Below are 144,179 nucleotides of genomic sequence, written 5' to 3' on the forward strand. Positions count from 1 at the left end.
CGTGAACCCGGTAGGCGGAGCTTGCAGCGAGCTGAGATTGCGCCACTGCACTCCAGCCTGGGAGACAGAGCGAGACTCCGTCTCAAAAAAAAAAAAAAATTATTATTATTATTATTATTACAAACTCCACTATTAATAAGCTACTAACTTTGGGCAACTTGTCTGTTTTCTGGTTTCATTATTTGTAAAATAGGAATTATGATGGTACCTATTTCATGATGTGCTGTTATGACTAAATTACATAATAAACCTAAACTTGGCACAGCATCTAAAACACACAGTAAACAATAAATGATCAGCTGTCATCATTTTAAATGATTATATCAAATGCATTGCATTCCTGGAAACCACCCTTTTGAACTTGTCATTCATAGAATAAAACAGTATCTATCCATGCAACCTCGTATTTATCTATGAGCCAAAGCCCTTAGCGGGTCAGTACAGTGGAGATGAAATATGTCCCTAAATATGTGTAAAATATAGAGATATCTATTAGGCAGCATCAAAAGAGCAAGCTATGAATGGGAAGGAGTAGAAATTGGGATGCCTGTATATCCTGTTCAGTCTGTATTCCATTTTCTTTGAGCTGCCCTTCAGCATATTTATGGAAATGTTAATTAAGAATATGATTCATGTATACATTATTAGGTTGATGTAGAAGCTTCTGGGGACTAGATGCAATTATGTTATTCACTAAGACTGGTAGGTTCCAGTGCTTTCTTTAGTTGAATGACTTCTTATTGACTAAATTAATAATTACAGTTTTAGTTATTCCATTAACATCCCAGAAAATTAAAAACGGGCAGTCCTTCCCCAATCTGAATTAGATGCACTGACGTCAATGTCCTTATTGTGACAAAAAGATTACTAATCACATTTTACCACATTCCTCCCCCTCCACGTTTTTATTCCTTGGAAGGTAAGGGTAGACTTACAATACCTAAAGCATTTTGGGGCTTCAAATTAAACATTTCAGAAATATTTTAGATCTGGCCTCTTCATTTAAAACTTGTTTTAGTATAAGCATCAACAGGGCAACTACCTGTATGTCATGAATGGGTATCAAAATCATTTGGATCTTTTTGCTGATATTTTAATTGGAGATTCCTGGCCCTGTCACCAGTTCTTAAATGGTACTGATACATTGCCAAGTTTGGAAACCACTGTCTAAAAGCAATCAGCTAATAAGTCTAAGTGGAAATCAGGCAATATTTGAAAAAGGTGCTTAATGATCCCCTGTTTACAACTATTCTTCTTGGGTTTTGTCTTCATGAGAATTTGAGTATATTTGAATTCATAATTATATATTCTTTATTGTAAATGCTAGTGATATGATGAACAATAGAAGTATAAAAATAAGAAAATGGCTTTAATCAATATGAATCTGATTGGTTTGATTTATACAAACAATTCTTGATAGCCCTAATAATCATTTCAATGTTTACTTCTACATATTTGGCAGTAGCTATTTGTTTAAAACACACATAGTTCCATCTATTAAATATATTTCTACTAAACCACTTAAAAATAAAATTTAGCAAATTATTTAAGTAATGATAATTTTCCATGGTAAGAGCTAATATCCACTAACTTCTGGTTAAATTTTGGAGTTTATACTTTATTAACATAACTTTCCTTTTTTTTTTTCTTTTTTGACAGAGTCTTGCTCTGTCACCCAGGCTGGAGTACAGTGGCACGATCTCAGCTCACTGCAACCTCCACCTCCCGGGTTCAAGCAATTCTCACGCCTCAGCCTCCCAAGTAGCTGGGATTATAGGCGATGCCACCACACCCTGCTAATTTTTTGTATTTATTTATTTATTTATTTAGTAGACAGGGGTTTCCCTATGTTGGCCAGGCTGGTCTTGAACTCCTGTCCTCAAGTGATCCATTCGCCTTAGCCTCCCAAAGTGCTGGGATTACAGGTGTGAGCCACCATGCCCTGCCTATTCTCCTCCTTTAAGACTTAATTTTTGTTCAATAAATTGATTCTTCATTGCTATTAACTTAAGTGAAAAGCTTAGGTTTCCAACTTTTTTCTTTTGGGTCTTCACTATTGTTTAATTGGGATTAAGATAAATCTTATCCTACCTCTGTTGAGAAAGAGTCTCCTATTTACCTTTCCCCTCAAAATCTCTACATACTAAAAAAGAAGGTGATCTAGGACGAGATAAAATGTGTACTGAACGTCTTGGGGCTGTGGGAAGATCCAAATAAAGTTAGGGGAAGGGTGGAGGCAGAAACTGAGTCCAAATATCTCACTCTTTAGGTCCCAAAGACATGATCCTTCACCTCCAGCAACTTTTCAATAGACACTTGGCAGGCTCAGCCAGCATCCCCCAGATACTAACTGCCCTGACTCACAGAGCACCTCAATGTTCCAGTCAAGTTCACCCTTTCGATCAGTGGCTTTCAAGTCGGGGCAGCAATTCTTTGTTGTGAGGTTCTGTCCCCTGTGTTGTAGGACGTTGAGCAGCATCCCTAGCCTCTGCTTGCTAGAAGCCTACAGTAGCACTGTCCCTCCTCCCCGCTTTCCCCATAAAGCTGTGACACCAAAAATACCTCCAGACATTGTCAAATGTTCTCGTAGGGGCAAAATCACCCCCTATTCAAGGACCACTAGAAGTGACAAAATATGGCTTTGAAGGTTCCCTTGTCTCACGATTATCTCCCACCTTACAGATGCCAAAATTTATTAATAAGGCCACGTACCTTTTGTTTCACAATCATAGACTTAAAGGCTTAAACTGTAGGTACTAGTTTGAGGTGATTTTGGTGGGATTTCAGTGAAAGTACAACTAGTCAGTCATTAATGGCAAAGGGTTGGTTTTCAGAACCTTTCTGGGTCTGCTCAGAAGGGAACATAGTGAGAGACAAAGAGGGTTTTCAACATCTGAAGTGGGCTACTTTTTAGAAAAAGGAGGCCAGAGGCCGGGCATGGTGGCTCACGCTTGTAATCCCAGCACTTTGGGAGGCCAAGGTGGGGGCATCACCTGAGGTCAGGAGTTTGAGACCAGCCTGGCCAACATGGTGAAACCCTGTCTCTACTAATAATAGAAAAATTAGCCAGGTGTGGCAGAGCACACCTGTAATGCCAGCTACTTGGGAGACTGAGGCAGAATTGCTTGAACCCGGAGGTGGAGGTTGCAGTGAGCCGAGATCGCGCCATTGCCCTCCATCCTGGGCGACAAGAGAGAAACTCCATCTCCTAAGTAAATAAATAAATAAATAATACAAAGGAGGCTAGAGACTAAGAACAAACTTCCAAAGCTTGATTACTTTACCTGGAATTATTTGTCCCTCTGTCAAACATGTTCCTGGTGCCTTGTCAGGTGTGGTGCTAGATGTAGTATGAAATATACAGTCACTTCAGCATTTCTGTAGGAGGAAGATGGCCTAGGGCATGGTGAGATGTTAAATATTTTAGAGGAATAATTTGAATGTAAAGCTCCAGGACTAGAGATTAGGTTTTGTTTACCTGTGTCCCTAAGACCTAGTATACAATACTTAATAAGTATCTGCTAAATGAATCAACAAATCAATGATGGAGAAAGCCCTAAAAGAGCCAGGGGAGCAGGGGATACAGAGCTTTGGTAGGAGGAGATTAACTGAGAAGAGTCAGGAGAGAATGGCCTAGGAGAAAGATACGGAAAAATCTGTAGGTGGAAAGGACTGAAGCTCTAGGGAGAAAATGCCTGACCAAGTCTGTACCAGAAGCAAGGCAGTTTAGGGACAAAGGGCATGAGCTTAGAGTCAGATTTCCTAGGTTCAGATCCAAGCATCACTACTTATTTTCTTTAAGTACTTGGGCATCTGTAAACCAGGGATAATATCTTCTTCAAAGGGCTGTTGTGAAGATTCAACAAGGTAATACATATAAACGTCACAGATCAGTGACCAGCAAGAGTAAGGCTCGGTTGACCATTGAGAGTGGCAGGATTTCAGAGTGGGATGAGGAACCTGTGGAGAGTCATAAACATGTGAACAGTCACTGTGTGATGAAAAGGAAAGACAGCCAGGCAGGGATGAATAAAAAGTTGACCCAACAGCTATGAGTGTTTCACTGACCAAACTGTTGTCTTGGTGATGTGACTAATCAACTCATTTATTCAATTTTCTTTAGGCTTCTTCAATGTCTTTAAAGCAAAATGTAAGAAAACGGATGATTGAGTTGACCTGAATTTTGGGATTGTTAAGAAAGCTGGATTAGAAGGTCAAAGGGATTGGGACACGAGACTACTCAGCGATTAAACTGAAAAGGAAAGAAGTCAAGCCAAAAAACGGCTAATAAACTGAAAGAACAGGGAGGGGTTTGGGGACTGAAAGTCTAGGGGGAGATGGTGACAGTGGCAGATGTGGTGGACAGAGTAGTTTCCAGTCCAAAGGTTCAGAGATGGAGCAGCTCCAGGAAACACAAGGTGCAGTTAAACCTTGGATGGAGGTGGCAGAGGCTGAGCAAATGGAGGCAAGGCCACACATTTTTCCTTGTTCAACTCAAACTATTCTGTTCCCAAGCGTATCTCATCAAAATGTTTTGTGAGCAAAGAATTCAACAATAACCACTCTAGTAAAATCCTGCTAATAAACTTCTTAATATCTTGAAAAGCTGGAGGATGTATAGTTAAGTATAGTTTCACTTTAGTTGAATGATTTCTTATTACCAAATTAATAATTACAGTTTTAGTTATTCAATCAACATCACAGAACATCAAAAATAGGTAATCCTTCCCAAATTTGAATTAGATCCACTGATATCAATGCAGGGGGAAGGCTAAAAATAGAAATAAAATATACAATAAGGAACATCAATAGAATATTAATTATACCATACATTGACACTTGAAAAAAATAAACATTACGTGAACTGAGTGATATAAGGTGTCCCATTCAAATCAACCAAGGCTTCTTAAGGGATAGATCATTTTTCATCAATACCTGAGATATCCGGCCCAGAAGCTTCTCAAAAAATGTTAATCCTTTTCTGTTCTCATCTCAGTGCATCTCAGTTTTCTCTGCCTCACCCTTCACACACACACACACACACACACACACACACACACACACACACTCTCACTCTCTCTCTCTCTCCCCCCCCGATCTCTACGTGTAATTTATGGGATTCATTCATTCAACAAATATGTGTCAGATACTGTTCTAGATGAATGGGGCCATAGCAGTTAGAGAGATTTTAGATCTGTGCTCACGTGAAGCTTAAATTCTAAAAGGAGAGACAGTTAACATATTCATAAATCAGATAGTAAAATGTGCTATAAAAATAAGTGATGTGTTAATATTTCACAATGATTTGTATATTAAGTCTGTATTGTACATAAAACTATCATATATTAATGTGTCTCCTCATTATCCTTTAAATTGGGGTATAAGTGTGACAAAATGATCCAAAATGGACTATTTGCAGGACAGAAAATCACTAAAAATGCTGATTCTGTTTTTCTGCTCAAGAAATCACATGGAATGTATGGCTTAATTATATAGGAATAACAAATATATAAAACTGTTTTTACAAGAGAGCGTATTTCCCCGCCCCCAGTCTTCCTCTTGAAGCTAAATCTAGTTAAGAGTGCTATTGGCCAGTACTTTCTTTTCTCCATACATGTCAAAAGTAAACATCTGAATCTGGGGTCCTTTGAGACCAATCTTCCAAACCATAATTTCTAATTCAATCTCCATGATCTAATTAGCAGTGTTCTTTCCTCGAAGAACTGAAGTATAAGAAGTCTGTTTAGGCTAATAGAATAATTTATTAGGCTACCTTTGAAAATGAAAAATCTAACCACTACCTTGCCTGTAGAAAACTTTCTTAATATTTTCTGGCATTTGGTTTCATAGCCAAGCCAAATCAAAATGAATGCAGATTTTGTTTCTAACCTAGAATCAGGTGAGAGGAGAAACAGCGATCTTCTGTCGGGTGTTTCAAGGTACTGTCTTCCTTTCATCCAACCAGTTAGTATAGCTAGCACATCAGCATCTTGTTTTATAACCAAATCCCAACCACCATGGACAGGTAGGGTGTCCCTTGGAGGCTGCACCAAGTCCTTTAGCCTCAGTGAACTTCCCATGAAATTCCAGAGCTAGGAGAGCCTTTTTTTCTTCTTCTTCTTGAGACAGTGTCTTACTCTGTCACTCAGATTGAGTGCAGTGGCATGATCACAGCTCACTCCAGCCTTGACCTCCCGGGCTCAAGTGAACCTCCACCTCAAGTGAACCTCCTGAGGAGCAGCTGGGACCATAGCTGCAAGCCACTCCGCCCAGCTAATTTTTAATTTTTTAATTTTTTATTTTTATAGAGATAGGGTTTCACTATGTTATCCAGGCTGGTCTCGAACTCCTGGGCTCAAGCGATCCACCTGCCTTGGCCTCCCAAAGTGCTGAGATTACAGGCAGGAGCCACCACATTTGGCTTAGGATATCTTATTTGTACTTTTACTCATGATTCTTTCTTAAGCAATCAAAAACAAGTTCAAAGGCACATTTGTTATGCTTATAACCTACCCAGGGTAACTAAATTAAAACAGAATGGACAGGTTTCATAAATGCTCTTTGCCAGTGGAACTTTTGTTGGTATTCTCAAGAAAGCCAGCATTGGCCAGGCTGTACATGCATATTCTGAAAGACAGATGTTCACCCCTCCCACCGTTCCAGTTCAGTATGTCTTAGGCACACATTGATATCACAAAACACTGAAGAGAGGCCGGGTGCGGTGGCTCAAGCCTGTAATCCCAGCACTTTGGGAGGCCCAGGCAGGTGGATCATGAGATCAGGAGATCGACACAATCCTGGCTAACACAGCGAAACCCTGTCTCTACTAAAAATACAGAAAATTTGCTGGGCGTGGTGGCACGCGCCTGTAGTCTCGGCTACTCGGGAGGCTGAGGCAGGAGAAACGCTTGAACCCAGGAGGCAGAGGTTGCAATGAGCCGAGATCGCGCCACTGCACTCCAGCCTGGGCGACACAGCGAGACTCCATATCCAAAAAAAAAAAAAAAAAAAAAAAAAAAACCCCACTGAAGAGAACCTCAGTGGCCCAAGACCTCCATAATGTTATCACTAGTGTTTCAAAGGAATCCTCTGAGAATATTATCTCAGATAATCAGAGCGTGCCTGAGACTTAAGTCAAAGAGTAACCAGTCTGTCACCAGATAGATTGCTGCTTCCTTTCTTCTCGCGTATCCTAATGGGAGTGGAGGGAATTGCCTCCCAACTCTGGGGTAAGCTTTTTCTTTCCCCCAGGTTTTCAGTGAGTGATTAAAGAATCAGAGCTGCAAAACTACTCTGGAACCTTTAAGACCCATTGTATAACACACAAACAGAATACATGAGTTAAGTTTCATACTGTAGGGAATCCACCCTTTGTCCTGCCCTTCTGCTTGACATTTTTCTGTACTAGAGCTCTTCTATCTTCAGTCTTCTGTATAAGGTAAAGTCTCATGCATAAGGCAGCAATCCCATGTTTATACATAATTCCTCAACTATATTTTAGTTAGTAGCAGTATCCCTTAACCTAGCACTGCCTTGCCGCTATGCCTTTCAACTCCAAGACGCCAGTGTAATTCTCTACGATGGGCCCTCTCTCTACATTGTGCAACACCTTCCCAAGAGCAAGGGGCAGGGTCTGGCCCTTCCAGCCTTATCAAACCTTTCTTATTACATCTGGAGTATTCTAGTATTCAAGCCCTCAAGGAATGGGAATGTGATGTTTGTGGTGAAATTAAAGCCATAATAGAATGGAAACAAAGTCGTTCTTTAAATACATCCCCTGTAAACCGTATTAAAATGAAACTTTGACCCTGGATAATCAAGTTATTCTACTTTTACATATTTTTTTTTCAAAATTTGATGATCAGGAGAATAGAATTTAATGAATTTAATTTTTTCAACTCTGTATTTCTATAAATTGGGTAAAAGTAAATCTTCTTGAGTTAGATTGCTACATAAAATTAAGCCCTGTGCTATGCTGCCTCTGAAAAATAATTATGCGTATTCCTGGTTAGGGGCTCCTGGTGTATGGTAATTAGACAGCTGGGTTAAATGAATGATAATCAATTTTCCTGACTTTTCTTAAGCATTAAAGTCTCTTTGGGTACTTTATTTTACTAGCTGAGAATAATAAAAAGAGCATTTTAAATGTTAGGCAGTGAAAATCAGGACCATATCACTAAACTATTTAAGTTTCCATGTGAGATTATTTTCTTTCATTAGCTACAGGGACATCTAAAACCTTAAAGTAGGACTTAATTAAATTTATTTTGTTTGTTTAAAGTACTTTTTGTTTTGCTTTTAAAATGAATCTCAGTAATTACCAAAAAGAAAAATGAACTTAATTTCTTTATTATGACCTTCAGCCAGAATGATGAACGGTATTTAATTCTGGAAAAGTATTCTTTAAAAGCCAGTATGTTAAATCACTGACTTCTCTCTTAGACTAGAACTTACATATCAGCATTAAAACATACTCTGAATGCTGGATAGCCCTTAATTATTACTATTATTAATTAATTAATTTATTTATTGAGATGGAGTTTTGCTCTTGTTGCCTAGGCTGGAGTGCAATGGCGCGATCTTAGTTCACTGCAACCTCCGCCTCCCAGGTTCAAGCGATTTTCCTGCCTCAGCCTCCTGAGTAGCTGGGATTACAGGCATGTGCCACCATGCCTGGCTAACTTTGTATTTTTAGTAGAGATGGGGTTTCTCCATGTTGGTCAGGCTGGTCTCGAACTCCTGACCTCAGGTGATTTGCCCACCTCCGCCTCCCAAAGTGCTGGGATTACAGGCATGAGCCACCGCGCCCAGCCAATAAGCCTGAATTATACAAAAGATAAAAATATTTTTTTTCTTCTAATATGCTAATCTTAATTGTCAACATACTATCCTGGTGTCTAGAAAATACCTGTAAAGGAATGTGAATTACAGCAGTTCTTATCTCATTTTCTATATTACTGTGTTCTTTACACCAAAATGTACAAATACCACCTACCAAAGTTTACACCTCTCAAAATAAGGCTATGGCCATCATGCTTTAAAAGCATGGCTCTGTGTGCTTGTTCACTCTGTGTCCTCTGCCATATGCCTACACTTAAAATAACCTGGGGATATTTAAAACATTCCAAAGCCCAAGCCATACCACAGACCAATTAAATTATATGCCTGAGACACAGGCATCAATAGTTTTTGAAAGTTTCTAGGTAATTCCAACGTGCTTGCAAGTTTGAGAGCACTGTCTCAACCAACTTGTTCTCAGGCAAACTTCTGTTTATCCTTCCCTTCTCAGTTCACAGGGGATGTTTGATGCTCTCCCTCCCTAGGCCTTCTCACTATTCTTCCTGCGTATCTCTACCATAGCACGAACTAACTATGTTGTAACTGTTAACTCACGTGTCTGTTCCCCTAATCTGCTATAAGATTAAGGAGTATTTTTATTTTTGAATCTCTGAATCTAACCCTTTGCCTGGTGCATGGGAGAACCCAATAAATTCATAGAATGAATAACCTGTTCCTAAGAAAAACAAAAGCAAAAATGTAGAGTTGTGTTAATATTTAAATGCCATGGAAAAAGTAATTGCTTAGGATGTGTTTAAAATAATGTTTCCCTGGTGGGCAATGTCCCATATTTAGAAAAACATCTCATCATATTAGTGAAAATAAAACATCCCAACATTAAGAAGAAACATAAAATGTAACTTTGAATTATTACCCACACAGTTGCGTTCTTTATTGTAATAAGCACAGAAAAACGTTTTCTGTGATAAGAAATATCTAGAACAACACATCCTTTCTCAGCTCCCCTTCCATCTTTACTAGATTATGTATTACTTCCCCAATCAGTCCTTTCAGAATTTGATGATGTTACAGGAGTTCATATAACTGATTTTAAGAGTTTAAAATACTTAGTTTGCAAAATATTTTAACTAAGAGTCTCTGTTTAATGTGGTATTTATACTGTTAATATTATCACTATGATTCAGAAAATATTCACATAGTGAATTTTCCTACAATATAATTCTGGACAATAAGCCCACTCTTAAACACACTTTTTTTTTTTTAAACTGTTCAAAATATTTTGCTTTTTGTTTTACCTAATTATATTTGCAGCAATGTTTCACAGCCTACCAATATGTTGTTGTTTATCTGTTAGATTTTGATTCATGAAACCTGAAAATAAATCAGATTTAGGAACTGTTTTCCAAGATAGTGATATATTATTCATTTATCTAATTTATCTTTACACATGAAATGCCGGATTATCTCAGTAGGTACCAAATTAATTTAAGACCTTACCAAGTAGTATTCAATATGCACTCATTCTGATGCATATAAAAGACAAAAATGAGAAAAAAAGTGCAATCCTCTACCTTTAAATGCCTACACTGTCCTCAACTATTGTTGTCCAATTTTTAATTTTAGTACATTAAGTACAGCTACATTTTTTTTTTCTTTTTCAGACAGGGTCTCACTCTGTCACCCAGGCTGGAGTCCCGTGGTGTAATCATAATTCACTGTGGCCTCAACCTCCTAGGCCCAAGCCATCCTCCCACCTCAGCCTCCTGAGTAGCTGGGGCTACAGGCATGGGCCACCATGCCCGGAAAATTTATTTATTTTTTATTTTTAGTAGAAACAAGGTCTGGCTATGATGCCCAGGCTGTCTTGAACTCCCGGCCTCAAACGATCCTGTCACCTCGGCCTCCCAAAGTGCTGGAGTACCGCTAATTTAAAAGGCAGTCATTGAAACATATTTCTTGTTCTCTTTTGCATCATGGAGTTATGACTTTAAATCATAAGTACAGTATCCTTAGAAACTGACCAGCTTTATCAGAAATAAGTTCTGAATGTATTGTCAATTGTGAAAAGACAAAAGATCACAGTTCCTAATATTCAGTTCTAATGGCATGGTTCCCCAAAATGTAAAAGCTGTGACTGAGACAATTATTTCAAGAGAGCTTCAGCTGTAAATAAACACAAAACTGAATTCCTTTGCCATGCAAACAAGAGGCACACTTTCAACCAGTAACAGCTGGCTTCATATATTCATCTTTGGATGAAAAGAGCAGGGCAGTTTTAAAAGTTGACTTCTGAGAGCATCAGATTTTGGATAGTGTCCTTTCTCAGGTCCTGTTTCCTTGTCTCCTCATCCCATTTTAAAAGCCAGACACATAAACCCCGGCACTCCTTTAGCGAAGGGCTCAGTGAGGGCGTTTTTGCCACCCGTGGCCAGGGGTCATTGGGTCAGCAAAGTCAGAGGAAACCTAGAAAGGCAGAAGCCCAGGAGGTTGACGCCCTGCGGGTCCAGGGGCCAGGTGCTGGGTGTCTCTCCTTTCGTGTGCGGTTCCCAGCAGCAGGTCCTGGTGGGCGCAGACTGACCGGAGAGGTGTGGCTCGCCCCCTCCCCAGACCCCGAGGTGGCAATGAAACCTCCATCTCCTGGCTTGATTCCTTGTGCTATAAAAAATCTTCCACTGGCCCTTTGCATCTCTCGCCCTCCATCCCCCAAAGCCACTATCGGGAGGGGACAAAAATAATTTCTGAGGGGCCACGGGCACTAAAACCACAGCAGACAGAGGCTGTGTCTACCTGACGAACTGGAGAGGTAGAGTTAGCGGGGGAGGCTGGGCATCCTCGGCGGCGCCCCCTCCATCCAGCGTGAAACCCACGAGGCGCGGCGTCTCGAGTGGCGGGCGGGCAGGGGGCTGCAGGATTCACGAAGCCTCCTCCGCCGGGGACCGCCTCCTCTCGGAGTGGCCTCCCCTCCGGCGTTCCGCTTTAGTAAGACGACACTCAGGCCAAACAGCCGCCCCCGGCCAGCCCGACTAGGCTCTGGAGGGAGCGCCCCGAGGGAGTCCAGCCGGAGGCGGAGAAGGCCACTCGGCCAGAAGGTGGGGAGCCGCCGGCGTCCCCTGGCACCTCCGTCTCCACAGCAGGGGGAAAGGCCCTGATCGCCGTGGTCCACACCACCGCGTCCACCTGAGGCTCGCCTCGCTTCCTGGGTCCCTAGAGGGGTGGCGTACTCCGCTTTCTCCTGCCCCCAAGTGGCCGCACCCCTCCGCGGGACTCTTGGTTGGGTCCAGGGCGGGGCGGGCGGGCGCTCCCCGTACTGCCGCGAGCTCAGCGCGCAGCTCCCGCGGCTCGGCTGCCGCCGCGGCCAGTTGGGGCGGGTCGGGGGCGGGGTCTCAGGGGGCGGGGATTCGGGGGGCGGGTCGGGTCGGGAGGCGTGGGTGGGGGGCGGGGCGGACGCGGAGCGCTCCTCTGGCTGGCGGGGCCAAGGGGCTGAGAGGAGTGGGGCAGGCTCGGCGCCGGTAGGAAGACTCAGAGGGCTGACCAGAGAGCCCAACGCCTGGTGCTCAAGACTTTCTCCGAGGTATGAACAAGAACCAGGCGTCTGGGCCCTTTCCGCTCGCCCCATCGCTCAGCCGCCGCGCCCCGGACGCCCGCTGTGCCCCCTGCCGGCGGGGCGGCGGCGGGACTGGGTTTCGGGAGGGTTTCTGGAAGTCGCGAGTCCCAGCGAAGGCAGTGCGCCGCTCTCCGCCTCTTTCTTCGCCTTCTTCTCGCTCCCTTAGCTCTGGGTGTCGGGCGCCGGCGGTAAGGTCGCTTCTCCGTGAGTCGGAGCTCGCCCACTCTGGGACGGGCGGACGAGGCCCTAGGGCAGCTGAGCCCGGCAGCGGGGGAGGCGTGGAGCTCGGGGCGGCTTCAGCGGCGGGGGCGGGAGGCTGGTCCTGGCTGCAGACTGCGCGCCTGGGCTCCGTGCGCGGTGCCTGGTTCTCTGCATCGCGGAGGTCCCCGGATCACAGGGCTCCCTGGCGGGCCCCGGCACCCAGGTCTGTGTCGCTGTGGCTGGGCGCCGGGACTAGCACTCGAGTCCCGCGCTCCCGGGCGCTGCGCCGTGCCGCCTGTTGTGCGCGCGCAGAGGCCGGACAGCCCGGCTGCGGGAAGGGACCCGAGCGCAGGGTCTGCTCCGCGTCCCGGAAAGTGCCTAGTCTGCGGAGCCGGAGGTTGAGCTGGGGCAGATCGGCGCCAGACGGGGGCCTGGGTGAGATACGAGTTGGGGGTGCGGCCTGCAGAATTTGGGTTTCTGGAGGAGCTTGCGGCGCGCTGACGGAGCCCCAGGCGAACAGGAGCACCGGATTCGGCTCCGGGAGGGCCAGGCACTGTCAGGTATGGACAGCTGCGGTCCACCCGTGTAAGTGTAAAGTCTACAGAGATTAAAACAACACCGCGAGTCCTGGGACAGCATAACCTAATGGTGCGGGCGTTTTCTTAAAGGCACGAATAGATGGGAAAATGTCAAAATAAGCATATTTTAAAGTTGAAAGCTGGCAGATTTTCAGGCCGTGTAGTTGTGTAGCTAGTGTCCAAAGAAATATTAGCTCGTTTTCCCCCTTAACACCTTTTCATTTTAATTTTTTTAAGCAAAATCTGTTTTGCCAGTATTTCCCTCAGGAGCTGTGCATTGCTCACAGCAGGGAAGGAAAACTTCAGCAAGCGTTCTCAGGTTGCTTCTGACTTCCAGCCTGTGCTCTCCAGCATTTCTGAATGTGGAGAAAAAGTATCTCTTGCTGGATTTTCCGAGTATGATTCCCTTCTGTTCTTCTCTGGGACCGGGCAATGTTTATTTATTGGTTTTATAAGCATCTATTTAAATTTAGTTTTTGCACGAAATACTCCCTCTTGCCACAGGGTGTAGTTTGGGGTTTACAAAATGCTGTTGGAGAAAGCTGCTAGTGGCTTCATTTTCCAAGAATGTAAGTCATTTCCTTTCTGTGATTTCAGGGAGTTGATATTTCACAGCATCAAAACTTTGTGGGGAAAATTTTCCGTAATACATCTGTCATTAAAAAGGCTTGTGACTTTTGGGTTTCCTTCTTAGAGCAGTGCATGAATTTAGGTTCAGCAGTGTTAAAGGGTGAGAAGTTTTTTTTTTAGAATTTAGAGCATTATGAGACTATTGTAGAAATTTTAACAACCAGGACCTACAGGATGGAGAGTGGGGGAGGGGCGAAGACCAGAAGAGAGGCAGGAAAACAGATGCCTTTGCTGATGTCCTTTGTAGTATAAAACTTAACAGCACCACAGCACCTAATCATTTTCTCAGGTGTGGCTTTGAGAAATAAACGTTTTATGTTAAAAATGAAAATACTTCACAATATGAGACAGCTGGCATTTGAATACTTTTCCCAGTATGTTTGTAAACATTTTGGATTCATATTTCATATTAAAATGGACATTTAGTAGGATTATTAGATGAAAAGGGTCCCCCAGGGGATATCTCATATCAAATTATCTGCAGGACATCTTCTCCAGAAAGCAGACTGACTGTAATATGAACTAATTTTCCCCCCTTTGAGTTGCTTGCAAGAATCTCTGAGATCTGACACTGATGGGCTACAGTAATCAGCAGTTCTTGCAGTACTCAAGACATTTTAAGGGGCAGGAAATCTTTCCTATTTCCAGTATCTCCTTTTTGGGGGCAACAAGGGTAAGCTGCTAGTTTTAAGTACATAATTTGAACTTAGAGATTTAAGATGCTCCTGGCTGTACAGGAAAACGCCTGAAAACAGCATGGGCCTGGATGAAGACGCTGCTTTTGAAAGCAAAATGCCAGTGTGCTAGGTAGCGGTTTTTAGTTACAAATTCTTTAAAAAAATTGTTACTGAACTAGGTTAGCTGAATTGGGGGGGGGGGGGGTCTTTTTGTAGTTTTTGGATTTTGTTTCCACATTTAACTATACTTATAAAGCTTTTGGCTTTCTGAACTTATGATGTAATAGACTGCGTAGCCTTTTGTGGCAGATGCTTGGAATGAAAGTTTCAAACATAATTGTTTTTGACTGAGCTGTCAGGTTCAGAGTTGAGTGTAAATGAGTCCTGTCTCACAACTAACTTTTTTGATAAAGGAATTCTTTGTAGTTTTCGATTTGGATGTTGCACATTTTGATTTCTAAAGTTGTGGGGTTTTTTTTTTTTTTAAGAAAAATAAAACCTGCAAACAATTATTTTATTACATGAAAGCCAGTACCAAGAAAAGATTAATTCAGTCCAGATGTAAAAATGTATGTGAATTTTAGATTTGGATGATCTCAACAAGTTTTCCCTTTTGTGGATGGGACTGCCTGGATCCCAGATGGCATTCACAAATTATCCCTTAGGTAGTTTTCTGAGTTGAGAATGAAATTTCTTGGGCTTTCCCTAAAATCATTTTAATATTAAGTCTTCTAAAGGATAGAAAGTTTTTTGCATTTGTACATTTTTGCATTTTTCTGTTCATTAATACAAACCTCATAAATGCCCTAGTTTGGTAGATGAAGTGGGAAAACAGGAGGTATTCGGTTTGTGTATCCTTATGGGTAAAGCATAGAAATTTTGGCTCTCATTTTTGCAATTTCAACTTTCTTCTTTTAAAGTAAAAAAAAAAAAAAAAAAGTTTTAAGTGTGTTTACAATCCTCAATAGAATCCTACTGTAACACAGTTTGTGGATTCAGGTATAGCAATTGGTCCTTGTTTGATGATCCCCTACCTCCTCCCCACCCCCAACGAGGAAAAACAAACACAGTTTATTAAAAAGTCAGTATATTTTTAAACGTGTACTCCCAGTACTAGAGTTATAAAGGCTGTTTGTTGCACACATTAAAATTATGTATTTTTAGAAAGTCTTTGTATGATTATATCATTACACATTTTGGGAGTGTGTTTATGTCGTGATTGTGTATAAAACAATGGAGAGTTAGGAGAGGGGAATGGGAAAGATTTAGTGAAGGAGTTTTATGAGTAGTGAAATTTCAGTTATAATGTATGTTCCCCAAAACCCAAACAGAAAAAATGTTATCGTTGGTCTCTGGTTAAACTTTTATACAGAGGGTAGTTGAGAGGGCTTTCTGAATTGCACATTATCCTGAGGAAGAGGCTTTGGGGGCCTTTAAAAATAAGTAGAAACAAGTTAAAGGGATAATTTGAGAGGAACGAGGAAGTGGAATACTGGACATAGAATTGCAAGGAAAAAGTTAGAAGGATAAGTATTTAAAACAAGGCTGAAGTAGAGAGAACTTACTGTTTAGAAGTGTAGATTAAAGAATAAGGTATTTTTAGCTGAGAAAAAAGGATCAGAATGATTAGAATTAAGGTGCCCTATAAGGTCTGTATACAACTTGAAATAGGACTGCTAATTGATGGTTATCCTGGAAATTTTGCCTGTCTTTGTGTTGAATCACTAGTTTGGTGTTAAATAATGTGCAGGGACTGGATGCTTATAACTGTATCCCGTACACTCCAAAAGCCACTTCCCATTTCAAAGACTGGAAACATTTTTTGTTTAAGTGCTAATGATTCTACAAATATTTAATTAGTCCCCCAACATTTGAGGAAACTACTAATGTCTACTTCCCATGCTGTGGGACCAGAGGGGGCTCTACAGCAGTAATGGCTGAAGTTATTATGAAGTTTTAGGTAGAAACAAGCAATCTGTGCTTCTCATTACTTTATGCGATTTAGTGATGTAATTACTTCTGATGCAAGTTTGTGTATGATCACTTTTTGTATATATCAAATGGAACAGAGCAGTCATGCAGTATATATACCATATTGATCAAAGATGAATTACAGAACACTGAGAAGGGGAAAGAAATCATTGATCTCTCAGCTGATTGTATTGCTTCAAGTCAAGAAGAGAAAAATGTGCTGAAACAAATTCACAAATGAACCAAATACAGTCCCAAGGAGAAGGCAGTGTTTTCCTGGAGCTTCCTTGGAGTGGTCTGTAGCATAGCATTTTCTTTTCTTTTTTTTTTTTTTTTGAGGCAGAGTCTCGCCCTGTCGCCCAGGCTGGAGTGCAATGGCCTGATCTCAGCTCACTGCAACCTCCACCTCCCGGGTCCAAATGATTCTCCTGCCTCAGCCTCCCGAGTAGCTGGGATTATAGGTGCCTGCCACCACGCCCATCTAATTTTTGTATTTTTAGTAGAGATGGGGTTTCACCATGTTGGCCAGGCTGGTCTCAGACTCCTGACCTTGTGCTCTGCCCGCCTCGGCCTCCCAAAGTGCTGAGATCACAGGCTTGAGCCACCGCGCCGGCTAGCATGGCATTTTCTTGAATGTCTTTCCCCAGCTGTATGGTCTTAACTTAGCAGAGTTAAATTGATACATCAAGAAACTAGGTAGAGATTTGGTCATTATCCAGGTCATTGCATTAATGTGCTGATAATTGGGATAATTCTGACCAAAAATATCTATTTAGACTCTCAGTATTCCAAATGGATCCTCTTGGGGGTGTTTTCAGATGTTTTCCAACAACATTATCTTTGTACATGTTTTATACAACTTTGAGCAATAATGTTTTACTGATATATGAAGACAGAGGGAAAAACAATATTTTGAATTAGTTTATAGCCACAGTTTCATGTGAGGGAGGAAATCATTTAAAAAAATTAAGCAATTTCTTGATGCATATTTTAGGAAATATAATGAAGTTTCTCACTTAGCTTTTCAGATGATTTTTCTCTCTGATTGGGTTAAATAAAATGTAATTAATTTTCTCCCCACAGGTAGTAGCACTTGTGTGTACAGTTTCAGTAGATGACTTTTTTTTTTGGTCCCTGTAGCTTTATTTCTTTGAACTTGTTACTGAATTATACACAACCAGACAAATGCACAGATCAGGAGTGTACAGCACAAAATGATCACATTTGGGCAACTAGCATCCAAATCAAGAAGCAGAACATTACCAGCCTCTCTTTACAGTCATCATCTTTGCCCCCAGGATAACCATTATGCTGACTTTTATTGTCATGGTTAGTTTTAAACTGTTTTTGGACTGCATTTAAATGCAATAAAATACAGGTTTTTTGGTCATCTTTAGCTCAGCATAATGTCATATGATATATCCAAATTGATGTAGGTCGCAATAGGTCTTTTTTCTGTTATTTCTGTGAATGAATATGCCCAGTTTCTTTATCCATTTTGTTGGTGGATATTTGGGTAGTTTGAGGACAGTACATGGTAGGTGACCTTTTGATGGCTCTAAAAAATGTTGAGCACTTTGGGGTTGAAAGCAGAGTATGGTCTTAAGATTAAAAGAGAAAAAGTAACGTTAGAGGTAAGATGTGAGAGGAAAAAAAGCAATCTTAAGAAAACTTTAAAGGTTCCACTCAGCCACTGTATCCTAAGGATATAGTTTGGAATATACCAACTAGATATCACCAGATTTCAATTGAGAATTGGTAAGAGGAAGGAGGCCTTAGGTGACATCTAGCCAGCCCCATCATTTTTCAGAGATGGAGGCACTGCGGCCTCAAGAGGTTGAATGATTCATACAAAGTCTCACAGCTGATGACAGCGCCAGTAGTAGAAGCTGCTCTGACTCTCAATCTTGTCTCCTCTAGTGCCACATGCTTGTTGGAGAGAGAGAAGGCAAGATCAGGGCTACCAACTGTAGCTGTGCAGGTTTTGCCATGCAAGGTGGGTCTGAAAACCAGCTCCCTACTATGTAGTCCAAGCAGTGAGTCCATTGAGGGGCTCACTGCCTGGAGGATGGGTGCCCTTTTCTGATTCATGCAAAGGTATTCTATGGCTCTGTTCAGATAGACTCAGATCTGCCCAGAGGAAATGGATCTGTAGCCCAGTGAGGCAGAATTTTTCTTCATTCAGCCTGCTGTACCTTTGCCCTCCATACAGAGCTCTGTTGGGGCTTGCCTTTTCCCTTTTCTCTCTCTCTCTCACTTCTAGGGCTTCCTAATGAGACTTTGGGTTGTAAGTATCAAGTAGGAGATCTCTTGAGGTCCCTCTTGATTCACTCTTATTGATCCATAAATGATCTAGGATGGACCCTAATTTCAAAGGACTGCTTTGTCAATATTTTCGGAATAATTCATCCTTAAGAAAATGTTTCAAAAATTCAGTTTTTGGACTCCTCCTGCCTTTATGCCTGTCCCTCTTTTCTCCCTTTTTGTGTCTTCCTTCCACCCCCATCCAGTTATCGTTTCTTTAAGATCCCTGGAAACATCCAGTCTTTGTCTACTGAGAGCAGCAGTGAAATTCTGACGCTAAAATCTGTGGCAGTCTCCAGGAAGTACTTATTGTAAAACATAAGATTATGATTTCACTGAGAGATCTAACAGATAAAACAAAGTGCTTGCAAAGGAAAACTATTCATGTATACATTTTCTTTTATGTTTCCCTAAAGAATAAAGGACAGTTTTATTATTTAAGAAAAGACTCAGAGCTTCAGCTTAAGCTCATTAAAAAGGTGAAGAGAAGTGAAAATTAGAGAATTTTATAAATATGTGGTATTTATATATCCTACCTGAATAAGATACTGCTTATCACAGCAAAAATTTAGCATATGTAATGTTAACAAATAAAAAATATGCTGACCATAGGGCCACAGCTCTGACAAGTTGCTCATGAAATTACTACAGAATAGAGTAATCCGTATTGAAGACAGCATAGAAGAGGGATAGTAAAATATAATGATAGGAATGAGGTCTTCGAGATCAGTTCCCTGGGGCCCAAATCCAGACTCCAGTATTCTCCCATGTGTAACCTTAGGGAAGTTACTTAACTCTCTACGCCTCTTTTTCCTCATCAGTAAAGTGGGAGATAATTATAATAGCTATCCCACAGGATTGTTCTTATTTTTAAGTGAAATGGTACGTGTAAAACAAATGGCATGGTCTTTGATGTATAATAAACGTCTTACGTGATGTTAGCTATTGCTGCTTAAGACAAAAAGAAGTGATGTATAAAAGGACTTATAGTTTTATTGGAGGTTCCCAAGCCTTCATTTATAAGCATTTCATGAGATTTAACTTTGTTTTTTGATGGCATTAAGCAGGCAACAAAACTTAGTATTTCTCAGTTACAGATACTGGCAAGTCTGTGTTGCTGCAGTAGGAGCAGCTGGCCTGTCGCACTGATTACTAATTGATCGAGTTATTTTTCCTAATTCTCTTCTAATTTCCAGCCGTCTCAGTCCTTCAGCTTCTGTCTGCTAGATAATTGTTTCTTTCCATATGTCAAAAAAGCCAGCCTGCAGATTTTTAAAATTCTCCTTACGGTGACTGATGTTGTGCGAAGTTCTTTTAAAGAGTACCACTGACTGGCCCATGTCTTTTGCTCATGTTCCCTGTATGGCTTCATGTGAGTACTTCTGAAGAAAGCCACTATTATTGATATAAAGCAGTTTTTATTCCCACCCCCTAACCATTGGCACAGTTTATATAATGTGGGTCAGAACCATTTGTGATTTTCTGTTATGAGGGCCAGAGTTTGAGATTTTAAACCATTCATTCAAAGAAACTTAAGAAAGACACAGTTAAGCGCCTTAGAAAGATACATTTTCATCTAACTAGCCTAATTACAAGCTCAGCTAAAAAAGGTACAGGATCCTCTAGAAGAATCGTGCTGTATCATTCTGATCTGTTTGTTAAAGGGCGGGGGACCTAGTCCAGATAACCCAGTTCCCCGTTTTGATTGTGCGTGTAAAATCTTGAGCTTAGTAAACTTAGCACTTTAAAAATGTTCACTAAGTCCATCAAAAGCCAGGTTTTATGTCTTTCTGAAGTATTCAGGACTGTGCTGAATACTTTGTGCAATTTCTGTCAATGTGTTTCATGTCTAGTTGGGGGAACAAAATACATGTGTTTGAAAAGATATTAGATGTTTCCAGATGAGTGTGAAGTTGAGCTTTCGTTTTAGGGTCCAAAATCAAGGATGGTCACATAGGATGTTCCCAGCCTTCCTGGGGCCACTGGATTTATACTGATTAGTGAAGTCAGGCTGAGATTTTTCTATCCTTCAAGCCCATAGAAAAGGGGCTTTTCTAGTAGCAACAGAATGTGCAAGATCTGGTAAAAATCTCAAATATTAAAAGACAACTATGAAATTAAAATTATTAAATGTTTAAATTCATGCATTCAATATAATGTATGCCTAGGATATGCCAGGCACTGGTCTAGGTCTGAGAGATGTCAGTGAATAAAATAAAGGAAAAAAAAAAAAAAAACCTCTGCCTCCGTGGACCTTATATTCTATTAGGAGGCAATCAGCGTAAGAAAATAAGTGTTGTAGTATTTTGGAAGGTAATAAGCCTGATGGGAAAAAGAAAAAGTAGAGCAGGCTAAGGGACAGTAGGAGTGCTGGGGGAGGGAGGCAGGGACTTTGCGATTTGGTGGAGTATAGTCAAGGTAGGCCTCACTGAGAAGAGGGCTTGAAGGAGGAAGAGAGCCACACAGAGCTAGCTGGGGGGAAAGTGTTGGAGCAGAGGGACTAGTGAAGGCATCAGACGGAAGCATGCCTGATGTGTTCCAGGAACAGGGAGAAGGCCACAGTGGTGGAGCACTGAGAGCAGGGAGAGAAGGAGTAGTAGATAAGGTTAGAGATGTTTGGAGAGCACATGTTTGGCTTGTGTGGACCGTATTCAGGACTTGACTGTGAGTGGAATGGGGAGCCAGGTTTTGTGCAGAGGAGTGAGAGGATTTGATTTGCATTTTAATAGAATCACTGGTTGCTGTAGGAATCTGGAATTTAGGGAAGAGGTCTAAGTTGGAGATACAAATTTGGAAGTTGCCAACAGAATTTGGGTGAGATCACTTGGGGAATATGTGTAGTCAGAGAAACAGGCTTATGGACCAAGCCTTGGGGCATATCAGTATTTACAGTTTGTAGAGAGAAGAAGAAATCACACACATAATCCAAGAAAGTGTTTTAAGCCAAAGTAATTATGCACATTTTTCCAACATAGTGAACCCAATTAAGTGTCTCCATTCCTTGAGTAACAATGTTATCATTAGAAGATATTGTGAACTCTATTGATTTACACAATGGAAGAATGAACTATGAGTTGTTTTTCTAATTGTGATGATGGTCTTGGGCTAAACCTGGATGCTTCATCTTTTAGAGGTTGTGTTGATAAGGAGGAATCAGTAAAAGAAAATTAAAAAGGAGCAAGCAGAGGATAGGAAGAAAATTAGAAAAATGTCCCTGTAGTCAAAGAAAATATCTCCAGCAGAAGAGTGGATCAGTTAGCTCACATGTTGCTGAGAAGTCAAGCAGGGTGAAGACTGAGAGTTGCTCATTGGATTTAGCAACCTGGGGAGTCATTGGTGATGATGACAAGAGCTGTGTCACTGGAGAAGTGGAGATGAAAACCTTATTGGAGTGGGTTCAAAGAGAATAAAAAATTTATGAAAGATAACTATTACTTGTAATTCAGTTTTGCATATTACAAATATTCAATATTGATGTGGGTACATTTTAATATGCCTGGTAGGATGTGCAGTGGGACTTTGGAAATGGGAATGTTGGAGGCCGTGCATATCTTCAGCAGGCTTTGTCAGGGTTAGGGAGCCTTTGAGCTTTTCCCTGGTTATTATTGATAGGGGTAGGGCTCTAGTATATAGATTGTAGTTTGTATATTTTGAAATAGAGAAACAGTTCTATGCAGTTTTTTAGTTCTTTGTTAAATGTCTTTGGATGAGAACTATATCTTGAAAATACTCATACTTTGTTTAAAGACTTTTTCATTTCTAGTAAAGATGTGTTCTTTAATTCAACCTATTGATCCTTGTCTTAGATTGTTTTTTGATACTATAATGGAGTACCACACATAAGGTATTCTGTCCATAAAGAATGGAATTTACTATTGACATTCTTTACAGAACTAGAAAAAACCTATTTAAAAATTCACATGGGACCAAAAAAAAGAGCTTGAATAGCCAAGGCAATCCTAAGCAAAAAGAACAAAGCTGGAGGCAACATGGTACCCAACTTCAAATTATTAGAGCAACAGTGACCAAAACAGCATGATACTGGTACAAAAACAGACACATAGAGCAGTGGAACAGAATAGAGAGCCCAGAAATAAGGCCACACACCTGCAGCTGTCTGATTTGTGACAAACCTGACAAAACAAGCAATGGGGAAAGAATTCCCTATGCATTGAATGGTGCTGGGATAATTGGCTAGCCATATACACAAGATTGAAATTGGACTGCCTCCTTATACCATATACAAAAATTAACTCAAAATGGATTAAAAGCTTAAATGTAAAGCCCCAAACTGTAAAAACCCTGGAAGACAACCTAGGCAATACCGTTCTGGACATAAAAATGGCAAACATTTACTGATGAAGACACCAAAAGCAATTGCAACAAAGGCAAAAATGGACAAATGGGATCTAATTAAAGTAAACAGCAAAGGAAACTGTCAACAGAGTGAACAGACAACCTACAGAATGGAAGAAAATATTTGCAAACTATGTACTGACAAATGTCTAATATGCAGCATCTATAAGGAACTTAAATTTACTAGAAAAAAAATCCATTAAAATGTGGGCAAATGACATGAACAGACACTTGAAAAGAAGACATGGACGCAGCAAACAATCATATGAAAAAAAGCTTGTCATTGATACTGGAGAAAGCAAATCAAAACCACAGTGAGATACCATCTCACACCAGTCAGAATGGCTATTAAAATGTTAAAAAAATAACAGATGCTGGCAAGGTTGTGGAGGAAAAGGAATGCTTATACACTGTTTGTGGGAGTGTAAATTAGTTCAACCATTGTGGAAGACAGTGTGGTGATTCCTCAAAGACCTAAAAACAGAAATACAGTTAGACTCAGCAATCCCTACTGGGTATATACCCAAAGGAATATAAATCATTCTATTACAAAGACGCATACATGCATATGTTCATTGCAGCACTATTCACAATAGCAAAGACATAGAATCAAGCTAAATGCCTATCAGTGGTAGACTGGATAAAGAAAATGTGGTACATATATATCATGGAATACTATGTTGCCACAAAAAAGAATGCGATCATGTCCTTTGCGGTAACATGGATGGAGCTGGAGGCCATTAATCCTCAGCAAACTAATGCAGAAACAGAAATACTGCATGTTCTCACTTATGTGGGAGCTTAATGATGAGGACACATGGACACATAGAGGGGACATACACTGGGGCTTACCAGAGGTTGGAGGTTGGGAGGAGGGAGAGGATCAGGAAAAATAATTAATGGGTACTAGGCTTAATGCCTGGGTGACAAAATAATCTGTACAGCAAACCCCCATGACACAAGTTTATCTATATAACAAACCTGTATTCATACTCTTGAATTTAAAATAAAAGTTAAATTTAAAAAAAAGGAAGTTCATTCAGCTTATGGTTTGGGGGCCCTGAAGTCCAAGAGCACGGCACCAGCATCTGGCCCAGGTCATCCCATGGTGGAATGCGGAAGCAAGGGCAAGACAGAAAGCACAAGGGGCTGGACTGGTTTTTATAACAACCTGCTCTTGTGATAACTACATTAATCCACTCATGAGGACTTGACCCTCATGACTCAGTCACCTTTTGTTAGGCCCCACCTCCCAATGCTATTGCATTGGGGATTAAGTTTCCAACACGTGAACTTTTGGGGGACACATTCAAACCGTAGCAGTCCTTTTTCATGAAAGGTGAGACATGTGCTTTGAGTTGGCTTCTTTTTCAGCAATGGTGATAGGTTTGATCTGACTAGGTCACACAGCATAGTGCCCCACTGGCCTGGAAGCCATCATTCACAGAGTAGATGGCTCAGGTTAGTGAATCCCAAGAGCCAGAGCAAATTGAGTAATAGAAAAATTACCTCGTTAAAATTTTAAATACCTTGTTGATGACTTTCGTCATGAAGTGTTATTTCAAAGCATGTGATTAAGCAATTTTCATAGTTCTGTATTTTATAATTATACACCAAGAATTTTCTCTTCTGGGAACTACCTTTGAATTTTGCTAACTGTCTGTAATACTATCATCAAAATGAATCAACAAGTGTCTGATACTAATTATCTTCTCTTTCTCTAAGCTTATTAAAATGCTAACACATAGGCCTTTAATGCATAAGGATTGTTTTTGGATAGTTAAAAGCTCAGAGTGGTTGGTAGAATGAAAACTTTGTTACATATATTTTAGTGTTTGGTAATACCAAAGTATAGTATTAGTCTTTAGAAAGTTGCTAATTTAGAAAATGCTGGAAAGGGCAAAGACTTTCCTTTGCAGAGGATTAGGGCACAAGGTTTTTGAGAAGTGGAGCTCTGGTGATTATATGTGTGTTTCCAGTGGGTTGTGGTATATGCATATAATGTCATCTTTCTCTTAGGTACTGCTTTGCCAGCACTGTTTTATTCGTATCATTTTGAATGTTTTTTTCAGCTGAAACTTGTAAGTTACTCTACAGTTAGTTAAGTTACAGTACAGTTAGTTAGAATGTAATTGGCTTGGAACAAATACACGAGGCCAATGTGGAATAATTTCGCAGTGCTGAGGATTTTACATTGTGGATACTGGAGTATGCAGAGGTATAAAACTGAGCAAGTTTTGAAATAAATCTTATGTCATTTGTCAGTGACTACAGAATAAAGTCCAGATCTCTTAGGGTGGAATTCATCATGCCAGCCCAGAGTTGCAAGCCTGTGGCCCACCAGCAAGTTTGGCTGCAGACATGTTTTGGCTTTTAACATAGTTATTTGCCAACATTTAAAAATAGAGAAATTTTACATTAAAAAATTGCATTTTATACCTTCTCTTGAAAAATTTGAAGGCCTGGCAAGGTCTGTTGTAGCAACATAACAGCTTCCCCCTCTATATGGGGTGTGTGCTCTGTAGTCTCCCACAGTCCCTGGCAGAGACTCTCTTGTCCTCAACATTGGGACCAAGCTGCTGTAGGCATTTTTCATCCAGCAGGCTTCACTTCTTTGCTCCTGCCCTTGTAGGCATGTGAGTTTGCTAACCTTGTGTTTAGATACTCATTTTTTTCCTCAGAGTTCCTTAAATCTAGCCAAATTGTTCTTCCCATTGTCCTGTCTAATGTGTACACACTTCATCTACCTCATGTTTCTGCTTCTGGCTTCTCCTTCTGCTGCATCCGAGCTGCATGTTGCTCATGTCACATCATTGGAACTTAGCACATTTCTAGCTCCCCAGCTGTACTAGTTTCTTGAAGACAAAGATTATTTAATTTACTAACACCTAGCAAATTTATTTTAGATCTTCTGGGTTAACTATTTGCTATGGTTTGGCTGCATCCCCACCCAAATCTCATCTTGAATTTAGCTCCAAGAATTCCTATGTGTTGTGGGAGGAACTTAGTGGGAGGTAATTGAATCATGGCGGTGTGTCTTTCCCGTGCTGTTCTCGTGATAATGAATGTCTCACAAGATCTAGTGGTTTTAAAAATGGGAGTTTCCCTGCACAAGCTCTCTTCTTGTCTGCCGCCATATGAGTTGTGCCTTTCACCTTCTGCCATGATTGTGAGGCCTCCCCAGCCACGTGGAACTGTAAGTCCAATAAACCTCTTCCTTTTGTAAATTGCGGAGTCTCAGGTATGTCTTTATCAGCAGCATGAAAATGGACTAATACTCTATTGTTAGATTTAGCTTCCAGTGGGTGGTAATCTATGATTATAGTGACACCTGTAGAAGAAGTAGAACGTAATCAAAATCTTATGTGAAATCTACTTCCTCAAATAGTGCTTTCTTAATTTACTATGCCATTTCCTTTGTAGCTTTGTTAGTAACATTTATGTAATCCATTTGAGTATGAATTCACCAAACACCTCATTTATTGCCATTTCCCTAGTTCTGTCACGTAGATGGATGATGCTTCCAGATGAATGCGTCATTACTATGTGCCATTTTATTATTTTAGATATGCTTCTTCCTAATGACTAATACTGTTTTAAATGTCTTACCTTTTTATTCATTTGGTAAATAGTATGTCTACTGTGATACCTTCCCTTTTGAAGCTTTTACTTTTTAGCAGGAAAGGCAGATTTAAATAATGGAGTACATAATGATTTAATTTCAAAAAGTGTTATTAAGAAGTAGAGGTCCTGTGAGACTTTAGGGCAGTCTGATCTGGTCTAGGAGTGGGGACTGAAGTGGGAATTGCAACAGGACTGAATTCTGAATTCCTTAACTTTCTCATATATATTCCATGGCAGTTTGTAAAGTAATTGGAGTGTAAAAATTTAACCTTACAAACAAAAAGATAGTTTTGTAACAAAATAATAGTTAAAAAGTTTTTTCCCTGAGAACTTAACTTGGCTGTTGTCATTGCATTAGTGATAAACAAAATTATGATTTATAGCTCTAGAATTTATTGTTTGGTACCTGAGTTGAACTCTGTTTAAATAAGTAAACAAAGGACAAATGGGAAATTAGGCTAGAAATTTCAGATATTAGCCTGGCACAGTGGCTCACACCTGTATTCCCAACACCTCAGGAGGCTGAGGCAAGCGCTTTGCTGGAACCCCGAAGTTTGAGACCAGCTTGGGCAACATGATGAAACTCTGTCTCTACAAAAAATACAAAAGTTAGTTGGGTGTGGTGATGCGTGCCTGTGGTCCCAGCACTCTGGAGATTGAGGTGGGAGGATTGCTTGAGCCTGGAAGGTAAAGGCTGCAGTGAGTTGTGATCATGCCGTTGTACTCCAGCCTGTCCAGCCTGGGTGACAGAGCAAGATCCTGTCTCAAAGAAAAAAAAATCAGATGTGAATAGCTTACAAAAACAACTTTTATTTTATGGAACTATAATTATTTCAAAGGTATTTGTAATGAGGAATTTTCTCATGGCTTTCAGAAATAGGATATAAAAAATAAACTTAGTAATCCCCCAACAGTTACTAGTGGATAGCACCTTTATTTAATACTTGCAAGCCCATAACTGAAAAATTAATACTTTATTGGTCAGAAGAATGAAGTAATATGGTATCCTGAAAAAAACTCGGCAGTGAATTTACTGACATGTGTGACCCAAAATATAGAGTGGAATTTTGTGTGGTTGCATATGTTTTATCACAACAATCAGAAATGTTTTATGTATTTTTTTCCAAAGAAAATAGAATTCTATACTTAGCCCATCTAAATATAGTGGTAAAGTTAATTTTTTGCATAGTTTAGTGACACACTGAAACAAAGGTCAGCTGCAGTGGTGCCATTTCTGAAATCTCTTTTGAGGAACTCACGTTACTTACAATTATAGAAGGAGATTCAGAAAAATTGACATGTTTAAGGGTTTTACTTCAAAGAAACCCAAGATTTTCAAGTGTAATATTAAGGATATTTAAGGAAATTAAAATCAGGAACAGTTTTTAATAAATGTTATCTCATCTAGAATTTAAAATAAATTCGAATTAAATCTTAAAAGTAAAATCTTTTAAAACTCAAATACTGATTTTCTGAACCCTCATTCATTTTAAATCTGTGAAAGAGGATGTTGAGAGCTAATGGTTTGTAATTGACTAAATTATTTGCTTCTACAGGTGCCTAGAGAAATGTAAAGAGAAATTTTCATGAAATATAAGTTGTAGAGTAAAACCTAGCAGGGAAAGCTAATTGAAGTTATCTAACTTATAAAACAACATTTGCTTTAATTACTGCCTTACATATTCTTGAACTAGGCTTATGTTGCTGATGAGTAAATTTTCAGGAAATTTTTAATCAGTGTATTATAGATACAGGGTCTAAATTAATTCACATTATCAGTCATTTGTTCAGAGCAGCTGTTACCCTGAAAAATACTCTATTAATTTATAGAACTGGTTAGGAAAGGGAAATGAAAGTAAAGGTGTTTTGAAATGATTACATATTATACACTTAAGGGTAAGATACTAAGGACGGTTGCTTGATTTACTCTTTAGAACTTATTTATTTATTGAGACAGAATCTACTCCTTTACCCAGGCTGGAGTGCAGTTGCATAATTTCCGCTCACTGCAACCTCCGCCTCCTGGGTTCAAGTGATTCTCCTGCCTCAGCTTCTGAGTAGCTGGGATTACAGGCATGCACTACTACCATGCTCGGCTAATTTTTGTATTTTTATTAGAGACAGAGTTTCGTCATGATGGCCGGGCTGGTCTTGAACCCCTGGCCCCAAGTGATCTGCCTGCCTTAGCCTCCCAAAGTGCTGGGATTACAGGCATGAGCCACCGTGCCCAGCCTAGAACTTTGTAATCTTTAAATTAGAATGCAGAAGGCTGTGAAGCTCAAATGAAATAATGCTGGTGTTTTTGTTGTTTTGAGACTGAGTCTCCCTCTGTCACCCAGGCTACAGTGCAGTGCTATAGTCTTGGCTCTCTGCAACCTCTGTCTCCCGGGCTCAAGTGATTCTCTTGCCTCAGCCTCCTGAGTAGCTGGGACTACAGGCATGCACCACCACACCCGGCTAATTTTTGTATTTTTTAGCAGAGACGGGGTTTCACCGTGTTGGCCAGGCTGGTCTCGAACTCCTGACCTCAAGTGATCACCCACTTCAGCCTCCCAAAGTGCTGGGATTACAGGCATAAGCCACCACGCCTGCCCAAAATCAGCTTTTTAAATGATGAATCATATGCAATAATAAAATAAACAAATTTTAAGTAGATAATTTGATGAGTTTTGACAAATGTATATATCATCATGTAACCAGCACTGCGGTCAAGATACAGAACATTTTTGTCAAGCCAAAAAGTTTCCTACAGCTCCTTTTTAGTCAGTCTCCTCCCCTGCCACTCTAGATGCTTTTGTATCTGGCATGTTTCACTTTAGCATGATGTATTCATCCATTTTCTTGCACATATCAGTAGTTCCTCTTTATTGTTGGGTGGTATTCAGTTGTCACAATTTGTTTATTCATTTACCTGTTAGTGGATATTTGGATTGTTTCTAATTTGGAGCTATTATGAATGAAGTTACTATAAGCATTTATGTATTATATAAGTCTTGGGGGACATAGCTTTTCATTTCTGAGTTGTATAGTAAGTGAATGTTTATTAAAAACTGTCAAATTCATTTTCAAAGTGGCTGTATTATTTAACATTCCCACCAGCCGCGTCTGAGAGTTCTAGTTGCTCCAGATTCTCACTAAGATTTGGTATTGTCAGTGTTTTTAACTTTAACCATTCTGGCAGGTGTGTAGTGGTATCTGACTTCGATTTTTATTTGCATTTTCCTAATGACTAATAATGTTGAGTATCATTTCAAGTGCTTATTTGCTATTTGTATATCTTTGGTGAAGTGACTTTTTTGGCCATATTTTTAAGAGTTGCATTGTTCTTGAGTTGTAATATTTATATATTTTTGGATTTAAGTCTTTAATCAGATATGGTTTCTATTTTTCCAAATATGTTTTGAAAATGTATTTTCTGTTATGATGATTTCTTTGTCATTTTTTAAGTGACTTTCAGAGGGCAAAATTAAAAAGCAAAATTTTTGTGGTTCATGTTTTTAATGCCCTAAGAAAACCAGGGCAACAAAGATCTTCCTCTGTAAGTTTTCTATGACTTTTAGAGTTTTAGCTTTTCAATTTGGGCCTGTAGTTCATTTCAAAGTAATTTCTGTATAAGGGCTGAAGTAGATTAGAATCCGATTCTGGATTTTTACTGATAAAAAAAAGTCCCTGGGATTTTTAAAAACTTTATTTTGAGGTAATTTAATTGTAATTTTTTTAGAGACAAGTCTCACTCTGTTGCCAAGACTAGAGTGCAGTGCATGATCATGGCTCACTGCAGCCTTGACCTCCTGGGCTCAAGCAGTCCTCTGCCTCAGCCTCCCAAGTAGCTGGGACCACAGGCATGCACCACCACACATAGCTAATTTTTTATTTTTAATTTTTTTTGTGGAGATGGGGGTCTCACTGTGTTGCCCAGGCTGGCCTCAAGTGCTCCTCCCACCTTAGTCTCCCAGAGTGCTGAGATTAAAGGCATGAGCCACTGCACCTGGCCTGAAATAATTTTAGACTCACAAGAAGTTGCAAAAATAGTGTACAGAGTCTCCCAATGATAATCAACTGTAGTCTGTTTTCAAAACCAGGAAATTGACATTGGTACAGTACTATTAACTAGCCTTGGATTTCTTCAGTTTTTATGTGTACTCATGTTTAACACTAATTGAACTTTGGTTGTAGTTGCATTGAATATATAGATTAGTTATGGGAGAATCAATATCTTAACAATATTGAGTCTTCGTATTAATGTACATTTTTATATACTTAGTTAGGTCTTTTTTTTTTTTTCTTTGAGATGGAGTCTCACTCTGTCACCTAGGCTGGAGTGCAGTGGCGCAATCTTGGATCACTGCAACCTCCACTTCCTGGGTTCAAGCGATTCTCCTGCCTCAGTCTCCTGAGTAGCTGGGATTGCAGGCGCACACCACCACTCCCGGCTAATTTTTTGTATTTTTAGTAGAGATGGGGTTTCGTCATGTTGGCCAGGCTGGTCTCGAATTCCTGACCTCAGGTGATCCACCTGCCTCGGCCTCCCAAAATGGTGGGATTACAGGCGTGGGCCACCGTGCCTGGCGGTTTGTATGTTTTATCATGATCATGTGTTAAATTTTATCAGCTGTTTTTCTGCATCTATTGAAATGATCATATAATTTCATTTTTTCATCTGTTGTGGTGAGTAACATTGATTTTTGAATATCAAACCAATCTTGCGTTCCTGGAATAAACCCAACGTGGTCATCATATGTTGTCCTTTTGGTATATATTGCTGAATTCAGTATACCAAATTTTGTTAGGAATCTCGTGTCTATGTTCATGAGGGATATTGGTCATTTAAAACATTTTCTTATAATGTCACCTAGTTTGGGAAATGATGGCCTCATAGAAAGAGTTGGGAAATATTCCCCTTTCTTTGGTTTTCTGGAAAAGCTTGTGTAGAATTGATATTAATTTTTTATTTGAACATTGATAGAGTTTACCAGTGATGCCATCTGAGCCTAGAATTTTCTTTGTCATAAAATTTTTAACTAAAAATTCAATTCATTTAATAACTGAGGGGTCTTCAGAAAGTTCACAGAAAATGCATATTATGTATGGATTTCAGAATGGTTTTGCACCGAAATAAACTCATACTAACATGTAATAAGATACCTGAATAGGATCTAGTTTGAGGCACTAAAAAGGGTAAGACAGCAGTTTGAAAAGAACCCCTCTCAGAGCAACATGAATTCTGCTGAAATTGAGGCAAGAGTAAACATCAAATTTATGGTGAAGCTTGGGTGGAAGAATGGTGAAATCATTGGTGCTTTAGAAAAAGTTTATGGGGACAGTGCCCCAAAGAAATCAGCAGTTGGTGGATAACTTACTCGTTTTAAGAAGAGACTAGCAAATGTTAAAGATGAAGCCTGCAGGGGCAGACCATTCACATCAATTTGTGAGGAAAAAAATTCATCTTGTTCATGCCCTAATTTAAGAAGACCAACAATTAACAGCAGAAACAATAGCCAACACTGTGGAATCTCAGTTAATTCAGCTTACACAATTGGAACTGAAAAATTTAATTCGAGCAAACTTTCCACTAGATGGGTGGCAAAACCATTGTGCCCAAATCAGCTACAGACAAGAGCAGAACATTCATTGGAAATTTTAAAGAAATGGGATTAAGATCCTGAAGCATTTCTTCAAAGAATTGTAACAAGAGATGAAACATGGCTTTACCAGTATGATCCTGAAGACAAGGCACTTTCAAAGCAGTGGCTACCAAGAGGTGGAAATGGCCCAGTCAAAGCAAAGGTCAGGGCAACAGTTTTTTGGGATATTCAAGGCATTTTGCTTGCTGACTGTCTGGAGAGCCAAAGAATTGTAGCATCTGCTTATTATGAGAGTCTTTTGAGAAAGTCAAATCTTTAGCAGAAAAATGCCCGGGAAAGCTTCTCTGGAGAGTTTTTCTCCACCACAACAATGCTCCTGCTCAATACCTCTCTTCACACAAGGACAATTTTGGGAGAGTTTTGATGGGAAATCATTAGGCATTCACCCTACAGTCCTGATTTGGCTCCTTCTGGTTTCTTTTTGTTTCCTAATCTTAAAAATCTTCAAAGGGCACCCATTTTTCTTCAATTAAAAATGTAAAAAGACTGCATTGACATGGTTAAATTCCCAGGACCCTCAGTTCTTTAGGATGCAGTAGGTGGCTGGTATTATTATAAAAATATCTTGACCTTTTGGAGCTTATGTTGAGAAATAAAGCTTATATTCTTTATTTTTATCTTTTAATTCCATTTTTTCCATGAACTTTTTGAAGTCCCTTCATATAGGGCTATTCAGGTTATCTATTTCGTCTTGAATGAGCTTTGGAAGTTTGTCTTTTAACAGATTTGTCCATTTTATCTATGTTTTCGAATTTATTAATGTAAAATTATTCATAATAGTCTTATTATTGGGTGCTGGATTTTGACAGTTTGGGCTTCATTCTAGAAGGATGAATGAACCCATTCATTGGGTTCGATTTTTCACGGAGGATAAGTGTAGATAAGTTCCTTGGGCAATAAAGAGTTTGGACCTTATTCTAGCATGTAAGTAAGTTACTTGGGCTTTAAGAAGTCTGGACTTTATTCACCATGTAGGTAAGTTACTTGGGCCCAGTTTGATCCTTTTGAGGCTTGCTTTTAACCTTCTTTAGAGTTGGTTCAGGGCAGCTTTCAGACTGAAGCTTTACTTGGCCTACTGAGGTGATATCCTTCACACTAACCTATCTGATGCCATAAATATTATAGGGTTTCTCCTCTGGCTAGTGGGAATGAGAACTATGCCCAGATCTATGTGAGCTGTAGGAATTGTTTGACCTATTGCTTGTCGAAGATTCTTTGCTCTGCCTTGTGGAGTTTTTTTTCCACGTTAGCACAGATCAATAGTTAGCCAATGTACCAGGAGAACCTCTCTGAAGATCTTTGGACCTCTCTCTGGGTTCCCCTACTTCCTCTTTGGGATTCTGTGCTGCCCCCCAAATTCTAGCTGCCTCTGCCTCCCAAACTTTTCTCTTTATCTTCTCAATTCAGGGAATCTTCTCAGTTCTTTTTGGATTCCTTTCCTCACTGTGGACCAAAACTTTCTCCAGTCATTAAGTTTGGGGAATCATTAGGCTCACCTAGTTTGTTTTCCTTCAGTGTCTAAAAACCATTTGATGTGTTTTATCCACTTTTCTAGTTGTTTATGGCAGAGGACAATTCCTGCAGCAATTAATATTTGATGGCCAAGAACTGAAAGTTCCTGGATGTAACAGGTTATTTTTCAAAACTCCCCAAAACTGGAAGAAACGCATTGAAAAATGTGGAGGGGAAAAAAAGTACAGAGGCATCTTTTGCATAATTATGTGTGGAATATGGTGCTTTTTATACTCATTCTGAGAAATGGTCCTTGAAAGTAATCACTTGCCAGTGGAAGTTTGTAGATTGTCCAGAGTTTGTGGTGCATGTGACAAGAGTCTGAAAGGAAGTATTTCTTTTTTATTATCAGAATCTTTGCTTTTAATTGCTTTATTCACTAAAGTGGATAACTTAGACCTCAGCTACAGTTTTCAGTTATTATACATGGAAGCTTAGGAAACATCACGACTTTTACTCTTGGAGAAAATAATTTCCAAATCCTAGACAGATGACTTTCAATTGGAAGATGCTTTTGAAAGAAAGACTCATTAGAGGGAGTTTCAGGATTTTGTCTCCTGGTTATTGAAACTTGTACTGAAGGTAAAAATCCAATAGATTCACAACTTTGCAAATCTTATATCTGAAAAAAAGAATCCAACTTTTCCTAGAAAGCCCACTATGAGGAGCAACACCATGTTTTCTTCATTCATTCTTCCAAACGTGAAAGTCATGAAGGAATATAGGCACTCCTCTCGATGAGTGCTTTTTAAATATTTGAATGATTTTGCCTGTGAATCAGAGATAAGGTGATTCCAAGGCAATTAATTGTAGGCAATATATAGTCTTTTTCTAGGGTAGGATTGAGCGAGTAAGTGAGCCATTTGTGTTGAGCAGTGGTCCTGCCATGCCTGCTGACTTGGAATAGTCTGCTCCTTGGGTTTCTCCAGGATAAATGTTTATGGGTCAGTCTCAGTACTTCTGCCTTTCCAGTATGATTAGAGCCATATGAAAAAGCAGTGCTGAGCAGAGGTAGGGTGGTTTCTGGTTTTTGTTTGTTTGATTGATTTGGGGTTTTCTTTTTTAACTTCAACCTTCAAGGTTGAGGTATGGTTCCATTTTTCATGGAAGATTAACCCTATTTGTGTAGGGTAAGGTGTAATTCTGGTTTCCTTCCCCCACACCCTTTAAAAAGCATACTTTAAGTCTCTCTCAAAGCATCAGAGGATGATTACTGTGAGAAGGAATGTTCTCTTTTGGTAATATGGAGGGGGACGCGAACCGAACAACCAGATGATACCGTAAATAGGTAGGTCAAATGGAGGTGACTGGACTGGGCTCTTCAGTGACTCATTCCTGGATTTTGTTGACTTCACACACCAGAGAGACCAGAGAGGTTCACTGTTAAGTGGCTTTATTTCTATTTCTTTTAGAATAGATGGATAATAATTGAATTGACCTTGGTTTGTATATTATTTCAAAACTCTAGTTGAGAAGAGTTACAGAAATAATGCCTGTGAATTGGCATATGGGAAATAGAATGTTGCTAGATAGGTAAGTACCACTGAAAATGAGATTCCACACTTGGTGTAACTGGCAGATTCATGGTAGTTATCTTCTAGAAGTAAGCTAAGAGAATGAAATACTGGGTGACAGTAGCAGAGGCCGGCTTCTGATTGAAGATTCCCCTGGGAGAAGCATGAAGGATACAGCCATCCCTAGCTCCCAGTTATGTTCCTGACAGCTACCTTAGCAGTCTTGGATCCATGTTTCTATGGAATAACAGAAGGCACCTTGGTCTCCTTAGAGCACGTTGGCTAAAGATTTGATGACTCCACAGGGGAACTGTAGATCTCTGATTAATGGAAGGCTTTGTTAGGATAGAAGTGTCTTTTAATGTGTTGGAGACAGAATCTGTACGTGAAAATGACAATGGTAAATATGTTGTGAAACTATAATAAAGCCATATATAAAAGAAACATTTTTATCATTTCTCTTAAGGGCTTTTAAAACTGTATAATGTTTTGTCTTTTTAAGTTTATTTAGCAACTTGTCTCCAGCTTGTGTAATCACTGCAAAATCCCCCAAGGGGGTGTTAAACAAGGACTTTTGTAGCAGTAGAAAGTCTTGTTCGATTGTCCAGATAAATTTTTTAATTTCAAGTCTGTAGGTTGTGCTTTTGATCTTCTTTACTTTAAAGAGTACCTGGCCTTGGAGCCTCACTTTGCATCATTCTGCACATGTACAATGTGTGTGTGTGTCTCTGTGGGTGTCCCCACAGCAAATGCTGCTGCTTTGAGTGTGTCTAGGTAACAACATAATCTTATCCCCATAATTTATGTAGGGTAAAAATTAAATCTAGAATCTCCAAAGGCCTTTTCTGGCTTCATAAAATTTTTCACATATAATGAAAGGTATCAAGGTAAAAGGCAGGTTTTATTAGCATTTGGGTATGTTTAATTTAGTAAATTATTTTAGCACGTTTCTTAACTTTCTGTTTAAAAATATAAAATATGAACTTTCTGAAAAGATACTAGATTAAGCTAAATTGTTTTTTACCCATGGGAGTTTTGGAATATAATTTAGGAAGAAAAATCCCATTAAGGAAAAGCACACCAGGGTCCTACAGCTGACTCTCATCTTGGCTAGCACATTCTCTCAAAGTGCCAGTTTCTTAACCTGTAAACTTAAAAGGTTGGATGAAGTCATCTCTAAAATCTGATACAGTGATAAATTTTTCATTTGATTGCACTTTGTTACATTTGTTTCCAGTTAGGAATAGATAGAAACTCAGAAATTATTTTATACCTGTCACTAAATTATAAAAATTACAAGAATTCATTAACAATACTAGGAGCTCTAAGGCTTTTCTTAGTTTCAGATCCCTGGAAACAAACTGTGTAGTAAGTGAAATAACATTTTTTAAGTATGTGGTACATGGTGGTTACATGGTAGTTAAACTCTGCGTAGGATCCGTAATGGATTCATCTTTTGTGAAATGTAGCAGGCAGTTATAGCAGCATTTCATACTTGTCCTGCCTTTATGTATCTTTTTAAAGTTTAATTATCAGTATGTGATTATTCACAGCATTTTCAACCTCAGTACTTCTGATGTGCTTTACAGAATTGTGAAATATACACATAGAAGAGTGTTTGTAATGTCTGTACATTTTAAACAATAATAGTGATGAAAGAACACCATTGTATTCACTACCAAGTTATGAAAAAAATTTCTCTAGAACCTTTGAAGTTCTCTGCTGCTTTCTGAATATGTCATCCTACCTCCAGCCTCCCCCACATTACAATTTTGAAGTTAATCATACCTTTGCCTTTCTTTAGTTTTATCACACATATATATGTATCCCTAAATGAATCATTCATTAGTTTTGCTTATTTTTGAACTTTTTTTCTTTTTGAACCTGACATGTGAACATAAGAACTTTCTATTTGTAATCTGTCATATGTATTCTTCTGTTACTTGCTTTTTTCCTTAATGTTGTTTTTTGAGATTCGCACTTGTTAATGTGTAGCTGTAGTTCATGATTTTTCACTGCTTAATTGTTTTAATGTACCATATTTTATTTAGTCTGTTGTCAGTGGGCCTTTGCGTTTCTAGCTTGTACACTTCCTTGTTGTTAGGAGCCATGTAATGACATAGAAAATCCTTTTGCAATGTTACCAGAAAGCTAGCAACTTCTCAAATATTTAGTTCAATCTTTGTTAGGGGCATTATGCTCTCTTTGGGAAGAAGTATTTCAGGGGAAAATAAGTAAAGTTAATGTTAAGATTCATATATTGCTACTAGATAATGAGAATTTCACAGCAAAGTCATTATCTAGAAAACTGCAGTTCCTGTGTCAGAGGGAATTGAGTGCAAGTCCCATGAATGAGGGAATCAAAGATTTCATTGTGGAAATTAGAAGCAGATGCTTCTAAGTTGGAGGATTTTCCCTGAGAACAGCACTTTTTGTTGGCGATGTCATGCTAGAAATTCATCTTGGTTGAAAGGAATTTTTGTGCCTGGTTGCTAAACCTGATATGACTTTTGAATACAGATGGCTGTGAAAATAGTTTCTGTGGTTTAAAATTCATGAATTTTACCATTGCCTTTGTTCTTGTTGGTTGCCTATCTAACATCTTCTCTTATCCCCCAGCTTCCCATAGGTACCTAAATTTTGGTTTTGATGTCCGTGTACTTCAGGGGAAGTTAACACACCGCCAGATCTAGATGTGGGCCCTAGGTGGCTTAGGCTAGTTCAACTATTCCCTGCCCCTGTTCAGTGCTGAAGGACTTGTGAACTCTCCAGTCAGGTAGAGATTCAGTATTCTTGTTTCCTTCCACATTCTGGTTGATTTGGCCACTCTGAGAGATGCCAGCCTTAAGATGGAGCTGATTTCAGGGTGCCAGGAGAAACTAGGTTGTGTGTATGACAGTGTGAGCCACCACATCAAACCACCTGTGGGGCCACCCATTTCACTTTAGGCTCCAAGTTACTCTATTTATAAATTTCGCTTATTTAACTAGTCCTGTTGTTTACTAATAGTTAACACTTATCTAGTGCTTACCATATGCCTTATAATACCCTATAAAGTATGTACTGTTATAATTTCCATTTTACAGATACGGAAGCTGAGATAGAGAGGTGAAGAGACTTTGTCAAAGGTCATACAGTTAGTATTAATAAATAGCTGGCTAAGAGTCAGACCCAGGCAGTTTGGCTTCAGAGTCCAGATTTGAGTTGGATATTTTTGGTACTTGCAACTTAGTGCGTTCCAAACAGTGTGTCTCCTTATGAGTTTGCTTTCACATAGGTTGGCTTAACCTGACACACATGGAGACTTTTGCAGAAACTATTTTGTGGACAGTGTTAGAGGATCGTATTCTCACATTATGTCCACTAAATTTGGAGACAAGAAGAAATGTACACATTTCCTCTATAACTAATATGCAGAAAATATTCAAGAAGCTCTGACCAACGCTGACTCCCATTGTGGGGGAAAAGTGTGTCGTAAAGGAACATAATTTTTAACTTAATTGCTAGGGATTCATTCACATTTCTGGTAAGTCTAAATAGTGTATTTAACAAGTCCTACTGGATACCTATACAGAGCCAGTACTACCCTGGGCATTAGTGACATGGGGAGCAGGAGAAAAACTGCTGAGTTGCCTAGGAACGTGGAGGCATGCTTCACAGACCAGCATCTTGAGTTTCCAGGGAGAATGAAGATATTTTGTGATTTCATTATGTTCTTTTGGAGTGGGTGGGTGGGTGGGATAATATGCAAGGGATAATATTCTAGGCAGAGGGAACAGCATGGTCAAAAGCATAGAAGTATGAAAGCAAGACTTGTTCAGGGATCCGTGAGGAAAAGAACTGCAGTAATTCAGAACATGAATTGGAAAACACTCACACTGAGGAGGAATGGGACCCGATGGTGAAGGATTACTGTGCTTTAGTGTTAGGTGTTGTCCTGTGGATGTGCTGAACTGTTAAAGAATGTGAGCAATGGTGTGATATGTATGATCAGATATGCAATTTAAGAGGTCACCCTGGCAGCATTGTGGGGGATGGCTTTAAGGAATGAGACAAGACAGAGAACATTTTAAAATTTAGGTGAGAACACAGTGAGGTTGTATAGTAGAGAAGAAAGCTGTTAAAGAGGCTAGACAAAAGGAAGGATTTTTTTTTCTTACTAAGATTATATAAAAATATACACACATGTGTATAGATGTATATATTTGCTATATATAATGCATACTATATATGTATGATGCATATTATATATAATATATATTATGCATACTATATATGTATGATGCATATTATATATAATATATATTATGCATATATATAATGCATATGTAGCATATATAGAGAGAGAACAAATAATACAGAGAGAGCAAATAATTTTCCCAACCTTTCAGTCATTGAGGATCACTTTCATTTGTTGTTTCCCCCACCTTCCTTAGGCTTAATGTTTGGAAAGATTGTCTGTCAAAACAAATTAAGTCATTTGTTTTCTTTTTTTTTTGCTTTGGCATGTAAAGCTAAGTGTGCTATCAAAATAAGTGCCTGAAAATAATACTAACATTACTTAAGTGAAAGATCTTTTAATTTCCCTTGAGATATTATTGTGGGAAAATATGCCATTTCTATCAGGCTTTTTGAGATATTTGAAGATCCCCATCACTTCTTTTATGGGCTTCATTGTAATAGTTGATTAACAGAATTATGCTTATTACTGTTCAGTTTAGGAAGGATGTACCAGACCTGTGCTTTGGAGAAATATGTTTTTAATCTCTAATGTAAGACAAGTGATAATTTCATTTTCCCAAGTACCTATTATCATTAGCCTTTGCTTTCCCTCTGTAATCAAATAAATAGCGTGAGTATGGTGGTAGCAGAAAATAATGCCAAAAAATAAGGGGGAAGGGTTGAGTCCAAACAGCACAGGGTGCAAAACCTCGGTTAAAGCTAGAGAAGGCGATTCATTGGTTGAGTTAACAAAGAACAAAACTTTGAAAAACAGTCCGTGGTGTACGATGCTGTGTGCCATCCAAGCGAGTCTTGTTGGAAGCCTCTCAGGGTACTGAAGAAAAGCCTTATATTTCAGGAGAAGGCTCTGTAACCAGGCTTCTCATCTGTTCAGTCTGAGTTTGCATGGGGCAGCAGCACAGGCCCAGGCCTCTCCACTAGGGCCCTTATCTGTATTACTTCCCACCCTTGCAATTCTTTCTTCTCCCCAGAACATACATGCCGTTAACCTCCCTTCATGGAATCTTTCCTGAATGCCATGCTCCTCCCAGTTCTCAGCCTGTTCTCAAATCCCACAGCCTTCATTTTACTGCACAGTTTAGCATTTAATTTAAGATGTAGTTGCATTACTTCCTATTGTTTCTACTCTATTAATTTTGACTCTTGAAAGAGTATAAACTGTCTAAGGGCTAAAATTTAGAAATGGTGTTGAGAGACAAATATGTATGAACTACACTTTAACAAGTGCTAGAGTTCTCAAATACCAGTTGGTTTATGCTTATTCATTGACTAACAGAATACTTATGATCTTTTTCTTGCTTTTTTTTCCTCTTTGATTTAGCAGCTTTCTTTATTCCTGCTAGTCCTATTCTAAAATTATATAGTGAAAGGGTAATTTTTGGCTATAGTGGGTATTTGTGATTTAGGGGATGATGTGCTCAATAAACGTTTATTATTATTGATGTTATTTTTTATATACTATGATTTACTAATCTGTTCCTGTCTTTTCCCTATTTAGATTTTTCTCATTTTTTACTTTGATAAATAACACTTTAGTGAGTACTTTTGTTCAGAAATGTTGAATGCTTTGTTTGAATTATTTCTTATCCATTCGCTGCAAGTGGGATTATTGGGTGAAAAGGTATGAACATCTCTATGACTCTTACTACAAAAAAAGCCAAATTGGTTGCAGTGATTTATAATGCTAACCACAGCTTATGATTCGATTTCACTAATTTTTCTCTTTATTGCAATAGAAAGTTCTTTGCTGGTCTTTTTATATTCTCCCTTTTCTATAGCTGAGTACTAGCCACATAATGTTTTTCGTTAGAGTATGATGAGCATTACTTGGCACCAATGCAAGTCCACTTTAATTGGAAGGTTCTTTTTTTGTTCCTAACCCCGAGGTTAACCTCATTGGTTAAATACAGAAGTTAAATAATCTGTTAGCTGCCAACAGGAGAAAAACACCATTTATTTAGATTTCAAGATATGATAAAATAGCATAGATAGTGACCACTACATGTTTCCAAACAACAGTGCTTCCACTTGCTTTCCATGATATGAAGCCAGTTATGTTTCTTGCTAGTAAATACAGTAACACATACTGTATATCAAGCTCTGTTCAAAGTGCTTCACATATGAGTAACCCATTTAATAAACTTCACATGAATCTCAATTCAAAGGTGAGCAAAATCGATTCAAAGAAGTACAGAGACTTGCCCAAGGGTACCCAGGTGGGAAGTATCCGAGCTTGGGTTCAAACCCAAGCTGTTTGGCTCCAGAGTCCAAGCTCTTAACAGCCTGTTATACTGCCTACTGCCATACAGTATTTCCTCTTTCAAAACTTAGGCTTTCTGTTGATTCAACAACTAGCCTGCATTTCAAGTGACATACACAGCCACTTACAATTGTATAGTATAATAATGTTACAGTCAGATTACAGTTTCTTAGCTTGCATTTGGTAATTAGCTTAATGGTTTTCCCCTTACCAAATTTATAAAATATGCTTCAAATTAAAGCTGTTTTTTACTAAAATTGTTATGATTACACTGTTTACTGATCAATTTTCAAATTACATATCAACCATGCTTTCCAGTTATTTTGTTTGCAGTAAAAGCATTTTTTTACAGCTACTCTAATTTGTTACAAATGTACAATACAATAAGCATATTCAGCGTGATTCTGTAAAACACATTGTGGTCTTTAATAAGAGGACTATTCACCCACACATTAGTATGCAAGATGAGATATTCCTTTGTTGCTGAAAATTACTGTTATTAATTGCCCAATATGCTTTGTTTGCCTTAAATGAATTTTGCATTATTTCCATAAATTATTTACTGTGTTAGTGATTTATTTTGAATTATTTTCTACTTATATATTCCCTGTAAGTGGGATTATTGGGTGAAATAATAATTTACTATTATTTTAACCCAACCACCTAAATTTTTCAGCTACTCAGATTTTATCCCCCATCTTCTTGGTCTTCTCTGCTTACGGTGAATAGTGACTATTCTCCTTTTTTTGGATTGGAGAGAAACTTTAAAACTTAGAGCAGTTTTTTTTTTTTTTTTTAAGTAAAGTAAATATCAATGTTGGTATAGCCAGAGATAGGAAACAGTGAATTAATGAATGAATGTATCAAGCAGTCAGTCAGCTTCTTGTTTGGATTATCTGTATTAGAGAGGACTTACTCTGTTGCAAGTGGCAGAATTAACATAATTAGCTTAAGATAACTTGCTGGCTCACCATATGAGAATTTTTATGGATGGTTTCTGGCTTCAGATAGCTAGATGCAGCAGTTCAAATGATGCAATCAGGATTCTTTCTGAGCTTCTCTTTCCTCTGTAATGATGTCCTTCTCAGGAGATTTCTTACCTTGTGGCATCAAAGATGATTGCCAGCAACTCCAGGCTCATATTATTTTCACAAAGAGCAATACAAAAAGAAGAGCAGCTCTCTCCTTCCCAGCGTTTATATCACAAATTTCATGGAGGAATTCTGGTTTTGCTTGGGTTACATGTTCAGCATTTAGACCAAGCACTGTGGTTGGAGAATGAACCCTGTTTGGCCAGCTCTGAGTTACATCCCTCTCCTACATCACCCCCATCAGCCAGGGTGGGGACAACACACTGTGATCAATAGCCCCACTGGAAAGATGGTGCCAGGCAGACTAAAACAGATGTCCTCTACCTTCCATTCTTTGGTCAGCCAGCACACATTTCAACCCATACACCCATATACACTGTCTTTCAGTACATAAAATTTCAAAGGAGTAACCACTTAATATAATGCCACTTTTCCATTTACAACCAACAATACACTTAACTTCCCTACCCAAAAGTAGACTTCTTAAAGTTTAGCTCATTTGCTACATCTGGCTCTGAGGCCTAGATCTCTGTATGAGTGTATTTTTATTAATCAGTTGTAGATATTCCTTCTCATGACCTGGCAACTCATGACTAGTTTTTATTTTTGTTGTTTTTGAGACAGAGCCTTGCTCTGTTGCTCAGGCTGGAGTGCTGTGGCACAGTCATTGCTCACTGCAGCAATGACTTGAGCCCATCTCCTGGGCTCAAGTGATCCTCCTGCCTCAGCCTCCTGAGTAGCTAGGACTACAGGCATGTGCCACCATGCTCAGCTATTTTTTTTTAAACTTTTTTAGTAGAAATGGGGTCTCGCTGTGTTTCCCAGACTTGTCTCCAACTCCTAACCTCAAGAAATTTTCCTGCCTCAGCCTCTCAAGGTGCTGGGATTACAGATGTGTGTCACTGTGCCTGGCTTTGACTCTTATTTTAATGAACAATCTTTCCCACCCAAATAACCTGATAGCTAATACTTATATCCATTATCTCATTTAACCCTTCCAATAATCTTAGGCGGCCAATACTACAGATGTTACAGATGAAGAATCAGATTTAGAGATCAGGTAACTTACCGAAGGTCACACAGCAGGTGTTGTGGAATCCAGATTAAGATCCAGATTTGACTGATTTGAGAAAGGGTTATTTAACCCTTAAATCTATCTTCTTAATCAGTAATCTGTTTGTATTGTCTCTAAACATGAGGTTAAGCCATATCGAAGGCGATCTTAGCCTTTCCACAGTGCCTCATTTATCCACCAGAGCAATGGTTGGAAGGTAGGAAAGAGACGGCAACGAAGAATCTGATGTTCTTTCCAGAGTATTTGGCTCCAGATGGTTGATAGATGTCAACTACTTTCTTTATAGGTAAAATGGTAACTGTAAAACAGGCCATGAAACAGAGTGTTCAGTTTACCTCTCACCTTAAGTGAGAAAAGTAAATCTGTGGCTCCTAAATGTTTTGTTTTGTTTTTAAATAAATAAATGACCCTTAAAAACAAAACCCTCATAGTACAGAGTATGCAAGCAAATTAAAAATTAGGTGTCAGTTGTTTCCAGGTCAGATTTTATATTTTCAGGTACTGTTATCAAAATAAAGGACTCTTCAGGAACAAGCAGGTGGGGATTGTGGAAGTGTATTTATGTGAGAAGTTTGGCTGTATACTGCACTAAATATTTAAGTTTTAAGAAGTTAAACTTCAAAGCTATTCCAAAGCCAGAGGCCACACACATTCAAGAGGTTGAAAATTGTCTTTAAAGTTCAAGCCAGATTTCTGAGTTTAGCACTCAGTTGCTAATCTTTAGCTGGAAAATATGTATTTAGTAAGAATTGTATTATTAAATAAAAAACAGCTGGATGGTAAAAAGTAGCCCATAGTGTCTCTATATGGAAACCTGTGGAGCGCTAGTTCTCAACCATGGGTAATTTTGCCCCCAGAGAACATTCTGGAATGTCTGAGGGCATTTGGGATTGTTACAACTGATGGGAGAGGGGCTCCTGGCAGCTAGTGAGTAGAGGCCAGGGCTGCTACTGAACATCCTACAATGTACAGGACAGCCCCCCACCAAAAAGAATATTTGGCCCAAAATGTCAGTAGTGGCAAGTTTAAAAAACCCTTCAGTAGAATCTTCATGTATAGGAAGCCAAACAGCTAACATTTAATGAGCATATACTATGTGCCTGTCATTGGAGATTAAGCAAAATATGTAGCTAGTGAAGTGACCCTCCTCTGAGAAGAGCTGAGTAGAGGAGACAGACAACTGAGGAGTACTTACAAGGAGTATTGCACAAGTAGATTATCCACACAAGGAAAAACTTCTTACTGAGCATGAGTTAGTCACAGCGCCAGACCAGATCCAGGGAGAGGGGAAATAGATCCCACCTCTGAATGGGAAGCATGAGAGTGAGTTTGCAGGTTTCCTTAACATACCATAAGTACCTAACAGTGCCTGGAACATGGTAAGTTTGTAGTAAATGCTAGCTATCATTAGCACTATTATTTTGCCTTTTCTGAACAGTAAGTGAGTCTTGGCAAGGAAAACTCTTGCCTGGGATAGATGGATGGATGGACAGATGGAAGGAAATTACATCTCTTTCTTCATTTAGATGTTTCCTTAGATATTGACTCATTAGAGATGCTTCCCTTGATTACCCTATATGAAATAGCATCTAAATCACAACCATATCTCCATCAACTCTATCAAGTACTCTGGGCTTATTTTTCTTCATAGTGCATATCACCATCTATATCATATGCTTATTGTCTGTTTCTATTAGAGCAGGGTATTTTTGTTAGTGCTGTTAGTGTACTCAGCACATACAGCAACATTTGGCAGACAGTAGGTGTTGAATGAAAGAATGAACAAAAACAGAACTCATTTTACTAAAGACATTTTGATATCACTTTTGGGATAGGATACTATACATTAAAGATGATACAGTTTATTCCAGAATGATCTTAGCTACAGTATTCATAGCACAGTATTTGTGTACTTAATACTCTTATCCATTATATCTTCCTTTGAGGTTGGCATGAGAGTTGCCCATCAGAGTATGTGTGCTCTTAGAAATCGGGACAATATTATCGTTTTAAGCTTCTTGGCAGTGTGATATGTCCTTAACTAGATGGTGAACTCATAGGTGGAGGGGGGAGTATCTAATGCTTTTGTATTCTGCTTTTCAGCAAATAAATATTACCGTACTGTGTGTGTAACATGAGCTATATAAATGTGTGATGATTAAATTAGAAGATAGGATTCTCTACAATCCAGTTTTCCAAGATAAATTTTTGCCTTGTTTTTGTTAGGTGATGAAGATACCATATTGACTGTTGATACATGCCTACTTAGTCATGCTTCGCTTACAGTAATCTTAACAAATTACCAGCTTTTTACTTTTTTAGAGACAGTCCTAGAATTGAAAATCCTCCTTTGCCTACATTCAAAATGAGACTATATTATGTGGGTAGGAAACTTCTGGTGACCTACTTTTAATTTTAAAATTAAAAAAATACTTACCTTAGTTTTAGATTCAGAAAACAGTTGCAAAGGTGGTATAGAGAGTTTCTGTATACCACACCGGCACCCAGTTTCCCCTGTTGCTAACATCTTACATGATTATGGTATATTTGTCACAACTAACAAATCAGTATTGATACATTATAACAAAACTGCATACTTTTAGGGGTAGTGACCCAGTTTTAAAGCTTATTTCCCACAATTTGTTAAAAATGACAATCAGTATTGAATGCCCATGGGTGGTGGCTTCCTGATTCTTAAAAGAAATGGAGTAATTTTGTAACCATTGGGACTTATCAGGAAATAAGGAGCTTATAATAATGTTCACTTAAAGTTCCAGTGGGGGAATTGTATAGCTTAACATATTGTTTTTGTAAGTTGGATATTAATAAATAAAGAGGCTGGGTGGGGTTTGGTCACTATTAAAACTGATTTTTTTTTTGTTCCCTGGAAAATATGTTACTACCACATGGTCTACCCTTTGAAGATAATAGATCCTAAGATCATTGGGCAGGAAAGGGTTGCCCTGTAGTAAGAAATGTGTCCTCCTGGGACTGAGTTGAGATTCAGTTTAGGACACAAAATAAGTAGCCAATGGCTGTTGTGAGGCTGACTTCTAGAATTCAGATTGGTATAAATTTAATCTAATTCTTTTCCCCAGGACTGCCCAATTTAAGATTAAGTTTTATACTGGCGCATATTAGAGATATGGCTATTTTGCCATTTCAGTGGAGCCTTTTAATCAGCTTTAATGCTGTCTTGGGTAAAGTAAAAACTTAAACTCTTTCTTTAAGGGCTTTTCTAGTTTGCCATCCTCAAAGCAGAAAAAGCAGCAGTGAAGCAGTGCTGCTTCATATCGACTCTGCTTTTATTAAATTTGCTTCAATAATCCTCTTCCAGTCATCTTTTGTGCTGCATATTTGAGCCATAAAATAAGCAAAAATTGTACCCAAATGAAAATTTCAAGTTATTTTAATGAAGCTCTGGAAACATCCCACAGCTCAGAAGATATTTTTTTCTAGTTTATTTTTTAAATTCTGGAAAGTAGGTCAGTAGACATACCCTGCTTTAATTGGTTTAATTAGAAGTGAAAAATTATAGGACTAATTCAATTTGAAGTATAGATTTAAATAAGAATTACACTGGGATGAATATTACTTAAGGGTTTGAATTTAAGATGCATTTAATCAAAGCTTATAATTTCTTCTTGAAAAGATTTATATTGCAAAAAGGAAGACTAAGTGTTGGAATATATCAATATATAGGGGAAAATTTTGTCATGAAATATAATATTTGATAAAATCATTTTAGAATTGTATCTCTAAATGGTATGCCTAAGAATATTTTTCTATAGGACCTTAATAGATATGCCTTGGGGGAAAAAAGTATTGTGTGCTCACGTAAGTTTGAGATATACTGCATTAAATATAAGAAGTTGCCTGCAGCACTTCTCAGAGCCTTTAACACTTTCTGATTTCTAAGAGAGGACATATATAGGGTACAGTACTTTGCAAACCTATTTATCCCTGTACCACCTAGTAACATTTTTCAGGAAAATGTTTTGAGCACACAAATTTGACCTGTTTTAGGAATTCATACCTTTGACAATGTTGAGGACCTTTTTTTTTTCTATTATAAAGATGATGTGATATTCACATATATTACTTTTTCCCAATTCTCTATCTTTAAGATATTTTTCCAATGTATTGTATTCAACGCTCTGCTCAGTCCCTTCCTTCTGCTAACTAAAGTGGTGGTTTCCTTCTGTTGCTACACATCAGAAATACCTAGCTCTGACCCTGGAGATTCTGTATGAATAGAAATGCCAGAATACCTGCTCAGGATTCTGTGTTCATTACAAACACCCAGGTGATTCTGATGCAGCCAACCCTGGTCCTCCAACTGATGCTTTGGAATTGTTGAAGGAAAAGCATGCGTGGTTTTTTTTTCAAGATGGATGAGTAGCTTGGGGCATAGTGTGTGGTCCTAGAACACATGGGTTAACCATCCATCCGAGTGAGAACGATAGCACAGGCCTCCGATGACCCCATGAGGTGATGTACTGGCTATAACCTAACATGAGATGATTATTATTCTTTAAGAAAAGCAGAATACTTCTAAATGGTCTTTTAGCCACCTTCCTAATAATGAAGTACCATATATATGATTACCATTTGTTTTAGTTTCAAGTAATTCCCTTGTAAATGATGTTTTATTTATTCTTTAAGAAGAATACTAGATTATATTTTCTAAATGTGCCAAGTATCTAAGAATATATTCTTTCCCCTCCTGCTGATAAGAGTTATACATTTAACCTTAAGCAAATCGGCCAAGATTCTATTTCATTTATGCTTTGATTTATGTGAGTATTAATGTATTTTCTGTGAAAATTGTATGGTTATATATACTCTCCACCTAGTAAAACAGTTCCATATTCCTGGAAATAGTCTTTTACATCCTACAAATGTAGCTGGAAAGGAATAATATAAATACTAATGGTTTGACAGACAACTAGTCTTGACTTGTCTTGGTTGAATAGTGTTCTATTAGCAACAATATATGAAATACTAGACACACCCATTAAAAGTAGAAAATACCCACTACTGTTTTAAAATTATTCTGCAAGATCTCATTAATGCAATGAGACATAAAACAGAAATAATGGGTGTAATTATTGAAAATTGGAGATAAAATTTCTGTTACTTGCAAACAAAATTCTCTATGTCAAAAACCTGATAAGTTAAACAATACAGTTAATATGTTTAATAGAACTAATTAGATATGAGGCATCCAAAATCCATTTTTTCTATACAAACATGGTTTGATATATACAGTCTTGTAATGGAAAAACCAAGTATGCATTATTAGGTTAAAGAAGCAGGAGAGACAGAGCTATAAAAACTAAGAAGAATGTTGTAAGGAGGGCTTAATAACCAGGATAAATGTCGTAGAGAGATCAATTAAAGTGATGGCCTAGAGATCACGGGCTTCCTTTGGCAGAGCCATGTTGGTGAAGTGAAGGAAGTGTAAGCCAGACCACAATGGTTGAAGAATGAATGTAATGTAAGAGCCAAGACATTTATTTGAGTTTGATAGTTATGAAAAAGAACGAGAATTTTCTTATTGCTGTTGTTTTTGTCATTTCATGTTCAAAACCCTTTATCTCCCATGTGGGACTGAAAACTCCTCCAAGACAGGATCTCTGTTTCTGTGAGGCCTGTAGTACTTAGTACATCCTTGAATGTGTGAGGCTCTCATTGGTTATAAGTTTAATTCCTGACTGTGGATGAAAGCTTTAAAACTTTGTGGGCAAAATACAGAATGAATTTCAGTGAGTTCCCATGTATTAAATAAGGTGGTGCTGGCTGGAGATATGCTGTCCCTGTGCCCACAATAGTAGTGGTGCTGTGCTCATCTTCTTGACCCGCTTTTCACAGTCTTCACCGCCTTTCTTCAGGAGTCTCCCCTTTGGCTTTTTCACAGCTATGAAACCCACGTAGTCGAACACCATGATGCTTCTCCTGCAGGGCGTGTGATGAGGAGGCGAGCTTGGCTTTGGAGTGCTGGGAACCTGAGGAATTGCCAAGGACCCAGAGCCCAGCCCTGACCACCAGAGTGCCCAAAACACAATGAACAAATTGAATTTTCATAACAACAGAGTCATGCAAGACCGCCGCAGTGTGTGCATTTTCCTTCCCAACGATGAATCTCTGAACATCATCATAAATGTGAGTAGATCCAGTTTTAGAAATGTCTAAATATTGTGTTTTCACCAGTGGCCACATTCAACTTATGACTTGATTAAGGGTGAAATGTTTACAGAATTAGGGCAGTAATCATGTGGCAGAATTGGGTTGTCAGATAGTCCATACATACATTAACTTAGCTTTGTGGCTTGTGTGCAGCTGCCTTCGACATTCTCTCACCTAGGTTAGAATTAGAGGACTGTGGTTACTATATTGAAAAACAAACATTTGCTATTTTTAAACTTTTGATCGAAATATAACTTTTATTGAAGTATATGAATTTATGTCTTAAATGCTTAGAGTTGTCACCCACACACATGAAATGGTAATCATCGCTATTAGGTTGGTGCAAAAGTAATTGTGGCTTTCACCATTGAAAGTAATATCAAAGACTACAATTACTTTTGCACCAACCTAGATAGTTTTTTTTGTTTTTGTTTTTTTGCTTTTTGAGACAGAGTCTCACTCTGTCACCCAGGCTGGAGTGTAGTGGCATGATCTCAGCTCACTGCAACCTCCGCCTCCTGGGTTCAAGCGATTCTCCTGCCTCAGCCTGCCGAGTAGCTGGGATTACTGGCACGCACCACCACGCCCGGGTAATTTTTTATATTTTAGCAGCGACAGGGTTTCACCATATTGGCCAGGCTGGTCTCGAACTCCTGACCTCAGGTGATCCGCCTCAGCCTCCCATAGTGCTGGGATTACAGGCGTGAGCCACCGCGCCCAGCCTTAGATAGCTTTTTAATATGCATCTTGATTTTATCTTAAGAGTAGCCCAAATCTAGCCAATTTCCAGGACTAGGTGCGTAGGCTGAACATTTGAGCACTAAGCTGTTGCTTATGGTTTGTGAGTCATAGTCAACTTGCTTAGATAACGTGAACATTGAGGAATGTGATTTTTTTAACTTTAAAAAAATTGAGTTATAATTTACATACTGCAAAGTATAGAAACCTTATGTGTGCAGCTCAATGAATGTTTACAATTGTATACATCCATGTAACCATCACTGTTTGAGATATAAGACATTTCCAGCACCCTAGAAAGATCCTTTGTGACCCCTCCTATTCAATATCCTTCACCTAAAGGGTAAAAACTATTCTGATCTCTTGTCACCAAAGTTTTGCTTGTTTCTTAACTTCATGAAGCTGAAGTTATGTGATATATTCTCTTCTGGCTTCTTTTACTCAACATTTGTCCTGTGAAATTTATTCATGTGAATCCATGTGACAGTAATTCATTCTTTTACATTGTCGTGTGATATTCCATTGTACGAATACACCGAATCTATTCATCTACTGTTGATGGATAGATATTGAGTTGTTTTAAGTTTTGGGCTATTGTAAAACTGTTATGAACATGTTATGTGTATGCACATGTAGAAATATTTCTTGGTTTATACTGAAGAGTAATTGTGAATCATAGGTTACACTATGTTTAGCCTTGGTAGAGACTGCCAAACAATTTTATGGTAATCAGTGTCATGCCTAACATTTTTCAACCCCTCTCTGTGTTATCAGCTTTCATACTGTTTCTTTCATAGACTGTATTCTGATGGAATTAGAGGAAAAAATTGCCTTAGTGCATGACTTGAATTAGTTTCCTATATGTTACTATATTTTTATTTATTTATTTTGATTTTGATTTTTTTTTTTTGAGACAGAGTCTTTCTCTGCTGTCCAGGCTGCAGTGCAGTGGTACAATCTTGGCTCACTGCAGTCTCTGCCTTCCAGGTTCAAGCGATTCTCCTGCCTCAGCCTCCCGAGTAGCTGGGACTACAGGTGCCTGCCACCACACCTGGCTAATTTTTGTTATTTTAGTAGAGATGGGGTTTCACCATGTTGGCCAGGCTGGTCTCGAACTCCTGACCTCAAGTGATCTGTCTGCCTCAGCCTCCCAAAGTGCTAGGATTACAGGCGTGAGCCATTGTGCCTGGCTATGTTACTATATTTTTAATCCAATTGCTATATAAAAGAATATTTCTAAAGATTATGCTGAAATATATATGACATTTAAATAACTTCATTAAAAAGTTTAGCTAAGAAAAGTTTCTGCTTATTGCTATAGTCATTTTGGCTTTATTCTGACAATCAACCCCATTTCTTAATTTACTGCTGTATCCTCATTTTTGCTTCTAGGGATTGTCTGAGGATCCAACAGGCCTGCCTATTGGATGAACTTTGTCATCTTTTGGGCAGAATTTCCAATGATTAGCTACATTGCTGCTCAGGGTGACTGAAATTGTTTTTGGATGTGTGAAGTGGTAGGCTAGTATTTTGACAGCATTTGGTTTTTTAAACTGAATACAAATTGACAATGTATCTCTTTTTTCAGTGGGGGCACTAGCAATATAAGTTATAATTGAATCCTACTTACATATGTGAATATTTTGTTTTACTTTTTATACAGTTATATAAAAGATATCCAATAATTTTTAAAAATATACATAATCTAGGACATATAGCATAAGCACTTAAGAAACTTCTCTCACTTTCATTTGTCTTTTTACGTGGTGCAATGTGTGTGTATGTGTGTGTGTACACACACAAGCAGGTTGTGGAACAACACCTTACCACATTTAAGTGAAGGGAAGGCTAATCTGACTTAGTGAAGAATACTGAAAGCTGACTATAATTTTCAAATAAATTAATTTATACTAAAATCTCAGCTGAGGAAGATAGTTATAGAGAACAGACTGGAAGATAGCCAGTTCATTTGTTCCTATGGATCAGTGGTTTTGAAACTTGAATGTATATCAGAATTATTTGGAGCAGCTTACTAATATTCAGATTGTGTAGTCTATGGCCATACTACCCTGAATGTTGCCTGATCTCATGTGATCTCAAAAGCTAGGCAGGTCGGGCCTGGTTAGTACTTGGATGAGAGAAATGCCGATGTAGTGAGTCTGAGGCAGGATGCAAGGATCTGCATTTCATAAGATGCCCTAAATAGATGCTATAGATACTCTAAAATTTGAGCGAAACAGGCAAAGATCTATGTGCCAGCACCACCTAGTTTCTTTCACTCTCTGGAATTCTGGTTACTCGATTGTGTTTCAACTTTCCCAGTACCTGGTACCTAGTGGGTACTGAATTTGTATTAGCTTCATTTCTGTCTTCCCTCTATAGAATAATCGAAGAGTAGTATGGAAGTGAAAACACGTGGATATACTTAAAACACACAGACCTGAATTCAAATCTCATATCTGAATGACTTTGGGAAAGTTAATTATACCTCTTCCAGCCTCAACATCTTCACCTTTAAAATGAGAATAACACTTACGCTGCAGGGTGATTGTGAGAATTTAGGATTAACACTCAGCATAATTTCTGATGCATATATAATAGCTGCTATTATCATTTTAATCCCTAGGCAGAGATAAATTATACTTTTTCAACTCTTCTCTTTTACAGTGTTAGTATGATAATCTCTCTAACATGGTTAGGACTATGATCATGGACTGTGAGGTCATATATCACGATTAAGGTGGGTTTTGGAGTCACAGGTACCTGGGTTAAAATCCCTACTCCACAACTTTGCAATCTAGGGCAAATTTTCTAGTTGTTTTGTTTTGTTGCTTTGGTTTCCTCATTTGTGAAGTAGGGATAATCTTACCCTATGCACAGGGACATTGCAAGGATTTAAAGATGTCACATGCATGAAGTATTTAGTGAAGTGCCTGGCATATGTGAATTGCTCAGTAAGTGAACCCTTGAATGTCAATTTACTTTTTATTTCCTTGAACTGTTTGTTCATTTCACTAGTGTACTCTGTTAATAAACCAAGATGAAGAGTCTGAATCCCATGTAGGCCTGCAAGATTTCTTATTTCAGGGCAGGTCTAAGGTAGGACACAAGCATGTAGACTCACTATGCCCAAACTCCTCTCTAGTGAGCGGTTGGACCAAAGAAGGGACTAGGTTACGTAGGATGGAGGCTTCCCCACTACCAGAAAAACAATTAATGGCTGCCAAGAGGCCCTCCCTTTTTACAAAGTGTTATCTTTGTGTTCAGAAAATAGCAGTCAATGTGTATAGAGTTTGAGTGTAATAAATTAACTGTAGCAAAAACGATTTTATTAACTAATTTTTTCATAATTTCTCTCTCTATAACAATGAAAGTTTGTTCCCTGACAGGTGTGGTTGATAGAATGTTGCCTTTTTGCATATGGAATAAATTTAGTGTTTTGGTCATTCTGAATTCCCTGTGAGTTGCATTAATAGAAGCTATTTTAAATGATTTTAATCATCAGGCAAATATGGAAGCTTTGGACAATTTTGGAAGTAAAACCATTGTAAATGTAGGAGCCATAAAGATTTGAGTGAAGTGATTGTGGCCACGAGCTTGTATGTCTTCACTAAGACTAAGCAATTCTTTTTTTCTAGAGTATATTTTAAACATTCCTGCACAATAACAAACCATTAACATTTAGGATCACATGCTATTTTAATTTAAAAGTCCATATAGAGGCTGGGTGAGGTGGCTAACACCTGTAATCCCAGCATTTTGGGTGGCTGAGGCAGGAGAATCATTTGAGGTTAGGAGATTGAGACCAGGCTGGGCAACATAGTGAGACCCCTGTCTCTACATAAAATTTAAAAATTAGCCAGGCATGGTGGCACTGCCTGTGGTCCTAGCTACTTGGAAGGCAGAGGTAGCAGGATTGCTTTAGCCTGAGAGGTTGAGGCTGCAATGAGTTGTGATTGTGCCACTGCACTCCAGGTTGGGCAACGGAGTGAGACCTTGTCTCAAGGGAAAAAAAAATAGTCCATATAGAGTATATTTTTAGATAAAGCTTTAATTCTTATTCTTAATACCTCATACTATATAGCACTTTTTAACATTCCCATTGCTCCTGAAGATTAAAGAACTTGAGAAATTTTACAGTCAGCTAAAATGTAGCCTTAAAGACTCATAATATGCAAATACAGAAAACTCAAGCTTATTTTCACAGCAGGCAAGACTTCAGAGCCATGGCCTTATTTAATTATAGTTTTTGAATAAGAGCACTGCTTACTTGATATTTGTTAAAGAGCTTTGCCAGTAGGCTTCAAATACTTGATTTAAACTAGCAGAACAATAATTAATGTATGGGCTGTATGGAGGAAATATATAACGTTATTTGGTCGTCTATAGTCACACAAGGTTAAAATTTCCTATACATTTAGTTTGTGGTTTGGAATTTTAACTTCTTATGGCATTTTATCTTGGCTGCCTTGTACCCAACGTTTTTAAATACAGTCAAACTAAGGATTAAAGGTGCTGTAAACAACATGACATTTTAAGTCACAAATTTGTAGTATATAGTTCAACTTAAGAATTTTATGTGATATTTGATGTGTTCTCCTCTTATCATTGTTTAAGTTTATTTGTAAAGTAGAATTACGATGATAATGGAACTCAAAATCCAGAGGCCTTTTAAAGTGAATGTTGGAAATGACATAGGACTTCTATAGGACAGAAATCTAGAATGTCAGGTGATTCAACCTAGCTGTACACAAAGAGAATGATAATGATTCCCCATTGGCAAATGTGTTCTCCAGTGGTGTTGGTGGGTGGGTTTGCATTTATACAGTTTTCCTAAAATGCTGAATGGCATATTTATAAAATGGTTTGCTCAGTAATTCAGGGAGTGGTCTTGATCTCTAGTCATGGAACAGAATGAAGGTGAGGAGGAGCCCACAGGGAATCAGATTCCTGGCTTTCATTCATCGAACATTTACTGAGTGCCTACTATACATCCTGAATGTAAAATAAGACACTGTCCCTGCATGAGTTCCTGGTACTTCCAAGCAGCTCACTTGGTGCTACTTTGGTCTTAAATATCTTCTGCTCTTTCCAGTGGGTAAGATACTTTAGGTTGGTTGCTATTTAATAATGAATGTGGAAAAGAGCAGTAAACCCATTCTTCTTACTACAGTCGGAATTATCACCAGTTCTGAATTGTTTGACTTTCAAATTTCAAGGGATCTTGGCATGTCTTTATTTTCCTAATCTGAGTTTCATATTAAGGTATGATAAAGTCATTAATTCAGAGTTAATTTTTAGAATTTATAATAACTTAAACTCATTGTCATTATCATTGAAAAAAAGGATTTGAAAGCAGATAGTACTAATAAAAGGGGAGAATGCCATATGTAATGCATATAGGTAAAATGATAAACTGTCATGTTACAATATTTTAATATATATATTTAATAATTAAAGTATTTTAATACACAAATAAGCTGTGAGTTGCTGCCTTTGCCACTATTAGTGATATGACTTTAAGCTTTCTGAGTTTTATTTTCAGAAAATAAATTGACCTGGGTGGTTTCTTAAACTCTGTCCAAACTCTAATAAACCTTGATGATTCTGAAGTCAACAAGATAGAATCAGCAGAATTACTGTCCTCCATAATACTACTTTAAACATTTGAGAAAGCATTATTATGAGATAATAATTATTATTTGTAATAATAATACAAATATTATTTGTATGAATTATTATTTATAATAATAATATTGAGAAAGAGAATTGTATCTTTTAAAGACTATCAGTTAACTTTTGACTTGTCAGAATAACTTATTGCCAGAGTTCCAAATTAATATGGCTTTGTGATTGAATTATACTAAAACTCAGAAAAGGAATCTGGTTTAGGCACTAAAAATATATTAGACAAAATAACAGTGATAAATTAAAAGCTAGGCAGGCTGGGCATGGTGTATCATCCCTGTAATCCCAGCACTTTGGGAGGCCAAGGTGGGAGGATTGCTTGAGGTCAGGAGTTTTAAGACCAGCCCAGGCAACATAGTGAGAGACCCTGTCTCTACAAAAAAAAAAAAAAAAAAAAAAGTCGGTTGAGACTCTGTCTTTAAAAAAAAGTCTAGACCAACTCGTTGTACAGTAGATGAGTTTTTGGGGTAGACTATTAGGAGGAAAGCTTTCCTTGAAAAGATACTTGCCCTGAGTAGATGTCCCTCAAAAGAAAATATACACATGACCAATAGGCTTATGAAAAAATGCTCAGCATCATTAAATAGCAGGGAAATGTGACATCTCACACCTGTTAGAATGGCTATTATCAAAAAGACAAAAGATAGCAAGTGTTGACGAGGATGTTCAGAAAAGGGAACCCTTGTACACTGTTGCTGGGAATGTAAATTAGTACAGACATTATGGAAAGCAGTATGGGGGTTCCTCAAAATATTGAACATAGTACTGCCATATGATCCGGGAACCCCATTCCTGGGTATGTACCCAAAGGAGATGAAATCATTATGTCAAAGAGACATCTGCACTCCCATGTATATTGCAGTATTATTCATAACAGTCAAGGTATGGAATCAACCTAAGTGTGCACCAGTGGATAAATGGATAAAGAAAATGTGGCACATACACACAGTGGAACACAATACAGCCTTTAAAAAGAAGGAAATCATGTCATTTGCAATAACGGATGAACCTGGAGGATGTTAGGTTTAATGAAATAAGCCAGGCATAGAAAGACAAACCCTGCATAATCTAAAAAAGTCTGACTCAGGGAAGCAGAGAATAGAATGATGGTTACCTGAGACTGAGGAGTTAGGGGGACTGGGAAGATATTAGTAAAAAAATACAGTATTTCAGTTAGGAGGAATAAGTTCAAGAGATTTGTTGTACAACGTGGTGACTGTAGTTAATGATGATGTATACTTGAAAATGCTAAGAATAAATTTTAAGTGTTCTCACCACAAAAAGATACCTATGTGACATAATGCATATGTTAGTCTGATTTATTCATTCCACAGTATATACATATATCAAAACATTATGTTGTATACCATAAATATATACAATTTTATTAGTCAATTAAAAAAACAAATGAATAAAAATTTTTTAAAAAACATACTTGCCAAATAAATATTTTTAGTAATCTGAGTAGGCTATGCTGCTTACTTTCTGAAACTCATTTATCATTTATCATGCACCATGGTTTCAGAGCTTTGTCCATGTATGGTAAGATCTGTGAGTCTTGTACTTTATTACCATGTTGTAAAAACTGGTACTGTGATCATCATTACTGAAACACAACCCCAGGTTAAAGTGATTTGGATAAAGCAGCAGTTGTTTTCTACTGTCAGCTTGTCCTTTCAAGGAATATATTTATGATGCATTAAATTGCCTGATTGTGGCTCCCTGGGTGGACTTAGTTGAATTGTTATTTTACATCATGCCTTTTCCCCCTACAGGTTAAGATTCTGTGTCACCAGTTGCTGGTCCAGGTTTGTGACCTGCTCAGGCTAAAGGACTGCCACCTCTTTGGACTCAGTGTTATACAAAGTAAGTCTTAGAGCCCTCTCTGATGGATTTAGCCAACTATCCCTGAGGAAATGACATCTTATAGCTATAACTTAAATTGGGCCTATTGTTATAAAACTGTGATTGTCAAAATACCCATGGACTGATTTTCATTTTTAGTGTAGGTGTAGTATTTAATTTTTTAATCTCAATTTCTATGTATTTTTTACAATATTTAGGATTTTAGGCATTTATTTATTATAGTTTGAACTTAAAAATTGATTCCTCTTTGGGAATCTAGATTCTATGTGTTTGCTCTTCCATGTTTTAATGAAGCAAGCTTGATTTTTGTTTCCTTGCATTCAGGGAACAGCTGGAATACTTAGGAAAGTAATTTAATTTGTTTTATAATTTTTGACATTAAACTGACTTCTCTTTTCAAGTTATCTTGCTATTAACTATATAATATCACAAAGTAATTATTAATTTAATCTTATTTTTTATTTTTCTCTCTTACCCCTTCTCTTTTTTCCAGTCAGACTATATGACTTGGAAATATCGGGTCAGTTTCTTCTATATTCTTTATGAGGAGAAGATTTTTAAGTAAAGGACTTCATATAAGCTTTCTTCTCTCATAACACCTTAGTTAGAGTTAAATTTCTGGGACTTCTCTAAAGCCATTTATTATAAGCTTTCTTCCTTCAAATGATATTTTTAAATTTCTCTAATTTAGTCTTCTATATATCTTTGCTCATTTTGTCAAGAAGAGTTCTTTTTGGTGCGGTGTATTTAATTCTAATTCTTGAATATGGTTTATTTTCTACTGCTGGAATTGGTTTAAATTTCAAGGCTTAAGATATCTTGGAAATCTGGTCAATACAATAATAAGTTTACACCTGCCAAGTTGGAAAGGATATCAGTATAAAGTTGGTCAGCTGATAAACAAGGCCCCTTTCCCCCAAAATGTAGACTGTTTTCAGTTGCCTTTTTAGGAGAGGCTAAAGAGCATGGAGCAGGGACCTTGTAAACATCAGGACCTTGTGAATCAGCCATTTGCTCTTCAGTTTCTTCCTGTGGTAGTTAAAACAATAAAACATAGTTGCTAAGCTCCATCCTTGTGTTAGTGCATACTTCAGTCATTCTTTCAGGGAAGAGTCTGAGAGCCATAAGAGGCTCTATAGATTCTAAGTAACTTTTAGTATGCCATGCTCAAAGTTAATTCTTCTTACAACAACTACTGCTAGATCCTTATTGTTCAACAAATAAGTCCAATAAAACCAGTTTATAGCTTCCTTAGGTTTCAAAATAATTTTTAAGATGTCCTTTTTAAAAAAGAGATAGTAGTATGGCGAAAGAACATTGAAACAAGAATTGGTTGACCTGGTTCTAATTCCGGTTCCACCCCTAACTAGCAGTGTGGCTTTGGACATGCCACTTGACTTCTCTCAATGTCAGTTTTTTCGCGTCAAATGGAAATTACTACTCCACCAGCTTTGCAGGATTAATGTGCTTTGAGAATTCTTAAGGTATAAAGCTCTGGTCAGATTGTAGGTGGCAGAGGTATAGTGGCAGTTTAAAAAAATATATATGTACTATTATGGTGAACAGTCTTAATTCTATTCATTATGTTGCTTCTTTAGGTGGGAACTCAAGCCAAACACAAATCAGTTTCGACAGGAAGATTGTCTGGTCTTGTTTATTTCATGTTTAATCAGTGATATGAGAGATGGGAGATAGTGTTAGTTGACCTAATAACTGGATTTAAGTAGCATTCCTTTTTTTGTCTCTGGGATCTCTTTTCTAACCCTTTCATTAAAATTGGTTAACTTAATGTCATTTATAACCAACGAGTAACTTTACCCTTCCTATTTTCTTCTGGCATTTTTCCAGTCAAGTCCCAGTATTCAGCTTGGAGTCAAAGTGTAGCAAAGTGTGCACATCTTTGGAGTAGTCAAAGAGACACACTTCCAGAACAGGTACATTTTTATGCAGAGCTTTCCGTGAAGATGTCTCCTTAGTGATAGTTAGAATAAAAGGAATTTAAAAAAGACTTGAAACTTTGTACAATATAGGAATGCCAAAGACTTCTTTTGTGAAATAACTCTCTCTTTTAAAAGATTATCTTTGGGAAATATGAAAACGTTTGTTTTCTACCAGCTTCTTTTCACGTGTTTAGATCACTTTAACATAGGTTTTAGCAGTCTTATTTTCTGTTCACCTTATGAGCATCATCCCCTGGAAGGGATGTTTTGGCATCCATACTTGTTTTTCATAAAATGTTTCTTCTCTTTTCCATGAAATTGATCCCAAAGGCAGTGCGAGTAAGGGTTTATCATTTTGTCATGCTGTGTTCTGCTGTGTGTGGAACACAGACAAGAAATAGTCTTAAAGATTAGTCTTCACAAAATGCGGGTCAGACTTCTCACTTGGAAATGAGCTGATACCGTGTTTTCTAATTTCTTACATAGCAATTAAGAAAGTGTTTCTGCCCTGCTTTATTATTTTGTACCTATAAGAGCAGTCTTCTTTGAGCTGAACAAAAGCATGTTTTCCTAAGACTAACACCCACAGTGTTAGAAGTTAGATTATAAGTCATAATGACCCTAGAAACTAAGAAAAAGCAGAAGTTGGAATCTAAGATTTCTTCTAAATATTATATACTTTAATAGTATGTGTTCTGTATTGCAAAAGCAAAATAATTCACAAGTATCTCATTAATGTCTAGTTCACAGAACCTTTTGTCTTCTAGTATCTCTTTGGGTTTTCTAATATCTGAATTCAGACTACATTCACAAGTCTTGAGGCTTTAAAAGAAACTTGTTTCTTTCTATATTTTTTTTCTTTTAAAAATCCTTTCTTTAGCATGTCGTCTCCTTTTTTTTTAATGTACAGATAATGAACATGTGTATATGGAGTTGTCACAAAAGCTTTACAAATATTGTCCAAAAGAATGGAAGAAAGAGGCCAGCAAGGTACGACAATACGAAGTCACTTGGGTGAGATTACATTTATAAGCAAAATTATTTTGATTTTTTTTTAAAAAATGTTTATTTTAGCTGTTATACATTAGAAGAAAACTGTAAGCAATACTTTATGTACTATACTATATTTTCTACTTTATCTACTAAGTTATATATAGTATATATATAGTATATATATATACACTTTAGAACTTATAATTTTCTTTTCCCATTTTCTATATATGCTGAGTATATATATAGTAGTATATATACTTAGTAGTATATATATATATAGTAATATGTATAGTAGTATATATAGTAGTATATATACTTAGCATATATAGAAAATGGGAAAATAAAATTATAAGTTCTAAAATGTATATATATACTTAGTATATATAGAAAATGGGAAAAGAAAATTATAAGTTCTAAAGTGTATATATATACTTAGTATATATAGTAGAAAATATAGTATAGTATATAAAGTATATATAGTATATATACTTAGTATATATAAAAAATGGGAAAAGAAAATTATAAGTTCTAAAGTGTCACATTAATCAAGTATTAATAGCTTATAGAAAATAATAAATAGAATCTGGATTATCTGTTAAATAATGTTGGATAATAACTTTAGTAATCTTGGAATAATGCTTTTAAATGAAAAGTATGGAAAAATTATTTGCTCTTCTTTTTTGGCTATGCTAGGTGTCAAAATTGCTGTTCTAGAAGTTATTACTAATTTTTAAATCTACTTTTACTGTACTTGCATTTGATGCTTTGTCCATTCATTGTACTGGTGCTTTATTTCACAAACATTAATTTCATTTACATGAGAGAACATTAATAGGGAATTCACCTCGTGTTTCCAGAACCTCCCTAGTAAGTCAGGAATAGTAATCCTAGATCCTCTAATTTGTATTTAAGAAGTCTTGGAGTAAACTAGAAGGCTACTTCAAAGCCAGCTGCAAAGTAAAGAACATGAATGTCTAAATAAACAAACAGCATATTAGAATTTGGTATGTGGAATGTCAGAGGAACAAGAGAACATTTGTAATAAGGAGCAAATGGTCACCACAGGGAACAGAGCTGAGCGAGGAGCTGGGTCTCAGCTAGAAATTTCCACTGGCATTTATTTTTATCTTCCCTTATGTTGTCATTGGCATTACAGTGAATGAAAATCAGATAGAAGGATGGTGCCCTGTTTCGCTTTATAACTTCCTAATTGTATATGAACCTGGTATCTATATAGGACAACTGTCTACCTACTACAAGCCCCTACTCATTATAAGTAAATAAAACCTATCAGTGATCAAAAAGTATCCTGCAAATAATTGTATTTTGGTTGCTTTTGAAACCCATTTTCAAAGTAACTAGAAATAGCTTGATTTTTGTGTGTGCTTTTGTTTCTAGGGTATCGACCAATTTGGGCCTCCTATGATCATCCACTTCCGTGTGCAGTACTATGTGGAAAATGGCAGATTGATCAGGTAAGAGGACAGGGGGTGATTCTAAACGCTTTTTTTTCCCCCTATAGCACTTTTTCTAACATACCAAATAAGTTACGTGTGTTTATTCTTTGTCTTCACCTTTAGGATATAAACTCTGTAGGAACAGCAATTTTTTTCTTTTTAATATTTTGTACGCTGGTATATCCTCAGTCCCTAAAACAGAGATACAATAGGCATTCAGTAAATATTTGTTAAATGAAGGAATGTTAGACTATTGATAAAAATATTAACAGTATCATTGGCCCACATTTTCTCCACTCCACGTTTTCATAACCAAATCAGTCTCCAAAAAGATACTTATTTCAAGAAGAAACTAGCACTTTTGTAAAGAGTGAGGAGGTTGATTAAAAGATTATGTTCTTTTCCAGTGGTAAGGTGGGAGTGGGTCAGAGGCAGGAACTCTCCTATAAAAGTGGATGGGTGTTTATATAATCGGTTTTCTTTTCATGTTTGGGGTCTTGTTTATATTCTTGGCAGTAGCCTTAAAACCAAGATTAAGCCCAGTGAAGCTATCCTATCAGAATCTTAGATGCAATTTGACAAGGGCAGGTAATTGATTCTTTTTCTGGAGGTGTGTGCATGAACAGTAGTAGGCTCAGGATGCAAATTCAGAATTCACCATTTCAGAAGCTCGGTCTGTATAGGAGGATTCAGTGCTAGAAAACTTTCAGAAGTGATTTCTTGGCCGATAGAAAATACTAGAAATATGAACTCTGTTTTGCTTATATATTTTTAAACTTTGAGAAGTTCCATGTGAAAGAAACAAAATACATTTGGCTAGTGAGTTATATGTAAAATTAGCTCTTGATATTTTTATCAATGCCAGATGCAAATTAAAAAGTAAAAAAATTAGCCCATAAGGATTTTTTTAAAAAAGGCGAAGACACTTTATTAGTTATTCTTAGTTTACATACAATTTTTACTTATTTTACCTGGTAAGTGTGGCATGACCTGGAAAGAAGGAATATATATATTTAACAAATAGTTAACCCCCTGGGGCTAAGTTTTAATGCATCCCTATACTTCTGCCCCTTTTTCCCAGGCATGAACCAGTCCAAACCATCTGTGGTTGGCATTATAAACAAAAGTGCTCTGAAAAGTACTCTGTCCTAAGGGGGGAAAATTTACATAAATGCTTTATTTTTAAGCTCTTTCTACTTAACCATGGTCTTAGTTTAAATAAACCCATATGTGTTTATTGTTATCTGCTAATGACATCAGCTATGAATCTCAGGTAAACATTCAACCTGAAATAATGCAGAGGCAAATGAGCTCATTAAAATATGTACACACACATTTTTACTTTGATCACAAAAGCATCCTATTTGCCAGTAAATATTTTTTGGAGCTTTTACCATGTTTTCCCCAGTCAGCATTTCTTAACGTATTTAATGGTGACTGTATTTATTTCTGATCTCAAGAGATTGTAATGAGTGCTCTGTTAGTATTTCCTTTTGTGGGGAGTATAATAATTGTCGTGACATGTGCCTGTAAAAACATAACAGTAATGTAACATTCACTTCAAAAAAATCCCCAAAAAAAGATTTAAGGAAAGCGTTCATTGCATTTCTTCTTGGAGAAGTTTAAAAGACGGAAAAGAAACCTTTGTTAAGCAAATTTTTTTCCAGAAGAGTATATATGCAAATACTTATAAAGGGCCTTAGAGTATTTGTAGTGTGTTCAGTTAAAAAATAATAAAAAGAACAGCAAAACACTGAAGCAGGATTGCTCCTCAGATTTTTCCTTATGTATGTCACGTGTGCAGCATCATTGTAGCAAAATTAGTACAGACAACACATGTCTAGCTTCTATTCTAATACTTGTTCAGTGAAATATTTACCATTTTAGAGTGGAATGATTCAGACCTTTTTCTTCTCTGAACGAATCAAATGCTGTAAGCCTTAGGAAACGTTATTTTTATTGTCTGGATAGTCTGACTTGGGGTTCTGACCCCCTGCAACCTCAGTGAGGCAGCTATCAGATATTAGCTACAACCGCTTCCTTTTCAGTGAGGTGGGAGGGAGGAGCAGAAACAGAAGGGTTCCTGTCACCAGATGGAGAGAAGGATTTGGGTTCTGTTTACATGTCATTGGATTGTTCCATCAAAATGTGAGTTCTGTTTTCTTTTATTTTTCTAGTGACAGAGCAGCAAGATACTATTATTACTGGCACCTGAGAAAACAAGTTCTTCATTCTCAGTGTGTGCTCCGAGAGGAGGCCTACTTCCTGCTGGCAGCCTTTGCCCTGCAGGCTGATCTTGGGAACTTCAAAAGGAATAAGCACTATGGAAAATACTTCGAGCCAGAGGCTTACTTCCCATCTTGGGTAAGCACTGTTTTCAAATTCGAAAGAGTGTTTTCTCTCGGCATTTCTAGTTCGTAGTGTTGCTACTCATACTCTTTAAGAAATGGGAACACAGATGTTCTGTGGCCAAATTCTTTGTGATGCCCAGATATTTAATGCTTAAGAACGTGGTGCACATCATGTCTTCATGTACTTAGTCTGCTTATGGTGAATGGGGTAGAGAATTGCCATCCATCCTGATAATACGGTGGAGCTTGGAATTTACCAGCCTCCTTTCCGCATTGACATGCCCTTGACCTTCTTGCCTACTCTTACCGAAGCAGTATTTTCTCCATTTGAAGGCAGAAAAACATAACTCTTTAAAAAGTAAGATTATTCCTCGCTTTCCTTTGCTGCGAGAACAAGTATGTCACCTTCTGGCTCCGGCCTCCATGTCCTCCACTCTCAGGGGAGGAACTAACCCCTTCTTTCAACAAGAAAATGTGGGTTATTCCAACGTGAACTGTCTCAGCTGCGCTTTCTCCACTCCACCCGGTCTGTTTCTCTTCCCATCCTTCCTCCATGTCTATGCTGTATTTTCTGTCTGTCTTCTGTATCGTTAGCCCCTCCCCAAAGTAACTCTTCTTCAGTGAGAACATGCAAAACATGTTTGGTTCTCACTCACCCATCCTTGAGAAAGAAAGTGGGGAGGGAAAGAAGAGCTACTACTCTTGCCTTTCCTTCTCAGTAAAGCATCTTGAAGAGGTAGTGTGTATTTGATTTTTTCAGCTTCTTTACTTCCCACAAGTGTTCCTCAAGCCATTTCCATCTGCCTTCTTTCCCCATCAGTCCACTCACGGTGCTGCCTGTTAGGTTGCTTTATATCAATATAGTAAAGAAGTAAAAAATTAAATATGCACTACTTTTGCTTTATATTGACACCAGTTGCTTTATATTAACATATCCAGCAGACTCTTTTCACTCAATTTTGCTGCTGTACCTGACACTTAACTACTCACATCTTGGGAGATCTCATCCAAATTAATGCTTTTAACGATCACCTACGTGAAGGCAAGTCCCAAATCTGTTTTTTTCCCCTATATCCATAAGGTAGCTGTTTACCCATAGGCCGTTCAAACTCAAGATGTCCTAAATCAAATTCATTTTCTTGCCACCTCATTTCTACGTATTCCTACCTCTGAGTACGTGGGAGTCATACGGAACTCTGCCTTATCACCATTCCTTCTCCCTGTCCTGTCCCATCAACTGCAACACCTTGTAATGTCTGTGCTTGAATACCAATCACCCAGCTTAAGAAATAAAATTATCTTCTATTTTTATTGCCATTAGCCTTCCTAAATGTCCATTGCCTCCTCTCCCTGTCTTAGCTCCTACTGTTTCTAGGTTCGTGTTCTTAGCAGCACTGTTGCAGAAACTTGTCCCTGCTTCGGTCTTTACTCCACAGCTTGCAGATGAGGTGATTTTGCTTCTGACTTAAACTTTCAGGGCCTCCTCTGTCACCTGTGGAGTGAAGCTCAGGCTCCCATGCATAACCTAGAAACTCTCCAGATTATAGTCCTTGCCAGCCATTCCATCTTCCTTTCTGGTTGTCCTGCACCTTGAACTTTAGGCTCTGGCAACATCCAGCCATTGGTATGTCTCCATACTTACTGTGGTGTTTCATGCTTCAGGTCTTTCTTCTTGCAGTTCCTTTAGCCAGTGAAGCCCCTTTCTGTTTGACCTGGCTAACTCCTACTCATCCTCCGAGACTCAGCCCAGGTGTCGCTCCTTCTGGGCAGACCATCTAGGTGCCCAGTGCTCAAGAAGAACCTGGGAATAGTGTTTTACATCTTATTTTAAAATGATTTATTTCTTGCTCCCAGTAAACTGTTTCTTAGTGTGTTCTGAAAGACGGGCATAACCTTAACCTTTTCTATTTCATCAGCTCTTCATATTGAGGTACTCAGTAATTTTTTGTTGTGTGACTTAGAGTGCTTCATTTTTTTGGAGAGAAATCACAATGTCTGTCAAACTATTGCTGTCTGTAGCATGTTTGCATTCTCTGGTTGTCATCAGGTGCTCATTGAATATTGATTATTGAAATCCAGTTAGTATGCCAGGGCAACCAGTGTGCTGAGATATCAGTTTCCCCCACCCTTGGGATCACCAAAGCCATCTGCTTTAGTGCCCTTACAAATACTGTTTTCAATGTGCTTTTGACCTGAAAAAAAGGTTGATAAATAACTGATTTAACTGATTACCATGTGAAAAGAACCTGGAAAGAAAAATCTGTGTAACTTGAGTTCTTAGCAAAACTTGACAACTGACTATTAATTCATCATATTTAATTCTCTGTAACATATTCAATAGGAAGAAACAAAATGTCAATATAAAGACATTTTAAAACCAAAAAGTCTGTAATTTTAAAATTTTGATTATTTTAAGCACGACTCTTTTGCTCACATTGCATAATTCTTTCCATCTGTTAAGTTCCTTATGAAATCAGCTAAGACTTTAATCAACACCTTTCTCTTAGCCTGCAGCTGCTGGATACTATATATTTGACATCTGAAAGCCCAGAGTACTGTCTGATGAAAATCTAAGTCACAGTGAATCACAATGAGTGTTTGAATGAAACGGTTTTCTCATAAGTATTCCAGCAGTGTTCATATCAGCCTCTTATGCAAGAACCAAAAATGTTTTAGAGAATTTCTCCCAGTCCCCTGCCTTCTTTTGATTAACATTTAGAACCTCCCAGTCTGTGGCTGTAATTTTCTTAAGAGTTAGGTAGGATCCAGAACCTGAAGATGTGCCTACTATAGATGTATTTCATGGTACCAAGTATAAACTTGCAAGTATAAACAATTACGTGTACAAAATTATGAAAGTTTGTGTAGTGTTTTTCTCTTGGTGACTTTAAAGCAAAGATAACTTATTTTTCCTATCTGTTGTGATTTTTCTTCTTAGGTATTCAGCAGTACAACTAAATTGACTCTATGGCTTCTAGTATTAGCTGATTTAGCCTAGTAACATAACAGATGGTGAAAACAGAATGAATTTTCAATGCAAACCAACCAGTTTACATGGCCTATTTTAGCTTCTCATTCTTTCATCATTTTGGGGGTGGGGGTAGAACTTACATCTCTCCAACAAATGTTGCATTGCACACCCCTTGTATCCCAACAGGTTGTTTCCAAGAGGGGGAAGGACTACATCCTGAAGCACATTCCAAACATGCACAAAGATCAGTTTGCACTAACAGCTTCCGAAGCTCATCTTAAATATATCAAAGAGGCTGTCCGACTGGATGACGTCGCTGTTCATTACTACAGATTGTATAAGGTATGAAACGGCAACTAAGTCTTCAGCTTCTGAGAAAAAAACATCTTCTCAATAGGATTGAGAAGGAAAACCGAAGGATTTCATTTCCATTAAAAATTATTTCATTTTTTACATGCTTTTAAAAGAGTTTCATTGAACTGCTTTTTGTTATTGCAGGTCAGTCTTGGAGGCCATGGTGCTTTTCCTCTGGCCTGGAAGCGGGGTGGAGTATTTTTTAATGGTTCTAATAGTGAGATGACAATTGGCTATAAGATGTTAATCTGAGTTTTTCAGTGATTATGGCATTGTTATTTCTCTCCTCCCCAAATCTGCTTTTCTGCTTTGGGGAATAGCATTTGCAACTTCTTTGATAAGTAATTTTTAATATTCCTCAAAGTGAAGCTATACCTGCGTTGTATCCGTCAGTTACAAGAACATTACCACATTACCACAACAGGTAATGTTTATGGAGTCCTGTGTTTACTGGGCACACGTTATATGTGTTTTTTTTAATCCTCATAACTTTATATGAAAGGTACTTTAATCTTTATTTTACAGACCAGGAAACTGAGGCTTAAAGAGATTAAATGAATCACCTAAGATCACAAAACTAAATGGCAGAGCCGGGATTTAGTCAAGGCCTTCTTGATAACATAGGCTGTGAGCCTAAGGCACTGTATTCCACACGTTCCTCACTCTCGGAAGTTACTCTCCTTTGGGTCCCGTGTATCTCTAGCCTCGTTTTTCCTTTCTGGGGCAGAGGTCACACACCCAAATAACAACTGGGGCCATGCTCTGCAGGGAATCACTCACAGTACTCTATATCATCTTGTCTTCTCTTCCCCTCCTCCTCCTAACCCCTTTCACTATTCCATAAGTGCCACTTTGTTGGCAAGAACTCCTGAATACCCACTTAAGTATTCAAAGGTATATTCTCAAACCAAATGGATGAAGTGGTTAAGAGCACTGTAAGTTGAGCCTAACTGCCTAGGGTTGAATCTCAGTTTGGCCTCTTACTATGTGACCTCAGGCAAGTTACTTACTTAACCGCTCTGTACTTCAGTTTCCCCAGAGTTAAAGGGGACAGCAACATACCTGCTTTTTAGGATTGCTGAATACTAAAGGAATTGTTGGATGAAAAACTGCTTAAAACAGTGCCCAGCACATGTTAAGCATGATGTTAAGTTGGCTGCTGTTACCATTACCATTGATAGTATTATGCTTGTTATCTCTACTTTGCCTTTTGTGGTAGGATTAGCATAGCTAGACCATTGGAAACTGGGCTTTAGTTTGGATGTATTGCTCAGTAATCTTCTTAGCTGGTTCAGAAAACTTAAGGGACCAACTGATGTTTTTTCTATCTCTCTTCTATACCCAAGAGATGCATTATTAATGCCCCATCATCCTTGAAAGGCATAATTGAGTTCCATAAGATCCCTTTGGCTAAATTTCTAAAGGACCGAGTTGTAATTTTTTTTTAGCCTGAAGAGATTTTATTTGTGACACCTCAATTGACACAAGAAGATGCAAATAAATGACAGTTTTGATAATTAGTTTATATTTTAAAATGTATTAGAAGTATGAATGATATGTTGGAAAGAGTAAGAGTGTGGCTTTGGAATCAGATGTCAATTAGAAACCCTATGTCACTACTCGCTATAGCTGGGATCCTAGGCAACTATAATCCTGAGCTGTCTATTAAGTGGGGATGATACAATATGCTTCACAAGGTTGGGAGGCTTTGGTGAGATAATGAATCTGAAATAATGAGGTGGAATACCTGGCACATTAGTGAGTGCTCAATAACCATTAATTGCTTTTTGCCTTATTTGCTGGGGAAGCTTGCTATTTTAAAGAATCCTATTAAGAAATAAGAATCTTTTGTTGAAGTAGATATCCCCAATTTATCTTCTGTGTAAAACTTAATTTTCAAGTTTACTTAAAGTATGGCGCTTCTGAATTGCATAGAAAATGACTCTTATCTGCTAAAAAGATTTTTAGTAAAAATGTAACATAATGAAGTGGGGGAAAAGATATTGGCTGATTCACAGTTTTTATTCTTTGGAGAAATTCAGTGGCAGCCATTAAATCTGCTTCATTTAGGGGCTGCTCATAAACGGGAAATAAGGTAGACAAAGGACAAGGGAACATTCTGGAAAAAAAAAACCCGTTTTGTGCCCCTTTCCCACCAATATATACCGTATACTTGAAAACCAGCATTTTTATGAGCATAGCCTTATTTTGGAAAGCAGTCTGTACATCCTTGAAAGCGAAATTGACCAAAACTCATATAATGATGGATTAGTTTCTCCTCTTAAAGCTTATGCTATATGTGTTTTTCTTGATGTAAAAATATACTAGTTGGAAAGAAACAGCCTAAATAGTAGAAATAGGCTGTGTCTTATATTTATAATGCCAGGTGAGGACACATTTTTTAAAAATATTTCATCCCATGTTCATGGGAAAGCTGGCACTAAGCTTAAAAAGATCTCTGCATACTCATTGTGTTTATTGGGAAATCTCATAATGAAAATATTTACTTAGTAATTCATTTCTATTTTGAACTTTATACACTATATATACTTATTACAGATGAGCACTTAAAGGATGTGGCTGAATTTTAAAGTAAATTTTTAATTGTGGAGTTTTTTTTTTTTCCCTTACGCTCGTTGTAGTTTATTTTCTACAGTTTATGGTTTAGCTGGTAGATTGTGTATCATATTGGCAAGTGATCATTGAACTTCTTAAAAATAAGTATTTCCAAACTATCTGAATACAACGCTTGTACAGCTTTATTATCCTCGTGAGAGAACCTTAAATATTTGGTCACTTGCCCCTAATTTTGGCTACAGAGCTGGAAGATGTGCCCAGTTTTAAACATATAAAGTCTTATGCATCTCAGAATATAACTATTACATTTGATTTAAGATTCTAACATCTGAGAAAAGAGTAATTATGAGATGGAAGGTTAAAAAAATCAAACAATGCAAAAGCAGCAAAAATAGCCTTGTTAACTGGAGTTGTCAATAACAAGTATTTAGAATATTGTCAGATATAAAAGTGTATGTAATATAGTGAAAACACTAAAACTTTGAAATCTCAGGAATTTAAAAAGTAGAATATACCATTCTTGATTTAATATGTGCCCATGGTTTTCTTAATTCTTGTAGGAAACTAGGTATGTGGAAAGGCTTGAGCAAAGTTATTTTAAGTAAAAAACTTTTCAGTCCTGAATTTCAATCCTGAAATGTTTCTTTGGTGCTAAATTGTCCACTGTAGAAAAAATATATAAAAACATTTAATTTTTTATAAAATCCTATTCCTACAGGATAAAAGGGAAATTGAAGCATCGCTGACTCTTGGATTGACCATGAGGGGAATACAGATTTTTCAGGTTGGTAAATGAGAATTGTGTCAAATGCCGTCAGCCATGTCTTATGTTTACAGCATGCCTCTGTGGTCCTGCCACAGGTTCAGTAGTTCATTTTTGGCCACTGGCTGGTCATCATTTCCCATTTGTCTAGCACAGATGTGGATGATGTAGGACGGATGAAGTGACTCAGCCTCATTGTTGACAGTAATAAGAAATAACAGAAAACAATAAGTAATAAGAAATAACAGAAAACAATAAGCCAAAGATTAGCCCAGGTTCATCACTAACAGGTCACTAACAGATCATTAATATCCAAACGTTTCTGTGTGTCAGTGATTTTAAATATCCTTTTATCCTTTGGAGCATTTGTAAGTGGAAAGAAAAACAACATTTTAATATTGTGCCTGACCAGACATTTTAATTTCCGTTATACTTTAGTGATGAAACTTACCCCTTAAATAAGTAGAAACTGTCACCTTTTAGCAGGTGAGACAGTGTTATCCTGCAGCCATCAAAAAGGGAGACAGATACCTCTTTCAGCAAGACACAGGAAAGTGAAAGGATGTCTTATCTTTGATGTAGGCAAAATATCCAGTTATGAAAGTCTGAGCGCCTTATTGCATCTCTTGAATACCTGAGTCCTTTGGACTTTTTATTTAAATTTAGGCATACACCAGAAGGGAAAAGATTGCCTTAAAAGGGTTAGTTAATACAGTCACACAGGAACCAAAAGCCACAGAATTGTTATCATGAATCTTTTAATTACTGTCTGTATTTCTCCAAAGAGATGTGGGGGCTTTTTTCAGATTTTAATTACTGTATTTTGGTTTTCAGGGAAAGAAGTTAGAGCCATTTTACAGTATCTATCATTTTTCCCATTAACTCCATATGCATATTCTTTTCACAGAATTTAGATGAAGAGAAACAATTACTTTATGATTTCCCCTGGACAAATGTTGGAAAATTGGTGTTTGTGGTAAGTTTAAAATAACTGGCTTAAAAGAAAAGTCTCATTAATTGCTTACTTTTTTGGGTTTTTGTTATTTTTTGTTTTGTTTTTAAACAATATTGTCTCAGGCACAAAAGCTGTTATTTTTAAGAAGTTGACACTGAAGATAATTTGCTTTCTTGTATTCTAATGCATGTGCTATAGATTCGTTGTCACACATATCAGTAGTGAACTTAAAATCAAAGAATCTTACAGTAAAGACTCTTATAGCAAAAGAAGTTAGTAATTTTAATTTATGTTTGGTCCGTAGCACATGACCCTAAGTTATTCTAGTTGCAGAAGGTATTTCGTGTAGAGGTTAGCCAGTTCTTTTGAAAGTTACCTCTCTTGAGCAAAGAATAAAGAATTATATAAAAAGATGTTTCTATTAATATTTGACTATTTAAAACCCATTATTTTAAAGAGAGGTCTGCAGTTCTTAACATGAAAAATACTCTTACAATATTGAGAATGATACATTTTCTTTTGTTAGAGCAACGTCTTGATTTTTCCCAAATATTTCTCTTTTGCCAGCTATATCCGTTTTTTGGTAGGGTTCAAAGAATTATAGTTAATAATGTGTACATTTGGTCATAAAAATTCATAGTTCTGGCCGGGCACAGTGGCTCACTCCTATAATCCCAGCACTTTGGGAGGCCAAGGTGAGCGGATCACCTGAGGTCAGGAGTTTGAGACCAGCCTGGCCAACATGGTGAAATCCTGTCTCTACTAAAAATACAAAAATTAGTTGAGCATAGTGGTGGGCACCTGTAATCCCAGCTACTCAGGAGGCTGAGGCATGGGAATCTCTTGAACCCGAGAGGCGATGGTTGCCATGAGCCAAGACTGCACCATTGCACTCCAGCCTAGGTAACAAGAGTGCAACTCCATCTCAAAAAAAAAAAAAAAAAATCATAGTTCTGCTTTGTTCAGAAATTACTGAAAAAAATACATGAGGAAAGGAAGATAAGGATTTGTAGACATGGGCTTCTCTCCTGTAAGAAAGATGGCCTATGTAAATAAAGGGCCATTTCTCCTGCTGGGATATATAGCTCCATGAGGCTATATTGCAAATAGAATGTGGGCATTGACTCCATGCTGCCCTGTAAGTCAAAAGATGTGTTTCTGACTTCACATTACTTTAATTACTTGGGCACGATTCAATCTGATTTCACTTTACTTATACATTACATGGGGCCTAACCTGTCTCCTCCTAACTGGCTCTTTTTTGTTTCAAGCTATTTGTGAAAGGATCTGAGCTGTTTGAAAATGCGCAAATTATGACGCACTTGCCCCTTTCATGCCCCAAATTAAGTTATAATAAAGTACATTTATGAAATTGAGGGTTTTTTAGGGTCCTGGACTTGTTGCTTACTGAATCTGTTTGTGTATTGCACTTATCTGAGGAGTCTTTTTTAAAGATACATATTTTTGGGCCTCCTCCTCCTCCTCCAGGAGATTTTTGACTCAGTGGGTCTGGAGTAGAGATGAGGAATCTATTTTGACAAGTTTCTCAGATGATGCTTCTTGAAGCCAACTCAGCTCTGCCTAGCTGTATGACCTTGAGCAAGTTACATAAACTCTGTGCCTTGGTTTCATTCTAAAATGTAGATAATTAACTCCCTCCCTAGACTTGCTTTGAGGATTAAATGAGTGGATACATGCTTAGTGCTCAATAAATGTCAGTTGTTACTATTTCAGTATTGGGGTCCACTGGTAGTTCCTTTAAAATGAGGGAAATCTCAGAGATTTAAAAAAAAACACCTCCATCTTATCCCTGTCTGGGCTATACAAGCCCATACTGCTCCATACAGACCTTAAGGTGTGTAGTTAGAATATGCCTCCGTTCTTGCTTTACCTCCACTCTCTGGCTGAGAATCATTATATCTGAAATATTCCTTTTTGTATTTCGGCTGCCCTATTCATTATTAGGAAACTTAAAAGAGTTCATAATATCCCATAACTGTAAGAAACTTTGTCAAAGCCTTGCCCTCAACTTAGGACTTTTTCTTAGTGATCAGATTTGAAGAATGAGATTCCTTATATGTCTACTGATAGCTGTTCTTGTTCTTTCCCATCTCATCCCTCCAACTACCAGCTCTCTCTATGTTTAGCTAGGGAAGTTTTCCATTTCTTCTAAACCCCAAATAGATATCCTGTATTGTTCACTATATAACTCCTTATTTATTTATTTCCAATAATTTATCATAAACTGTTATTATTTTGTGTGTTTCTTTGCCATTTCTCCTGCTGGGATATATAGCTCCATGAGGGTAGGAACCTTGTCTGTCGTATTCACTGCCTATTTTTTTTTCAGTGCCTAGCAAGGTGTTTGGTACATTTTAAGTGTTCAAGAAATATTTTAGAATTGGTAAATAATTTAGAATCTTTTAGAATTGGTTGCCTTGTTGCTGAGTTAGGGTGTTGGGATTATATTTGATGGTTCTTTTATGATGGACCCTTCTCTTCTGCATTATTCAAATAACCTGACCAGCCAGAGAAACCAAAGATATTCCTCAGCTGTTTTGCATAGTCAGTGTTTACTGACAGACCCTTGTGGCTAGATGCTTTCCTGAATTTCTGGTCATCCCCTGTCCTGTGACATTTTTGAAAGGAAAAACAATAATTTATCCCACAAGGAATTTTAAATGAAACTTTATACATTTCAGAATCTATAATTTTCCTTACTAAATAGGAAACAAAGGGGACTTTAGCAAATCAGAGATTTTTCTTCCTGAATTTGATTCATGGTTTCCTTCCAAAGGGTAAGAAATTTGAGATTTTGCCAGATGGCTTGCCTTCAGCCCGGAAGCTCATATACTACACGGGGTGCCCCATGCGCTCCAGACACCTCCTGCAACTTCTGAGCAACAGCCACCGCCTCTATATGAATCTGCAGCCTGTCCTGCGCCATATCCGGAAGCTGGAGGAAAACGAAGGTATTGCAGGGTCTGGGGTGTGGAAGCAAATTGTACCTTTGCCACCTGTGGCCTCTTACTCTGAATGGGGGTTTTGAGCTCCTACAGAATTGGATTTTGGGACTGGGACACTCCAGATTGAGAGCAGCATTACTATTTACATCTCAGTATTTCCAGAAGGCAAAGGGTTAGGCTTGAGCCCCACCTACCGTAGCACTTATTCAGAATATCTGAGGTGACTCCATTTAGCTATCTCTCAAGTACAGTCTCTAAGGTTTTCCCATGCCTGACTTGAAAATACTTGCAAAAAGCCACCCATAAAGGCACAGGGCAAGGGTTTATCTGCAACTCAGATTTTATCTGCATTTTAGAGCTTTGTATTTACACTGACCCACCTTAGTGCTATTATCCACAGGTGGTCTGGAATTCTTTCCAATGTGATTATTTCTTAGGGTTAGAGTGACAATAAAGGTAGGTCACAGATGTGTCTCCAGCCTCTGATTGACGGCTGGGAGGCCCCCAAGTCTGTTCTAGCAAGAATGCCAAACAAAGGAGAGGGAAGTCAGCTGGTCCTGTGGGGCCTTTGCTGAGATGCAGATGAAATAAAGCAGTCTATCTGGGGCCTCAGAGTACTGGACCCTGAAACGGGGATCATGTCAGGGTGGGAAAGAAGGCAGTGTTAAGGGTCTGTAACATCCGACTTCAACTTTACATTAATCTGATAGCCCTTTATCTTGAGTTGTGGCACCCTGGATTTCCTCCATTTAACACACCCCAACTCTAATCCTCAAAACTGCTACATTACGTATTTGGGTTTGTTTTTTTTTTTAATGCTTTGGGGTTTTGTTTATGCTTTCAAAGATTTGTTTTGCAAAAACTAGTTTTACAAATTCATGTTGTAGTAATATCTAACAGTAATTTGATTAGATCGGATTTGGTGTATTTGTGTGAATATCAGCGTGAAGATTCATATTTTAGGTTCATGTCTGAGACAAGTTTTGACACCTCAGACCTCATCTTTCCTTTAGAAACCAGGCAAATACCCATCCTTTCTTAAACAAACAAAAGACCTTATAGAGGTTTGTGCTTCTGATAGATTTCTCTCAGAAATTCTCTGTCAATCCAAATGAGACCCGGTTTGGCAATTCTTTTGTAATTTCGTAGCGATTAGAACATGAATCATTCCCCACTGTCTGCCACAAACTGCCTGTGTCTTCAGAGAGAATTGGTATAACTGTCAGGTGTATTGGCTTCGGCTGCTGCTAGACTGCCACTTCTTCTCCACGATGACTCATCAGTGTAACAAATATATCTCTCCTATGCTGACATGAATATGAAAAGGAATTCAGATGGGGACAGGAGGAGGATGAAGAAGCAGGAGAACCTGTGAGAATAGGTGACATAATTAGGTGCAGAGCCCGTAATTTGCCAAGTCAGCTTCATTCCTAAACGTCTAACATGGCACCTTGAGAAGTTGATTTGTTCTATCAGCTTTCTGCCTGCAGCATTTTAGTACATTTTTTTTTGTTCAGATGACCTTAAGAGTTCCCTTCAGAGCCTAAAAGAATTAATGACCTTCCTCTATAGGTTCTAAGGTAAAAATTGCAAAGAATTTTGAGTTTTCAGAGAGACAGAGCGTTGTTCATTGCCAACCATAGTACCAAGTGTATTCGGAGGCTTAAGTGAGTAGGGGTCTTTGTTTATTTTGTGCTGCTGTAACAAAAGACCGCAGACTAGGTAAGTTCTAAAGAATAGAACTTTATTTCCTCACAGTTCTAGAGGCTGGGAAGTCCAGGATTTTTGGGCCAGCATCTACCAAGGGCCTTCTTGTTACTTCATCCCATGATGGAAGGTGGAAGGGTAAAGAGAGGGCGAGAAAGAGTAAAAGGGGGCCAGACTCCGCTTCTCATAATGAACCCACTACTGCAATAATGGCACTAACCCATTCATGAAAGCAGAGCTCTCATGATCTAATCATCTCTTTAAACTCCCATGTCTTACTACTATGATATTTGATATCATATGATTTATGATAGCAATTAGATTTCAACCTGAGTTTAGGAGGGAATAGACATTCAAACCATAGCAGTAGAGGAATGAAGAAATGACACATGCTTAGTTTCTTCTACTTAGAGGTTTTCCAGGTCTGAAAAAGGCCTGAAATTAAGTTTCTCTGGGTCAACTTTGGCCTGAATCCAATGATCTCACCCCCATTTAAGGGCTCTATCATTTTAACATGAAAAGCCCTTTTTTGGGCATTAGTTTAGCAAAAAACAGCATAAAAAGAGTCTGTGTTTTTCTTAATTTTATGTAGAGTCACCTTGTCTAAAACACTATTTTAGCATTTTAGTAGAAAATGATCACAAGGATTTTTCCATAGGGTTTAGAAGAGAAACAAAAACATGCCTTGCATCATTTAAAAAAATGTTAAAGCCTAACTTTATTCAACAGCTGGAGCTTATTCCTAGGATAAGTAGTCACATTTACTGCATTATTTTCCAAAATAGTGTATGAAAAACCTCATTGTCTCTGGGCTTTTACAACAGAGGGAGTAAAAAGAGCACAGGCATGTTGATGATCTGCACTGTTGACACCAGTGATTATTAGGGGGATGAGAGGTTGCATTTTACATTTCTTAGAAAACATTTCAGAATTATTTAATGTTTCTCTCAGTTTGTAACTGAACGGTGTGAAGCTTCCTAAATGTCTGGAAAGGGTCTGGTACAGCACTAGGGAGGGAAGAGAAGCCAGCCATGTGGAACACCCAGGCCATGCTAACATGTTGACAGGAATAGGTAGAAAACAGGCTGGCAAGTACTTGTCTTCTTTTGAGCATACTAGTGAATATAGAGGAACTATAGTGACCTCTGAACCTATCAGGAAGTTGAGAGTAAAAAGGCTATATGTAAAGATACAGAAAAGCTTTTAAATTATTAGGTCCACAATTCCTAATTATTTTAGAACAATGGAACTCCAACAACTTAGAGATTTTACTTTTTTCTCTTCACTTGCCACTCATCCAAGGGCCACATGGCTATTACTGTGAAACCACAGTGAATAAAAACTACAGTAATTTTTGCAAACTGCTTTAGCTGTCCACCTTCATCTCACACCTGCTGATTCAGAAGATGGGGATTGTTAGGCCCCAGTCTGCTCCGTGCATGGATGCATTTTTGTTGTGATGATATGTGCGTGGAGCTCTGGTGTCTGGTTTCAGCCTGCTTTCTGTGTAGCAACACATACTCACCTTTGTGTTTCAGCCAGTTCCTTAGAACAATGTGAATAGGCTGGAACCTGGAAATGTGCACATAGCCTTCTCCGGGCATTTTTTTTTGCATTTTGCATCCTAGAAGGCGCATCTTTTCTTTCTCCTCCTGCTCATTTTCTCTCTAGGGACCCTGTGATGATTATACTTCCGAGCTGGATTCAGACATCAGGCATGCAAGTATTTTCACTTAACCAAGAAACAAGACAATTAAAATCCATTAACAGGCCCCTGAGAACCCAATTAGTCTACTAGTTTCTAAAATCAGATCAACTTCACATTCCCCAAATGCACTCTCCATTTTTAACATTGTTTTATTGTATTATTTCTCACCAGTATTAAAAAGGCAAGGAATCTAAACTTCTTCCTTGTTTTACATTTCTGACCTGAAAGACAAGAATAATATTTTTGTGTCAGTTGAGTTGTAACTGGCAGCTGGGTTGTAACTTTGTGCCTTAATGGAATGGTTAGTTTAGTATGTAATAAAAGAGACTTTGCAGTGTTGTGTGTCTGACTGCGTTAAAGAACAGCACTGACATGTGAAATCAACAGCTTTACCAGTCAGAGTTGGAAATCATCAAACCAGTAGTGATTACTGGTATTTTCTAAGTAGATGATAAAGCCTCACTAATTCAGCCTAAGTGGAGAAAATCAATCTTATATTAATGAAAATCCAAATTTTAGAATATTCACAAGAAATTCTCAGAAGAATAGTTTTATTTTAAATTGTATTCAGCAGCTAGAGCTAAGCTAACAGTGGAACAAATTGAACAAATGAACAAATAAAATGAATGGCAATTAGCATAATTGTATTTATTAAGTAGTCTTCTAGAGCAGTGCTTCTGAAATTATCTGCAGAAAAGGGCCAGATTTTTAAAATATTTAATATGCTATGGATACTTTCGCAAAATACAAAATCACATTGGTGGCTGTCATGGCAATGTCACATAGCTCTGGAAGTTTCTAAATGTTCATATCACTCACTGAACTTATTTCACTATGGACCAATAAATTTGCAGACAAGAAGTGGTCTGTAACTACACTTTAAATACCACTCTTCTTATACTGCCTGAAGCTTTCAAAAAACTAAGTAGTTTAAATATCCCCCTCAAATCTGTTGCACTGGTTTTTATTCATTTTTCAGTCTTCTGAAGTCAAATTCCTATCTAAATTATTACTACTTTCCAATCACTAGATTCCGAATTTGAAGTTATCCTTGTTCTTGGCCTGATGAGTCACTTAAGCTCACCAGCCGTTCCTTCTGTCTTGGTTAATGAACTGTGTTCCCCATCACATAGAGAAGAAGCAGTACCGGGAATCTTACATCAGTGACAACCTGGACCTCGACATGGACCAGCTGGAAAAACGGTCGCGGGCCAGCGGGAGCAGTGCGGGCAGCATGAAACACAAGCGCCTGTCCCGTCATTCCACCGCCAGCCACAGCAGTTCCCACACCTCGGGCATTGAGGCAGACACCAAGCCCCGGGACACGGGGCCAGAAGACAGCTACTCCAGCAGTGCCATCCACCGCAAGCTGAAAACCTGCAGCTCAATGACCAGTCATGGCAGCTCCCACACCTCAGGGGTGGAGAGTGGCGGCAAAGACCGGCTGGAAGAGGACTTACAGGACGATGGTAACAGTACTGTCCCCTCACTGGCTCTCTGTTTAGTCTCCCAGTTTTTTCAAGCATTGGTTCTATAGAACTGGTGTCTGGAGAGCAACTTTAGGCAGTAGTAATAGAGTGGAAGAGGTGTCTTGTTGTCTTCCCCAATGACTTGGTTGAGTTGCTTATGTTTGGCTGTGAACAAAACATCCCTCTAGTTGTGATCCTTTGCGGCCACAAGACTGGATGGTTGTAGACTCAAAGTCTTAGCTGTTTCTATGAAGTAGATTGGAAATTAGTCCTGCTGCCCTTGTGTCTGTATTTCTGCTTCCCAGATTAAATAAAACAGTGGTTAGGACAGCACAGTGGAGTGCAGTAATAGTGACAGAAACATCTTGAACTTCTGGACCCCTCCCCACAAAGTAAAGATTGGAATCCATGCCATTGAGTTACTTAGTAATGTTTTTCTGAAGCACCTCCCGTGTAACTAGAACTATAGGGAGGATAAAAGAAATATAGCACCTGGCTGATAGGAACTTACTGCATGTTAAGGAGATAAGATGAATCCTATGGCTTATCTTAGCCAAACTTAACATTTGTGTCCCTCTTTTATATTATTTTTCTGTCTCAAATAAGTGCTGTAGCATTCAGGCTTGACGGAAAAGATAGACTTTGTTAAAGAAAAGTGCAGACCATCTTTTTGGTTTCTGTAGAATTTGTGTGGCTCTCAAGTCACTCAGTGCCAGTGCCCTTTAGGCAGCTATGGACATGGGGGGCTTTGTGAACTGTCATCTGCCTGTGTCAGTGAGCCTTGCTTTGGCATCAGGCAAAGGGCCCATCAGTTTTGGTTTGTCCTTTGTCATTGCAGCAAGGTAGTATAGTTTTTCTTCTTAAAAAATACAGAATAATTGGCAAATTATAGTATTAAAACACATATAGGTAATGCAGCAATCCGATAAGAAAGAACAAGTAGGCCAGGCATGGTGGCTCACACTTGTAATCCCGGCACTTTGGGAGGCCAAGGCAGGCGGATCACGAGGTCAAGAGATCAAGGCCATTCTGGCCAACATGATGAAACCTCATCTCTGCTAAAAATACAAAAATTAGATGGGCGTGGTGGCGCGCATCTTTAGTCGCAGCTACTCGGGAGGCTGAGGCAGGAGAATCGCTTGAACCCGGGAGGCGGAGGTTGCAGTGAGTGGAGATCACACCACTCCAGCCTGGTGACAGAGTGAGACTTCGTCTCAAAAAGAAAGAAATTGAGAAAGAAAGAAAGGAGGGAGGGAGGTAAGGAAGGAAGGAACAAGTAGTACCTGTTGAAAATGGTCCCAGGAAGGAAGGAAGGAAGGGAGGGAGGGAGGAAGGGAGGGAGGAAGGAAGGAAGGAAGGGAAGGAGGGAAGGAGGGAAGGAGGGAAGGAGGGAAGGAGTAAACAAGTAGTACCTGTTGAAAATGGTCCCTGGAGTTTCCTACTGGAGTCTCATTAGCAAATTTATTTTCAAATAGGAATAATTACATAGCCACCCTCAAAATATGGTTGCATATTATGATGGTCATTTCCCTTTTTGTCATTAACTATCTTTTTCTTCTTCTGTGTCAGAAATAGAGATGTTGGTTGATGACCCCCGGGATCTGGAGCAGATGAATGAAGAGTCTCTGGAAGTCAGCCCAGACATGTGCATCTACATCACGGAGGACATGCTCATGTCGCGGAAGCTGAATGGACACTCTGGTGAGCTCTTACGGGAAGTTATTCTTCCTTGGTAGCGGGTTATCCAGGACTGAAAAACACATGCCTCAGAAAATAGAAGGGGTGAGCTGGGGGCCCTAGACCAGAGACTGGACTGCACTAAGAGTCTCTTCAGGTCAGTGTTGTAAACTGCAGGATCCTATGCCTTCTGTGGAAGGCAGGGAAGAGGAGAAACACCCAGGACTGGGAATTAGCATTTTGTGCTCCATGCTTTGGACAAAAGGTAGTTGAACAGTAGGGTTCTCTTTATGTTATGCTGTGTCGAGAATCATATAATGTATCTGGAAGGCCTTGTAGACCCCTTCAGTCTGGCCTCCTTTTTACAGATAAGTTAACCTATAGTTCAAAGAGGACAAATCCAACATGGCTAGAAACAGAAGTAGGCCTCCAGGTTTTTGGGGTTTTTTTGTTTTTTGTTTTTCCCACTGTGTTATACTGGTAGAGGAGTCTGGGAGGAAAAGTGTCAAAATGGGTTGACCTAAAAAGACACTCTTAAATTCCATATTCGTATGAATTCCTGTAGAAAACATGCATTCCCTATAGTTATATAATACATCATATATATTTCTGTTACATGTAAGATACTATCTTTAAAAAACGGCAGCAGTATCAGTTTTGTTTATAGACATCAGTCAGATCTAACTGCTTTTGTCACACATCATGAATCAGTCTGTTCTTTAGAGAAATATGCCTCAGGAACCAGCACTATTGAAATGGCCCCTTCCAGCTTTGATTGAATGAAGGGCCTGACTGAGGTAGCCTGTCCCTGCTCTGGCAAATCCACAGCTCCTGATGTTCATCGAGCCTCTTCCTCCAGGTGCCAGGCACTGGAAATCAGAGAGGAATCAGACCGATACACAGTCACTACCATCCTGGCACTTAGTCTTCAAGAGCAGGAGGCATCTTTTATTTCAGAATTCTGTTTGCTAACCCAACAGAACCCTGGCTTCCCAGACCTGCCTGTAGCTGCAGAGAATCATCTCTCTGACCAACACTGACTCATTAGGCTGCTTACCCTAAACATGCTTAGAGTTCATATACCAAACGTTGCCCCTTTTTGCCCATGTACTTTATGATATTGAATTTTCTCCTATAATTACATTTTAATTTAAATTCACAATTATATGCACATTATAGGTCCATGTATATAGCTCTGTGTGTATATGCTTGTGGAAAGGAAATGGTCTAAAAACTGTGTATGCCGCAGTGCCTTTGGGAAGGGAGGTATGAGGGAAGCTGACCTGGACTTTGCGTTTATATATTTCTGCATTTAATTTTTATAAGACTGTTAATTTTAAATAGAAATAAAATTTAAGTAAAAAACCTGGCTGTTTAAGAAGATTTATATATAAAAAAAGTTTGTTGAAATGCTATAAATAATTAAAGAATGAGTGGTAAGGCCAGGTGTGGTGGCTCACACGTATAATCCCAGCACTTTGGGAGGCCAAGGTGGGTGGATCACCTGAGGTCAGGAGTTGGAGATCAGCCTGGCCAACGTGGTGAAACCCCATCTCTACTAAAAATACAAAAAAAAAATTAGCCGCAGGCCTATAATCCCAGCTACATGGGTGGCTGGGGCAGGAGAATCGCTTGAACCCAGGAGGCAGAGGTTGCAGTGAGCCGAGATTGCGTCACTGTACTCCATCCTGGGCAACAGAGTGAGACTCTGTCAAAAAAAAAAAAAAAGAAAGAAAAAGAACAAGTGGTTAAATTATACCTTATTCATACAATGGTATATAACCATTAAATTTGAGATTTTCAAACAGTATTTAATAACATAAGAAGGATAGTTAAGATAAACAGTAAAAATTATATAAAATGTCATCTAATTAAAAACAATATTTATCTGTGTATTTAAAAAACGTAAAACTATTAATAGCCTTTTATTTGGATGTTAGGGTTATAGATGATTTTATTTTCTTTCTTACATCATCTTAGTTTTCTAAATTCTCTATTAATTTGAGCATTTAAACGTTGCTTGTAAAACATTCAGCTAAGTACTCGCCTTGGCAGCACATACACTAAAGTTGCAGTGATACAGAGAAGATTAGCATGGCCCCTGTGCAAGGATGACATGCAAATTTGTGAAGTGTTCCATATCTTTCAAAAAAAAAAAAAAAACACTCAGCTAAGATTGAGTAGTGATAAAGTGTACCACACTGTCTTTCATTCTTACAGAGTTTGATAGGGGTTGGTTAAGTGTTTTGAGCATCAGCTCGGTGTTGACTTTTCCAGTGGTGGGTCTGAGTTTGGAGAAGACTCTTTACAGGCATGATAGCTGAGGGCACATTTACCAGGAAATCGAAAAGGAACCATGACAACTTGTTTAAAGGTTTAATGCTCTTTAGAAGATAAAGATCGTTTGAGATCCTTTACTAAAGCCATTTGTACTAACTCCTAAAACATGAGTATCCCCTGAGTTTTAAAAGTGTCTACTTGTAAACCAGTAATGTCTTCATATTTCATGTTTCAATTGAACTAATTATTGAATACTTAATATGTTTATGGCATATGCTAGACACTGAGTCATTATGAGATGTTTCTAAAGAGTTAAGGGGTAGAACACAAGTCATTCTGTAGACTACTAGCAGTAGTTGAATAAGAATCACATTACTTAAAGGGTTTTTTGTTGTTTTTTTAAGAAGCCATTTGGCCTTATGGATCTAGGGCTTGACCTGTAGTACACTTGCTTCATCCATTGGCAAGAAAAATTTCAGCGGTGTTCACTTACACCTCTAGTTCTTACTGGTAATTTTACCTTCTGAGACATGTTTCTACTCAGTGCTTCACTCATATGCCAGTCACATAGGGAAATGTCAGCCCTGGATTTCTGCTTCTGAAATTTTAGCGGGTTTCCACCGAGTGCTAAAGTGATTAGGTTAGGTGCTCTGTTGTTCTCAAAGACCCAGTACTGAATTTTCACTGTGGCCTCCCAGTTTGTCTCCTCCCAGGGGGATGTGCTGCAGGAGGTATGTGCCAAGTGTCCCATCACCCAAAAAGAGCTGCCGTGAACTGAGTGTATCCATGTATAGTCCCTGTACCTCACCCTTTTATGCATTCACTGTGTAATTATTAAAACTAGCAGGCAGGTGCTGTTATTGGCCCGATTTTATACGAGAAGGAGACTGAGACACTGAGAGGCTAAGTAACTGGCCAGGACACATGGCTAATTAGTTATCTGGGCCAGGTTCCAGCCAGATCTATCTGACTTCAGAGGCCAGAGCCCCCACAATTCACCACTATACATCCAAGCCGAACCAAATCTAGAAGGCATGTGTTCAGTAAGGGTTAAGTTTAATGTTGCTGCTGAATAGAAAGGGGAAGAGGGGAAGCTTTATGAGATGCAGTAAATAGGCTGCTTTACACCTATAGTCTTTGCTTCTTGTCTGTAACTTCATCATAAATAGCTTAATTAGAAGTTTGTTTTAGAAAATTCAGACTCTAAACATCTTCCTACACTCTAACCCTACATTGACTCATTAACCTCTATTTACTGTAAGATGAGAGAGAGAGTGTGTGCTGTTCTGGTTGTCTGCCACCAAAGAGTCACAGTGAAACTTTTTGGTAATGGTTAATATTTGATTTTTCATTCCTGATAGCAATATGTCAGAATATATGGCAAGAGGTGTGAATAATTTGAAGTATTTATTGTTTTTATCTCTGTGTTTTATTTCAGGGTTGATTGTGAAAGAAATTGGGTCTTCCACCTCGAGCTCTTCAGAAACAGTTGTTAAGCTTCGTGGCCAGAGTACTGATTCTCTTCCACAGGTATTAAAGGAATTGAAAAATATCAATTAGGAAACTGAAGTTATAGAAAATTTTAAGTAGTAACTTACATTTATACAAATGAGCAAAAATTAAAAACCCTAAGGAAATGATCCTTCCTAGATACGTACATTCTAGCTTTATTCTGAATTTATTTCCATCTTATTTGCTAGTTCTGCTTATCTTTGAGTTGATTTTTACTTAGATAAATTATAGGTTTTGCTTCACATTTTATATGGTTGGGAAACCTCTGTTCTTCAGACTTCAGGCGAACCACGTGTGCACATGCATGTGTCTGTGTGTGTTGCTTGTCCTCAACCTGGGAGAATAATATTTTTTGTCAGTGTGTTCTGGCAGAAATGTTTCCACACTCTGGTTATTCCATTCAGATTGAATTTTCAAAGTATGCTGAGCCTAGAGCATTTGACAACCTGTGATCATTGGTTAAACTATTAAATGTCCAGCAATATAGATAAAATACTCTGAAACTCATGGTTTCAGCATTTGGATGTAATGTATGACTAATGGCCCTAATTCCTGAGCACTTCCTCCCTCCTCCTGCCTTTCTTTCTTGGGCTCTCTTTGTGTCTTGTTTTTTTCCCTTCTGTGTGTGTTTCTCTTTTTTCATTTGCATTCTGGCTCTCCTTGTCCCCTACTTTTCTCTTCCTCTTTCCTCCCTTTTTTCTCATTTGTCTTTTCTTTCTCTTACTTGCGTTGAAGTAACCATAATGTGAAAATGATGTTTATGAAATATTTTCCTGAAAACTGCAATGAGTAATCTACTCTTAAGAGATGTTTCTGGGGCACAGCTGATAGTCAGATTCCACACGTACACTATGGGGAGAACTTTGTGTGCCTTCCTTGAGAGTTTGTGGGGATGACCAAATGATTCTATGTGTGAAATCCTGTTGGAGTCTGGGAAGACTGCATCAGCACAAGGGATCACTCGGATGTGACACTTCGTACTAAAACATGCTTCTGGAACTTTTGCCTCTAGCAAAAATTGTATCTTATTCTAACAGGGTTGTCCTTTGTGGTGGGAAGCAGCAAAATTTAAAGATATAATACCTGGTTTCCTTAAATAACCCATTGCATATCTTCCATTCATATAATTATCAGAATCATTTTTAACCTATTTCTAATACCACCTCTTGGGATAATAAAAAAAAGTCTGCCCCCTGCTGTGTACAGCATTTGGCGGAACCCCCCCCCACCCCTGACTCGTGTTCGGCAACTTAGTCCTGGTGCCTGCCTCCCAGCCTCTTCAACACCAAGAACACCCTATATCCTACCCAGCACCAAGAACACTTTATATTCAACCCAAGAATTCTGGCCTTTTAAAGAGAAAAACTGTGTTTCTTGGTAATAATTGGTTTATTTTCCTATTTCTTAATAAAATAATAACAGACCTTGGCCTAAAAGGTCTGAATTGCCATATCCTAGTGAAAAAAAAAAAACGGAAGCCATGTCTTTACCTATATGACCTTATTTCAAGATAATTACTTGATTTCTGAAATGCTAGGGATAGTTGGATTCCTGTTGTATTTGCCCCTCTGTGCTTTGGATTATTTATCTGTAAAATGAGGAGAATGATAGTGCCTGCTTCCTAGGACTGTTAGGAAGATTAAATGAGTTAATGCATGCCGAGTATTTAGGTCAGGGCCTGGCACATAGTAATTGCTCGGTAAATGTTAGCTGCTATTATTACTGGTGGAGGTGGTGTTGATGATATATTTCCCCATACAGCCCAGAAACCACAGATGGGAAACCACTTTCTAACATGTAAGGATTACTTAACCTTTTGTGGTTCTGTAGCATCTCTCTTTACAAGGCAAATATTCTAACCTTTCACTTTAAAGTTGTTTCAACCTTCCCTTATCTTGCAGACTATATGTCGGAAACCAAAGACCTCCACTGATCGACACAGCTTGAGCCTCGATGACATCAGACTTTACCAGAAAGACTTCTTGCGCATTGCAGGTCTGTGTCAGGACACTGCTCAGAGTTACACCTTTGGATGTGGCCATGAACTGGATGAGGAAGGCCTCTATTGCAACAGTTGCTTGGCCCAGCAGTGCATCAACATCCAAGATGCTTTTCCAGTCAAAAGAACCAGCAAATACTTTTCTCTGGATCTCACTCATGATGAAGTTCCAGAGTTTGTTGTGTAAAGTCCGTCTGTGTGCAGCTGTACAGGCAGCTTACTGTTTGCTAGAGGATGCGAAAGTCATAAGTTCTTTACATATTACTTGTGCCATATCTTCTTCACCCTAAACATAGCTCTTTCTTTATAATATTTGTGATGATGGAAACAAAAGCCTTGGAACAATTGCACTTTAAGTATTACACAGAAGTAAAAGAACTACAGAAAATGTACAGCAAGACAAGTGCCCGGAAGTTCACTGATCCTTCAGAAGGAAATGCGCTTTACTGATTGCAAAGCCTTCAGAATATTGGAGTGTGGTGTGTTTGCTCATCTGATGCTTTTTAGTTCAGTTACATGTAACATCACATTTTTTTATCACGTGAAAGATGTTAGATTTGTTTGCTTATAAATTTTTTACCACTCCCACATAAAATGCTCATAGTTTGGGAGAGGAAAGAGGGAAGATTCTCTCTTCTTTTAACAGAGAGATGGTTGCTCTGTATACCCATTGCTTCCTCCCTGAGGCTGTCCCAAAGTGAACACTGATGGAGTGGTCAAAATCATAAGGTTGTAGCAAGCCAAAGATACGTACGTGACGGAAGCACATAAGCAATAAGCAGAACACCAGAAGTGCATGCTGTGATGCCTGTGACTCCTTCATCCCGCTCAGTGCCATGTCCTCTTCTGTGATCTTCCAGAAAGCTCCAGGATTCATTTGAGTTCCACATCCAAGTAACAGATGAATTATATTCATGTTGTAATGCATTTTGTGGAGTTTACAAAACCAGTGTCTGTTAAAACTTTGGAAAATGTCTTAGAAAACGTTGGTGCTTGGTGATGCTTTATTTGTTTAATTATCAAGAACAAATTATGGCAATGCTAGTTTCTACCAAAATACTCTGTGTATATATTATACATATATAAATACATGGGATTGTGTATGTCTATATGTGTTTAAAGCTTACTATGTCTTCATTTTGGCTTCCATGACTATCTTTTATACATGGAATTCCTTAAGATTGAGAATATGTCACTGAGTGAATGATACCTGCAGACAGTCAGTTGATATATGTAGAGTTCAGAATGACTGTTTTCTCATGTGCCTTTGGCCATGATTCTCAACACTGATTGTATAACAGAATTTTGGGGGGAGCTTTTAAAAAATAATGACTGAGTCTCCCACCAGACCGATTACATCATTCTCTTGTGGCGGGACCCAAGTAGAATTGCCTTTTCTTTTAAAGTTCTCCAGATGGAGCTAATATGCAACAAAGTTGAAAACCACTGATCCCGGGGGTGTCTTTTGTTAATTTTGAAGTAAAAGTGTACAGAAGACGTAGTGTATGAGAAAGGGCCATTTTTAAGACAGTTACCTGTTGTGCTGCTGTTACAATATATAATGAAACCAAGTCAGGGGAGTGAATTTATCAATCTTTTGATGTAAAGTAAAAACGTTGTTCACACTTCAGGAGAGAACTTCATAGCACAGTGTCTTTCTATAAGATATTTTTAATGATTTAGTATTTTACAACATTTGTTTACCATATTTTGATATACCATTTTTTTCTATCTGCCCAGTTTTATTAAAAAAACTATATATTATTTTCTAAAGAAACAATCATATTTTTATACAAAATTATGTTTTCAGGTAACGAAATAGATTTAGGGTACAGTGGAACATAAGCAGTGTTACCCCTGGCTGGGAGTCAGTATTATACAACAAATGGTGAGCTGGAACATGCCCTGTCTGTGCTGTCCCTCCTGTGCTGGGTCGCGGATGTGTAGGCAACATTGCCTTATCACGCTAGGTTCACCTGACACTTTAAAAGGAAAAAAAGTTCCATAGAGTTCTGTGGTCACAAAATTGTTTTGCTTTTATCAAATACTTTAATAGAACCAAAGTTGCAGATATTGGAATGTATGGAAGTATCTCAGTCTCTGCATAAGAGGATTAAAGTATGAAAGGATCATTTAATGACTGTTTTACTTATAAGTCATTAAGTAATCCACCATTTCTTATGGATGACGCTTAAGCCTGGTGAGGTTTGTACTCTAAGGAGCCCAGATCATAATGCAGTGCATTTCCTTAGCCCTTAGAGTTTCTTGCAAACATTTAAAAAAAGACATATTTAAGAAAGAAAGATAAAGAAAAAACATATTTAATTACTGTAAACAGGTACTGCTTTATGTTTATTTTCTCTCTACTTCAACCAAAATCAGATCTTTAAGGTTTTGCTGACATTGTTGGTGGTTTTGCACATGTTCTTTCTAATTGGATTTATGAATAGTCCTATGGGTTTTCAAAGATGAATCATGCTAAGAACACTTCTGCTTTTTGATCCACTGTTTGCAGCAGAATTATATATATGTATAGGAAAAATCCACTTTGAATAATCCATATTTTGTATTTGGAAATTGTTTTTAAAAATAAAAAGGAAAGGAAATATATAAAGCTGTTATTTATTCTGCATTTCTTACATATCTATCACTTGTCAGTATACCCGTTTTGGTATATATTGCCTCTGCACATCTACATTTGTATATGCAACAGTGAGCTTTATATCTACATAAACTGTAAATAATCCTTTCTGTGAAAGGATCATCATATCAAGATGATACCAAAAGTATGTAAAAAGAAACCTGCATTATTTTGTAATTATTTCTTATAGATATTTCATGGTAAGATTAGCAGTCAATAAAGTTACTTTTTTGCCTTTAAATTGCCTTTTTGATTATTAGAGCTCTCAAGCGAGAAGCATTAAGGAGTGACAGTGTTTTCTTCATGTTCTTTGCTGTAATGGAGCACAGTAAAGGACAACAAGGTTCCATGTGATAGTATTCCAAGTAAAACAGTCCTGGTGGTGACGATGGTAATAGCTGATGCTGAGTACTACCATGTGCCAGACCCAGTTTCACATGTATTCAGATTTCATGTGTTCAGTCATTTAATCCTCATATCCCCATAAGGCAGGTACTATTATTATTCTTAGTTGCAGATGTGAAGGAATCAAGCTTCCAGGAGTTTGTGGTAGTCAGCCACTGTTGAGTTCAAATTATGGAGCTGAAAAAAACTCTCCTTTAAAAAGAAATATTTTAACTAAAATAAGTAACTTAAACCTGAAAACCGTCATCATTGGACTGTTGGTTTAATTATAAAATGAACAAATGGTTGCATTTAAAAGCATGCATTCACAAAGCTGAACGTGAGGGCAGCATGGCATTAAGGAAAGAGCCCAGAGTTGAGAGTCAACAGCATTCTGAAAAGCCCCAGCTCTTTTTCTGAAGGGAAATCCATTACCTTCTCTTTGCTCCACTTCTCTTGGCCAAAAAATGGAGATGATAATTCAAAGGACTGCTTGGAGAATTAGATAAGGTAATGGTTTAGTATGCCCCTGATGACTAGGTGGGAAAAAGGAGGGCTGTCAAATCTAACATTTAACTTTTGTGAAACAGAGCCATTTGGATTCACACAGTCCAAAAAAGTTTTCTAGTCAAGTGTTATGAATTTTGCAGTGTCTGATAAATTGTGAGTTGGAGTCCAGGAAAGAAAATACTTGGTACCTACTATGCATCTAATATTACAAACACCATGTCTAATCCTCACAACCCTTCAAGGAGTTGTCACTCTCATTTCACAGCTGAGGAAACAGTTAAACTTGCCCACGATTCTACAGCTAGTGAGTGGTAAAGCAGAGTTTTAAACCCAAACTTTTCTCTAAAAGCCGTGCTTTTTTTTTTATACTGTATACAGTTGTTACCCAATGCCCTTAAAGAAAGATCAGAGCCTAATAGGGAAGACAGACTCCAACTGTGATAGCGGATAAATGAAATTTATTTGCTAACTTCGTAATTTTTTTGAGCATCTACTGTGTGCCAGACTATATAGAGGGCTTATATAGGCATTGCTTTGGCCAAGAGGCAGTAAAGACCTGGGAGGTGGGGAATGGGAGGCAGGAAGATCAGAGAAGATTTTACTGGAAAGGCCATTTTATTTGCATGGGGACTTCTGGCAGGATGGAGTAAGGGGCAAACTATCCAGGCAAAAGCTTAGAAGGTGGAGATAACAGTGGTCAGTCAAGGGACCTGCAAGAACCTCAAGGGGCCTTTTGGCTTGAGTAATCATGCTCCAATCTAGCCATGAAAGCCTTGGACGCCCAAATGAGGACACTGAGTTTTTTCTGGACAGAAGGGAGCTACAAAAGGAAGAGACGTGTGTTTGGGGCTTGAGAGAAATAATGGGAGCCATGCTAACAAAAGGTGGGGAGACAGTTGGAAGGTGATGAGGGTCTGAATTGAGGGTGTGGTAGCAGAGAAAAAAGGAAAACATTCAAAAGCAGAACCAAGGGACTGTGTTACACACAAACAGGTTGTCATCTCCTAAATACTACCAGAGAAGTAGGCAATCTTCCCTTACTCGGCAAAGTCCTTGGGAAGACTAGAGTTAAGTACTACTTTATAATATGAATTAAAATCCACTCGATAAATTTGTTGAATGTTAAAAATTGGCACAATGGCTACAACTGCTCTAGTCTATAGCAGTGGTTCTCAACCCTGACTGCACGTCAGAATGACCTAGAGAGTTTAAAACAGTATAGTCTGGGTCCCAGCCCAAAGCTTCTGATATATTTGGTCTCAGGGTAGTTCCACAAGTGATGCTAATGTGCATCAGGGTTGCAACCCATGGGTCTATAACATGAGCCCGAGCCATATAGACCAGCCAGGCTATCTGCTCCTGAACTGGTATGATCTATAGTTGGGATGGATCGGGTCTCCAGAGTGTCTGGGTATATTGCATTTTGTTAGAATGACGTTTTCTTTTGCCAATAAAGCCGTCAGAGAGTGGACCAATGTTTGAGTGGGGCAGTCAACTCACCATTTCAGAAAGTCTGAATACACCCACATTCTAGAGATCAGGGTGTTACATATGACTGGCTAAGTATGAGGGTGGGGATAATGTGAGTACGGTAAAATATTTAAAAATCTCCTCCCTATCATTCTTGTATTTGCCTTGTCATTTCTCTAGTGCTTTATACAAGCTGATCCCCACACAGAGGAATAATGAAAATAAGTAAGCTAAATTCCACCCAGCCCTTAGGTTCTGAAGACATGTATTTTGAATTAATGGAGAAGTCTGACCTCTGAGAAGTCCTGCTCAGAGGCTATAAGCCATTGTAGGGGATAAAGTTATATATTCTCAAGAGACTAATTGAAGGTCTATGAACATGGCACAGCTATAATTAACCAACTCATTACTTAGGATGGGTGTTTACCCATCTGGTGTCAACTGTAGTCAGCTGAGGGATCCTCAATTTATTACTGTCATTACTGCAAGATGGATTTCATAAGAACAGATAGTTCCCAACTTAGGAAGGAAGACTCAGTTCCAAATTTGCTTCTAAATTGGTTGTTTGACATTTAGAACACACGTCCCCAGCCTCCCTAACTAGCTCATAAATGCCTGTTCAACACAGAGATATTATTAGAGATGATTTTTTTTTCTGTGTATTAGTAATCATCTGTCAAAGAGGCAGGCCCACAACATAAATAAGGTAGGTGGAGTGACCCCACAACCAGATAGAGATGATATACCCCCTGTAGACCAGTAGTTCAATCTTCCGGTTTTACTTCTCATAGTGCATTCATGCCCTACTATGGATAACAGTAGAAGAAAGCTTCAGGCAAGCCATGCCAAGATGAAGCAGCTCTTAGCCAGTTTTCCCTTAGAGTTCCATGAGGGATGCATCCACTGTTTTCTCATCCACACCCTCTAGTCCAGAGCGGCTCAGGCTGCTCTGCCATCATGAAAGAGTAGGCTAGAACAGGCCCTTTTCTCCTGACCTGCAGAGGTGGAAGAGGATAGGTCTAGGAGCTACTCTAAGGAGCAGAGGCCCCAGGGTCTTCTTTAGACTCTACTGCTGAATTGCTAGAGTAAGAATAACAGGCTTTAAGAGAGAAGGTAACGAGCCTGTATTGGGGCCTTTAAATGCAACATCAATAGGAATGTGTAAGACCATAAAGTCCATGGGAGGATTTCAAAGAAGACTGAAACAAATTGATATACCCTATTCCTAAAAGGAAAGAATGATATAAGTGTCAAGTTTTCCCATCAATTCCAATCAAAATCCCAAATGAAACATTTCAGCCATGACGGAAAGCTGGGTATTACTTTTACCCTCCCACCTTAAATAATTAAAAATAGAAAAAATATGAATAAAAAATGTTTTTTAGACATTTGACAATAGGTAAAGCAGTAGAGTAGCCCCCAGAGAAGGAAACTAAACAAGGTGAGCATGATCAATGCCTCATCTGACAGCCTGAGTGTTCCCAGGCCACAGCACAGACAGGAGGAAATTAAATGGATCCCAGAAGTCTCCCTGAATTGAGAAGGCAGAGTTGAGAATTTAGGTAGGCCAAGGTGGCCAGAGTTCACAGGGCAGAGTACCAGAGAAAGAGCTGTGCAGAGTGAAGGGGAAGGCCATGAAGATCCGCAGAAGGTTCCCCTCTAGCCTTCAGCTCAGTGCTGATCTGCAAATACCTGTGAGGAAAGCACCGAGGCAGGGAGTGAGCCAGGAGAAAAGAACAAAACCATCCCTGGAGCTCATGTAAGGCCAAGAACAGTTTCAGTCCCCACCAAGTAGAATGAAAAAGCCTTGTAATACATGGGACACCTCATAAAGGACTCAAGGGTGTTGCTCCGGTCCTGCCTAACAAAGCTTAAAAAGCAACCAGCCTTTTTAAATATTGAAAGAAAAATGCTATCCACTTAGAATTCTATACCCAGCAAAAATCTCTTTCAAAAACAAAGATGAAATAAAACCTTTCTCACGCATACAAAAGCTGAAAGAATTCAACACCAGAGCTGCACAAGGAATGTTAATGGAAGTCTTTTAGGCCAAGAAAAAAAAAAAAAAGCCAGATTAAAAAAACTACATCTACACAAAGAATGAAGAGCCCCAGAAATGGTAACTTGTGGGCAAATACAAAAGTTTTTAAAAATATTTTAAATCTCTTTACAAAATTATCAACTATTTAAAGCAAAAATAAAAACAATGCATTGTGGGGTTTGTGACATATGTAAAAAGTAAAATGTCTCACCACAATAGCAGAAAGAAAAAAATGAAAGTATACTGTTGTAGGTTTCTTATGCTATATTTGAAATGGTATAATATTACTTAAAGATGGACTATGATAGTTTAAAGATGTATACTATAAACTCTAGAACAACCACTAGAAATAAAGCAAAGAGGCAGCTGGGCACGGTGGCTCACACCTGTAATCCCAGCACTTTGGGAGGCTGAGGAGGGAGGATCACGAGGTCAGGAGATCAAGACCATCCTGGCTAACATGGTGAAACCCTGTCTCTACTAAAAATACAAAAAAAAAAAAAAAAAATAGCCGGGTGTGGTGGCAGGCACCTGTAGTCCCAGCTACTCAGGAGGCTGAGGCAGGAGAATGGCATGATCCCGGGAAGTGGAGCTTGCAGTGAGCCAAGATTGTGCCACTGCACTCCAGCCTGGGCGACAGAGCGAGACTCCATCTCAATAATAATAAATAAATAAATAAATAAATAAATAAATAAATAAATAAATGAAACAAAGAGGCATAAGTGATAAAGTAGAATAAGAAAATAATAAACTGAAAAGAAGGCACACAAAAAGGGAAAAAGGGTCAAAAACAAATAGGGCAAGTAAAAAAATAGAAAACTGGTACATTTAAACCCAGCCATATCAATAATCAAATTAAATGTAAAATTTACCCCAAAGACATTACAAGGACTAGCCAAGAATATTTTGAAATATAGACCCAATGAGGAGGTATTTACCTTTCCAGATGCAAACACACTATAGGGCTCCTGTTATTAACGATACTAACACAACAATAGCCATTTAGGGCAAGGACTGGCAAAGTTTTCCCATAAAGGACCAAAGAGTAAATATTTTGGACTTTGCCATCATACCGTCTCTGTTGCAACTACTTTAACACTGCCACTGCAGCCTGAAAGCAGCCATCGTCAATATGTAAACAAATGAGCATGGCTGTGTTCCAATAAAACTTTATTTACAAAAACAGGCAGCAGGCTGGATTTAGCTCACAGGCTGTGGTTTGCCAATCCCTGATTTAGAGCAATGTAACAGACAAAGAATCCAGGAACAGACGAATCTACAAATGGGAACTGAGTATATAAAACACACAGCATTTCAAATCATAGAGGGAAAGATGGATTATGCAATAGTTAATGCTGAAAAAATTAGCTTTCTTTTGAAAAATAAAATTAAATCTCAGTCTTTTACCTTACACAAAAATAAATAGCTAAATAGTTAAAAATTAAAACTATCAAAGTATTAGAGGGCAATAGAGAAAGTTTAGGGCGGGGAAACTTCCCTAAAATCCACACATTACTCCCAAGTCACACAAAAAATTTGATAAATTTGAAATCAAAAAAAGGCTGAAAAACTCTTTATACCATTACCTAAAGATAGGTGACATGGGGAAAATATCTACAACTTTTACAAATACAAATAATTGGGTCTATAGCATATTAAGAGATTCTGCAAACTCCCAAACAACACAGTAGAAATATTAGAAGGATCTATGCATGGGCAATTCACAGAGGAAAAGTTTTAAAACAGCTTATAAATGTGGGAAAAGCTGTTCAACCTTACCAGTAACAATTTAACCAAACATTAATATACTGATTTTTTTGTCTGTCAAACTGACAAGTTAAAATGATTGATAATATCTAGTGTTTGTAAGAGTGTGAAGAAATAGATACGTTCATAATTTTTTATCATAGTGTAAATTAATACTGCATTTTTGTAGGACGATTTGGTAGTTTCTACCAAAATTTTGAATAAAATTACCTTGCAACTCAACGATTTGATTTCTAAATATTTATCCTATAGAAATAAACATAAAAATTTAACAGTATTGATTTGAAAAGAGAAACATGTTATACAATCTAGGTGTCAAATAAATATTGGCACAATCTTATTATGGAGTTAAAAATAATAAAGGAGTTAAAAATAATAAATGGTTCAGATGCACAGACATTAAAATATCTTCAGCATTTGTTATGTACAAAAAGAAAGACAAGATGCAGTTCACTAGTGTAGTATGAAAAAACAGAAGATACATAATTATATGTGTATGTTTAAATGTAAGTGCCTGAAAAATGACCTGGAAAGACATCCCACTAACTAAACCATTGGTAACTCTGAAGAAGGGAGTATTAAAGAAAAGAGGGGAAAGGGAACTTGCCTTTAAAAAAAAAAGAAAAGAAAAAACAGAACTCCATCTTCTCAGGGAAAAAAAAGCAGAGATTATGCAGAAAGTAAAAAAACTTTTGGAGAAAACAACCTCATAATAATATTGTCAGAGAGATAGAAAATATTGCACTCAGAAAATTGGAGAGGATTGCTATACAGATAGAATTATGAGCTCTTCAAAATATAATAGCCAGAGTAAATGTTCCAGTGGTAGAACTGGAAGATAAAGGAAATCTCTCAGAAAGCAGAACAAAAAGACAACGAGATGGACAACAGAAAGGATAGGAAATGAGAGATTCCCAACATCTAGGGGGCAAATGTTACATACATGCATGCATAGAGACAGGGAGGCAGCTTATGTACACAGAAAAAAATAGAGGGAAAAATCTTACAAGGAAATTCCTCAGAATTGAAAGCCATGCATTTGCAAACGGAAAAACAAACAAACAAAAACAATGCAAGCAACGCCTAGAAAATGAGGAATAAAGACCAATCCAGGACACAACATCATACAATGTTAAATACTAAAGATAAAGAAAAGACCATAAAACCTTCCACAGACTTTTTAGAAAAAGAGAGAGATTTTACAGTTCTTTGACGAAAGTGGGAAAAGTTGCTGATGCCTACGTAGAATAACTGAGCAAGCAAAAAGAGGAGGTTATTAACTCTGAGAACAAAATGTGGAAGAAAAACATATAATCATAGTATAATACATGGGTTAACAATGAACAAGACTTGTACAATCATAATGTAAACACTATTATAATGTCAATATATTAAAAGTTACATTATAACTTTAAAAGTTACAAGTTAAATTAAAAATTACAAATATAACATAAATATGGGAAAAGAAGGGAAAATCTATGTGGATAGTTTGAGAAGAGTAAATGTGTGTAAAAGTGCTATATTGTCATTTTCCACAGTAGGAAGTTGATAATGTCCCAAATTGAAAAAGCATGAAGAAACAGTACACAAATATGACTATTACTTAGAAATATAGAGGTTAATGCGTTTCTGCTAAAAACACTTCAAGAGTTGAAAGTGTTAGTGTTTGGGGAAAGAAGGAAGAGAAAACTGCTTTTTTTGTTGTTTGTTTGAGGCTTTGTATTATATTTAACTTTTAAGTTGTGTAGATGTGTTGGATAAAAATAAAAAGTTCCTTTTTATAACAAGAAGATAAAAACTATTTTGGTCACTAGCATAGACTCCTGTTAATAACCCTGGGTTCCTGGAAGCCATGAAGAGAAAAGCACCAACAAATGGAAGGAAGTGGGGATGAGTGGGTGTTCGGTCTCTATTTTGAGGAGTGGGCTGTTATATTTGTCTTGAACGAATAGAGGACGTGGGCGCCCAGCCAGGAGATGGAATGGAAGAGGGAGGCTGATGTTCCTTTGGAGTGGGCTCTTTCTGACAACACACTCAGGCTCTTCTGGGAGATGTTAGGCTATTCAGGAGAAGGCTTTGGGGAGCCGTCTGGGAGCTGTTTGTAGTGAAGGCGCCAGAAGGTGAGGCGGATCCTCTTCCTCTCTGCACACGGGGACGCGTGGGGTTGACACCCAGTGAGAGTGATCTGACTCCCGTTTCTTTGGCGAGAACAGCCAGCAGATGGGTGTCTGGTAACCCAAAGCCTTTGCTGAAATGGCCCAAGTCAATTGCTCCACCTGGCACTGGGGCTGGGGCTGACTCCAGTTTCAGCCACAGGCCTCTAGGGGCTAATGACAAAAAGTGGAGTGAAAGACCAAACCTGAGGCTGGTGTTCAGAGGAGGGGGGGTTGGAGACACACAGGGCAGGGAGTTTTGTAGTCAGGAAGGCAGGAGAGGCTAACCAGGAGATTGTTGATCAGTCTAGCCCCTAGTTCTAGGGGTTATAAACTTAAATGATTCTCGGAAGCTCCAGAGGAGCTTTGCTAAAGCTAAATAAATAAATAGATTTATTTCCGGGCCTTAGCCCACATCTACTGATGAGAACCTCTGAGGGTAAGGCCGAGGGTTCTGATGCACCCATTCATTCTTTGACCACCCTTGGGAGCTAGCTGTGCCAGTTCCAGACCACCCTGCCCATTTCCCAAGGCAACCCTCTGCCTATCTGAGCTCTTTCTCTTCATCCCCTTCATTAGAATTTCAGATGCAAAGAGAACTTTCCGAAACCCAGTGTCTGAGAGAATATTGTTAAAAATTTGCTTTTTGCTAGGGTGTTGACGGCATCTGTCAGTAATAAATTCATGCTGGCAGAGAAGTAGGTGCTTCCCAGGAGGGGCTGTAGCAAAGCTTCACATAGATTGTTGCCATTTTTATTCTCATCATTCATCTTCAGTGAGAACCTCTGAAGGGCAACTCAGAGGTTCGAAGACAAATATTTCTTGCTCCTCCCACAGCCTCCAAGGTGTAGAAGGTGTGTTGTGGGGAACATCAAAGGGCCAAGCTGCTGTGCTTTTGCTCAGCACCAAGAGATGCTACCAAAAATGAAGATACCTGAATGGGCTGAAAATAGAGCTTTGCTTTTAGAAGTGAATTTCTATTCCAGAACACAGAATACTGGGATAGCATGAGGAGAATGCTGGAGAGCTAAGGGAAAGCTTTCCCCCCCAAAACAGGGGGAAGATGGTAGATGGATTTTTAAAATTGGAGCCACCAGATGCTGTTTTCAGCTGCCTGGGACCTGCATCGCTGATTTTCCTTTTGGGTTTTGGTATTTGTAGTCACAAAGCCCTCCCCACCAAAGCCACCCTAATTCAAAATCCAGAATAGAATTTTTCTTTTCTTTTCTTTTCTTTCTTTTCTTTTTCTTTTCTTTTCTTTCTTTTTTTTTTTTTTTTTTGAACAGGGTCTCACTCTGTGGACCAGGCTGGAGAGCAGTGGTGCGATCTGGGCTAACTGGACTCAACCTCTCCGGCTTAGGCAATCATCCCACCTCAGCTTCCTGAGTAGCTGGGACCACAGGCATGTGTCACCATGCTCAGCTAATTTTTGCACTTTTTGTAGAGATGGGGTTTCACCATGTTGCCCAGGCTGGTCTTGAACTCCTAAGCTCAAGCAATCCGCCGGCATCAGTCTCCTAAAGTGCTGAGATTACAAGCGTCAGCCACAGCACCTGGCCCAGAATAGATTTTCTATGATGAAGAAGATCCAGGCCTTTAGAAATTGAGGGTCGGCGGAGTTTTAGCTTTCATGAAATAAAAAATGCACCAGGATGTATAAACTTCATGAGGGCAGAAGCCATATCTCCCTCATTCTCAGCTTCATCCTGAGGAACTAGCACAATGCCACATAGAAAGGGTGCCCAATAAATGTTGACTCAAGCAGTGAGTGAAACTTCTTCACCTGTGCCGGGATGCCAGGTGTACCCCCACTGCGAGATCCAGAGTAATATCAGCCTCTTTCCCGCTGGATGTTAGGAACTATATCACAGGTGTGTGTGCACCTTCTGCGATATTGGGAGTAATATCAGCCTCTACCCCGCTGCATATTAGGAACAATATACGGGGGGCGGAGGGGTTACACTCCCTGTGATATTAAGAGTAATATTATTCTCTTTTCCCTGTACATTAGGAACTATATCACGGGGGTCTGTACAACTTCTGCTATATTGGGACTAATGTTATCCTCTCCCCCCTTGAATATCAAAAACAATATCACAGAAGGGTGTACACCCCCTGCGATATGGCAAGTAATATCATCGTCTCTACCTTTGGATACTAGGAACAACATCACAGAGGGTGTGGGTACACGCCCTGCGACATTGGGCATAGTGTTATCCTCTCTTTCCCTGGATATGAGGAACAATATCCCTGGTGGGGGAAGGTGGAGTACATTAAGAACAATATCTTAAGGAGGTGGGTGAACACCCCCCGCGGTATTGGGTGTAGTATCATCCTCTTTTTCCTAGCATATGAAGAACAATATCACAGGAGGGGTGTACAGCCCCTGCGATATTGGGAGTAATATCATCCTCTCCCCTTCTCGATATAAGGAACAATATCCCAGGGTGGATGTACATCCCCTGCGATATTGGGCGTAACGTCATCGTCTCCCAACGTAGATATTGGGAATAATGTCACAGGGGGCTGTACACCTTCTTCGATATTGGGAGTAGTATCATCCTCTCCCCTCGGGATTGTAGGCAAAATATCGAAAGGGTTTTACAACTCGTGCGATATGGGTAGTAATATCATCCTCTCTCCACTTAGATATTAGGAACTATACCAGAGGCGGCTGTACACTTCTTGCGATATTGGGAGTAATATCCTCTCCCATTGTGGATATTAAGAACAATATTCCAAAGGATGTGTACACCCCTTGTGATATTGAGAGTGATATTATGCTCTCCCCTTCGGGATATTAGGAACAATATCGCAGGAGGTGTGTACAACCCTTGCGATATTGGGAGTAATATCATCCTCTCCCCCTGAATATAAGAAACAGTATCACAGGAAGATGTACACCCCCTGCGATATTGGAAGTAACATCATTTTCTCCCCCTCGGGATATTCGGAACAATATCACAGTGGGTGTGTACAGCCCCTGCGACATTGCCGCTAGTATCTTCCTCTCCCTCCCAGGATATAAGGAACAATGTCACAAGGGGGTGTACACCCCCTGCGATATTGGGGGTAATATCTTCCTCTCCCCTGCTGGCTATTAGGAACAATGTCACGGAAGGGGCGTACACCCCCTGCTATATTGGGAGTGATATCATCCTCTCTGTCCCTGGATATTAGGAACAATATCCCTAGGGAGTGTACACCTGCAATATTGAGACTAATATCATCCTCTCGCCGCCTGGATATTAGGATCAATATCACAAGGGTGGTGTGCACCCCCGGCGAAATTGGAAGAAATATCATCCTCTCCACCTTTGGATGTTAGGGACGGTATCACGGGGGAGGTCTCCGCCCCCTGCGCTTTTGGGAGTCCTATCATCCGCTCCCACCCAGGATATTAGGAACAAGATGACCGAAGGGATGTACACCCACTGCGCTATTTTCAATAATGTCATCCTCTACCCCCTGACTATTAGGAGTAACATCATAGAGGGGTGTACACTTTCTGCGATATTGGGAGTAATATCCCCTCCCCCACGAATATCGGGAACAGTCATATCAACTATTAATATTAATAAATATAATAATTAATAGTAATCATCGATATTAATAATTACAATAGAGATAGTAAAAGTTAAGATGGATTAAAAATATTAACGATAACTACTAATAATAGCAATATCACTATTAATAATAAAATAATGATATCAGTAATTGTTACTTCAATCATAAGTGATGTTGGTAATAAAACAATAATTAATATTAAGATTAATAACTAATATTATTGAAAAAATGACATTAATAGCAATAATTAACTTTAAGCATGCAGAAACATATTTAAAATAATCATTAATTATTAATAACGTTACGCTATTAATTAATATTACCATTGATGATTATTATTAAGACTGATGTTTAATAATTAATGATATTATTACTCCTAACACCACAGGGGGTGTACACCTACCCATGATATTGTTCCTAATATCCAGGGATGGAGGGCATGATATTAGTTTTAATATCGCAGTAGATGTACACTCACCCTGTGACACTGATCCTAATATCCAGGGGGTAGAGTATGACATGACTCCCAACATAGCAATGAATGTACAGCCACCCGGTGATATTGCTCCTAATATTCACGGAAGAAGCGTATGATATTACTCCCAATATCGCAGGGAGTGTACAACTCTTCTGTGATATTGTTCCTAGTATCTGAGAGGGAGAGGATGATAATAATTCCAGCATCGCAGGCTGTGTTCACTCACCCTGTGATATTGTTATTAATATCCTGAAAGGGAGACGATGGTATTACTCCTCATAATAGATAGATATGACTCCCCATAATAGAGCAGGAGGTGTACACCCACCCTGTGATATTCTTCCTAACATTCAGAGGCCGAGAGGTTGATATTACTCCCAGTATCCCAGGAAGTGTACAACCCTGTGTGAGATGGTCCTTAATAATATTCCAAGGCGGAGGCGGTGATCTTACTTCATATATCGCAGAAAGTGCACAACCCCCAGGGATATTGTTCCCATGATCCTGGAGGGAAGAGGATGATATCACTTTAAATATCACAGCAGATGGACACGCCCCACTGATATGGTTTCCAATTTCAACGTGGGAGAGGAGGATATGACACCCAATATCGCAGGGAGTAGAAACACCCCTGTGATACTGTTCTTCATATTCAGGGAGGAAGAGGCTGATATTACTCCCAATACAGACGGTGTACACCCGTCTGTGAAATAGCTCATAATTTCCACAGGAGGAGATGATATTACTCACAATATCATAAACAGGCTGTGAGTCCACCGTAGATCGTAAGAGCCAGTGGGGGAGAGGAGGGTGGCTCTTCCTCCCCGCATGGCGGGGGGGCGCCTCGCCCCCCTGCGATGGGGGTCCTAAGAGCCGGGGGGGAAGAGGGGCTGGCTGTTACTCCCCGCATCGCGGGGGGCGCCTCGCCCATCTGTGATGGGGAACGCCATATCCAGGGGGTAGTGGGGGGTGATATTACTGCCCGCACGGGGGGGGGTGCCCCCGCCTCCCTGCGTTGTGGATCGTCATATCCAGGGTGGGATTGGGGGGTGATATTACTCCCCGAATCGAAGGGGGGCCCGCCCCCATGCGATGTGGATCTTAATATCCAGGGGGGAGAGGCGGGTGATATTACTCCCCGCATCGAGGGGGGCTTCCGCGCCCCTGCGATATGGATCGTAATATCCAGTGGGGGAGAGGGGAGTGATATTACTCCCCGATTTTTCCTCGGATCCTTTCTATAGTGCCTCCCTCGGTTCACACCCTGGGACATTATCTTCCATATTCTAGCAGGATATGCCTACTAAAGTCGCAGGGGGTATACACCCGTCAATATTATTTGTAATTTTCTAGGGGAATGTTAAACCTGATGTCACAGGACTCTGTACACTGTGATGTTATTCCCAATATCCTAGCTTTACCTTATAATAATGTCACATTGTGTGTACACCTTGCGGTATTATTCTTATTCTCCTAAGGGGAGGTTGTTTTATTGTCACACGGGGTATGTTCCTTTGGATATTATTCATAATGTCCTAGAGGGATGTCACCCCTTATGTCACAGGGTTTGTACAGCTTGTCAAATTACTCGTATTATCCCCATAAGATGTCACTCCTCATATCACAGAGCGTGTACACTCTGTGATATTGTCGTCATATTCTAGGGAAATGTCACTTAATGTCACAGTGGGTGCACACCTTGTGAAATTATCAACCGCCACTCGCCCCCGGGATATGAAGATCCATATCGCATGGGGGTGGGTGCCACCGCTATTCGGGGAGTAATATCACCCCCCACTCCCACCCTGGATATGACCATCCACATCGCAGGGGGGCGGGCGCCCCCCCCCCCATGCGGGGAGTAATATCATCCCCCACTTCCCCCCTGGCTCTTCTTCTCCCCCTGGCTCTTTTAGGACCCCATCGCAGGGGGGCGAGGCGCCCCCCGCGATGCGGGGAGTAAGAGCCAGCCCCTCTTGCCCCCCTGGCTCTTAGGATCCGCCGTGGACTCACAGCCTGTTTACAAGATTGTGTGCAATGTCATCTCCCCCGATGGAGATTATGAACTGTTTCACCGACGGTTGTATACAGAGGGTGTACACCTTGGACAGAGGGTGTACACCCGTCTGTATTGGGAGTCATATCATCCTCTTCCTCCCTGAATATTAAGAACAGTATCACAGGGGTGTTTCCACTCCTTGGGATATCGCGTGCCATGTCCTCCTCTCCCACGTTGTAATTAGAAACAATATCCGTGGGGGAGTGTCCACCTTCTGTGATATTGAAAGTAATATCATCCTCTTCCCTCCAGGGTTATGGGAACAATATCCCTGGGGGGTGTCCACTTTCTGCCATGTATGTAGTCATATCACCCCCTCCGCCTTGGAGTATTATTAAGGACCATGTCACACGGGGGTGTACACTTCCTGCGATATTGGCGCTAATATCAACCTCTCGGCCTCTGAATATTAGGAAGAACATCACAGGGTGGGTGTACACCTCCTGCTCTATTATGGGGAGTCAAGTCTATCTATTATGGGGAGTCATATCTATCTATTATGGGGAATAATATCATCCTCTCCCTTTCAGGATACTAATAACAATTTCACAGGCTGGGTGAACACAGCCTGCGATGCTGGAATTGTTATCACCCTCTCCCCCTCGGGATACTAGGAACAATATCACAGAAGAGGTGTACACTCCCTGCGATATTGGGATTAATATCGTACGCTTCTTCCGTGAATATTAGGAGCAATATCACCGGGTGGCTGTACATTGATCGCCATGTTGGCAGTCATGTCATACTCTACCCGCTGGGTATTAGGATGGGTGTCACAGGGTGAGTGTACACCTACTGCGATATGAAAACTAATATCATGCTCTCCATCCCTGGATATTAGGAACAATATCACAGGGAGGTGTACAGCCCCTGCGGTATTAGCAGTAATAATATGAATTATTAAACATCAGTCTTATGAATAATTATCAATGGTCATATTAACAGTTTAACGTTATCAATCATTAATGATTATTTCCAAGATATGATTATGCATGATTAAAATTAAATATTAATATTAATGTCACTTTTAATATTAGTTATTAATCTTAATAGTAATTATTGTTTTATTACCAACATCACTTATGATTGATGGAAGTAACATTAATCAGTGATATCATTATTTTATTATTAATACTGATATTGCTATTAGTTATTAATAGTAACCGTTAATATTTTTCATCCGTACTGTTTTACTGTCTCTACTGTAATTATTAATATCGATGATTACTTTTAATTGTTTTTATATTGATTAATATTAATAATTAATATAACTGTTCCCGATATCCGTGGGGGAGACAATATTACTCCCAATATCGCAGAAAGTGTACACCCCTCTATGATGTTACTCCTAATAGTCAGGGGGTAGAGGATGACATTATTGAAAATAGCGCAGTGGGTGTACATCCCTTCGGTCATCTTGTTCCTAATATCCTGGGTGGGAGCAGATGATAGGACTCCCAATATCACAGGGGGCGGAGACCTCCCCCGTGATACCGTCCCTAACATCCAAAGGTGGAGAGGATGATATTTCTTCCAATTTCGCCGGGGGTGCACACCACCCTTGTGATGTTGATCCTAATATCCAGGCGGCGAGAGGATGATATTAGTCTCAATATTGCAGGAGGTGTACACTCCCTAGGGCTATTGTTCCTAATATCCAGGGACCGAGAGGATGATATCACTCCCAATATAGCAGGGGGTGTACACCCCTTGTGTGACATTGCTCCTAAAGGGCAGCGAGGGAGAGGAAGATATTACAGCCAATATCGCAGGGGGTGTACACTCCCGTGTGACATTCCTCCTTATATCCTGGGAGGGAGAGGAAGATACTAGCGGCAATGTCGCGGGGGCTGTACACACCCACTGTGATATTGTTCCGAATATCCCGAGGGGGAGAAAATGATGCCACTTCCAATATCGCAGGGGGTGTACATCCTCCTGTGATATTGTTTCTTATATTCAGGGGGAGAGGATGATATTACTCCCAATATCGCAGGGGTTGTACACACCTCCTGCGATACAGGGAGTAAGAGCCAGCCCCTCTCCCCCCCGGCTCTTAGGAGCCCCATCGCAGGGCGGTGAGCCCCCCCCACCCCGCGGTACGGGGCGTAAGAGCCAGCCCCTATCCCCCCTGGCTCTTAGGACCCCCATCGCAAGGGGGTGAGGCCCCCGCGATGCGGGGAGTCATATCACCCCCCTCTGGATATGACGATTCACATCGCAGGGGGGCGGGCGCCTCCGCGATGCGGGGAGTCATATCACCCCCCTCTACTCCCCTGGATATGAGGATCCACATCGCAGGGGGGCGGGCGCCCCCCGCAATGCGGGGAGTCATACCACGCCCCCTCTCCGCCCCCCGGATATGACGATCCACATCGCAGGGGGGCGGGCGCCCCCCGCGATGCGGGGAGTCATATCATCCCCCTCTCCCCCCCCGGATATGACGATCCACGGTGGTCACACAGCGTGTTCACGTTATTGTCAGTAATATCTTCTCCGCCTCTGGAAATTACCAACTATGTCACAGACGGGTGCACATCCTCTGTACTCTTTGGAGTAATAGCATCCTCTTTCCCCTTGATATTAAGAACAATATCACAGGAGTGTTTTTACCCCTAGGGGCATTCCGTGTAGTATCATCCTCTCCCACGTTGAAATTAGGAACAATATCACTGGGGGCATGTCCACCCTGTGCGATATTGAAAGTAACATCATCCTCTTCTCTCCTGGATCATGGGAACCATATCACTGGGGCTGTGTACACTTTCTGCGGTATTGGGAGGAAGATCATCCTCTCCGCCTTGGAATATTAAGGACCATATCACAGTGGGGCTGTACACACCCTGTGCTATTAAGAAGAATATTATCCTCGCCTGCCCTGCACATTGGAAAAAATATCACAGAGTGGGTGTACACCTCCTGCGATGGGGGGGTGATATCATCTTCTCTTCTTGTGGATAATAGCAACAATAGTACACGGCTTTGTACACTTTCTGTGATATTGGGAGTAATATCAACCTCTCCACCTTTGAATATTAAGAACAGTATCACAGACTGGATGTACACCCCCTGCGATATTGGGAGTCATATCAGCCTCTCCTCTCCATGGATATTAGGAATAATATCCCAGGATGGGTGTACACCTCCTGCTGTATGGGGAGTCACATCGTCCTCTCCCTTCCTGGCTGCCAGGAACAATATCAGAGGGTGGGTGTACACAGCCTGCGATATTGCGAGTAATATCACCCTCTCCCCCTCCGGATATTAGGAACAATGTCACAGAAGGGGTGTACACTTCCTGCGATACTGGGAGTAATAGCATTCTCTTCTTCCGGGAATATTAGGAGGAATATCACCGGGTGGATGCACACCCACTGCTGTCTTGGGAGTAACGTCCTACGCCATCCCCCGGAGATGATATTCGGATCAATATCACCGGGTGGGTGTACACCTACTGCGATATTGAACGTAATATCATGCTCTCTCCCTCCCTGGACATTAGGAACAATATCACCGGTGGGTGTACACCCACTGAGGTATTAGGAATAATATTCATATTAATTCTTCCTCATTTATCATTACCATGAATATGTATTACCAATATTAATATTAATATTAAGAAATCATTGCTAATAAATAGTGTTCAGATTATTAATATTAATATTAATTATTAGGAGCTAATATGGCAGTTTTCTAATGAATAAGATCAATATCACCCTTTAATACTAGGCGTCATTAATCATTAATATTAATCATTTATTGTTATCGTGAGTATAACTCTTTAATATGAATTATCATTCTTATCGGTATTGATTTTAAGAATTATATGATCAGTTATTAATATTGATCATTATTAGTATCAATTAATAACTGAGATTATTAATTGCGGCAAGTCACATTGCGCCATTCCACCCCACCCCTCCCTCGGCAGCTCGTTGATGACCCAAAACGGGGATCCAAATACCCCTGAGAGAGCAGCGGTATACTGGGATAGAGGAGGATGGTCACGTGGTGGAGAGGCGTGTTTTTGTGTACCAGCCCTTCACCTTTGCCGACCTTCTCAACTGGGAGAACAATACCCCGTCCTAGAGCGAAAAGCTGCAAGCCCTAATTGATTTGCTCCAAACTGTTATCCAGACCCACAAGCCCACCTGGGCTGATCGCCACCAGTTGCTCATGTTCCTCTTTAAGAGAGATGAAAGGCGAAAGGCGGAGAGGGCTTCACGCAGCAACTAAGTGGCTAAAGGAACATGCACCAGCTGATTATCAAAACCCCCAAGAGTATGGAAGGACCCAGTTACCAGGAACCCAGCCCCAGTTGGACCCACATGAAAGAGAGGATATGCAAAGGCTAAACCGAGACAGGGAAGCTCTCTTGGAAGGATTCAAGAGGGGAGCTCAGAAGGCCACAAACGTTAACAAGGTCTCTGAGGTCATTGAGGGAAAAGAAGAAAGTCCAGCACAATTCTACCAGAGACTGTGTGAGGCCTATGGTATGTATACTCCCCTTGATCCCGATAACCCTGAAAATCAGCGCATGATTCACATGGCTTTAGTCCGTCAAAGCGTGGAAGACATTAGAAGAAAACTGCAGAAGCAGGCTGGGCTTGCAGGGATGAATACGTCACATTGATGAGCAATAGCTAAGCAGGTGTTGGTAAACGGGGACGCAGTAAGCCGCGAGGAAAAGCGCAAAGAGAATGAACGTCAGGCCCGGCGAAACACCGACCTGTTGGTTAGCTGCAGCAATCAGAGCGGTCCCCCCAAAGAAGCAAGGGAAGAGGGGCCCTGGGAAAGAAACTCAGCTTGGCTGTCAGAGTTTGCAGCGTAACCAGTGTGCTTATTGTAAAGAAATAGGACATTGGAAGAACAAATGTCCTGAGCTCAAAAGAAAACAAGGTGACTCAGAGCAGGAGGCCCCGGACAAGGAGGAAGGGGCCCGGCTCAACCTGGCAGAAGGGTTATTGGACTGAGGGAGACCGGGCTCAAGTGTCCCCAAAGAGCCTCTGGTCAGAATGACAGTCGGGGGTAGAGACATTGATTTTCTTGTAGATACCGGTGCTGAACATTCGCTAGTAACCGCCCCGGTCACCCCCTTATCCAGAAAGACTCTTGACATCACCGGAGCCACGGGGGTTTCAGCAAAGCTAGCTTTCTGCTTGCCTGGGACTCGTACTGTGGGAGGACATCAAGTGATTCATCAGTTTTTGTACATGCCTGACTGTCCCTTGCCGTTGTTGGGAAGGGACTTGCTTAGCAAGCTGAGAGCCGCTCTGTCTTTGACAGAACACAGCTCTTTGCTGCTAAAGTTACCCGCCACGGGAGTCATTATGACCCTTACGGTCCCCTGAGAGGAGGAATGGAGACTTTTCTGAACTGAGCCGGGCCAAGAGAGAAGACTAGCTCTGGCTAAGCGGTGGCCAAGAGTATGGGCAGAAGACAACCCTCCAGGGTTGGCCAGTTAAGACTGGGGCCCAGCCGCTTAGGCAAAAACAGGACCCGGTCCCCAGAGAAGCTCTTCAAGGTATCCAGGTCCATCTTAAGCACCTAAGAACTTTTGGAATGATAGTTCCTTGTCGGTCTCCACGGAACACTCCCCTCCTGCCTGTTCCCAAGCCACGGACCAAGGACTACAGGCCGGGACAGGATTTGCACTTGCTTAGTCAAGCTACCCTGACTTTCCATCCAACAGTACCTAGCCCATCCACATTGTTGGGGTTGCTGCCAGCTGAGGACAGCTGGTTCACCTGCTTGGACCTGAAAGACGCTTTCTTTCCTATCAGATCAGCCCCTGAGAGCCAGAAGCTGTTTGCCTTTCAGTGGGAAGATCCGGAGTCAGGTGTCACTACTCAGTACACTTGGACCGGGCTTCCCCAAGGGTTCAAGAACTCCACCACCACCTTCGGGGAGGCGTTGGCTCAAGACCTCCAGAAGTTTCCCACCAGAGACCTAGGCTGCGCGTTGCTCCGCTAGGTTGATGAGCTTTTGCTGGGACACCCCACAGCAGTCGGGTGCGCCAAGGGAACGGATTGCCCTACGCTGACACCTGGAGGACTGTGGGTATAAGTTGTCCAAGAAAAAAGCTCAGATCTGCCGACAGCAGGTACGTTCCTTGGGGTTTACTATCTGACAGGGGGAACACAGCCTGGGATCAGAAAGAAAGCAGGTCATTTGCCATCTAGTGGAGCCTAAGAGCAGAAGGCAGGTGAGAGAATTCTTAGGAGCTGTGGGGTTTTGTAGACTGCGGATCCCAAACTTTGCAGTATAAGCCAAGCCTTTGTATGAGGTCACAAAGGGGACGGGGACCGGGAACCTTTTGAATGGGGATCCCAACAACAGCAAGTCTTTCATGTGTTAAAGGAGAAACTTATGTCAGCCCCAGCCCTGGGGCTACCCGATCTGACAAAGCCTTTTTCATCCTATGTGTCAGAGAGAGAGACAAGATGGCAGCCGGACTTTGAACCCAAACTGTGGGGCCCTGGCCAAGGCCGGTGGCCTACCTCTCTAAACAATTAGACGGGGTCTCTAAAGGATGGCCCCTGTGTTTGAGGGCCTTGGCAGCAACTGCCCTGCTAGTACAAGAAGCAAATAAGCTGACTCTTGGGCAGAACCTGAACACAAAGGCCCCACATGCTGTGGTGACTTTAATGAATACTAAAGGACATCATGAGCCCTGTCGAGCATGATTGTGTAGAAGTGTTGGACTCAGTTGACTCTAGCAGACCCGACCTCTGGGACCAGCCTTGGGCATCAGTAGACTGGGAACTATAGGTGGACGGGAGCAGCTTCGTCAACCCCCATGGAGAGAGAGGTGCAGGGTATTCAGTGGTAACCCTGGATACTGTTGTTGAAGCCTGATCATTGCCCCAGGCCACTTCAGCCCAGAAAGCTGAACTCATTGCTTTAATTCGGGCCTTAGAACTCAGTGAAGGTAAGACTGTCAACACTTACACTGATTCTTGGTATGCCTTTTTAAGCCTTCATGTGCATGGAGCGTGATAGAAAGAAAAGGGCCTATCGAACTCTGGGGGAAAAGGCAGAAAATATCAACCAGAAATCTTCCATTTATTAGAAGCAGTATGGAAACCCCACAAGGTGGCAGTTATGCATTGCAGAGGACACCAGCGAGCTTCCACCTTGGTGGGCTTGGGGAATTCCCGCACTGACTCAGAGGCTGGAAAAGCAGCATCTGCCCCTTTCCAGGCATCAGTCACAGCTCCTCTGCTCCCTCAAGCACCTGATCTTGGACCTGCTTATTCTAAAGAAGAAAAGGACTTTCTCCAGGTAGAGGGAAGGACAAGTGATGGAGGAAGAATGGATTCGGTTACCAGATGGGAGAGTAGCTGTGCCACAGCTGCAAGGAGCTGCAGTTGTACTGGCTGTGCAAGAAACCACCCGTCTAGGTCAGGAGTCACTGCAAAAAGTTGTTAGGCCGGTATTTCTACATCTCGCCTTTCTCAGCCCTTGCCAAAACGGTGAGGCAGCGGTGTGTCAGCTGCCGACAGCATCATGCGAGGCAAGGTCCAGCCGTTCCGCCCGGCATACAAGCTTATGGAGCAGCCGCCTTTGAAGATCTCCAGGTAGACTTCACAGAGATGCCAGAGTGTGGAGGGAACAAGTATTTACCAGTTCTTGGGCGTACCTACTCTGGGTGGGTGGAGACCTATCCAACACGAGCTGAGAAAGCTCGTGAAGTAACCCGTGTGCTTCTTCGAGATCTGATTCCTAGATTGGGACTGCCCTTCCAGATCGGCTCAGATAACAGGCCTGCGTTTGTGGCTGACTTGCTACAGAAGATGGCAACGGTATTGGGGATCACACGGAAACTGCATGCCGCCTCCCGGCCTCAGAGTTCCGGAAAGGTGGAGCGGATGAATCGGACTATCAAAAATAGTATTATGGTCTTCCCCGCTGGATATGTAAAACAACACCACGAGGGGCGTCAAACCACCTGCTAAATTTGAGGGAATGTTATCCTCTCCCCACCTCCCCCGGCCCCGGATATTAGAGACAGTAACACAGGGGTAATGTACACCCACTGCTTTATTGGGAGTAATGTCATCCTCTCCCTTCTTGGATATTAGGAACAATATCACACTGTGCGTGTATACCTGTCGCGAAATTCAATGGAATGTCATCCTGCGCCTCCCTGGATATGACGAACAATATCACGGGGGATGTACAACTTCTGAGATATTGGGAGTGATATCATCCTCTCCCCTCTGGAAGTTAGGGACAATACCACAGGGGTAGTGTACACCCTCTGGGATGTTGGGACGAATATCATCCTCCTGCCCGCTGGATATTAAAAACCGTATCACTAGAGGCATGCACACACACTTTGATATTGGTATTAATACCATCCTCTCCCTCTTTGGATATTCGGTGCCATATTTCAGGTGGGGTATACACCACCTGCAATATTGGAAGTAATATGATTTTCTCCCCCCCGCCTGGATATCAGAAACAACATCACAGGGGGTTGTGAACAACCCCTGCGATATTTGGAGTAATATCATCATCTCCCCTCACGAATATTAAGAATGATATCGTAGGAGTGGGGGGTGTACACCCCCTTTCATATTTGATATCATCCTCTTCCCCCTTGGATATTAGGAACAACATCAGGAAGGGATGTACAGACCCTGCGACCTTTGCTGTCATATAATTGTCTCTCCCTTAGATATTAGGAAAAATGTCACTGGGGATGTGAACAGCCCTGCGATATTGGGAGTAGTATCATCCTCTCCCCCCCTTGCATATTGGGAACAACATCACAGGTGGGGTGTACTGCCTCTGCGATATTGGGAGTAAAATTTTCCTCTCTTCCCCTGGACATTAGGAAGGGTATCAGAGGTGGAGGGGGCACATTCCCTGCGATATTCAACGTCACCTTATCCTCTCCCTCCCAGGGTATTCAGAACAATAGGACAGGAGGGGTGTACACCCCCTGCGATATTGAGAGTCATGTCATCCTCTTTCGCTCTGGATATTAGGAACAATATCACAGGGTTGTGTACACCCCCTGCGATATTGGGAGTAATATCATCCTCTCTCCCTGTGGATATTAGGAAGAGTATCACAGGGCTGTGTAAACCCCCTGCGGTACGGGGAGTAATATCATCCTCTCTCCCTCTGAATATAGGAAGATTTTCACAGGGGTGAGTACACCCCCTGCGATATTGGGAGTAATATCATCCTCTCCACCCAGGAAATGACTAACAAGGTCACGGGGCGGGGGGTGTACTCCCCCTGCGATATTGGGAGTAATGTCGTCCTCCCCAAACCTGGATGTTAGCAACGAGATCACAGAGGGGGTGCACACACCCTGCAATATTGGAAGTAATATGATCCTGTCCCCACCTGGATACTGGGAAAGATACCACAGCGCGGGTATACGTTTCCTACGCTGCTGGGAGTAATATCATTCTTTTCCTTTCTGAATATTAGGAAGAATATCACAGGGGTGCTGTACAATTACTTCGATATTGGGAGTTATATCATCCTCTATTTTCCTGGATATTGGGCACGAAAACACAAAAGGGTGTACAACCCCTGCGATATTGGGAGTAATAGCATACTCTCCTTCCCTCCATGTTAGAAAACAATATCATCAGGGCTGAACACCCCCCCGTGATAATGGGAGTCATATTTACTCTTTCACAGGCCATTTGGAACAATATCACAGGGGGTGTTTACAAACAGGGGGTGGTGTACACCCCCTGGGATATTGGGAGTAACATCATTCTCTCCACCTCCGAATATTAAGAACAATATCCCGGCGGGAGGTGGTACACCCCCAGTGATATTGGGAATAATGTCATCCTTTCCTTCCCTGGATATTTGGAACAATATCGCAGCAGGGTGTACACGTTCTGTGATATTGGAAGCAATATCATCCTCTCCCCCGCTGGATATTAGAAAAAAATATCACTCACGGTGTACACCCACTGTGATATTAGGAAGAATGTTACAGGGTGTACACCCACTCTGACTTTAAGAGAAACAGCTCCCTCAGATGTCCCAAACAATATCACCGGGTATACAATGATATTTCCCTAGGATATTACAAATACTATCACAGGGTGCACACCCACTGTGATAACAGGAGTAATACATCCCAAGGATACTACCAAGAATATCACAAGGCTGTACACCCACTATGACATCAGGAGTGATATCTCCCTAGGCTATTAGGAATACTATCACAGAATGTACACACACGGTGTGCACCCACGGTGATATTAGGAGTACTATCAACCCAGGACATAACCAATAAGACCACAGGGAGTACATACATGATGTACACCCACGGTGATGTTATGAGAACTATCTCCCTAGGATAATACGAATAACATCACAGAGTGGACACACATGGTATACACCCACTGTGGCACTAGGACTAATAACTTTCCAAGATATTACCAATAGCATCACAGAATAGAAACACATGGTGTACACCCACTGTAACATTAGGTGTAATTTCTCCCTAGGACATTACGAGTAACATCTCAGTGCGTACACACATGGTGAACACCCACTGTGACATTAAGTGTAATATCCCCCTAGGATATGACCAATAACATCACAGGGTGTCCACCCATGGTGTACACGCTCTGTGAGGTTAGGGATAATAACTCCCTAGGATATGATGAATAATACCACAGGGTGTACAGAAACTGTGATTTTAGAGGTAATATCTCCCTAGGATATTATGAGTAATATCACAGGGTGTACACCCACTGTGATACTGGGAGCAATATCCCTCTAGGATAGTACAAATAATATCACAGGGTGTACACCCACTGTGATATTAGGAGAAATATCTCTCTGGGATATTATGAATTATATCACAGAGTGTACACACATGGTGTACATCCACTTTGATATTAGGAGTAATATCTTCCTAGGGCATTACAAATAACATCGCAGAGTGTACACCCACTGTGATATTAGGAATCGTATCTCCCTAGGTGATTACAAATACTATCACAGGGTGTACACCCACTGTGCTATTAGGAGTAATATCTTCCCAGGGTATTACGAATAATTTCACAGTCTGTACACACATGGTGTACACTCACGGTGATATTAGGAGTAATATCTACCTAGTAGATAACAAATAACATCGCAGGGTGTACACCCACTTTGGTATTAGCTGTAATATTTTTCTAAGTTGTTACAAATAAGATCACAGGGTGTACAAACATGGTGTACACTGACTGTGATATCAGGAGTCGTATCTCCGTAAGATATTATGAATAATATCACAGGGTGTACACCCACTGTATTATTAGGAGTAATATCTCTGTAGGATATTACAATTAATATCACAGGGTGTACAGCCACTGTGATATTAGGAGCAATATCTTTCTAGGATGTTACAAATAATATCACAGGGTGTACGCCCGCTCTGCTGTCAGGAGCAATATCTCCCTAGGATATCAAAAATCCTATCACAGGGTGTCCAATCTCTGCCTTCCAGGTTCGAAGGGATTCTCCTGCTTCAGCCTCCCGAGTAGCTAGGCTTACCCGCCACCACGCCCGGCTAATTTTTTTTTAATTTTCACTGGAGACGGGGTTTCACCACGTTGGCCAGGCTGGTCTGGAACTCCTGACCTCAGGCGATCCGTCAGCCTCGGCCGCCCAGTGCTGGGATTTCAGGTGTGAGCCATGGCGCTCGGCCAAGAGTTATATATTCAATTCATTTGGAAACACAGCTCCCATATTTGAGTGTGCATGTACTTTTGTGAAGAAACGATGTCAGAAAACCTAAGGATGATAATAAATATGAAAAGTAACAGGCATGTGAAAAGGTGTTCTGATTGAGAACTATAAGGTTCGATTTCGTTTTTAGATAATGCGGTCCTAGCTCTTGTGTCGTCCTTTTACATACTCTACATCAAAGGAATTTGTAGCACGGTGTCAGAATAAAATAGAGTGTATTTCATGGCTTCTTAATTTCTTTCAATTAGACTGAGATCTTTTTCTTAAAGAGAGAAGGACATTTTCATTGCATTGTATTTTTTCTGAAAAGAGTAGGCCGTATTTTACTGAGATCACGGATTTGTTATACATGACGTTTTGGTCTTCTAATATTCTTCAGTGGATGTTCTCTAAAGTAGTATATACCGAAAGACTTGTATAGCAAAAAAGTAAATCACGTAATAATTCTGAGATTTTTGGAATTGTCACAACTGAGAAACACTGCTGGCGGTGTATGGTCCGCAAGTGTGAAAATGTTCCTTGTGAATTGCTTGCATCCAAAATATACACACAGCATTAAGGGCTGGTTTTTATCTTTTATTTTACCAATCCTCTTTCCTTCTCAAGGTGTCCAAGACACACAGAGCCACTGAATCTCACAGGTGTCTGAGAATTCCTCCTCCTGGGACTCTCAGAGGATCCAGAACTGCAGCCGGTCCTCGCTTTGCTCTCCCTGTCCCTGTCCATGTATCTGGTCACGGTGCTGAGGAACCTGCTCAGCATCCTGGCTGTCAGCTCTGACTCCCACCTCCACACCCCCATGTACTTCTTCCTCTCCAACCTGTGCTGGGCTGACATCGGTTACACCTCGGCCACGGTTCCCAAGATGATTGTGGACACACAGTCGCATAGCAGAGTCATCTCTCATGCGGGCTGCCTGACACAGATGTCTTTCTTGGTCCTTTTTGCATGTATAGAAGACATATAGAGAAGTCCTTTTTGCTCCTGACTGTGATGGCCTATGACTGCTTTGTAGCCATCTGTTGCCCTCTGCACTACCCAGTCATCGTGAATCCTCACCTCTGTGTCTTCTTCGTTTTGGTGTCCTTTTTCCTTAGCCTGTTGGATTCCCAGCTGCATAGTTGGATTGTGTTACAATTCACCATCATCAAGAATGTGGAAATCTCTAATTTTGTCTGTGACCCCTCTCAACTTCTCAAACTTGCCTGTTCTGACAGCGTCATCAATAGCATATTCATATATTTCGATAGTACTATGTTTGGTTTTCTTCCCATTTCAGGGATCCTTTTGTCTTACTCTAAAATTGTCCCCTCCTTTCTAAGGATGTCATCGTCAGATGGGAAGTATAAAGCCTTCTCCACCTGTGGCTCTCACCTAGCAGTTGTTTGCTGATTTGATGGAACAGGCATTGGCATGTACCTGACTTCAGCTGTGGCACCACCCCCCAGGAATGGTGTCGTGGAGTCAGGGATGTAGGCTGTGGTCACCCCCATGCTGAACTTTTTCATCTACAGCCTGAGAAACAGGCACACACAAAGTGCCCTGCGGAGGCTGCGCAGCAGAACAATCGAATCTCATGATCTCTTGCATCCTTTTTCTTGTGTGGGTGAGAAAGGGCAACCACATCAAATCTCTACATCTGCAAATCCTGCCCCTTGGTCACATTATTTTTGTGGCTTGACGGCTTTTATTCCTTTCCGCATTTCCTTTGTGAATATTGCTTTCTTTGTTATGCCTTTCACTGGAATGGGTGAGTATTCTGGGATCCTTTGTTCAGCAGAAACCTCATGACAGAATCCTCTATACCTAGGCGGCCTCTTTTAGTTTCTGAGCAATAACCCTGTCATCCAGGTGGAATCACAACCATCTTTTTATATACACGAAGTCCTCACTTCATTTTGGAATTCCCTGAAAACTGACTTTATGGAAACAATGTACAAGAGGTCCTCCAACACCATTGGTAGTTCAAAGTTGTGTAGTTATACTGTTGATGAAAAATAAGTGGTTTCACTATATATAACTTTGTTTCAAGGTGAAGTTTCCAAGAGACTTTCAAAGATGTTAAGTGAGGACATACCGTACATCAAATTCATATCCTCTTCCACAGTTCATGTGGAATTTCTTTATAAACTGCTTCTAGAGAATCCATTTAGGCAGGTTGTGTGTAGAGATCCATGTCGCCGTTCCTCAATCTTGGCTTTGAGTCAAATCACCTGGGGAGCTTACAAATGCTGAGGCCTGGGTCTCAATACCTGAGATTCTGATTTCCTTGCACCTGTGTAAGTATGTGGATTTTTTTTTTTTCCTTTAAAGCACCAGAGGTGGTTCCAATGATGAAGTTTTTAGAGGCATCAAGCTCCAATGAGTAAGAAGAGAAATTAACTGTAATATGATTTCTTCAAATATTATCTTCAAATGCGTTGTCCATCAACACCATACAATGTGTATTATGCTGTTTTTTTCTTACCATTTTGCATTTTCTATCTCTTTCTTTTCCTTTTTTTTTTTTGAGTCAGAGTTTCACTCTTGTTGCTCAGGCTGGAGTTCAATGGCACAGTCTCGGCTCACTGCAACCTCTGCCTCCCGTATTCAAGCGATTCTCTTGTCTCAGCCTTCCAAGTAGCTGGGATTACAGGCATGCGCTACCATGCCTGGCTAAATTTTTTTTTTTTTTTTGTATTGTTAGTAGAGACAATGTTTCTCCATTTTGGTCAGGCTGGTCTTGAACTGCCGACCTCAGGTGATCCGCCCGCTTCCGCCTCCCAATGTTCTGGGATTACAGGCGTGAGCGACCGCGCCCAGCCACCACTTAGGATTTACATTTTACATTTGTTGAAGTTATAGATTTATACACACATTGATTGCTGCTTTGTTATACACTTGCGTGTACATAAGACGGGAAATAGAAAAGAATAAAATGGGCACAGTATCCCTGAAGTTTCACATTCCGAGACATTTAAAAAATATTAGCTCTTTAGAAATTTGTTTCAGTTAAGAAACTGTGATATACACACCCAATGAAGTATTATTCAGCCTAGAAAGGAAGAAAATCCTCTCCACTGCAGACAAAATGGATGAGATTGCAGGTCTGTATATTAAATGAAAGAAGCCAGGCACAGAATGACAAATATTTCATGTCCTCACTTCTATGTAGGAAGAAAAAAGGAAATCTTGGCCAGGTGTGGTGGCTCAGGCCTGTAATCCCAGCACTTTGGGAGGCTGAGTCGCACGGATCATTTGAGGCCAGGAGTTCGAGACCCGCCTGGCCAACATGGTGAAACCCCGTCTCTACGGAAAACACAAACAATTAGCCGGGCGTGGTGACGCGTGCCTGTAGTCTCAGCTACTTGGAGGGCTGAGGCCCAAGAAGCGCTTGAACTCGGGAGGCGGAGGTTGCAGTGAGCCCGGATTGTGCCTGTGTACTCCAACCTGGGCAACAGAAAGAGACTCCATCACACACCTACACACACAAAAGGAATCTCAGGAAGGTGGAAAGTATAAAGGTGGTTAGCAGACGCTAGGAAGAAAAGGGGTGGGATGGGGAGTGAAGAGAAGTGGATAATTGGGTCCCAAAATACGCAAAGATGGAATAAGTGAGTTCCAGTGTTTGATAGCACAGTATGGAAATTTTAGTTCACAAGAATTTCTTGCATATTTCCAGATGCTTTGGTAAGAAGCTTCCTAACTTCCTAAGAGCCAGCGGGGGCCGCGGGGAGCGCCTCATCCCCTGGGATGGGGGTCCTAAGAGCCAGGGGGGAAGCGGGGCTGGCTCTTACTCCCCGCACCGCTGAGGGCGCCTCGCCCCCCTGCCATGAGGATCGTCATATCCAGGGTGGGATTGGGGGGTGATATTACTCCCCGAATCGCGGGGGGTGCCTCACCCCCCCGTCCATGTGGATCGTCATATCCAGGGTGGGAGTGGGGCATGATATTACTCCCAGAATCGCGGGGGGTGCCTCACCCCCCTGCTATGGGGATCGTCATGTCCAGGGTGGGAGTGGAAGGTGATATTACTCCCCGAATCGCGGGGCCCCCGCCCCCATGCGATGTGAATCGTAATATCCATGGGGGGAGAGGGCAGTGATATTACTCACTGATTTTTCCTTGGATCCTTTCTAAACTGCCACCCTCCGTTTACACCCTGCGACATTATCTTCCATATTGTAGGAACATGCAGCTGCTAAAGTCGCAGGGGGTGTACACCCTTCGATACTATTCGTAATTTTCTAGGGGAAAGTTAAACCTCATGTCACAGGACTCTGTACACTGTGATGTTATTCCCAATATCCTAGCTTTATCTTAATAATAATGTCACATTGTGTGTACACCTTGTGGTGTTATTCTTATTCTCTTAAGGGGAGGTTGTTTTATTGCCACAGGGGATATTTTCCTTTTGATATTATTCGTAATGTCCTAGAGGGATGTCACCCCTTATGTCACAGGGTTTGTACACCTTGTCAAATTACTCGTATTATCCTCGTAAGACGTCACTCCTCATATCACAGAGGGTGTACACTCTGTGATATCATCGTCATATTCTAGGGAAATGTCACTTTTAATGTCACAGAGGGTGCACAACTTCTGAAATTATTCGTTATAATTTTGTGGGGTGTTACCCCTAATGTCACACGGCGTGTACACACAGTGATGTTACGTGCAATATGCTGTGGAAATGTTGCTCGTAATTCATAGGTCCTATTCACCCTTTAATATTCTTTGTCCTTTTCTAGGAAAACGTTACTGCTAACATCACAGGGCGTGTAGACCCTGTTATAAAATTCCTAATATCCTAGCGGGAGTTCACTACTAATTGCACAATGCGTGTACACCCTTTGATATTATTCATATTCTCCTGAAGAGATGTTACTACTGATGTCCCAATGCAGGTACATTCTCTGATCTTATTGGTTATATCCTCGGGGGATGTTACTTCTAACGTCACATGGGGTGTACTCCCTGTGTTCTATTTCGTAATATCCTAGGGCAATTTTACTTTGAATGACACAGGGGGTGTACACATTGTGATATTATTTGTGATATTCTAGAAAGATGGTACTCCTAATGTCACAGGGCTGTACACCCTGTGATAGTATTCATAATGTCCCAGGGGTCTATACTTCTATTGGCACAGACGATAACACCCTGTGACACTATTCGTAATATTCTAGTGAGATAATACTCCTCATGTCACAGGGGGTGTACACCCCATGTTATTATTCTTACTATTCCTGGGGGATGTTACTCCGAATGTCACAGGGATGTACACCCTGTGATATTATTCATAGTGTACCTGAGGGATATTAGCACTAATGTCACGATGCGTGTACACCTTGTGATATTATTTGTCATATCCTAATGCCATAGGGGGTGTGTTCCGTGTGATATTCTTCCTAGCATCCTAGACGGATATTGCTCCTAACGTCACAGGGTGTGTACACCTTGTCACATCATTCACAATATCCTAATACTACGTTATTCCTCAGGTCACAGAGGGTGTTCACCCTGTGATATTTTTCATCATAGTTTTGTGGGATGTTACTCCTAAAGTCACACCGGGTGTACACACAGTCACACAGTGATATGAGTTGTAATATTCTATAGACATGTTACTCATAAATCACAGGGGCTGTACCTCCTGTGATATTATTCATAATATTCTAGGGGAATGTTGCTACTATTGTCACGGGGGTGTACACCCTGTGACGTGACTCGTCATATCCCAGCGGGATGTTACTACTAATGTCACAATGCCTGTATACCCTGTGATATTATTTGTAATATCCTAAAGAGATGTTACTACTAAGGTCACAATGCATGTACACCCTCTGATATGATTCGTTATATCCTCGGGGAATGTTACTCCTAATGTCACACGGGGTGTACTCCCTGTCATATTATTCGTAATATCCAAGGGGGATGTTATTTTTAATGTCACCGGGGGTGACATTATGCATTAAAAATGCATATTCAACACCTGTGATACTATTCCTAATATCCTAGGGGCATGCTCTTCCGAATGTCACATGGGGTGTACACCATGTGTGTACACCTGCTGTGATATTATTCGTAATATCCTAGGGGAATGTTACTCCTGATGACACAGGCAGTGTACACCATGTGTGTACCCCTCCTGTGTTATTATTCATAATATCCTAGGGGGATGTTTCTTTGAATGTCACAAAGAGTGTACAAAACGTCACAGGAAGTGTACACGTTGTGACGTTATCTGTAATACCCTAGAAGGATGTTACTCCTAAAATGTCACAGTGGTGTACACGCTTTGATGTTATTTATAATCTCCTAGAGAGATATTACTTCAAATATCACAGTGGATGTACACACATAGTGTATACCCTGTGATGGTATTCATAATATCCTAGGGAGATACAACCCCTGATATCACAGTGCGTGTACCCCGTGTGTGTACACCCTTCATATTAGTCGTACTATCCAGGGTAAATGTTACTCCTCATATCACACAGTGTGCACACCCTGTGATATTTTTCATCCTACTTTAGGGAGATATTGCTTCTAATATCACAGTGGGTGTACCCCATGTGTGTATACTCTGTGACAGTATATTTTATATCCTAGGGAGGTATTACTCCTAGTATCACAGTGGGTGTTCACCCTGCGATATCATTCTTATTTCATCTTGCAGCCTTTTTTGACCCACACTGCAAAAGGAATGGAACAGATAAGAAGGTATTGAGATTAGAACGTGCTGCCGTGCGGCCGCCGCAGGACACTTTTCATATCCCTGTTTCTCGGACTGTAGATGAAGGGGTTCATCATGGGGGTGACCACTGTGTACATCACTGAGGCCACTGCAGCCTTTCTCGGGGAAGATGACACATCTGAACTGAGGTACCCTCCAACGCCTGTTCCTTAAAATCAGGAAACATCTGACAGGTGAGACCCACAGGTGGAGAAGGCTTTATACTTCCCACCTGATGATGAAACGCTCAGAATGGAGGAAACAATTTTATCATAAGAGAAAAGTGTCCCCGAGATGGGAAGAAAACCAAATATGACATCAGGGAAATACAGGATTATGTTATTGGTGAAGGTGTCACAACATGCAAGATGGGGGAGTTGAGAAGGGTCACAGAAGAAATTAGGAATTTCCACATCCTTGTAGCAGGTCATTTGTAAGGCAATCAAATTATACAGCTGGGCGTCTAAAAGACTGAGGAAAAAAAAGGACAACAAAAGTAGAAAGCCACAGAAACACGGATTCATGATGGCTGAATGATATAGAGGGTGACATTTGGCTACAAACTGGTCATAGGCCATCACACTCAGGAGCATGTCTGTCTTCCATGCCTCCAAAAATGGCAAAGAGAGACATCTGAGTCAGGCAGCCTGCATAGGAGATGACTCTGCTGTGAGATTGGATGTCCACAGTCATCTTGGGGACCGTGGTGGAGGTGAAACTGATGTCAGGCAGGGACAGTTTGGAGAGGAAGAAGTACATGGGGGTGTGGAGGTGGGAGTCAGGGCTGATGGCCAGGATGATGAGCAGGTTCCCCAGCGCCATGACCAGGCACGTGGACAGGAACAGCCCAGTGAGGACCGGCTGCCGTTCTGGATCCTCTGAGCTTCTAGGAGGAGGAATATAGAGACATCTGTTAGATTCTGTGGGTCTCTAGAGATTGGACACCTTTTGCCTAGAAAAGAGGGTTGAGAAATTGGAAACAAGTAAAGCAACACCCAGCATCGTGTCTGCATTTTGGATAGAAGCAATTCACAAGTCATGTTTTCAGATTTCAGAGCAATCCACACTCAGCAATAGTTTGCAGTGCTGACAAACTCAGTTGTCTTCTAATGCTTTCATCATTGATTTCTGTGTTCTTCACTTCTTGCTCTACACACCTGCCTTAGAGACACTAGATTCAAGAATCTTCCAAGAACCAAATCATCCTATATAAGAAGTTCGTCATTGCTAGAAAATACAGCCTATCTTTTCCGAAGAAAACGATGTAATGAAACCATTCTCTTCACTTTAAGAAAAAGGTTATCCTAATGAAAGGAAATTAAGAACTCAAATATTTTATTTTATTCGAATAGATTGATACAAATTCCCTTGATTTAGAACATCTGTAAACACTGTATAACTGCTGAGACCATGCCATCTGGAAATGAAATTAAAGTTGATGGTTCATAAGCAGAAAATAGTTCCACAGGCCAGGTGGGTCCCAGTGATTTCATCATTATGTTTTCTGACTTTTCTCCTTCAAGAGAGTAATTGCTTCCTCAAATCAGTGGGTCTTGTTTTAAAATTCATGGGAGCTATAACTCCTATCCTTAGCTTAGGTGGACTTAGAGTTTTCATCAGAACGTTTGGCCGGACGCGGTGGCTCACGCCTGTGATCCCAGCACTATGGGAGGCCGAGGAGGGCGGATCACAAGGTCAGGAGATCAAGACCACCCTGGCCAACATGGTGAAACCCCGCCTCTACTAAAAATACGAAAACTTTGCCCGGTATGGCGGCGTGTGCCTGTAGTCCCAGCTACTCGGGAGGCTGAGGCAGGAGAATGGCTTGAAACTGGGAGGCAGAGGCTACTGTGAGCCGAGATCACACCACTGCACTCCAGCCTGGGCAACAGGAGCAAAACTCCATCTCAAAAAACAAAAAACCAAAAACACACGCTCTGTCACACTGACGTCACACTGATGACAGCCAATTTTTGTGAACCAAGGAAGTGTCAATTCAATAATCAGCATAGATGTTTACTTAGGCTATCTCCTATGTGCCAAGCAAGATATAGGCTCTGGGGAATCAGAAACAAAAGAGACTCACTTGTTCCTCTCACAATACTCAGTACTTACTGAGATAAGGACAAAATAAGATGTCCTGTCTGGAATGCAGGGACACAAGAACTTCAGGTCAGGGGATATTTCCGTTGAACCGTTTGGAGTTTAAGCTGAAAATATTAACGAATGTATCTAAAGTTCACTTTGCCTTGACTTTACGCATCCATCACATAGAGATCACGCAGTGGGCACCCACTATGGGTTTCATCATCGCTCACTTCCCTTGGATCAACTAGAAATCAACTCAGATGAGAGTGCTGAGTCTCAGAGGATGGACGTCTCACCCCTTGCCATACAGATAAGTAGAAAGGGTGGTATTGAAAATTAATGGCCAGACTCTAAGTCCCGGGCACTATACTTGATGGTCTCCCAACCCTCAAAATGTTGTGGGTTCTTTTTTGTTTTTGAGACGGAGTCTCATTCTGTTGCCCAGGCTGGAGTGCAGTGGAGCGATCTCGGCTCACTGCAACCTCCGCATCCCAGGTTCAAGCTATTCTCTTGCCTCAGCCTGCCGAGTAGCTGAGATTGCAGGCGCCCGCCACTACGCCTGGCTTATTTTTTTCTCTTTTTAGGAGAGACGGGGTTTCACCTTGTTGGCTAGGCTGGTCTCGAACACCTGACCTTGTGATTCACCTGCCTCAGCCTCCCAAAGTGCTGGGATTACAGGCGTGAGCCACCAGGCCCAGCTTCAAAAGTTTTCAACAGAGCTCAGAGGTCTTAACCACAGGCACATCCGAGGAGCATTTTTGAAATGGTTTCCAGCTTCCTCAATAGGAATGGAAGCCAAACCCTGAATTGATGGCTCCTTGGAGGAAGTCGAGAGCTGTAAGGAAAGCCAGGAACAGGGGCAAGGGAGAGATGCATCCCGAATGATCCTGTGCCAATTCTTTCTGGAATCTTTGATGTGATCTCCGCTGCCCTTTCCATACTTGACACAGTGATTGTGGCACCCACTGGTCTAGCTGTGGTCTACAAGGAACCCCCAAAGGGAAGGGCACAGTGAGCAGGGGCATTGGCCTGAGTGACAAGGATTGGAGGGGGCAGGTTGGATGCAGGGAGAGGACTGGCCAAATGCCATGTGTCTGGCTTAGACTACCTTGTTCAAATTGGGCTTCACCATTTTTGACTTCGTGATCTGGTACAAGTTATATGAAAATGTGTTGCTCCTTTTCTAGTCTGTAAAATCATAAGGAAATGTGCACTAATAACTGGGAGACTATGCAGATGAAATGAAACAAGCAGCATAGACCACAGAGCTCAGAGCCTGGCCTTTAGGAAGCCCTCAGTAAGGGTTCATGATGCCATGGTGTCTGTCATCATCCTCTTTATCGTCATCATCACCTTCATCATCTTTTTGTTGTTCTGAGGGCATACTTTAGAGGGACTCATTCCCTGCTCTCATGGGTGAGATGTCTATGAAAAGGACAACCAGTGGGGGAGGGAAGCAAAATTTTGAAGAAGATTCCTGGGAGAGATCCCCCACCACAACCGAGAACAGAAACTCCACAGTCTGCTGAGCTGACAGTTTGCACATTGGTCTCCTCCCATCTGCCCACGGCACTCTCCCATTTGTCCTGAAGATGAGGAAACAAACAAGGCTCCCGACCGTCCCTCAGCACTCACTGAACGGCCCTTCCTCTCTGCTGGGCCATGACCACGGAGAACAGGTCCACTGTCCTCCCTGAGTAGTGCACATGGGAGGCTCAGACTCCGTCCTCAAGGCTGGTAAGAAGACAGGGTGAGACATGAGGCTCCTGATACAGGTGATGGGTGTGGAGCCCACAGGACTGCAGCCTCACACTGCAGGGCTGGAGGCACAGACTGAGTATTTCCTATTCTATGGCCTGGTGGGCTCAAGGCACAGAGCTCCTCATTAGCCAGAGTCACCCATATTCCCCATGCTCTAAGGATTTCCTCATGATCATGCAAGAAGAAGAATAGAAAAGTGAGTGTCCATAGAAGCTTTGGGGCTCTTCCTCTAATCAGGAGAGAGCTTGTGTCTATTATTTGCTTTTTTCTTTTACAAGATCCAAGTGCTTTAATTTTCATCTTTTATTATGGGAAAATATACCACGTATAAATCCTAAAAATTATAAATATAGTTTATTTCATATAGAATGGCCAGTATGAACATTTATAATTTCCACTATTTTTCAGTTTAGAGTTTAATCACATTAGGTACATTCACATTGTTTAGCAACCATCACCGCCATCATCTCCAGAACCGTTTTATCCTTGAAAATGGAAATTGCACCCATTAACCAAACTCTCCATTCCTCTCCCTCTCACCCACCCCTGGGGGCCACCATTCTATTTTGCAACTCTATACGTTTAACTACTCTAGGCACGTGATATAAGTGGAATCATACCGTGTTTAATTTTTTTGGTTTGTTTGTTTTGGAGACAGAGTCTTTCTCTGTCACCCAGGCTGGAGTGCGGTGGTGTGGTCTCGGCTGACTGCAACCTCCACATCGTGGGTTCAAGCAATTCTTGTGTCTCAGTCTCCCGAGTAGCTGGGATTACAGGCATGCGCCACCATGCCCAGCTAATTTTTGTATTTTTAATAGAGACGAGCTTTCACCATATTGGCCAGTCTGGTCTCGAACTCCTGACCTTAAGTGATCCGCCTGCCTCGGCCTCCCAAAGTGCTGGGGTGACAGGTGCAAGCCACTGAGCCTGGTCGTGTTTATCCTTTTGGGATTTATTTATTTCACTGAGGAGAATGTCTTCAAGGTTCATCCGTGTTGCAGCCTGTGTCAGAAGTGCCTGTCTGGTTGTTTGGGTGTTTTTTTGTTTTGTTTTGTTTTGTTTTGTGTTTACATGGAGTCTCACTCTGTTGCACAGGCTGGAGTGCAGTGGCACAGTCTGGGCTCACTGCAACCTCCGCTTCCCAGGTTCCAGCGATCCTCCCGAGTAGCTGGGACTATAGGCACACGCCACCACGCTCGTCTAATTTTGTGCATTTTCAGTAGAGACATGGTTTCACCAAGATAGCCAGGCTGGTCTTGAATTCCTGACCTCAGGTGATCCGCCCACCTCGGTCTTCCAAGATGCTGGGATTACAGGCGTGAGCCACCGCACCGGCCAGAAGTGCCTGCATTTTTATGGCTGAATAGTCTTCCGTTGTATGAATGAACTGCACTGTGCTTTTTCATTCACCTGCCCACGAACCCTTGGGTTGCTTCCACATTTTGGCTGTTTTGAGTAACGCTGCTATGAATATGGGTGTACAAATCTCTCTTCCACTCCTGGCTTCTAATTCTTTTTGGCAGGTACCCACAAGTGCAACTGTGGGAACATCTGATAATCCTGTTTCTACTTTTTCCAGTACATGCCATAGTATTTTCCCCGTTCCTTCACGGTTTTACATTCCCTCCAATCAGATTCGAGCATTCCTACTTCCCTTTAGTTTCACCAATGCTTGTTTCTTTATCATATCCATCCTAATGTGTGGTATCACATTCTTGGTTTGATTTGCGCTTCCCTGTGGTTCGTGATTTTGAACATCATTTTAGATGCTTATTGGCCATTGGTATATCTTCTTTAGGGACACGTCTACTCGAGTCTTCTGACCATTGTTAATGGGGTGCTTTGGGTTTCTTGTTGTTCAGTTCTAGCTGTTCTTTGTATATGATGCATATCAGCCTCTTTTCAGAGATATGATTTGCAAATCTTTTTCCTAATCCATGGGTTATCTTTTCACTCAGTTCACAGTGTTTGCTGATGCACAAAAGTGTCTGTCATTTAGATGTCATCCAAGGAATCTAATTTTCTTTTGTTGCCTATGCTTTTGGTGTCGTATCCCAGAAAGCATTGCCCAATCTGATGTCATGAAAGTGTGGCCAATGTTTTCTTTGAGGCATATTATACTTTCAGCACTTGGGGTGAGGTCTTTGATCCAGTTTGCGTTAATTTTTGCACCTGGTGTGACATAGAGTCCACCTTCATTCTTCTGCATGTGGAAATCAAGTTTCTCCAACACCATTTCTTGAAAAGGCTGCTCTTCCACCAATGGACTTTCTTAGCACTCATGTTAAAAATCATTTGAACATATAGGGGAGAAGTTATTTCTGGGCTCAAAAACAAACAAACAACAACAGACAACAGATAAGGATACAGCATGGGCCAGGCACGGTTGCTCACACCTGTCATCCCAGCCCTTTGGGAGGCCGAGGTGTTTGGATCACCTGAGGTCAGAAGTTCAAGACCAGCCTGACAGACAGGAAGAAACTGCTGTCTCTACTACAAATACAACATTAGCTGGGCATGCTGGGGCATGCCTGTAATCCCAGCTGCTCAGGAGATGGAGGCAGGAGAATCGCTTGAACCCAGGAGGCAGAGGTTGTGGTGAGCCAAGATTGCACCATTACACTCCAGCCTGGGAAACAAGAGCGAAACTCTGTGTCAAAACAAAAAATCCAGCATGATTTCGAGAGCAGAAAGATAATAGCTTAAAAACGAGCATAATTAGACAGTTAGGAAGCTTCTTACCAAAGCATCTGGAAATATGCAAGAAATTCTTGTGAACTAAAATTTTCATACTGTGCTTTCAAACACTAGAACTCACTTGTTCCATCTTTCTGTATTTTGGGACCCAATTATCCACTTCTCTTCATTCCCCATCCCACCCCTTTTCTTCCTAGCGTCTGCTAACCACCTTTATACTTTCCACCTTCCTGAGATTCCTTTTGTGTGTAGGTGTGTGATGGAGTCTCTTTCTGTTGCCCAGGTTGGAGTATACAGGCACAATCTGGGCTCACTGCAACCTCCGCCTCCCAAGTTCAAGCGCTTCTTGGACCTCAGCCCTCCGAGTAGCTGAGACTACAGGCACGCGTCACCATGCCCGGCTAATTGTTTGTGTTTTCAGTAGAGACGGGGTTTCACCATGTTGGCCAGGCAGGTCTCAAACTCCTGGCCTCAAGTGATCCATGCGACTCGGCCTCCCAAAGTGCTGGGATTACAGGCCTGAGCCACCACACCTGGCCAAGATTTTCTTTTTTGTTCCTACATAGAAGTGAGGATATGAAATATTTGTCATTCTGTGCCTGGCTTATTTTACTTAATATACAGACCTGCAATCTCATCCATTTTGTCTGCAGCGGAGAGGATTTTCTTCCTTTTTAGGCTGAATAATACTTCATTGTGTGTGTATACCACAGTTACTCAATTGAAACAAATTTCTAAAAAACAAATATTTTTAACATGTCTTGGAAGGTGAAACTTGAGGGATACTGTACCCATTTTATTCTTTTCTATTTCCCATCTTACGTATACACAAGTGTATAACAAAGCAGCAATCAAAGTGTGTATAAATCTATAATTTCAACAAATGTAAAATGAAAATTCTAAGTGGTGGCTGGGTGTGGTCGCTCACGCCTGTAATCCCAGAATATTGGGAGGCGGAAGCGGGCGGATCACCTGAACCTGGGAGTTCAAGACCATCCTGACCAATATGGAAAACCACTGTCTGTACTAAAAGTACCAGAAAAAAAAAAAAAAAAGAAAAAAAGAAAAAATTAGCCGGGCATGGTAGCACATGACTGTAATCCCAGCTACTTGGAAGGCTGAGACAGGAGAATCGTTTGAATACGGGAGGCAGAGGTTGTAGTGAGCCGAGATCGTGCCATTGCACTCCAGCCTGGGCAACAAGAGTGAAACTCTGCCTCAAAAAGAAAAAAAAAAAAAAAAGAAAGAAAAAAAATAGAAAATGCTAAATGGTAAGAAACAACAGCATAATAAACATTTGTATGGTGTTGATGGACAATGCATTTGAAGATAATATTTGAAGGAATCATATTACAATTAACTTCTGTTCTTACTCATTGGAGCTTGATGCCTCTGAAAACTTCGTCATTGCAACCACCTCTTGTACTTTAAAAAAAAAAAAATCCACATACTCACACAGGTGCAAGGAAATCAGAATCTCAGGTATTGAGACCTAGGCCTCAGCATTTGTAAGCTCCCCAGGTGACTTGACTCAAAGCCAAGATTGAGGACCGGTGACATGGATCTTACACAAAGCCTGCCTAAATAGATTCTCTAGAAGCAGTTTATAAAGAAATTCCACATGAACTCTGGAAGAGGATATGAATTTGATGTACAGTATGTCCTCACTTAACATCTTTGAAAGTCTCTTGGAAACTTCCCCTTGAGGCAAAATTAGGTAAAGTGAAACCACTTATTCCTCACCAACATTATAACTACACAACTTTGAACGCACCAATGGTGTTGGAGGACCTGCTGTACATTGTTTCCATAAAGTCAATTTTCAGGGAATTCCAAAATGAAGTGAGGACTTCGTGTATATAAAAAGATGGTTGTGATTCCACCTGGATGACAGGGTTATTGCTCAGAAACTAAAAGAGGCCGCCTAGGTATAGATGATTCAGTCATGAGCTTTCTGCTAAACAAAGGATCCCAGAATACTCACCCATTCCAGTTAAAGGCATAACGAAGACAGCAATATTCACAAAGGAAATGCGGGAAGGAATAAAAGCCATCACGCCACAAAAATAATGTGACTAAGGGGCAGGATTTGCAGATGTAGGTATGTAAGGTGGTTGCCCTTTCTTACCCACACAAGAAAAAGGATGGAACAGATCATGAGATTCGACTGTTCTGCTGCGCAGCCTCCGCAGGGCGCTTTGAATGTCCCTGTTTCTCCGGCTGTAGATGAAAAGGTTCAGCATGGGGGTGACCACAGCGTACATCACTGACGCCACCACACCATTCCTGGGGGGTGCTGCCACAGCTGAAGTCAGGTACACGCCAATGTCTGTCCATAAAATAAGCAAACAATGCCAGGTGAGAGCCACAGGTGGCGAAGGCTTTATACTTCCCATCTGACGATGACATCCTTAGAAGGGAGGGGCGCTCGCCCCACTGCGATATGGATCGTCATATCCGGGGGGGGAGAGGGGGGTGATATGACTCCCCGCATCGCGGGGGCCTCACCCCCTTGCGATGGGGGTCCTAAGAGCCAGGGGGGGATAGGGGCTGGCTCTTACGCCTCGTACCGCTGGGGGGGCCTCACCCCCCTGCGATGGGGCTCCTAAGAGCCAGGAGGGCTGGCTCTTACTCCCTGTATCGCAGGAGGTGTGTACAACCCCTGCGATATTGGGAGTAATATCATCCTCTCCCCCTGAATAAAAGAAACAATATCACAGGAGGATGTACACCCCCTGCGATATTGGAAGTGACATCATTTTCTCCCCCTCGGGATATTCGGAACAATATCACAGTGGGCGTGTACAGCCCCTGCGACATTGCCGCTAGTATCTTCCTCTCCCTCCCAGGATATAAGGAAGAATGTCACACGGGAGTGTACACCCCCTGCGATATTGGCTGTAATATCTTCCTCTCCCTCGCTGCCCTTTAGGAGCAATGTCACACAAGGGGTGTACACCCCCTGCTATATTGGGAGTGATATCATCCTCTCTGTCCCTGGATATTAGGAACAATAGCCCTAGGTAGTGTATAGCTCCTGCAGTATTCAGACTAATATCATCCTCTCGCCGCCTGGAGATTAGGATCAATATCACAAGGGTGGTGTGCACCCCCGGCGAAATTGGAAGAAATATCATCCTCTCCACCTTTGGATGTTAGGGACGGTATCACGGGGGAGGTCTCCGCCCCCTGCGATATTGGGAGTCCCATCATCCGCTCCCACCCAGGATATTAGGAACAAGATGACCGAAGGGATGTACACCCACTGCGCTATTTTCAATAATGTCATCCTCTACCCCCTGACTATTAGGAGTAACAGCGTAGAGGGGTGTACACTTTCTGCGATATTGGGAGTACTATCCTCTCCCCCACGGATATCGGGAACAGTTATAGTAATTATTAATATTAATAAATATAATAACAATTAATAGTAATCATCGATATTAATAATTACAGTAGAGACAGTAAAACAGTACGGATGAAAAATATTAACGGTTACTATTAATAATTAATAGCAATATCACTATTAATAATAAAATAATGATATCACTAATGTTACTTCAATCAATCATAATTGATGTTGGTAATAAAACAATAATTACTATTAAGATTAATAACTAATATTAAAAGTGACATTAATATTAATATTTAATTTTAATCTTGCATAATCATATCTTGAAAATAATCATTAATGATTAATAACGTTATACTGTTAATTAATATTACCATTGATAATTATTAATAAGACCAATGTTTAATAATTCATAATATTATTATTGCTAATACCGCAGGGGGTGTACACCTACCTGTGATATTGTTCCTAATATCCAGGGATGGAGGGCATGATATTAGTTTTCATATCGCAGTAGATGTACACTCACCCTGTGACACCGATCCTAATATCCAGGGGGTAGAGTATGACATGACTCCCAACATAGCAATGAATGTACAGCCACCCAGTGATACTGCTCCTAATATTCATGGAAGAAGCGTATGATATTACTCCTAATATCACAGGGAGTGTATACCTCTTCTGTGATATTGTTCCTAGTATCCCGAGGGAGAGAGGATAATTCCAGCATCGCAGGCTGTGTTCACTCACCCTGTGATATTGTTAATATCTTCAAAGGGAGAGGATGATATTACTCCCCATAATAGATAGATATTACTCCCCATAATAGAGCAGGAGGTGTACACCCACCCTGTGATATTCTTCCTAATATTCAGAGGCCAAGAGGTTGATATTACTCCCAATATCGCAGGAAGTGTAGAACCCTGTGTGAGATGGTCCTTAATAATATTCCAAGGCGGAGAGGGTGATCTTACTTCATATATCGCAGAAAGTGTACGACCCCCAGGGATATTGTTCCCCTGATCCTGGAGGGAAGCGGATGATATTACTTTAAATATCACAGAAGGTGGACACGCTCCCACTGATATTGTTTCTAATTTCCGCGTGGGAGAGGATATGACACCCAATATCGCAGGGAGTAGAAACACCCCTGTGATACTGTTCTTCATATTCAGGGAGAAAGAGGATGATATTACTCCCAATGCAGATGGGTGTACACCCGTCTGTGAAATACTTCATAATTTCCAGAGGGGGAGATGATATTACTCACAATATCGCAAACAGGCTGTGGGTCCACCGTGGATGGTAAAAACCAGGGGCGGCGAGGGCGTGGCTCTTACTCCCCACATCGCCGGGGGGCCTCATCCCCCTGCCATCTGGGTCGTGAGAGCCAGGGGCGGCGAGGGGGTGGCTCTTACTCCCCACATCGCGGGGAGTGCCTCACCCCCCTGCCATGTGGTTCATGAGAGCCATGGGGGGCAAGGGGGTGGCTCTTACTCCCCACATCGCGGGGGATGACTCACCCCCCTGCCATGTGGAACGTAAGAGCCGGGGGTGGGGGCAAGGGGGTGGCTCTTACTCCCCACATCGCGGGGTGCCTTACCTGTACTCTTCATTCTGACCTCAGCTCCACCTCCCCTCCCCAGAAAGTTCTTCCATGACCACTCATTCCAAAATTGGTTCTCCATTGTGTCTCTATCACAGAACCCTGTTTATTTGTTAATACCAGCAATCACAACTCTGATTCACTAATTCACTTATTGATTATTCTTTGCCTGCGTCCTATACCATAATGTGGACCTGTGAAGGTGAGACCCTTGTCCATCTAGCTTAATCTAGCTTAACATACGATAGCACTTAGGGCAGGTCCTTGGCTCAGCAGGCACTCAATGAATTGGGGTCGAATGAATACAGTAACACTGGCTCATTAGAAAAGGAGAGAAAACTTCCTCAACGCTAAAATGCACTTTTTATCGATTCTGGAAGGGGGCTGCATCTTCCATTGGATATGGATATTTAATGTCATATTTCATTCCCACTCCTCTCTGAAAAGTTCCTAGTACATCGAGGTGCTCATGTGGTAGATTGTGTCTTAGCACCAAGGAAGGACAACAAGCAAGGATCATCCTGGGAAGGGAGCTTAACTACCTCTAAATCCAGGATGCTTTTTCTGAGCAATGAGGAGGATGGAGGCACATCAAAGGGGGCAGAATAAGGAAACCAGTGCTCAGAAATGATGAGAAGGAACGTGGAGTAGGAAGGCATCCGGAGATGGCAGGGCCAGCCTGCGATGGTCTTCATCCTGCACAGAGCAGTACGAATTTTCCTTCCTCCCAGCTTGGGAGCGGATGGGGCCAGGAGTAGCTGCCTCACTTCAGGTGTTCCAGCAAGCATGCATTCAATGGCCTACAGGCCTGAGGTAGCAGGGTACGTAGGCCTAATCCCATCTGCCTGCTTGAGTCTCAGGTATTGCACAAAACCAAAGTCTGTGCTTAGCGACTGCCCCCAGGTTTGAGCAATTGCTTGCAGCATTATCTGCTCAGTACAGCAGTGCACCACCAACGTCAGGACCTCTCAAAGAGCTTGCATAAAACGCAGGGCATTGGGCCCAATTCCCAACCTGCAGAACTGGCCTTCACAAACAGAGCCCAGGAATCTGCTTTTTAATTTTTTTATTTTATTTATTTATTTATTTATTTATTTATTTTGAGACGGAGTCTCGCTGTGTCGCCCAGGCTGGAGTGCAGTGGCGCCATCTCGGCTCACTGCAAGCTCCGCCTCCCGGGTTCACGCCATTCTCCTGCCTCAGCCTCCCGAGTAGCTGGAGCTACAGGCGCCCGCCGCCACGCCTGGCCAATTTTTTTGTATTTTTAGTAGAGATGGGGTTTCACCGTGTTAGCCAGGATGGTCTCGATCTCCCGACCTCGTGATCCACCCGCCTCGGCCTCCCAAAGTGCTGAGATTACAGGCGTGAGCCACCGTGCCCAGCCAAATCTGCTTTTTAATCAGCTCCCTGCTTCGCGGGATTCTTAGGTGAGTGGTTCTCAAACCTAGTAAGTTGAAGTGGGGGATGACTCATTCAGGAGGCTCATTCTCCTCCGCTGCGCCTCCTCCAGCCCTCTTAAATGTTGTCTCTTCATCTTTCTTCTGCACCTTCGGTTTATCACACTCCAGGCAGCTTCTGGTGTGCCTGCCCCTGTCCATTACAGAGGAGAAAGGAATCCACAGGCCCCTGCTGGGCGAGCTTGGGTGAGTCTGGGGGAGCTCCAGGCGTGCCCCAGAGAGCCTGGGAGGAACTAGGTCAGATCTCTCCTTTGGGGACCTACTGCCTGTTCCTAACTGCAGCCTGACCTCTGGTGGTCAGAAGGGAGTCGTTTGGTAGGAAGAACCCAGAAAGTTTGGCTTTTTGCAATTGGGGGCTTGTGGGAGGAGGAAATTTAATCCTTACAAACTCCATCTCTGCTTGCAGAGGCTCCTTTGCTAAGCCTGGGGTTATTTGAGGAGGGGGTGGTGTGCAGTTTATGGCTCTTCCAAGTTCCTTGTTTTGCCTCCGTGGCACACCGATCTTGACAGCTCCCCTGTACCTGAACGTTTGTGGGAACATTTTAGCTGCATTGCTGCCTTTCATCTGAGGGGGCAGAGGAGAGAGAGAGAGATGGGCAAGGAAGGAGATGTTGGGTCTTTTCATGTTTTTAAAGGTTTTCTTTTTTTTTAAAGGTGGGTTGGCCAAGGTTGAAAAGCCTAGCAAGCAGACACAGCTCTGGAAGGTGTGCCTGTGGCCTCCATTATTCATGTCTTGACCTTCTGTCAGCGGCCAAGCGCCCACTCTGCCTCTCACTTGGCTGGGGCACCTGAAACCGCTGAGGCCTGAGAGCGCTGGCTCCATGGCTGCAGCAGCCCTTTCTCTGCCCCACCAGGCCCAGGTGTGGCTTTTCTGGCATCCAGATCCTTAACCTGGTCAACGTGCTAAAGCTCAGTCACACACAGGATGAAAATGGCCATAAAAACACTTAGAGAAGCCTCTCTGGCAATAAATCGCCCTCTCCTTTCCTTTTTAATTCTTAGGAATTAATTAACTTAATTATTAGCTAATTAATTAGTAGTTAATTAGTCAATTAACTAGCAGAACTAGATCACCTGACTTCCATGATAAACAATAATGTGCTTTTGCATTTCCAGAACCAAAATATAGTGCCCAATTCAAGGAACTGTTACTCTTTAGTAATCACAAATAGTGTAACAATGTTGGTAAACAGAGACGTTAAGGCTGGACCAAGAAAGGTAGTGCGGTAGAATGGGAAGTGCACAGTCTGGCAGTTGGAAGCTGGAGCTATGGTTGGGTTGACTGTGCAATTGATTTATTCAGTCATTTAACAAACTTGACTGAGAGCCCTTCATGAAGCAGGCATTGCACTGAATGCCAGGAAGACCAAGAAAAGCAAGACATATGACCCCTACCCCCAAGTTATTTTCAGTCTTGTGGGAGGCAATCAAAAGACATATAAACTGTTTAGACCATGAAATCTGTCTGGCATATTTAGCTCCTCGATTTGCTGCATGGTCTTCATCATTGTCAATCTCCTTCAGAGAATGCATGGAATCTCATTTCGTTCTCACAATAATCCTATGAGGGAGGTCTTATCATCCCCTTTTATAAGGAAACTGAGTCCTTAGAAAGATCAGAGAGTTTGCCCAAGGCCAAATGGCCAGTAAGTGGTGGAGCTGGCACTGCAATCTAAGTCAGCCTGACTCCAGAGCCTGTGCTGGTGGTCACCAGGCTACACGGTTCTCCAAGATCTCCCACCTCTAATCTTTTTTCTGCTGCTCTTTTGCAGAGAGTCCACTTCCTGCCCTCTCACTTAACAAAGTCATCTCTGCCCATCCACCCAGCCTGATGGTCTTCCCTCCAGTCTCAGGGAAAAAGACACACACCCTCCTGCAAAGCCCATGCTCCTCACCTGAGCCTCTTCCAGTCCTCTTAGGACCGTGCCTCTTCATCTTTCTCCTGCACCTTCAATTTATCACACTCTACTTGTTTCTTCCCCGCTCAGTCCCTAAATGTGTCAAGCGCCCTCCTGTTCTAAACAATCCCCAAAATACAACAAAACAAGAGCTTCCTTTTCCCCATACCCAGCTCAGCCCCACCCAGTCCCCACCCCACTAGCTCCACTTCACCAGCCCCACCCCATCACCCACCTCTCTCCTCTTCCCATCCAGCGCCATGCAGAATGTAATCGCTGTCCCCGTCTCTACTTCCTCAGCTTTACATCCAACCAGTTGATGGGGTCTTCCTGAGTGGGCTCCTAAACGCCCCTCTGTATCTTGTCCCATATCCTGACTCTGACCCCTTTTGTCTCTTTCCTGCATTACTGCAACCGTGCCCCCATTGGCTCCCTACTTACAGGAATAGCCTTCCTAAATATCTCCTCCACCTTAAGGGTTCAGCAATCTATTTGAAATATGAACTGTCTTCATCAAACCCTTGAGCAACCATCCACCACCTAGAGCAGGAGACCCAGCCCTTTTGTATGGCATACAAGGCACCCTATGGTCTATACAAAGGCACCCTATGATCTATACTGCCTATGGCAAGAGCCTATCCATTACTGACTCTCCGTGCTTTACTCTCTCACAGGACAGAGCTGCCCATGGTTGCTTGCTTGCATTTTGCTGTTTCTCACTTCCACCCCTTAGGTACTGCTCTCTAAAGAGAATGCCTTTCCTCACCCCAGCGCCCCGCCTCCAGATAAGCCTAGCTAACCCCTGCTCACTTCTTCATTAGGAATCGTCACTAACCAACTCTCTCCACTCCCTCAGGAGTTTATATTCCGATTATTTGTCTATGCGTCTGTATCACATTTCCTCAAGACCTAATAGGAAAGATGATGATTCCCAATTTAAGCGCAGGGCTTCTAATTACTTTAGGTAATCAAAATATTCTCTTGCTTGAAACATGAGGTTTATGAAATCCCAGCATTTGGGAGGCCAAGCTGGTGGATCACTAGAGGTTAGAAGTTTGAGACCAGCCTGGCCAACATGGTAAAAACCCGTCTTTACTAAAAATACAAAAATCAGCGAAGTGTGTTGGTGCACGTCTGTAATCCCAGCACTTTGGGAGGCCAAGGCGGGCAGATCCCCTTAGGTCAGGAGTTCGAAACCAGCCTGGCCAACATGGCGAAACCCCATCTCTACTAAAAAGTAATAATAATAAATTAGCCAGATATGGTGGTTCATGCCTGCAATCCTAGCTACTCGGGAGGCTGAGGAAGGAGAATTGCTTGAACCCAGGAGGCGGAGGTTGCATTGAGCCGAGATCACACCACTGCACTCCAGCCTGGGTGACAGAGTGAGACTCCATCTCAAAAAAAAAAAAAAAAAAAAAGGATTTATGAGCTCCCAAGGAGGAGTTTAAAATGCCCTAGGTGCCACACTCTGCCCTTCACAGGTGTTTACATTCCAGGTGAGAAGGAAGAACTTGGAAAGAAGATGATAACCCATCAGCAGAGGGCTACCTGGGGCCGAGGTGCTGAGGTAGCTAGGACTACTTTAGCTCAGACCTTGGTGTGTCTGAGATGGGATGGAGATTGAAATCCACTCCATCTCCTGATACCGGCATAATCACAATAAATGATGTCTGAAGTGGACGTGCAGCAGCAGAGAACATGCAGAGAAATGTAAAAAACAACAACATCAACAACCAAAAAAACCCCGTGCCCTTGATATTATGGGAAAAGAAATAAGGAATACACTCACATCTTAATGGAAATAGAGGAATTCAGAATTTTAAAGCCTGGTCAAGGCTCAGATAGACTCGATCAAGGACAGAGACCCCTAGGAGAGTTCCTTTTGGAGTTATGAGCTCTGGCAAGAATGTGAACAAAGAAGAGAGCAGCAACAAGACCTAGTGCAAACACGAAGAAGGCAAATCCTACAGCTTCCAAGCACCTCTACAGGGACTGTCTACTTTAGTCTTCCCTTCATCCCTAATCCTCATGCCTTGGCAGTCTCCTTTTGTGTTCTTTGGTTTATGCTTACCATTTGAAGGGTGACGGAGGCAACTTCTAAAAATATATTTTCATCTTAATTGAAACGTGCCAGGTTGCAAAATTCCCCTGCTGCAGGTTTCTTTTCTGAAAGAGAGTCATGTGCTGCCATCTTGTGGTTGAGTGCCGCCACAACAACAATTATGTACTCCCAACATCCCGCCCAGTCCAGTGCTGGGGTGGCGGAGGCGAGGGGCGCGAGTGGCGGGGGTGATGCGGCTTCCAGGTAGAAAGCTCTGGAAAGGGTTCCGCTGCAGGGACAATGGCAAACAGGGAATGACCAGTGGAAAGACAGGTGTCACACTGGGGACAGACCTGGTAGTAATTAGTAGCATTGGAATAGGGTCCAAAGGGATTTTCCCTGGTCCCGCAACCAGTATGATTCCATCTCTAGGTGCCGTTTTCCCCCTAATTAATAGATTCTCATTAGTGGTGATTTCTTAAAAATGACCTTGTGCAATGGCAACAACACCAGACTGAGAGTTAAGACACCCGGTATCTAATTGCCCCTCTGCCACAGACTACCCAGGTAAACTAGCAACAGAGGATAATAGAAAAATTATTGACCTGGGACCAGGAGGTTTGAATTCAAGTGTGATCAGTCTGGTGTGTTACCTTAGGGAAGCTGTTTCACTGAGCTCCATCCTGTGCCAGATACTGTCCTAGGTATTTTACATGGTTTTGTTTGTTTGTTTGTTTTTCCAGTTTCTCACTCCAGGATAGTGTTCTACAAGTGAGAAAACTGAGGCTTAGCACGATTGAGGGAGCTGTCCAAGGTGTCACGGAGCCAGTGAGTCAGGATCTGATTCAAGGTCTGACTCTAAAGCATATGCGGTTTATTTATTTGTTATTTATTTGAGACGAAGTCTCACTCTGTTGCCCAAACTGGAGTGTAGAGGGGCAATCTTGGCTCACTGCAATCTCCACCTCCCAGGTTCAAGCGATTCTTCTGCCTCAGCCTCCGGAGTAGCTGGGACTACAGGCATGCACCACCATGCCTGGCTAATTTTTGTATTTTTAGTAGAGACGGGGTTTCACTATGTTGGCCAGGCTGGTCTTGAACTCCTGACCTCGTGATCCGTCCGCCTCGGCCTCCCAAAGTGCTGGGATTACAGGCATCAGCCACCGTGCCTGGCTGTGGTTTATTTTTTTTTTTAATTTATTTTCCTTTCATAATTGTGTATCATATGAATATGATACATATATTCATTTGTGTGTGTGCAGGGGTTACACATAGGTCAGATGGCTTAAATTTATTGTGTCCTTTGATGGTAGGGCAAGCCCAATTTTCACAAGTGCTCAACAAAGCTACAGATGCTTATGCTGTTGCTTTTTAATTTCCTGTGTGTTCTCATTTTTCCCCGTCTAACGTTGTTTCTAAAGGCATTTAAGAGATCTAACGACTCTAGCTTCAAAAGTCATGTTCTTTGATTTCTGAAGATAAAAGGGACGACCTAGAGAGGGAACACTGCCATTCTGCTGAGGGATCAATCGGAAAATTAAGTTCCTTACAGGGAAGACAAGATGCTCTCCATGGCGTTGATTTAGTGCTTTTTTCAGGGCTGTTGCTACAGAATCTCGCCTGGCACAGCAACCTTGTGAGGTGTGTGTTATTCTCCTCATTTGACCCTTGAGGGAATTCAGGTGCAGAGAGGTGAAAACACTTGTCTGAGATTACACAACTGTGACTTGAAGACAGGCCTTTTTCTTAAACAACTTTATTGAAGTATGATTGACATACAATAGACTGCATGCACATATTTAAAATACAAAATTTGATCTTTGATCAGTTTGACAGTATAAACCCATGAGACCAGCACCACAATCAAGATAATGAACATATCCTTTATCCCATCCATTTCCTCATGCCCCTTTGGAATCCCCCAGTCTCTACCCCCACACTGCCATCCCCAGGCAACCGTTGATCTGCTGTCACTATAGTTTTCATTTTATACAAATTTTACATAAATGGAAACATATAGTGTATATGCTTTTTTGTCTAGCTTTATTGGCATAATTATCATGAGATTCATTCATGTTGTTTTGTGTATTATTCCATTTTATTGTTAGGGAATATGTCTTTATATGGGTATGCCACTATTCATTCTTTTGATGATGGACAGTTAGATTATTTCTACTTTGGGGCTATAATGAATAAAGCTTCTATAAACACTGACATGAAAATATTTGCAGCAGACCTAAGTTTTCATTTCTTTGGGGTAAAAATCTAAAAATGGAATGTCTGCATTATTTGATCAGTATATGTTTAGATTTTTCACAAACAACTAAACTGTCTTCCCGAAATAGTCATACCAGCATGTATGAGAATTTCATACGTGGATACTCCACATCCTTGCCAATACTTGGTATGGTTAGTCTTTTCCATTTTGGACACTGTAATAGGTAGTAACATCTCATTGTGATTTTAATTTGCATTTCCATAATGACTAATGATGTTGAACATATTTTCTTGTGCCTATTAGTCATTCAAATATCTTCTTTAGTGAAGTGTCTGTTCAGATCTTTTGCCCACTTACAAAAATTGGGTTGTTCGTTGGCATATTATTGAGTTTTGTGAATTCTTTATATATTCATATATAAATATTTTATCGGATATGTGATTTTTCAAATATTTCTTCTCATTCTGTAGATTTCCTTTTCATTCTTTTAATAATGTCTTTTGAGGATGGATGTTTCAAATTTTAATGATGTCCAATTTACCAAAAAAATTTTTTAGATCACGTTTTTAGTTCTGTATCTAACAAGTCTTTGTACCCCAAGGTCATAGGGATTTTCTCCTATATGCTCTTCTAAAGGTTTTGTAGTTTTGGTTTTGCTTTTAGGTCTATGATTTATTCTGATTAATTTTTTATATGATGTGAGATGTGTATTGGAGTTTTTAAAATTTATTTACTTTTTTTGCAAACGGATATCTATTTTTTTCAGCACCCCTTATTGAAAAGACTATCCTTTCTCCCCTGAATTTCCTTTGCACCGTTGTTAACTGTCAATTGACCAGATATATGTAACTCCATTATTATAATCTCTATTCTGTTCCATTGATCTATTTGTTTATTTTTATGCCAATACCATACTGATTACTATAGCGTTATAATAAGTAGTTTTGAAATCAGATAGATAAGCCCTCCAACTTTGCTGTTCTTTTTCAAAGTTGTTTTGACTATTTTTGGTCCTTTGCATTTCTGTACAAATCTTGTCAATTTCTATTTTAAAATTTCTGAGATTTTACTTAGAATCGCACTGACTGTATAGATTGTAAGGCTCACCTCATTTTTTTACCATCTCTCAAGTGTCACAGAACTGTTTCCTATTTTCCATGTTTTGAAAAACATTCTTTCATTTTTTTTACCCCTAGTTTTGTGGTTGTTTCAGGCAGGAATTTTAAATCTCATTCCTGTTATTCCATCTTGGCTGGAAATAGCAGACTAACCAAGGCCTTTAGACCCCACATCCCATGCT

The 144,179-nt window shown here is 40.5% G+C and overlaps 1 protein-coding gene, 1 non-coding gene and 2 pseudogenes across 6 annotated transcripts; 3 read left to right on the forward strand and 1 right to left on the reverse strand.

The window, feature by feature from the left end:
• Positions 1 to 12,211: 12,211 nt before the first annotated feature.
• Positions 12,212 to 91,125, forward strand: FRMD6 (FERM domain containing 6). Of its 5 annotated transcripts, none has more exons than XM_001157785.7 (14): positions 12,212 to 12,370; positions 50,004 to 50,248; positions 58,474 to 58,564; positions 61,415 to 61,518; positions 62,896 to 62,972; positions 65,132 to 65,318; positions 68,463 to 68,618; positions 71,926 to 71,991; positions 72,878 to 72,946; positions 75,723 to 75,897; positions 80,440 to 80,775; positions 82,345 to 82,476; positions 86,171 to 86,262; positions 88,146 to 91,125. In XM_001157785.7, exons 2-14 carry the CDS (start codon positions 50,150 to 50,152, stop codon positions 88,428 to 88,430), a joined length of 1,869 nt encoding a protein of 622 aa, XP_001157785.3. In that variant the 5' UTR covers positions 12,212 to 12,370; positions 50,004 to 50,149; the 3' UTR covers positions 88,431 to 91,125. The 5 variants fall into 5 exon arrangements, with proteins under 5 accessions (XP_001157785.3, XP_001157833.3, XP_063649462.1 ...); XM_001157833.6 differs by having other exon boundaries at positions 12,217 to 12,370; positions 61,415 to 61,494; XM_063793392.1 differs by having other exon boundaries at positions 12,321 to 12,591.
• On the forward strand, positions 84,492 to 84,598 carry LOC112205533 (U6 spliceosomal RNA). The gene has a single exon (XR_002939472.1). It is a non-coding gene; the product is annotated as a U6 spliceosomal RNA (small nuclear RNA).
• Positions 91,126 to 114,582: 23,457 nt separating the features above from the next.
• LOC100613429 (olfactory receptor 7E24-like) lies at positions 114,583 to 118,516 on the forward strand (annotated as a pseudogene).
• A 5,238-nt stretch (positions 118,517 to 123,754) lies between these two features.
• On the reverse strand, positions 123,755 to 124,517 carry LOC467456 (olfactory receptor 7E24-like; annotated as a pseudogene).
• Between the last annotated feature and the right edge of the window lie 19,662 nt (positions 124,518 to 144,179).

This window comes from Pan troglodytes, chromosome 15 (assembly GCF_028858775.2).
Source record: "Pan troglodytes isolate AG18354 chromosome 15, NHGRI_mPanTro3-v2.0_pri, whole genome shotgun sequence".
In the NCBI taxonomy this organism is placed as follows: domain Eukaryota; kingdom Metazoa; phylum Chordata; class Mammalia; order Primates; family Hominidae; genus Pan; species Pan troglodytes.

What these genes read in the sequence shown, in the direction of transcription:
- FRMD6 (XM_001157785.7), top strand. Translation starts at nt 50,150, where the DNA reads ATGAACAAATTGAATTTTCATAACAACAGAGTCATGCAAGACCGCCGC. An exon ending in GAAAATGGCAGATTGATCAG is followed by an intron (nt 62,973 to 65,131) that starts GTAAGAGGACAG and finishes TTATTTTTCTAG; the next exon opens with TGACAGAGCAGCAAGATACT. An exon ending in ATTACTACAGATTGTATAAG is followed by an intron (nt 68,619 to 71,925) that starts GTATGAAACGGC and finishes CTATTCCTACAG; the next exon opens with GATAAAAGGGAAATTGAAGC.